The following is a 144,179-nucleotide window of genomic DNA, read 5'->3' as shown; positions in this document are numbered from 1 at the left end:
ATTTTGTGCTTCTGGCTGTAAGGTGGCTATACACCCCAGAATCACTTCTGCCCAAGCCCATGATTCACCTTATGAGTCAGGGTTAATCATCTTCAGCTAGTTGCAAGAAGGTCATGCTAAAACTCTGTGGGTTCTGATACCACTACATCCATGATCCTTCATTTACTTTTGTATGATCAGATATCTGTGGTAGGAACCCAGTTGCCTCCACTATCCTGGGGGGAGGGTATATTCCCAGATATTCCCTTTTGTGGTGTCTAGAGTCAAAAAACATATTGCCACCTTATAGCATTTCACTCCAAACCTCAGTTTCCACATTGGACAAGGGCCAGGCACCCTAGGGAAACATTTCATGCTTTCCAACTGGCTGATTCAGTCCCCTACTAACCCCTGCACTGTCAAACTAGCATATGCAAGACCTTTTTCTGCTGGCAGTCTCTCTTAGTCTGTCTCTGTCTCTTGGAGGCTGTCTCCAGAACCTGTAGCCTATGCCAATTTGCAAGTGTTCTTGCCTCTGGCAACCTCAGGCAAATGACCAACTCCTAACAAGGGGTACATAAATATAAGTATAGGCTTTTGCTTTTTCTACTTTTGAAAAACATGTCCCATATGTTACTGTAGTTGTAAGTGTCTAATTAATATTTCAGTGATATATTTAACTTGTTCATGTGAGAAGTGTCAGAGAGTGGATCTTGTTAAACAAAAAAAGAATTAAAATCCAAAAGAAAAAAATATTTGAGACATTTCTTGAATATGCTGTCTTCTCAGTAATTTTTCAGTAATGTCCCTGCATTCCACTTTCTTTCTTCAATATCAAATATGTTCATTTCAATAGGATGTGGGCTGTTCGTTGATTCTAACACATTTCGATCAAGCCATCTATCATCTTCTCTCAAGCCTGATCTGCACTTTTGTTTCTATAAACTTTATGAGATTCTAAGGTGACAGAATCTGACAGCATATTTTTCACTGTAGTCCCCTGCTACATGTTTGCACTTCTCCAATTTGTATGGCAATGTGTGTATCTGGCAGCCGTTTTTTAGCACGTCTTTCTTTCACAGCATCATCACTTTGGAATCTGATTCTGCCAAGACACTGAACGAGATGTTCATCATTTGTTAGAGATGTACTGCCCTCCTAACACTATCTATTCACACCACTTATACACATTTCAGCATGTTAGGTAATTATTACAAAATCTGTAATTTTTAATAACTATTTCTGAAAAACTTTGTGTAAAGAGGCATGTGGTATTTTAATAGAACATAAAGCTAGTCTTTGCTAAAATGTATACATTTAAAGTGTAGACTTATTGTTATTTGTATTATACATTGTATGCTTGTCATTTATAAAACTATTAATACTAAGATTTATATATTGTACACATTTTCTTATGTGTATGTCATCATTGATACAATGTGCATTATTCATTTTTATCTGTCTCATATGAATGGCCCAATAAGTGTCTACTCAGCCTCCTGGGTGATTTAGTGATAATAATACTCATGTTCATTAAGTGCAGGAGCTTTGATTGCTGCAATCTGCATATGCTGTTAACAGTTATTCATTCCAAGGCATAAGTAAGAATTAATGTCATTTGGTAAATGTGAGTAATTAATGTTAGGTTTTTAATGGTAAATGATTACATTATTCACCTTGGAGCAGTTCCTTGATGTAATGCTGTACTTAAAACACTTTGCCTAAAAGTGCAACTGAAAGCAGCACCATGGGAACCTTCAGTTCTCAATACTGTATGGCTTTTGAAAGACTAAATGAACCGTAATTGACAAGCTACCCTATGCTGGGCTGAATTGCCCATTTTTATCAAGATGGATTCTTCATTCACATTCAGATTATAAGTAGAGCAAAAAAAGTATGTGTATACTGTATTAGAATGAAAATGAACTCAAAGTTAATGTACAGTAAAACATAATATTTCATCATTATAAATGTTATAAAAACTAGCAGTACTGTTATTTTTATTTTGAAAAAGCATAGTTTGGCTTAACTGTGTAGGTACTAATAACACTTTTGATGTTATGTCAAGTGAACCACTCAATGAACATCCCATGCAGACACTGAGAGATCATGATAATGGATATTTTAGCACTGATTACATATCATAAAGGTGCAAAGGTGCTGAACGGACATCTAGGTGCCTTTAAACTTTCTGTATATTTATCTCAGATTTCAGTTACTTATGTTTTTAGCTTTGTACTCATCATTGCCATCAGGCCTTCATGACATAGTTTTACATTATATAGCTAATTTTACTATCCAAGTAAGATTATATATCTGTGCAACACCAATACCTTTTAACATGTGTGAATTATATGTAACATGAATTTATCTGAATTAAACATTTGTACCTAACTGTTGTTATCATTTGAGTATCCTTTTTTATTATTATCTTTTCCTTATTTGCAGCAATAAGACAATGACATGCCTTTGGTATCCATCCCTCTATCCATCCACTATCTAAACCCACTTATAATGAACAGGCTCTCATGGGAGCTAAAGCCCATTTCAGACAGTATCAGGTGCAAGGCAGGGACAATCCCTCGACAGGGTGCCATTCTATCATATGGTGGCCTTTAATATAACAACATATTTTCAGACCTGTTTAATCCAATTTACTGTCATGGGGACTGAAGCCTATCCTGGAAGTGTTGGGCTCAAGGTAGAAAACAGTCTTGGACAAGTGCCTGGCATTCACAAGGCCCATTCACAGTCTCCTAAGGGGTCTCCTAAGTATAAGTCACAGTACATGTGGGCAGGAAACTGAAATACCCTGAGAAAAAACACATGCAGACTCTGAGACATCACGGAAACTATAACTACTGTATACAATGATGAGGTCCATAATTCATTCCCAAGGTACTTGATGCTTGGTTGACATCCTCTAGATATGTATTCTTCTATGAATTGAAGTAAACATTTTAAGTTGAGCTCCCTATACTAAGATTTTTCCATCGCTACAGCACAATCATTTGAATACACAGGATATAATGTTATAATTCCTTGTTCCTGAAAAAAACAAACTTGCTGTTGTTTACCACCTCCAAGATAGAGACTGAACTAGTCTGTCATAGACAACCCCCTCCTCCAACTTCTCACCGATAAGCAGATGTTACTTGGGACACATCTTTAGATGTGTACCTCAGTGTGATTGGGTGTTTCGTCCTTTTAATCACAATACACCCTCTGCTGAAGCAGGCCATACACAGGTTGATTAGACCCATGTGTGTGTCCCATGCTCTTTGGAGCCCAGCTAGGGTCCATCCTCTTCATCCATATCCAATGGCTACAGTGTTCTGCTGTCCCTTATATTTCAATGTAGGGCTTAGCCATGAATTCTCAGGTTCCTCAGCAGCCTAGTAATGAATGTTGCTGCAAAACCCCAAAAACCAAACTCCCCTGGACAGACCATTGTTCTCCATCCTTGCTGTTCTGCCTCAGAACAGAATTTATTTTGATCTCCATGTATATGCAGCAAGTTGCGCTGCCATCTACAAGAAGGAAAAGCAAATGCCCAAGAGCAGTATAACAACAAGTAAAATAACCAAGTAGCCATGATTGAAAAACTACATTCAAAATGCTTTCTCTCATCTTTACTAAATATTACACAAACTGTGATATACTTCAGGTATATACTCCTGTTTTGAATGTGTGGCCGGTGGACAGTCCAGGATAAGACAGCAGAAATCGTTGGTAGTCCAACCCGGTAATTCCTGTTTAATGTGAATGCAAAACAAAAGCAAAAAGGCTGCACTGTAGGAACTCTGAAAGGACAGCTGACCCCAAAATCAGCTTTCAGAACAGTTTCTGTCTTTTTTATCCATATGGTTTCGCATGGGAGCCTCTTCAGCATTCGCTCCTGGTCATGAAGCAACCACCACCTTGTTTGGCCATCCACTTTTATGGCGTCACGACTGGAAGGGGTGGGGCCACCGCTGGGTGACAGCCAGGCTTGGGTGCCTTTACTGGAAGTCTCCACAGGGCTGCAGGTGGAAGAGAAAATACTTTTAGTTACAGCGCACCCTCTTGTCCCAGAGTGGAATCAATTACCTCAGTCAAGCCAGGAAACAACCCCCAGTCACACACTCATGACAAATGATAATAATTATTTTAGGTTCAACATCCAATTACTCCTGGGTGGAGTTTTATTATTCTCCCCATGTGCACATGTGTTACCTTCAGGTACTCTGCTTTCCTCCCTCAGTTCAAACACATGCAAGTTGGCTAGATTTTTGATGTTGAATTTGTCCCCGTGTGTGTTCACCCTGTGATTGACTGACGCACTTTCCAGAGGGTTTCCTACCCTACAGACTATGCTTGCTTAGAGAGTGTCCACCTGCCTTACAACCCTGCTTTGGAAAAGTAATTTTGCAAAATGGATAGATGAAGTATTATTTTAACAATGCATTTGTCTACAACATTAATATTTATGTGAGAAATATGGCAGAAAGAAAATAAAAACATTTTGTTTTTTTTTATTTGGCCATTGTTTTTTTTTGTCTCTTCATGAGTCCGCTATCATTATATATTAATCCACTTCTTGAGTTCCAGTACAGTTCCAATTTTCTAAGATGGGTTCTCAGATTTAAAAGTTTAAGAACCCCTTGTTATTTTAGTAATAGTTGGCTATCTACCTTTTTTTCTAAGTCTAAAATTGACCAAATTGCTAATGCCAGTTACTTAAGTCAGAAATCTGTTTTCTAGGGAAGGAAAAGATCTGATAAGTCAGTCGTTGCAAGAAATTGTACTTTGATATTCCAGTGTGCAGAGTCTCAAGGACAACTCCATTTGTATATTGCTTCCTTCAAGTTTTTGTAGCGTGAGCTGTTCTATTGCCTGACAATAAATAAAAATGTCAAAAATCATTTTATTGTAGGAAATTCCTTGATAAAACGTAAAACGTTAAATAAAAATTTTATTATGCAAATAGATTCAATTTGCTATGGGCTTTGTGCTTTGTTTTCATAAGAGATGGATAAAGAAAATATCCAAATATTAGATGCACTTAATTATTACTTTAGGTATTATACTTCTTCCAGATCACTCACTGTCCATCACAGACATTACTTTCTACTTCTACATCATACAGGGTTCCATTAATTGAATGGTGAAATTGTGGACTCACTAGTTAATCTTGTAAGTGTTCATAACAAAGTCTTTGCCTGCAAGATGTATAAGCAAAGTAGAAGCACCTACAGATGTATCCTACGGATCTGTATGAGGCTTGAAACATTAAAAGGTAAGTGATAAGTTTTGAGATGAGATACTTGATAAATCACAAGCAAAATTATGGTTCACATGAAGCTGGTTTAGATATTCAGAAAGTGCTAAATGATTCCAGAGAAGAAAATCAGAGTAATAACTGCTGCTGGCATTTTTGCTCTTTATCCATCCATTCTGTTTCAGAACCAATTCTTTCAATAACAATAATCACAGGGATCTAAAATTGTCCTGGCAACATTGAGCTTGCAGGTCGCTAGCACTCATTCACAGTCGGCCAATGCGTAATTGCCAATTGATATTTGAACTTGACATATTTGGAATGTAGGAGGAATGCAGAGTTCTCACAGAAAAACCTGTGTACACAAGAAGAGAATGTGCAAGCAGACAGTAACCAGACAATCACTTGAATCATGGCAGACAGAAATATATCAAATCACCTACCTTATATCAAGGGCCAATAACTAATACAATAAACTCATAACTATATTCTGCCTGGTTTGTGAGATTGCAAGTGTACATAATTGACTTTATTCATTGTCTTCTTCATGGGGATAATAATCCTGCGTGACTGACCCCTAAATAGTAGTCCCAGAGTTGTCAAGTAGATCTCGCATCTGACGACTCAGTAAATGATATGTCTCCTTACCTAGCATTTCCATGGTAACAGACTTGAATGGCAGTTATACTGTTATGTAATACTCAGCACAGCTGAGCTAGCTCAACATAACTCTATTTCCAGAACCTTAACAGATTTTAAAAAGATCACATGTATTGCGAAGGCAGGAGAGTTAAAAAGATACTTATGAAAGACTTGGTGCCACAACATTGGGTTTGATTGGAGTTCATACTAGTGCTAACATTTTTATTACTTATATTTGAGCTTTTCTCCAAGTTAATGATTGTGTCAAGTACAAAATATTGTCTTAACACTTAAATGTTTGAAAGTCTGTAATAAATTCTACATTTAGTTATTCACATTATGGTTTTATAAAAGCAGTATTTCTGGAACGTTTTGTACCTACACTTATTTGCACTTAAAATTTTACCCCATGATGAACTAGTGCTTTGCTCAGGGTGTTTCCTGCCTCGCACCTGGGGCTGCCAGGATCGGTTTTGGCCCCCGTGATTCTAAATTAAGTGGGTTTCACAATGTATTTAGGCAAGTTCTAACTTCTTGTAATGGCACATAAGCTCTTGAAATGGTCTTTGTTTCCACTTCGACTATGCAGCTGGGGACAAGGAGACATCAGAAGGGGTCATAAATGCTTCATTGTCAGGTGGCACAGCAGGGATGCCAGCAGCTGAACTGTCAGTTGTTGGAGCAGGAGTGTTAAATGCTGCAATACTCTTTAGTGATCTGTCCATCATATGTTGGTAGACCAACTTCCTTGTGTGGAGCTGCTGATGTGCTAGTCTTCTCACTGTCTTCCTTCACTGCTGATACTGAACAAATAGAGTTCCAGGTCTGGATCTGAGCTTTGAGACTTTCCTCAATGGCTGCTCTGTAACCTTCTTTTAACCTGCTTTGTCTTTTATTTGTGCAGTCTTGCCATCTGCTCTGCTTTACACTGCTCACCTAGGGTCAGTGGCAACTCGATTTGCTACACTTGATCTTTTTCCAGCTCCATGAGCACAAAGCTCTACCGGTGACCAAGACCCCAGAGTAATGGAACTTAGCAGATGGAGAAGAGGTCCTGTACTGATCCTGCAAATGGCACTTCAGATTCTGGATCCCATATTCAAGGCTCTTCACTAATTCCACAGAAGAGCCGAGCAAGTTAATTTTGGGTCTCAGTAGCTTGGCTGACTCAGACTGTAGGTTGTCTACTTGTCCCATGCCTACAACCACCAATTGACTATATATTCTTGCTATTTACATTGTCCTCTTAGATAGCTTGTAGTCCTTTAAAGAACTGCTCACTGTTTCTGCCCTAATTCACATGTGACTTTGACAGGCTCCCCTGTGGCTGACGCTGAAGCCTCTCATTTGTGTGATGTAATGCTATGATGTCTCATCTCCAGGCTGATGCAAGCTGTCAGCGCCATTACAATAACAATGTGGATTCTGTCCTGGCTTTGTAGAACAGTTTTTTTCTTTGAATAAATATACTGTATAAGGGCTCAAAACTTTTTACACTTGTTTTGTGAACTAGTTCTTTTACCTCTCACAAGAAATTCTGAAATGCTGATCTTGCACTCCAGAGTTCTTGTGAGACGTGCTGAAAACATATTAAGTGGCAGAGTTTTGTCTGCATTGACGTTAAATTGAATTTGAAATTAAAACATCTTCAAGGATCCTTCTTCTGCCTCTGTTGATAATTTAATTGGGAAGCTATCAAGACACATAAAAAAGAATTTATATTGGTGAGTGTGGTGCTGAGGTGTCACTCGTTGCAAAGCTGCGCTTGGATTCTAATTTGAGATCCTGTGGTGGTTTGTTGTGTGGTGGGCACTGTATCAGTGCATGCTCCCCATCCTCCTCATCCTCATTGGGCTCATTTGACTTCATGCTGGAACACTTTATAATTTGAAGTGATTCCAGTTGGTAAGAATCAGCAAGTCCAAATCTGACTTCATGGTTCTCTTGTAAGAACTGATATCTTTTTTTTCTTGAAACTGAAGGCAGAGTAAATGAACTAAGAAGCATAAATTAAGTACTTTGAGGTCACGTTCCTGAATAAAGTTATTTGACACTGTGACATGTAAGTCCCAATTCTGCATAATGGTCACAAGTTATGGCTACTGACAGAATGAGATCTTCTTCTCCCCCTGACTCATTCCTGCAATGACACACATCATTAACACCTCACTCAGATCATGAACACTCCATAAATTCTTCAAAAAAGCTCTGAAAACCTTAGTTCTTAAAAAAAAAACAAAAAAAAAAAAAAAACACTCAGTTCAGCCTAAGTTAGCAACTACAGGCCTGTCTCTGTCCTTTTCTTTCTTTACAAAACACTTCTACATGCTGTTTCTAACCAGTCCGGCTTCAAAAAGAACCACTTGACTGAGATGGATCTACTGACTGTGGTCAACCAGCTATGCCATTACAGAGCTATCAAAATGTCTTCAGTCCTGATTGTGCAAGATCTCTCTTCTTTCTTTGACATGCTCAACCACAACATCCTTCTTGCCACCCTCTCTGACCTTGGCATCACTGGGACTGCTTTCAGCTGGTTTGAGCCCCACATCTCAGGCAGATCCTACAGTGTGTCCTGGCAAGGGGAGTTGTCAAAGCCACACCTGACATGCACTGGTGGACTCCATCATCCAATCCCAAGAGTTCTCTTATCAGTGCTATCCCGATGAAACACAGCTGTACCTGTCATTGCCAGTATCAGCTACAGTCTCTGCATGTCTTACTGATAAACCCAACCTAGATAAAGGACTACCATGTACAGCTCAATCTGGTAAAAACCAAGCTTGTGATCCCGGCCTGCCAGTCTGCTTAACTCCACATAGCTGTACAGCTTGGCTCACTTCTCACTTGGTTTCTAACACCTTTCAAGTCTGTACGCAATCTTGGTGTGGTAATTGATGACCACATTTGAACCATTTATTGACTCATGCAGGTTCACACTGTACAGCATCCATAAAATCAGACCTTATCTAATACAGTAAACAGCACAATTTCTGGACCAGGTTTTGATCTAGTCATGTCTGCATTACAGCAGGAGCACCCACATGTGCTATCAAGCCTCTGCAGATGACCTAGAATGCAATGGCCTGTCTTGTATTTAACCAGCCGAGACTGGCACATGTCACTCCTCTCTTCAGGTCGATACATTGGCTCCCAGTAGCAGCACGCATTAAGTTCGCATCTCTGATGCTTGTCTACAGGGTAGTCAGTGGGTCAGCATCTGAGTATATGGAGATACTGGTAAGGTGCTTGCTCTTTCTCACCCACTCAGGTCTGCCGGAGAGTAGGATATGCCGGTACCACCTCTATGTTGCATCAAGTCTCAATCAAGAGTCTTTACCTGTGTAGTTCCTAGTTGGTGCAATGGACTGCCTGCCTCCATCTATACAGCTGACTCTCTCGATGTATTTAAGAAGTGATTGAAGACCCATATGTTCTGTGAATATCTGCTGAGTTGATGCAGAAAAAAAAACCTTTGCTCTGCAATATTTTTATATTCTTGGTTTATTTATTTAAGTTTAATTGCTTTCATGATTGTAATCTATGATTGTAAATGTATGAGTTATTACATCTTTTCACTTGTGGCAATCAGCTTTTTTTGATCACTAGCTGAACAAACAAGCCCTAGCTTAATGTTACTTGATTGTTTACCATTTTTGTAAGTTGCTTTGGATTAAAGCATCTCCTAAGCAAATAAATCTAAATTTTCCACCCTCTCTGTTTTGGAAAGACTAAATAAAGATAACACGGCAAGACTGAAGTCATCATTTTTTTTGACAAAATATAGACATCTACTGTACATAAAGTCACTGGTTTATGCTTTAAAGCCAATCACAATAGCACCCTCGTCTCTGTGCTGCAGTCTGGGAAAGGAGAATAAGGAGGGGCTTCTTTCCACAGTCCATATGCATCTTAAATGAATACACTGCCTAGGGCTATATTATGCTTTACTGTTAATTATAAAATCTCAACACACTGAAACTATTATATCGTTTGTACACTTTCATACTTTTTCACTTCAAATACGTTTACTTTCTCGGATTTTAATATATGCCATGTGTATGTATGCTCATATTGCATTATTGTATATCTCTATATAGAATATTCTGCTGGTCACTGAGTGCAGTCACTGTAAGAGCCAATCTTAGAAAGTTAAAGCTTTGAATTAAACCCGTATTAGTGTTTTCTTAATTTCAATAGAATATAAATTTCTTTCATAGTCATAGGCAATGGTGTAGTCTTTTCCTCCTGTAAGGTAGTATGAGATAGAACCTTATTGCTATAACTAAGATGCAGTATGATAATTGAGTCAGTTGTTGTTTAGAATATGTCCCAGTGCTCAGGGATTTAAAAGGCCCATTTTCAGCATAGAAATGGGATAGGCATACATTTTTCTGACTATTCTTAAATGGTTCAGAAACATTTAGAAGTGATTTGTGACAATTAGAAATGTAACATGATTTATGAGCTTTGAACAAAACTTATCTTAAGCAAGAACATTTCTAATTTTTGCTATTTTCTTTTTTTCTTTTTTGTGTAAACTGTTTTACTTTGAATTTTAAGTAAAACTTTTAAAAATGAAGATATTTTGTCTGTGGAATCATTTCAACGCATCACACTTTTCCTGAATCCCATTTACAAGCTTGAGCTGCAGAATTTTGGTAATTATGGGTAAGCGCAGCTACAGTCACCAAATACTTTTGTGTGCAACAAGCGTTGACAGCACAAAGAAACACGTTATATTTGCTGCATGTGTGCTTCCAAGCCTGCACTCTGCATGGTGTTATTATTCAAGGGCCCTCCTTCAAATGCTGACTTTTAGTCTTTACACATTTCATTTGATTTATTAACATTTTCAGAGTTTTGACAGAGTTACTGTTGATAATTGGCAGATGATACCATTGTTTTCTAATACATTTTCTTTCATTTTTACGAGTTTTGATAGAGTTCATTATTTATCATATATGAAAAGACCAATACTGCAGTGTCCTGGTAATAAATGGTCTAGCAGTCAATGCGCTAAAGAAGTCAAGATGAGACATTATTTTTTTAAGAAATTATAGAAATATGTCCTTGTTTTTTTGCAACTACATCCTTAATACTGCACATTTTACAGAAGCGGTTCTCTAAAATCTGCGATAATACTGTTGGTTTCAATCCATAGACATTTTTTCCTTTATTGACTGCACTCACTTGTCAGTGTCCACTACAAGAAAAAAAAATAATCTTGTCTTTTCACCACACAAGATGAATGCTCTTTCTTCTTATTTATGAAATTTTTAATTTTCTCTAATTGTACCCTTCAGTACAATGGTTTGGCAGTTAGTTTTAACATGATTAGAATAAATTAATTAAAAATATCAGTCCTGTTGGCCAATATGTAAAAATTAAAGTCCAGCTAATTTTATTGTTATTGCATGATGGACATTAACTATGAATCTGTAATTTTGAAATTAAACTACCCCTATGTCTAAACACCCAAGCCCACATAATCGTTATTAGTGAATTAATGTATTTATCAGGCATTATTGTTATTTTTAGCTAGCAATTAATTACTAAGTCATCACCAGTAATTGGATCAGCATGCTTAGTTGGCTGCACAGCACATCTATTAGCTCCTGATAATTGCAGCAAAGTGAAAATGAGGCTTCATGTTATGTGTGGGTTGGGTGTTGATTGAGCTAAACTGTTGTCCCCTTTACAAAAAACCAAGGGGTTTTCAGTTTAAAGGTTTAATCACATAATAGCAGTGAAATATGTTTTTGTTGTGTTTTCTCCCCAAGATAAAAGTAATAAATAAATAATTACAGATCCAAGTTTTATTTAAGAAAAAAATAAATACATTACTAGTTAATGAATTCTCAGGTAATGAATCTTGTTCATGATGTTGCTGTTTTATTGTAGCACCATATCCTATTACACCTAAACAATACACTTTATTTTTCAGTGAAAGTTTACATAGTAGCAGAAAATAGTTTACACATCTATCCATCTCCCAAACTCACTTATCCAGAGCAGGGTTGTGAGGGATCTGTAGTCAAACCCAGAAAGCATCAGGTACAAGGCAGGAATAGTCAGTAGATGGGGCACTAGCCCATCACACAATAATAGTTTATAAAAAGTCAAATAAGTGCAGCACAGTCAAGAAACTGGCACCAAATGGCATCAAACATGAAGGCTAAAGATAAATACAAGCCACAATTTGTTGTAACTTGAATAGCTATATATATATATATATATATATATATATATATATATATATATATATATATATATATATATATATATATACACACTGAATGAATGAAAAGTTTGAATGCGAAGTCCATCTAAGCATCCATCATTTTTATGAACTATTTCTGATTTTATTAATTTTTTTAATTTTCTGTTGGTGACACTTTGTTGTTAAAATTTTGTGGTTTGTCTTTATATGGCTGCTGCCATTATGTGTGTTTGACTCAAGGCCAGGTTGTTGATGGCTGTTGGTTACATAGGCGTGGTATTAGACATCTTCATTTCATAGTTAAAGTGTATTGCAGCCTGCATTCTCACTTTTGAATGATTGCTATAAAAATAGCAATATCATGAAAAAATCTTATTGTAATTGAGGAAAGTAGTCCTTGATGTGAAGAATTTCGGCTTTTATTTTTTGCCCACTATGTCTGTTTTATTATGATGTCTTGATTCTTGATATATAAAAAAAATCCATGTTCAAATTATTGCCTATTATTTGACTCTTTTACATGTTACTTTGATATCCAATCCTATCCTGGGGCCTTATGTATAACGGCGTGCATAGAATTCATACTAAAACATGGCAAAGACAAGAACAGAAATGTCGGTATGCGCAAAAAAATCCAGAGATTGTTCCTGTTTCCCACAAGATGCTTGCTGTGCTGTGCGTGACCTCAATAAAATTATTTATTGCAGTCGTACTATCTCTTTCAAATGTACTAAGCCGCAATTCCAGTCCTTCCTTTTCTTTTTCTGAGTAACTAATCACCACACAATAAGTTGTTAATAAATGTAAAACCAACTGTAAGTTTAGAATGCCAATTCTTCAAAACTTTTAAGGCAAATTGAAATACCTTCGTAATACATGTTTAATTATTCCATTCATCTATCCTTCCAGAGTCGGGCCAGTCCCAGCAAGCATACAGCGTGAAGCATGACCAATCCCTAAATGGGGCTCTAGCTAATTGCTAATGCTGTGCCACCATGCCCACTCGTTTTAATTATTAACAGTATACAATATTTAAATGAAGTTAAAAATGTATCTGTAGATGTAATATGCATATTTTAATGCATTTAATCTTAAAAATGATATCAAGAGCTCAAGAAGATAGCACTCAATATCATCATATGTAAATACATGCTTTTTTCTATTGAACTGAATTGAATTCCTTTATTGTTATTGTATGATACAATGACATTTACAGTTTTTCTCGATTGGTTTGGCTCATTTCTTGAAACAGAAATTACATTCTTAAAACTATAAGATCATTTGGCCAAACAGTCTTACAGTTCTGCGCAACATTACAGCTCACTAGCAAAAGGTCATATCTTTCCCAAAACTGTTCATACATGCTTCAAAATAGATTCCTTTCCCATATAAAGAGTCAGTACCATCAAAATGTCAAAGATCTTTCTCAATTGCGTTGGCTCATTTGCATTCACTTAGTGCGTTTTTCCAAAATAACCTGGATGGTTTAGCACAACACCATGGATCACCTGCAAAAGCTCGTATCTCTCCCAAAATAGTTTACCCATGTGTCAAAACTAAATTCCTTTCCCATTTAAATAGTTAGTGCCCCCAAAATGCATCGTCCCTTTGGCATCGTGTAAGCACTGCAAGTCAAAATGCCTAGATGTTTTGTCACTATGGCAGAGGTCTAGCCAACAGAATACAATTATGTATAAAACTGAAAAAAGGATTTTACAGTAAGAGCAGCCTCCAAAGTTTGACATCAGACACACTGCACTCCTACTTCCAAGGAAATTGTAATCATTTTTATTGACACACATAAAGTAACTTCCATACATTAGAGTACATAAAATGTATACAGTATTCTGTACATGTACGAAATATAAACACAAACAAAAAACAAGAAAAATTATATCTAGCCTACAGTAGGGCTTACAGTAAATAAAGTTTCACAACTAAGGTAACTTTCACTGGTTGTTGTCGCCACCGTCCCTCTCCTGGCCACCATCCTCATCCTCCTGGCCATCCACGCTGCTCTCTGTTTGGCCATAGATTCTCATCCACATCGCAGCGGATATTTTCCCTTGCGATGCAGCGAGGAAGAAACGGCGCAATGTCTCAACCATCCCCTACACTGATCCCCTGTAATGTCCTCACATGCAGCATCCATTGCATGGAGCAGGGATCTCTGGTCTTGAGCCTGATGTTCATAGACTTTCCACCTCCAAGCGGAAAAAATTCCTCAATGGGATTAAGGAAAGGAGAGTATGGTGGTAGTAGCTCCATGAGCATCCTTGGATGGGTGGTGAACCAGGCCCTGATGAGCGCCCACGGTGGAAATTTACATTGTCCCACACGATCACATAGTGTGGTAGGTGAGGCCCTTCGAGACCTCTCTCATTTTCTGGGACCAGATGTGTATAAAGACGGTCCAAGAAAATGAGGAGCTTTGAGTGTTATATGGGCCTAAACTGGGGATGTGTGTGGCCACACCATTCTCAGATATGGCAGCACACATTGTTAAATTGCCCCCTCGCTGGCCTGGGACATCCACCGTGGCCCGCTGACCAATGATGTTACAGCCACGCTCTGCCCCTTGGCCAGGTTGAAACCAGCCTCATCGACAAATACAAGGATGTGAGATGTTTCATTCCCTTCCAATGCCATTATTCTCTACAATAGAGTAAAAAAAATCAAATCAGTCATATAGAGGAGTCATACACAATAGAAATAGAAAATTACATGGGATTGTTCTATGTTCTCCTCCACAAGTTCAATATAGCCTGCTACTGGCCACTACTCCAGTGGTTCCAAACCTGGGGTACAGGCCTATGCAGAGGCACTGCAGGGAGTATTTGACACAAAGAGGGAGAAACACTGTTGCAGTTTTAGGCAAAATGCTGTAGTCAGATAAAGCTGGATTCTAAAGGTAAAGAGGATACTGAAAACCAAACAAATTGGGAACCACTGCTTACTGTAATGTTACTATAATAGACAACCAATAACTGACTTACATGCACATACTGGTACCGCAGCTCTTTCACTCTGTCAGAATTCCTCTCAAATGGTACCCTGTAAATCTGCTTCATGGTCATCTGATGCTTCTTCAATACCCGGTCTATTGTGGAGATGCTGATAGAGTTGACATTTTGGAATATGGCATTGTCTTGAAGGATTGCATCACGGATCTGTCTCAAAGTGAGAGCATTATTTGCAATCACCATGTTACAGATCTCTTGTTCTTGTTGTTCATTGAGAAGTTTTCTTCTGCCACCCATGTGAGGTTGTCGTCCAATCCTAGACGTAGAAGTCAAAGGACAACACTGTATGACAATTCGTAATGTATGCCGTATTTGTTACAGAATGAGTTACTGTACTGTAACATCATATTGCAACATCACATTGAGGTAATATATTACAGTACTGTGGGCCTACACACACACACACGGAATGAAGAGTTTATACATGTCTTGCTTTACAGTATGCACAGTACTGTATACTGTAATGACTCCATCATTGACTGAGTACATACCTGTTTTCCCTGCGAAAGGTTTGGATGATGGAGGAGACAGTAGAGCGAGGCACATTAGGCTGCACTCGGCGCCAGCCTCTGCCATTGTCAGGCGATGGTTAACCACATGGTCTACAATTGTGGCCCGAATCTCATCCGGGACAGCATGGTGTCTTCGTGCTCCTCGGCCTCTTCCCCCTATTCCACCACCACGCATCCTCACTCCTCCTCCTCCGCCTCTTCTTCTTCTTCCTCTTCCTCCTCCTCCTCTTCTTCTTCTTCCTCGAGCAGGAGGTTGCCCTTCTTGATTTACTTGGTGAGGTACCTCCATGTTCAAATGGTACTGGCCCTAGCCAAGCTCTATATATACACGTTTGGCAGCATTCACAACAATAGACAGCACCTGTCAGGTAACTAAACAAACTGTTTGGTTGGTCATCTGAGATGTGGGAAACTCCTCCTTCGTTGGTCAAGTTCTAATTTCACCTGATTGTCAATTACTGTCATGAATTTATCAAATGTTCCAAGAAATTCATATATGGTGTTCATGGTATTATGTTCTTGACTAATTTTGACAATTGAACAGACTATTGTGCATATGATGACTTACACGATGAAATCATGCTGACATGTTTTGGAGAGAACAACCATTAGACTGAGAATCAACTAATCAGTTTAGATCAGCAAGATCTATTTATTTGGAAAATGTGCTAAATGTGGGCTTATTGTGCTAACTGCAGGCTACTTGTACTTAACCATTTGCAAAGATGCACTGAGACACTTGAGACATGTACTAAGGCATTTGCAATTTGATGAAATCAATGAGAAATGCCATTCTGTTGTGAACATTTGCAAGGTGGTTTGGAGATCTGTCCATGTTATTTTGAGAATGTCATCTCGGTTTCAAGAAATGAGCCAAACCAATCGAGAAAAACTGTAATATACAAATCCTCCATAGACTTATTTTCCTATAAAATGATCAAATAATGATAATAATAATAATAATAATAATAATACAATAAACAAATTGAAAAATATATATTAAAGCATAAGTACAATATACAGTACATGTACATATAATACAGATAGTGAAATGGTTCATAAAGTGGCTCAGGTTGCGCAATGTTACAACTATAGTGCAAGTTTACAATGAGGTAATTGTACATTTAAGTACAAACAGTTCTACCAGGAGCACTTGATGGACTGATTGACTGCGTTTACAGCTCTTGGGATGTAACTGTTTCTGAACCGTAAGGTCCCTACAGGAAAGGCTCTGAAGAATTTCAAATAGACTGTGTGCATGGCAGAGGCAGTGTATACTAGATGCTGTATCCTGATAATCCTCTTTACGATATAGAATACGGAATAGTTTGGCCATTCTGTTGACCATTATACTGTTGCAGGTTGATATCAATCAAATGCCTTAAACTATGATATGCATTTAATTTCAGTATATTTGATAAAGCCGCGTCATGGACATGAGTCTAAAAAAGAAAGCGAAACCACATAGGAACAGTAGCGCTGGTTTGACACTGGGTACCACAATTATGTAAAACTAAGCCAAAAACCTGCGTACGCAATGGATTGAACTGGCATGAGAACTGACTTTATACTAAGTTTAGTTTTTATACATCATGATGTAAGCATGGAAACAGGTGTATGCAACATTTTTGTGTGTATGCACTGTTTATACACGAGGCCCCAGGTTTTAATTCTTAATTAAAAATAAAATTGTGTCCTGTCACCAAGCTGTTTAACATCTCAGACCATAACACTAAGAAGTTGGTACAGTAAGTGACATTAAAGGATTAGTTTATAATTCTGTATAAAATATCAGAGACTGTAATAATGCAGTTTAAGAATGAATTTGGCTTCTGCTGTTTTTTTTAAGAGGCAAGACAAATTTTTTATTTCACCTGTTTTAACTTTGACTTTTCATTATCTTTTTGATACTGACATTTGAATTAATTTTGCAGGCAATTTTTTAGTTGCAGATTGTAGAGCTCATAAAGAATTTTTTTAGGTAGAAAACAAGGAATATTGCTCTCTAAAGCTTTGTTCACACTTCCCAGTGTTCTTTTCTGCAGCTGCGTAAAGTGTGTCAGGAAACGTCACTGGGACTCATTTATACCAACACCAACTGTGACTGTGATCTATCTATATATCTATCTATCTATGCTATATAGTTCATTTCAAATCTATCTACTTATCTATCTCTCTATCTATCTGTGAAAATGTGAAGTACATTGTTTGAAAAATGTGACATACTGCATATTTTCCAAACAAAGAGACACTAAAATGTACATGTAAAATGTGCATTTTTTTTTCTTTTGTATAACTCATTACACACAAACTTCCAACCGCACACTCCCCTCCTTTATCCAATAACTGCTTATCCTAGTTGAGGTTGTGCACACTGATTTTTTTCACTAGAGAGTTTTACTTAAATACTAAATGACAGAGAGACACGTGTATTTAAAGTATGAAAATCCTTCCAGACAGAAACCAAAATTTCCTTTTGTATGAATGACACAAATTTGCTAGACACAATACACAATTTATTTTGTGAATCATTTCACTCTTCCCTAACTTTGACCTATATTCTCATTGACAATATATTAAAAAGTAAACATTATTTTTTTAATTTATCCTATTTTGAAATAAGTCATTTTATACTGCTGGGATTCAGTCTATTACTCCAGAATGCTTAACATGCTTTTAGCTGAAAATGTAATAAGTAAAACCTTAGTAATGAGAATTACCTTATTTCGAATTACAATGCACTTTAATCTAATAATGACATCATATGTATCATACAAGTTTTTTATTCCATTAAATTCAAATTAATACATTGTTATTGTAGCGTATAGTACAGTAAAAAAGTATTTGCTGCTATCCCTGCTGCTGCAGCAACATAAAATAATTAAGTACCAATATGTTGATGCAATGCCTGGCAAAGTGACTCATCAGACACAAATTATTTAAAAAGCAACAGCAATAAATGATAGTAATAAATATCACTGAATATGCAACAGTTTAAAATAAATAACTGCACAAATATAAAATATAAATATGCAACATGCATCAGAGAAAACAAGCAGTGATTAGACAGTGTAAGTATAGTAAGTAAGCTATGAAATGGTTAGATATCTGAAAAGTACTGAACATCCCAAAATTCAAAATGTATTCTAATAATGTCCATTCATGCATCAATATTTTGAACTAGCTCAGTAAATTATATTAATAGTCATTGAATTTTAATTCTGTCTCAAAGTCATTGGACCCTTGGCTGTGAACTCTTTTCTTATATTATTAATATTGAAAAATTAAAAGAAAGTTAACTCTCTTCAGTTTAAAAGTGTGTAGGTTTCAAAATGGTAGGATAAGCCAGCATCTTCTGACCTTTGTTATTTAAACTGCACATATGTTGGATGCAATGTTTGATAATCAATTCCAATACCAGGGCACTATCTAAAACCTCCATAAAATGCGTCTCTTCTTGAAATTACACATGGATTTGAAGACAATGTTAAAAGCCCATTAGAAAGGAAAAAAAGAATTCACAGAATGTGCATCATCAAGCTTGAAAACCATAATAATAATTTTTATTCCACTGTTACAGTATGTGTGTAATTGCCTCTGGATGGCAGCATACAAAGGTTTAGGGACCACATTTATTATCATGGGGTCTTTTTGAAAAATGATGAGGTATTGGAACTGAGTTCTGCAATATATCATTTAACAGGAACTTGGTTATCAGATTGAGGCATTAAAGGTATCAATCTTTCAGTCGTACATGCTGCACAGCCAAGTAACTATACTGATATGAAGGGGCCATTAGAGCTTCTTATCAGTCGTATATTGATGTAATTAGAGTTTGATAGCAGCTGGTCTGAACTGCAAGAGCCTCCAGACAATTTACTTTTATCAGTCATCTGATCCTTTGGCTTGAATAGCTATGAGTACCTACATTTTATTTCCTTTAGTTTTCAGGTAAATTCTTCTTTCATATTTTTAAGTTGACATGATAACATGCAGTGGAAACATACAAATAGTGAACCAATATGTCTTTACCGATATAGATTAAGTTTGGTGACACTGTGTGCTCCATTTCCTTTATCAGTAATATTAAGGTCTACAGTCACTACAGTAACTACACTGGAGTAAACTTGGAATAATTGTGCATTATACATGATACATCTTACTTCTGCATTTCTCTGGTTTTATGCAGTGAATTTTCTATGAAAAGTTCATATTTCCTGTAGAATACGCAGAACTCCTAACCTGGATGAAAAACCACATACTGTTGGTTTGCGCTGCGCAAATTATAGTAGCATTGCTTATATGTTTTCACAGGTGTTGCTACCTTTGAGTATTTTGTCTCTAGATGTGTAAATTACACTGTGATGCCCGGCAAAAAAAAACCAAAAAACTTTCAGAATAGACTGAGAGAGAGGAACCTGGTTGCTTGGTGATGAGCTGGTAATTAGAATTCAGAGAGGGATGATTGGTCCCTTCCCAATTGGAAATGGCTGGAGAGAATTCAGAAGAATATTTGTCATTGTTGTAATGGATTTTTGTGGTGCCAATGGTGTGTTGGTGCCAATGTGGACTGACTGAGGCCTTTCCGTCAGGAAATCTGAAATCCAGTTTACAAAGCGGGTGTTGAGGCCCAGCCTGCTCAGCTCAGTACACAGTCTCTTCTGAATAATACTGTTGAATATTGAGCTAAAGTCAATGAACAGCATCCTAATATCAGAGTCTCTTTTGTCCAGGTGAGTCAGTGTCAGATGAAGTGTAGTGAATATGGTGTCATTAGTAGACTGTATGGGGCAAAAGGCAAACTGAAATGGGTCCAGTGAGCTGGGAAGGGCAGTTTTCATGTGGCTCATGTCTAGTCTCTCAAAGCACTTCATGATGACTGATGCCAGTACCAGGGGGCAATAGTCATCCATGCAGGTCACCAATGATTTCTTTGCAACCATGGTGGTCTTAACACTAGAATTACCAGAGCCAATAAAAAAAACTTGCAAATCCGGCCCACCTTAAATCCCTTTGCACCTCTCTGTCAGCGTCTTTTGTCTTCTAAATGTGTCTATAAGCTCAAGCAGCAAGCAGCCTGCTATACCATCCCCCCCACCACCTCAGAACGGGCGAGAAGTTCTCCCAGTTCCTACCTTGATTGATTATCTGGGAGAGAGCTACCCAGAATTGTAAGGGGAAATAATTTGAAGTGTGTTTTGTGTCTACAAAAATCTATATAAACACATTGTTAAAACAGAAAAGTTTTTCATGTTTTAGTAATAAATAACAAAATACAGTATATAGACATGAACTGTATAATGTGTGAAGGCTGAAGGCCAAATATCAAATAAACATTTTCACAAAAGGTGCAAGTACAATACAATAGTTTCTGTGGTGCTGTGGTTAGAACTGACGACTTATTACAGAGTTCAGTGCTAGAGCTGCTGCTATTTTGAACATATATACAATCAATTTAAGTTTGCAGACAATACCAAGCTATGTGGATTGGCAGATAATCTAGAATCTGATGAATCATCAAAGAATGACCTGGGCAGCATACAGGCTTGGGCACAGTGGCACAGTGGTAGCACTGCTGCCTCACATTAAGGAGACCTGGGTTTGCTTCCCGGGTCCTCCCTGCGTGGACTTTGCATGTTCTCCCCATGTCTGCGTGGGTTTCCTTTGGGTGCTCCGGTTTCCTCCCACAGTCCAAAGACATGCAGGTTAGGTGCATTGACGATCCTAAATTGTCCCTAGTGTGTGCATGGTGTGTGAGAGTGTGTGTGCGTTTGTGTGTGTGTGTGTGCCCTGCGGTGTGCTGGTGCCCTGCCTGTGGTTTGTTTCCTGCCTTGCACCCTGTGTTGGCTGGGATTGGCTCCAGCAGGTTGGATAATGGATGGAAGGATGATATTTAATGTAAAAAAGTGAAAATTATATGGTGGAAGTAAAATTGTCACATATAAATAAACAATGGGATGTGTGAAAATCAAAAGTACACCTTATGAGAAAGATTTAGGAATCATACTGGACTTGACACTATCAACTGCCAGACAGTGTTCAGATGCCATTATTATGTACCCCGCTATCTAGAGCACCAAGGAGGTTATGCTGAAGCTTTGTAACACTTTGCTTAGGCCTCTTCTGAAGTACTGTGTACAGTTTTGGTCACCAGGCTATAAAAATGACATAGCAGCACTGGAAAAAGTCCAGAGAAGAGCGAATAGACTGATTTCAGAGCTACAGGGGATGAATTATGAGAAAAGATTATAAGAGCTGAGCCTTTTCAGTTTAAGCAAAAGAAAATTAAGTTGAGACAAGATTGAGGTGCTTAAAATTATAAGGGGAAATTAGTACAGTGGATCGAGATTGTTTCTTTAAAATGAGTTCATCATTTTGGTAAGAGTACATTTTACGCAGAGAACCACAGGCATATCAAATAATATACCAAACAGTGTGGTAGACAGGATGACTTTAAGGACTTTCAAAACTAGACTTGATGTTATTTTGGAAGAATTAAGTGCGTAGGACTGGCAAGCTTTTATGGGCTGAATGGCCCGTTCTCATCTAGATTGTTTTAATGTTCTAATATTCTATATGGCTTTTTTGCTCAGAGCACTGCAGCTGCACCTTTGCTGGCTTTCTTTGGTGAGAGTGCTACTCCACAGCATGCCTTTTTTAGTTTAATATGACCATAGAATATAATTCATTTTACTAATGTGCTGCAGGTTATCTCAATTAAATATTAAATGAGGCCTTAGGAAGCAACATGGCTTGATTTTTTCCTCCAAAAAGCTCTTTTTTAGTGAGTTTCAGGACTATGAAGTCACATGCAAAATTAATTTTAGCATTGAGTTTGTAACATTGTTTGTAAAATGAAGCTCCACTGTTTTACTTACTAGTGTTAGATATGTATTTGACTGTTCAAATGTACAGTCCATTGAGTACATTTCATTATTGTTTATAATAGTTTGATCTACAGAATGTGCAGTGCTACAAATTCACATCAAAGATACATGCTTAAGTGCTTCAGGATGTAAAGGACATCTTAACCTTCAGTTAACCTCAGTTACATAAGCTGTAAGTTGGTGTTTGCAATATTTGCATTGTGGTGCTCCTACTAGTGAATCCAGTTATCACTGCTTACCCTAAACATAAATTATAAAAGCACTCCAGCACCAGCTTTGATGATTTCTTCTTTCTGTTGGATTATACAATTTTTAGGTTTGACACATTTATTAAAAATGACCTAGGCTATTAGAAAGATACAAGATTGCACAGAAATGTGCAATTGCAATAATTATCCACCCATTATTCAACCTGCTATATCCTAACCACAGGGTCATGGGGGGTCTACTGGAGCCAATCCCAGCCAAAACAGGGTGCAAGGCAGGAAACAAACCCCGGGTAGGGCGCCAGCCCACTGCAGAATTATAATAATTATAAATACCGAAATCTGAAATTCATCAATTTGTTTTGCACAGCTTTTTCACTACATTACAGTCGACATAAATGACCACCCGTGGGGTAATAGCACTAGAATCAACATTAACAAATTGTGTGGTATTATCTGGATGGTAAAGGATTGTCAAGGAGTGGATGTTACCCACATAGAACTTGGAAAAGAGAAATGAAAGAGAAAATCACATTGGCCATCAAAGGGTTGGTAAAAAATATAGATTCTATCCTTAAGCTTTAATAAAAAATCAGTAGCCATCAGAGCAAAAGACAGAGTATGGTGCCCTGAGACAAAGAAGAAGAGATCATCCCAATATGCTAAACAACAAACAACTGCAGTGAAATCAACTACAAACCCACCAGGCATCATGATTGATGGCAGCACATGGGTCATAGTTGGAAAAGAAGAGACCAGCTTTGCCCATAAAAGGTAAGACTGGAGCAGACTAGCCCTCCAGGCTGATAGGTGACTACATGCAGTTCCTTCTGAGGATGAATGAGACAGTAGTGTAATTTTCAAGTAGACTGGACAAAAGCCATATTAGAGAACATCACATTTAGGGCCAAGAAATTGAGGACATGAAAAAGCCTCACACCTTTACAAACCTATCATGTATTTCTTTAAATACTGAAATATAACATAACTATTTTAAAATTGCTTAATTTGAATCACAACTATAAGAGAAAAGGGCCAGAAGCATCTGTCTGAATGCAGGAACAAAACCTGGATAGCAAGTCGGTTCATTGTAGGGTGTACTCACAGCAATTTTATAAGCACCAATTAACATACACGTCTTTGGGGATGTGGGAAGACAACCAGAGTAGTCAGAAAAAAAACAAAAAAAAAGCAGTTGTGGAGAAAGTGCAAACTCCACACAGACAGTAAGTATCCCATGTGGAATTCATACCCAGGAGTCTATGGGGCAGCAGCTCTAATCACTTTGGTATTCAATATATGGAACATGCACAATATCAAGGGCCATTTGTGGTGACAGTGTACAGTATTTCCATCTTTTGAGTAAACTGCTTTAAATATAACTGTTAACAAAGCTTTTCTATCATTACATTCAAATCAGAAGCTTTGCTTGAGGCAACACAGTTCAGCTTACTACCACTCATTTTTTTTTACATATTACAGAAACATTATTACAGAACAGCTTTACTGATAATTATGTCAAAACTTAATTTTGTGTTTTCACAACAACACATTCCTAGATTCTGTGAAACATCACTGGAAACAAGACCTTACATTTAGATTCTCAGACAATCAGTGGAAGTCAGCTTTTGATAGAACGCACTCTACTTCTGTCTGTGCCAAACACAAGCTAATTCAATTCAGAACTGTACTTTGATACAGCTTTTTGATTTCTCAGATTTACAAACTACTATCTTCAAGCACATGCCACTCTTGATTATGGTTATCTCTCCTTGGCGTATACTCTTCTGGATTGGTATTTTTGAGTATTTATTTGGTATTGTAAGGGTTACTGTAGAACATCCTTCTCTTGTAGTTTTTTTTTTCATACCAAATCAAATGCCATTATTTACTGATTATGAAAATCTCAGTTAAACTATTAACATAAGGTCTAATTTTGTTCAGTTGGATGAATGCACTTCTACTTTTTCTATTAGAATGTGAATAAATAAATAAAATAAATTCACTGAAAGCATGACAACCCAGAACTTTCTCAGTGTGTAGCAGCCCTTTATACTATTTGTTGCTTATTATAATATTTATATTTTTCTTGAGTTTTTGTTAAGTCTTAACATCCCCTGGGAGATAGATAGATAGATAGATAGATAGATTATATTTTATTATAATAAGCACCAACCTCTCAATCACACACAAGAACTTCTGGCTTGTCTAATGATAAGAGAGCTGTTGCCATCTAATAGCAGGCTTGTAGATAGAAGTAAGATGTTAAAGTTGCAGTATGTCCCAGGTTTACATATAAAGGCATTTAACTTTTAATAAAGCAGGTCCAGCTTGTTGTATACACAAAATAGAACATGGCACAATACTGGTGAAAGTTAGTAGTAGTTCCTTTCAAATTGTTATAAAACTTGAGAGTTCCCAACACACACGGCAACAGGCTGGATAGACGCAAGAGAATATCTTGGAGTGGATGCCAAAAGTAGTATCAAAAATTAGTGGAGGAGGTGAGAGGGTTAGGAAGGGAAGTAAAAAAGCTGACTAATATGCTATTTGAAAGATGTTCTTAAAATATATGAAGTGCAGTCCGGTGACCCTGCTCAGAAAAAATATGTTTGATAAATGAATGAATGAATGAAGTACAGTACAGCATCACACAGTTCTGATCTTGAGAAATAATAATAAAGCTATTATGAAAAAAGTATGTAAAATAAATAAATAAATAAGACTCCTCTCATCATGTTGCTGTAAGTCATGAATCATAAAGAAAGCTAAGGCAAACTCACCCTGGTAGGAGTACAAGAGGCCTTGGTCAAAAAGAGAAATTATTAAACAATGTCTACCTCATAAATGGATTTAGTTATTACATAATCACTAACAGGGCGGCACGGTGGCGCAGTGGTAGCGCTGCTGCCTCGCAGTTAGGGGATCCGGGTTCGCTTCCTGCGTGGAGTTTGCATGTTCTCCCCATGTCTGTGTGGGTTTCCTCCGGGCACTCCGGTTTCCTCCCACAATCCAAAGACATGCAGGTTAGGTGGATTGGTGATTCTGAATTGGCCCTAGTGTGTGCTTGGTGTGTTTGTGTGTGTCCTGCGGTGGGTTGGCAACCTGCCCAAGATTGGTTCCTGTGTTGGCTGGGATTGGCTCCAGCAGACCCCCGTGACCCTGTATTCGGATTCAGCGGGTTAGAAAATGGATGGATGGATGGATGGATAATCACTAACAACAAATTATTATAATTGGAAAAAAACGTGTTCATTAGGCATTTAGGTATACAAGTTGTGTGTTATGTGGCAATATATCTCTACAAGCATCTGTACAACTAGCATCTTAGTTTCTCTACATCCCAAGTTCTTCCTGTTTTTAGTTGTATGTTGTCCTTTTTTGTGGCTGTCCCTTCCTCTTTCCTTTATGTTCGTATTCTGATACTTAAATGCTGTGTGTGGCAAGGACTGCTGACAGGGCCCTCACACCAGTTAGTGACATACGTTGACCAACAGTAAGTAGACTCATTCTCACATGTATATAGAACAAATCAGGTTTCCGGTCCAGATTAGGTTACACACATGCGCTTCACTGATGTAAAGCACAATGGAATCTGTGCTTGTTAAGAAAATAAATAAATAAATCTACAAAAAAGTCAGGGGCTTAAAACAATATAACAAGGGGTTAAGCCTCTGAAGCCACTCCTTACGGACGCAACTGTCTCCCTGTTACAAAATGTTGATGCCTTCACAGAATATTGCTAATCTTTAAAGATTTACTCACCAAGGACCACTTTACGGCTATCCCAATGAGTTAAACTGAAGCTATCAACCATAGAAGCTCCCACTTGTTCAGGAGAGAGGAGAGGTTAGGAGCATGCACTGATACAGTGCATTGCCGCATCCACCACACAGCAAACCAACTCAGGATCTAGATTAGGACCCGAGTGCAGCCATGCAACAGGTGATACCTCAGCACCACACTTGTTCAGACGGAGTGGAACAGTGTGAGGTTTTTTGAGGTGGCTGGAGTGCCAATTGTGACACCAACCCCCAAGTTTTACTCTGCAGGGTGGAGGGCCTACATGCTGGGATGAATGCAAATTAACGCCATACCCAGGACAGAGCAATTGCAGGTTAAGGGCCTTGCTCAAGGGCACGTGTTCAGAGGTTGTTTTAAATGGAGTCAGTCCCTTCTTCTACCTATATGGATGGCACTCTTAACATTTTATCTCTATTACCCCCCTGATCAGTAAACAGAGCTTTACACACTGTATTGCTTGTCATGTTCAGATTTTTTTTGTGTGTAATTTACTATGAAGATCCATAGGTGGCATGGGGATACAGTGCTTTACAGCTCCAAGAGACAGGGTTTTAACTCCAGCCAGCTCATTGTATTTATTGACCATTTTGCCTTTGTCTGTCTGTGCTTTTTTTTCTGCATCTTCTAATCTGAGATGCTAAGATGTCTGTTATTTGAGTGAGAATATTGAAGATAGTATACCCTGTGAAGGACTGGTGTAACATCCAAAGTTGGTTCCTGAATGGCAAATACAAAATTGGGTGGATGGATGAATATTTCTGAATGTACTTCCAAAATATTGCTAAAACTATGAATTACTAAACTGTCATTTGCATTTAATTTAAAGAAATACATGTTACTAATTCTATTGTAAAAAACATCTATCTATGTATTTCTCATCTAAACTTCTGAATATAACAATGAAAAAGAAAGCAATTGTGCTTTTAGATCTGGAGAAACCCATTTGTTCAGTACATGCAGCATTATCAATTCTCTGGACACCACTACTTACTCTCTGTTTCCAAAGATCATATCCCAGAAGGGCAATAAATAGCTCTTGTTTACATCACTGAATAAATCTACCTGATACACAGAAGGGAACCAAACCACACTGCACATCAGGCCATGGCAGCATCAAACTAAAAGTTTCAAAAGCATTAGTTTTGACTATGTAATCATTTTATATAATTATCTTTGAAAATACCTCTACTTGAACTGCACAATGAAATTTGCCAAGCTGCCTCACAGTGCTTGGTCCCCAGGAGCCTTGGTGCCTCAGTGTGGAGATTGTGTATGTTCCATGCTACAATCATAAGAAATAATTTCCTTCTTTTTTGCAGTCACATTGCAAGAAATTATTTTCAGTAACTAAGGTCAGTCTCCTTTAACTTTATTTTTATTCTTGTTTGTTAATGCCTCGTCTAGTCTGTAAATGCCTAGGTGCTGAATTCAAAGAAACGAAATGGATAACATAGAAGACGTTAATTCAATTATTATTTATAGTAAATGGTTGGGTTGGCTGTGATTTTGAACAGATTGATGCATTACATATTACAAAAGATGAGATGAGCTATTTAGAAAATATTTTTATTGCACTTAATGTAACCAGGCTTAAAATAACCTTCAGAGAAACACATGGATTTACAGTATCTGTAAAGAAGTATATAAATAAATGGTCTGTTCTTCCCTATCAGTGCTATCAGTGAGGTCTCGTCTTCTTCAGATACCTCAACTTAACCAATTAGCCTCTTCTTTTAACAGAATTAGTAATTTATAACTGTGCATTGAGAGATTGTGTCGTACACAATTCAATGTTCAAAAACCACATTTGTTACCTCATAATTTTCCGAATGAAGATACAGTACTTTACATTATTCAATTTGACTAACCACAATAAAGCTTTTTGCAGTTCACAGGGGCTATATGTGTTATGAAAAAGGAAACTGATTGCAGAGACAAGAAGCTAGTGAACACTGTTCACAGATCATTCTCATTTGGTTTGTAAAAAATGTTATTTATACCTAAGCAGCTTGCTGTTTTATTTGAAAATATTCCATGAGTGTTAAAGATCATGCAAGATTATAGTGATCTTTTACTGCAACTTCAAGGAGGCAGGAACAAACGAGCAAAAGTACCCTAGCCCAAGGTTTTAAAAAACAAGCCAGTAAAGATGAAAGACATAAATGTACTACTCTTAGGGGATGTATCATTTGACATTCCTGACACCAGTCAATTCTAAAACATTGCATTGCCTACAGTTATCAGCTTGTGATTGTGATCTTAACAGATCTCAAAATCAAGGCTGGTTCAGACTTGGTTGAGGACTCTCCAGGGATGTTCAAGCGATGAACAAAGTACAGCTGCTGAATCAGAAAGAGAATATTTCCTTTCCACCAAAATTCAGCCAGTGCCTTACAGCAACGTTGGAGGGATTGATCGTACTTAAAAGTGCTGTACTTTGGATGAGATGAAAAATGTTAGAGGTCAGTGAGGATCTCATGGCACAGCTTCAAAGAATATCTAAGATGTTTACTACATGGTCCTGGTCAAATGTCCATAAAATTAAAACTTTTTTTTTTTCTCACTGACACATACTGCTTACTATTGTCAGTAATTATCTATGAAATATGTCTGTGTATACAATACTGTAGCAACATACAACTATTCAATTATTTTTATCAAGCACATAGTATTTTACAATTTGTTTTCTTTTTTTAAATTAAAGGTTCCTGTGAGTATTCCTTACAAAATCCATCCATCCATTATCCAACCTGCTATATCCTAACTACAGGGTCACGGGGGTCTGCTGGAGCCAATCCCAGACAACACAGGGCGCAAGGCAGGAAACAAACCCCGGGCAGGGCGCCAGCCCACCGCAGCCTTAAAATATCAAACAAAAAAAAAATCTAGAAATGTAATTTTACCTTAACTCCCTCTCCAGTGTATTGCTGTTAATTTTCTATGACCTTCTAACAGACCCTTTCAAATATATGACAATTAAATTAGGTCATGTGACTTGACCTGCAAAATGGCCTTAAAAGAACTCTGTGAACTAGGATGAGGCACATGAACCACATCTGTATACGTAAGTAGACAATCACACACTGAAAGTTCATTGAGTTTTTCTCTATCCTTTTTTAATTACTCATATAACTGGTAGGCGGCAATTCATGAAAAACCTATGGGTTAAAGGAGTTATATCATTTTATCAGGCTCAAAGTTCTAATATAGCACTGAGGCCTGAAATAATAAAAGTAATCTCTCAGTAGCTTTCTAGTAATAAAAATGGTACAAATGAATGGATAAAGGATTAAATTGTTATCATCCCCTTAGATTATATCAGTCAAACTAAAAATCGGTTTTCAGGGAATTTATGTATTGAGTTGCAACTCAGTTAAAATGTAATAAACTTGCATATTAAAGTAGCATTGAGAGTTGCCCATTAGAGAATCGTAAGAGAATCTATGGACTTTTAAATATTTTCTAGTAGTTACTTCTTACAATTTTCAGTTAATTTAGTTAACAAACTCAGCATTTGGCACCTGTTTAAAAAAAGATCTTTCAAAACTACAATGTAAATGATGTGCATACAAGTCTTTTTGCAGTCATTAACATATTTTAATGTATATGACTTTTTATTACTATACTTAATTATTTCAATTATTGAGAAAAATGTTTACAAAATCATAATTTTTATGACAAGTTTAGAAATCGCCACATCTGTATGTGTTTTCATCCCATCTCCAAAAGCTGTATATAAATGTGCCATGCCAATAATTGCTTCTTGCCTAGTGTCTGATGAACTTCACTGTCTGTGACTCTGAAAAGGAAAAAAACAGGCCTGAAATCTGATACATAAGTGAAAAATGGTGTCACGTAGTATAACAGTGGTTTGAGTTAATGTCTCACATTCAAGAGCATAGAGGTATCATGCACTCTCCGTGGCTCCCTGGGACTTCATCAGATACTGAGTTTTCTTCCAGATCCCAAGGAGGCGTTGTCAGGTGAATTGAAATCTCAAGTGGCCAGGCCTGAGGGAATGTGGTGATTTACATGAGGCTGACTGCAATGGACCGATTCCTGTAAATGGAAGGATCCTGTTTTGTATCCCATACTGCAGGATAGTGTTATGATATCTGATTTATTAAATGTATTATGTCTTTTCTGATTATAGTCCTGACAAACTATATATGGAATTTGGGGTTTTCACATGCATGGATTTTTAATATTTGGTCATAAATTGTGTATTGGACTTATTTTAGTTTGTTTACATTTTGACATTTTGTTCTCCCTATGGGTGCTGTTATTTTGAAGCCTATATGTTCCATTTCCTTGGCAACGTTTCCCAGAATACTCTGCAACATGGTTGTTTGTTACATCATTAAAGCAACAGTTCAAAGGTCATCCTTGGCAGTTCCGGGGTATCCACGTTTGATGGATAAACCTTTGTTTTTCTTTTCAGTTTATGAATCTTTCCTGTTGTTTTTTGAATCTGATTTTTGGATCTCATTTTGGTTTTGATGCTCAGTTTTGACCCATTGACTGTTCACTGACTATGATTTCCCCAGTCATTTTTCACTTTTTCTTTTACTGTTTCTTGTAAGTTAGTACAGATTACAGATAGATTCTTACTATCTGTACTCTGTAATGAAATAATAAAAAGAAGTGTTCAATAATACCATATTGAAAACTGTAAAGGAGACTGGGTTTGCTTGTAGTACTGACTGAAATGTACTACTGCACCCAAGTTTGAACTGCAGCCCTTGTACATAAAAATCTGCGATGAATGGAACAATAAGTGACTTAAGCAGTAGAAGAACTTTTGTAGTCACAGCTATCACAAGTTACTTTAGGGTTAGCCATAACTGTACTAGTAAAATGTAACTAAGCCAAATACCGACATACTTGCTTTTCTAAAATTAATCATCTATAGCAAAGGACAGTTTTGCCTCCAACATGTCTACTTCTTTTCCAGAAAGGTAAAGGACAAATCCTTGAAGGTCCAATAACAACAACATTTATTTATAGAGCACATTTTCATACAAATGATGTAGCTCAAAGTGCTTTACAAGATGAAGATAGAACATTAGAACACTCTAGACGAGAACAGGCCATTCAGCCCAACAAAGCTCGCCAGTCCTATCCACTTGTTTCCTCCAAGAAAACGTTCTTTGTGTAAAGAAAAACTTCCTAATGTTTGTGCGAAACTTACCCTTAACAAGTTTCCAACTGTGTCCCCATGTTCTTGATGAACTCATTTTAAAATAACAGTCTCGATCCACTGTACTAATTCCCTTCATAATTTTAAACACTTCAATCATGTCACTTCTTAATCTTCTTTTGCTTAAACTGTAAAGGCTCAGCTCTTTTAATTTTTCCTCATAATTCAACCCCTGTAGTCCTGGAATCAGTCTAGTTACTCTTCTCCGGACCTTTTCTAGTGCTGCTATGTCCTTTTTGTAGCTTGGAGACCAAAACTGCACACAGTACTCAAGATGAGGCCTCCTCAGTGCATTATAAAGGTTGAGCATAACCTCCTTGTACTTGTACTCCACACATCGTGCTATATATCCTAACATTCTGTTAGACTTCTTAATGGCTTCTGAATACTGTTGGGAAGTTGATAGCTTAGAGTCCACTAAGACTCCTTAATCCTTCTCATAAGGTGTACTCTCGATTTTCTGACCGCCCATTGTGTATTCAAACCTAACATTTTTACTTCCTATGTGTAATACTTTATATTTATTGACATTAAATTTCATCTGCCACAAATCTGCCCAAGCCTGTATGCTATCCAAGTCCTTCTGTAATGATATAACGGATTCCAAATTATCTGCTAATCCACCTATCTTGGTATCATCTGCAAACTTAACCAGCAAGTCAGTTATATTTCTATCTAAATCATTTATATATATTAAAAATAGCAGCGGCCCTAGCACTGACCCCTGTGGAACACCACTCTTAACATCGGCCAGTTCTGATTAAGTTCCTTGCACCATCACCCTCTGCTTCCTCTGTCTGAGCCAATTCTGCACCCATCTAAAAACATCGCCCTGAACTCCCACTTCTTTTAACCTGATGCCCAACCTCTCATGTGGCACCTTATCAAATGCTTTCTGAAAGTCCAGAATAACTCCTGTCCTTGCCATGTGCTGCTCAATCTTATCCTTAATAATTCCTTCCATTAATTTTCCTGTGATGCATGTTAAGCATCAGAAAAAAGAAAAATATAAAAAAAAGATTAGGCAGTACTAAATAACAAAGAATAAAGTAAGGCCCGATGGCCAGGAGGACAGAAAAAACAAAGCAAAAAAAAAAACAAACTCCAGAAGGCTGGAGAAAAAAAAATCTGCAGAGGTTCCGAGGCCACATGACCATCCAGCCCCCACTGGGCATTCTACCCAACATAAATGATCTCAATCAGTCCTCATGGTTTTAAAGGCTTCATATGGAAGAATTAGATGTTGATGGTCATGTGGACATCTGGCCTTCAATCCATCATTGTAGGGACTACATGGTGCCTTGATCAGGTGGTGGTGGCGCAGATCACCACCACAGAAAACCAGATAAAGAAGAGCAGAAAAAGTAAGGGTTAATTCGGATTGTGGAGATATGATAAAAATGATAATTAAATGCATATGCAGAATATCATAGTTACACTAAAATGAAGCTATGAGAAAACTATGTTAAAATTATGAGTTTTAAAGTGCTCCACTGTATTAGCCTGGTGAACTTCTATTGGTAAACTATTCCAGATTTTAGGTGCATAACAGCAGAAGGCTGCCTCACCAGTTCTTTTAAGTTTCGCTCTTGAAATTATAAGCAGACATTCATTTGAAGATCTAAGGTTACGATTTGGAGTATAAGGTGAAAGACATTCTGAAATATAAGATGGAGCGAGATTATTTAAAGCTTTGTTAACCATAAGCAGTATTTTAACATCATTTTTAAATGGCATAGGTAACCAATGTAGTGACATCAAAACTGGACAGATGTGTTCAGATTTTTTGTTCCTAGTTAAGATTCTGGCAGCTGCATTCTGCACTCGTTGCAATCGATTGATATCTTTTTTTGGTAGTCCTGAGAGGAGTGCATTACAGTAATCTAGTCAAGTAAAAACAAAAGAGTGAACACATTTTTCAGCATCTTGCAAAGTTATAAGGGATCTAACTGTTGCTATATTTCTTAAGTGAAAAAATGCTGTCCTAGTAATCTGCTAATATGTGATTAATATTTAGGTCAGAGTCAATAATCACCTCTAAATTTTTCCTAAATTAGTAAATTATTCCTAAATTCTTCCACTGGAAGTTGAAGGAAAGTTTGCTAACCCAGCAAAGGCAGGAAGTGAGAAAACTACTGTCCCTTCCAGTCACATGATTCAATGAGGATATAAAAGGGCAATAGTTCAGCTAGACATCCAGAGCTATGCAATTTAGAAGTCCTAATGAACAGCCAATCAGATTGCATGTTTATTCACATAATTTACAAAGTGAAAACTTGAGGAGTGTCTTGCTGTTTCCTGTAACACTCCACAACAGTCCTTTTACTCAGCTTTCCTGGGGGCTGCCAAAAACCAGGGCCTGTTAAAGGCCATTGAGGCATTCCTTATGTGATTTTGGGCTATAGAAGAACTAAATTGTTGTTTTTCTTGTTGCTGTCTACTCGATAGTCATCATTACTCCTTAGTAAAATAACTCTTTCCCCATAAGGAGATGTAAGGATGGTTTATGAGAACAAAGTGCAAAGTACACCATGAAACGGAAGTGTTGAGAAAAATGTGTTGTGTACAATATCTGACCTGTAATGTAAAGATAGCTAAACGTTATCAGAGGTGTACAACTTGATTGGGTTGTAAATGGAGTAGCACTTAGGAGGTCTGCAACTGGTCTCTGTTGTACAAAGTGAAGGCTAGGAGGAAGAAATTCAATTCAACTTTATGTAGAATAAGGTCCAGAGCTACAGAGAAGGGCTCACCCTTTATTATTGTTGTTATCTCAAAGCCCATCACTCTATTAAGTGGAATCAGACACTATTCTAAATATAGTATTGTTATAAATTAAAAATATGCAGCACTTCTGCACTTAAGGATATTTTGAGTGAATTGAGTCTGGACTTTTATCTCTGGATAACTGAAATTTTGATTAAATATGTCAGTAAAGCTTTGTGTAGCATATATAAATGCATTTTGTGACTCATACAGTGGAGAAAGCTGTACTTTCACTTTTTAAGGATTGTTAAGTTACAAACAGAATACATTTCTTACAAATGTAAGTCAGAAAGGTGCTGTACCAGCTGAATGTTAACTGCCTTAACACACAATTTCATATCCCATGGAATTAAAAATGTTTGTTCCTCTTATACAAGAAGTCGTTCTCTGGCTAGTGGGCTTCTGTCTTGCAGATCCATTTGGAAAGTATCGTATATGTCAGTCTCCTTATTAACAAATATAAAGAAAATTACTTTGGATTTTATTAAGTCAGAGGCAAGAGAAACAGGATTGAGTCTTCTTGGAGATTTAGTGTTTCCTTTTGTGTTTTTACCCCTTGTAGAAAGACTCTGAAACTGTTTTTTACAAGTTTATAAACAATAAGTTTGCTTTGCAAAAAAAACTTTATTAATTTTGTCTGAAGAGTCCAGAATGTGACAAAATATTCTCAAACCCACTGAATCCAAATCCGAGTCACTAGAGCAGGAGCTCATCCAACATCACTGGATGCAAACTATAAAACAGTAACTCTTAAGGATATGATTTTGTGTGACACAGTGGAAGCAATTTGCTAAAGCTCAAATCGAAAAGTATTAGCATTCATGAAGGAATAATATACAGTATATTCACAAATATTTATCTTGAACGAAAAATCTTTACATTTTTAGACATAATCTCTAAAGTGTCAGGGAGTAAATGGCCTGCATTAGAAACATACTGTGGCATGTCATCAGCATAGCTGAACACTTCTCTTTGTTTTCCTCATAAACATCCATAGCATTCATACTATTGTGCAAGTTGGTGTTGAGCAGTCCTCTGTTGAGCAGAGGAGAAAAAAGGAGGGATTCCTTGTCTTGGAACAGAAAACAAAAAATTACTTTATCATAATTTGCACAAAAGAAAGCTTTGGAAGTTAACTAAAATAGCAATGTTTAAGCTTGTTTAAAGCTTCCTAATCAAGTTAGTTTATATTTGAACAATATTGCCAACAACAGACCATTCACCACAACCAAAGCATGCCAATCCCATTCATCAGATTTTCTCAAAATAACATCCAGTTGACTTTTGAAGGTCCCTGAAGTCCTAATCTCTACTTGGTAATTTATTCCATTTTTCTGTATCTTTCTGTCGGAAGAATAAATTTCCAATGTTTGTGTGAAATCAACCCTTCATTTTTTTCCCTCCATGTCCTCATGTTCTTGTTGAAGAAATGATTTTAAAGTAATACCTGCAGTCTACCATTATATTTCCTATCAGAATTTAAAAGAATTAAATCATGTGATTTCCATCTGCTTAAACAGAAAAGGTTCAAATAGCTCTAACTTGAGTCTTGGAATTAGCCTAGTCCAGGGATGCCCAATACATCGATCAAGATCGACCGGTAGATTGGAAAGGGAGTACAGGTAGATCGCGTTGCATTCAAAAAAAAATGTTTTTAAATGTTAGTCTATCCTCCCTATGGCATTTGCCACTTGATTGACATACAGGGCTACCAGTCTGAGATCTCTTTTCTTCTAACACACTGGTCATCCCGCACGCATGATCAAACGTGCAAGCTACTGCAAAACTCCAGCTATCTAAGTGATCTAGTTAGCCTTCCAAATTATATCGACTAAAGAAGGGATTTTAAAAAAAAATTGTTGTTTATGTGCTGGATGTGGAATTGGAAGAGGATTTTTTTGTCTTACAATGTCACAATCGAAGTGCGTTTGTCTCATCTGTCTATCTATCATTGATATTCCAAAGAAGGAAAATGTGGAAAGGCACTTTAGAACTGTTCATAAAAACTACGAAACTGACTTCCTTCTGAAAAGCGATCTGAGAAAGAGAAAGGACAGTGAACTAAAATCGCAGTTAATCGGACAGCCGTCATTTTTCACTCAGCTGAATTCAAAAGCAAAGGCAGACACACCGAAGCATCGTTCTGGGTGAGTCACTTGATCATTAAGCATATGAAGTCCTTCCAAGATGGAGAGATGATAAAAGATCCCTTTGTTAAGGCAGATGACTAGGGATAAATTCCTGCTGAGATTTCATGACCCCTGGCTGGAGAAAAAGGAGTTTCTCCTTGTCATTAAATATGCAGAATACAAGTAACTTAATAACGATCAATGGCCGCTAGACTTGCCATTTTTTTTCCGATCTGACCATGAGCTTAATTTACAGCTGCAAGGAAAAGAGAAAACCATGGTCAATATGATTAGCTCAGTTAATGCTTTCAAACAAAAAATGCAACATCTGTCCTCAAAGCTGCAGCGTCTTGTTTTGGGGAACATCCAAAACCTTGCGTCAGAGCTGGAGACGCAATGGAAGGCATGTGTGCAACTTGACAGCATACGCTACACAGAGCAGATTGAAAATTGTCTGTCAGACTTTATCTAATGGAAATAAAGTAACGATTCGAGTGTTGCCCAATGTAGCGGAGTTAGAGTAGCGTTTCTTCTTCACAAATGCACTCAAGTAAATGTAAAAAAATATGGTGTAGTAAAATTACTCTTAGAAGTACAATTTTTTTAAAAAGTTACACAAGTAAATGTAATGGAGTAAATATAACTCATTACTTAGATCCATGTTTGTCCGCGAATGAATTAGAAGAAGCACTAGATGGCAGTAGAGAGACAGCTAGAACATGAGCATTGCATTAAGAATCTCCTCCAGGCTTATACTACTGAAGACTCCGCGAATTCCATGCATGCGTAGACCACCTTCCAGTTTAGTACGTTGTTGTTACTCACGGATGTCAACAATGTGTTGGGATAACGAAATGGGTGGTGGACAGTGTTACGCTGGTTAGCTCCTGAGGCCTGGTTAAAGAATGAGATTGCTGAAGATAAAAGGTATGTGCCTACGTAACATATGAATGAAAGAAAGACAGTGGGTAAAATAAATGACAACGTAACAGCACGTTCTGGAAATTATTATTGTTACGTTGTAGCCGGTGAGTGCTGCGTGTCTCACAGTTGTACCGTGGCTTGCTCACATGTCAGTGAAGTGAATCTTATTTATGCTTTAAAGAGCCTGGATACCTATGTGTCCCCCTTTTATAACCATTGCTCCATGTATATTGCCTTACTCTTTGGATTGCCACAAAGCAACCTGCGAGACTGGACAAAGGTTGAGAAGAGATCGTGAGAGGAAATGACAGCGTCGTGAAAACGAGACAGACTGTGAACATACAGAAGCAGAAATGCTCCTACACCACCACATAATTACGATTCAGACAGTGATTCTGAGTAGGCCATTCCTATCGAATCAATGTCCAAAGGTTTTCTTTTGTAATTTTGTTTCCCTTATAAAAAATCATAATGCTGTGTGACGAAAGGCCCAGTTCACGACTGGCAGCCGCGTTTAAACAGGGTGCCCTTCACAGACAACTTTGCGCACATGGCTAGTATATATATATATATATATATATATATATATATATATATATATATATATATATATATATCATTTTTAATGTAGGTAGATCATTTTGACTTGGTCATTTTAAAAGTAGCTCGCAAGCTGAAAAAGTGTGGGCACCCCTGGCCCAGTCACTCTTCTGTACAGCTACTAAGTCTTTTTTTTTAATATAGAGATCAGATTTGCACATAATACTGGTTAGTACCTACCAAAAGTAGTCCAAGGAAGGAAAATGGAAGTGACATTTTCAGGGGCACCTAAGGCCCTTTGATGTGCATGGGAAGTGAAGGCTAGCCTGTCCAGTCCAGTCCCACAGAAGAGCTACTGTACCACATATTGCTGAAAAACTTAAAACTACCCATGTACAATGTATCACAAATTACTGCATATGGAGGTGCATAGCCACAGATCGATTAGAGTGCCTAATCTGACTCCAGTCCATAGCCGATAATTCTGGGCATGTGAGCATCAGAATGACCATGGAGCAACAGAAGAAGGTGGCCTGGTCTGATGAATCACATTTTCTTTAAGATCACATGGACAGTTATATGTATGTGCATCATTTACCTGGGGAAGTGACGGCAGCAGGATGCACTATGAGAAGAAGACAAGCTGCTGGAGGCAGTGTGGTGCTCTGGGAAGCCTTGGGTCCTGACATTCACATGGATGTTACTTTAACGTGTTCTGCCTAGCTAAAGATTTTTGCAGACAACATCATGGTAATGATACTCCCTGATGACAGTGACCTATTTCAGCAGGCTAATCTCCCCAGCTACACTGCAAAAATTGTATAGTAATGGTTTAAGAAACATGACAAAGAGTTTAAGGTGTTGACTTAGTCTCCAAATTCCCCAAATCTCAGTCTGATCAAGCATCTGTGAAATGTGCTGGAAAAACAAGTCTAAACCATGAAGGCCACACCTCGAAATTTATAACACTTAAAGGATCTGCTGCTAACACCTTGGTGACAGATACCACAATACATCTTCAGAGGTCTTGTGTAGTCCATGACTTGATAGGTCAGAGCAGTTTTGACAGTATGAAGGTGACTGTCACAATATGAGGCAGGAGGTTTTTTAAGGTGGGATGGATCAAAAGAAGGAGGTGCAGAGGATGAGAGAATGAGGGAAGGGAAAGAAAACATGTCTGTAGGTGGTTTCATATTTGGATGTGGTATGAAAAGAATGACCGTCACCCTAAAAGATGCCCAGGGTCAACAAGAATGGAGGGAAAACACTTTGGGATAAAAAGCAGTGTCAGCCTGAAATAATATGCAGTTGTACATGACTTTGAGGCTTGTAACATCAGAAGCCTGTTTGAAAGATGGTCTAAGGATGTTCTTCTTTATGGCTCAGCGTTCTAAGATAGTGCTTTCTGATCTAGAGACCTTTGTCTGATTTCCATTGCCAACATATCTGGGAACAGATGAGGCAGAGAGATTGGGGTGGCGCCCCAAGTGAATTCCTCACTGATGACAACCCAGAAAATATTTATTAAAAAGATAATGATAACAATGATGTTGGAGAGGGTAAATGGGGAATATGACAGTTCATAGTTCATCACCCTGACTTCTTGATATATGATAAAGTACAGTACAAGCAAATATATATTTCATGTAAGAACGCCTGCTTGTGAATTTTTAAAGGCTGTAAGTTATTAAAATAACTGATTTTTTTTTTTTTACATTGAACCAAAATGGAGAAGTGTTGAGATTTATATTTTAAATTATATCAAATTAATAATATATTTTGCAAATGTATCTTTTCTTAAATATACAACTTATTTTATATATATATATATATATATATATATATATATATATATATATATATATATATATATATATATACAGAAAATTTTACATTCTCGTTACTGCATTATTTATTTGTAATATGTTATCTTCTACTTTTTATTTGAATTGTTTTTTGGTAAAAATATTTACTGTAAAACTCCTACAATGTTAAAATCAATGTTTTTTACCTTTCAAACCAGTCAAGTCAAGAACAGCCTGTTCAGCCAATCACAGTCTGCCAAATTCCTGTTGGTTTAGAAATGTAATAGTATTATAATGTGCTAATATTTAAATTACCACATTGCATTGTAATTTCATACTTTAATACTTTTTGCACAAGTAACACTTGAATAAATAATACTTTTTACTGTCTTTATAAATTTATCTAATAAGCATTTACATTTGTCTGCATGCAACCCTGGAACGATATTTTCAGGTAATGACTTCCTCCAGCTTTATTCCTTTTCCGTCTGTCATATCCGCCTGTTGTCTTTCCCTTACTCAGACTGTATTACAGCATTAACACTTCCAGCCTTATACATGCTGAAAATACATGACATAAAAGTGCCTTTTTAATTGTCTCATTGTTTAAACACATGTAGACTTTAACACCCTTATTAGTTGTTATCACATGAAGCATATTTAAGTGAGAAACATACTAAATATATATTTAAAAATTTATTTAAATGCATTGTCTGAAATATGTTACAAAAGCTTGCTATCTCTTTAAAAATTGCGGATATATTTCTTTAAAATGCGTTTAAATATACAAAAGAGATTTCAAATGTATTCATATATATATATATATATATATATATATATATATATATATATATATATATATATATATATATATATATATATATATATATATATATATATATATATATGTCAGGGGCTGAAAACTGAGGAATAAAAACTGCTTTATAATACGTGATTCATTTTCTCCCTTTGTGGATCTCCAGCTATCACAGACCTTCTCTTCCATTCATACAACCTTCAGGCAAGAAGCCCTCCAATGTATTAGACGATGGGAAACTTCGGCAATCCGTGAAGCACACAGTTATGAAAAACTCTTCTTCTTCCATAGTTGAATCAGGCATGATGTAACTCCGAAATGTTTACAATTCAAACATCAATGAACACCCTGAAGAAGTTAACCATCATGCAACAATTAATAAAATGAGTTTTATATGAACTTATTACAGAAACACACCACCAACAAAGCTATTACAAATCTGAAACTACAAAGTAACGTTCTAAACTCCTCACAACATGCTGACAATTGGATTCAGGACACAGCTTCCAAAAACCATATTTCTAAACGACATACACTCAACAAAAAATGGAATAAACTCACTGGCAATCAACATACTAACAAACCTCAATCCAGAGTATACAACTTATCCAAAAGACAGCTCTCCACCACAAAACACAATATTCTCACCAGAGGAATAAAATTCAACCATAAAGACACATCCGACATGAACTTCCTAGGTTCCTTGGAACACATCTTATTAACCGAAAAAATACTGACAGAAAACACACAAAAAATAAGGTGCAACATCTCCAGCCAGTTACACACAGGACAACCAACCACACATATTTCGACAAAAGAACAGAAAGCTCTACGATCGCTATGAAATGACAATAGTATCATTATCACACCAGCCGACAAAGGAGGCACCACTGTCATATTAGACAAGGAATAATACATCCCAGCTATGGAAGAAATGCTTTCTGACACCAACACTTATCAACAGCTAAATAACGACCCAACTAAAACCCAACAATAGAATAAACACTACTCTGAACAAACTCCGAAATAACAACCGCCTGGATGCACAGAATTATTACAAAATGAAATCCAATGATGCTAACTGCCCTGAATTTTACTGACTCCCAAAAATACACAAAACACCACTGAAATTCAGACCAGTTTTCAGCCTAATAGGTGGACAATCTTACAACTTATCAAAAAGACTTTTCCAGTTACTCAGACATTTAACTTATGACTCGGAATATTGTGTAAACAGTGCCAAGTTGGCATTACAACACTTGAAGGACGTATCCATTGCCGAGGACGAGGTCATGGTCTCGTTTGTGTCGCAATATACCATAATCTTATTCATCTGGCCACAGAAACACTATTAATGAGACTGGAAAGTAACCCCACCATAGAGACAAGAACCAAACACTAAAGACGTAATGCATCTAATATCACTTTGCCAAAAAAACTCACTTGCATTTCAACAGCAAATACTACATTGAAAAAGAAGGCATGCCAATGGGATCACTGTTATCAGGACTTCTAGTGGAACTGGTAATGCAGCGATTTGAAAATGCTGCTCTATCCCAGTTCACACCCAAAATTTGACATGCTACGTAGACGACACATTTGTCATACTAAAAAATGATCAGCTGAATGAGTTCTACAACCACATCAACACAATATTCCCTGCAATCCAATTCACCATAGAAAAAGAAATGAACCAACACATCAGCTTCCTGGACATCTACATTGGAAGAAATAATGACGCCACCCTGACCACAAGTGTTTACCGTAAGGAAAGCTATGCAGACAAGATATTACACTTCTCCAGCAACCACCCAGTATCTCATAAACGGAGCTGTGTTAAAACTCTATTCTGAAGAGTCCAGACATATTGTAATACAAAGGAGACAAAAATGAATGAAAGACACTATCTCTTCCATCTTTTCACTTCAAATGGATACTCAAAAACATTCATTAATCGAAGCTTACACAGAGGACGGCAAAAAACTCAGCAAACAATCGACTAGAACCAGAAACCCCACCCCACCTGGTACTCACTTCCTTATCACCACAAGGTGTTTGAAGGTGCAGCATGCATCCTGGCCAAGTCAGGCATCAGAATAGCACCCAAACCCACGAACAATCTGTGCATGGTCCTCTTTAATGCTAAAAAAGGAAATTGACAGCAGAAACACAAAACACAGTTTATAGCAGTTCTTGCCCAGCGGTATACATAGGACAAACATCAAAAAGAATCACAACACATATACATGAACATCGCAACGCCATCAGAAGAAAGGACTCACGATCACTGATCTATACGCATATTAAATGAACAGGACATACATTTAACTGGGACAATGTACAAGTAAGATTTAAGGCCACTACTAAAAGTGCCAGAGAGCAGGCGGGATCTTGGCTATCAAATGAGTGCGCCATCAACAGACATTTGGACATAAATCCAGCATATGCAAACTTAAGAAGGACATGTTTATAATAAATAAAACTTTACAACCAATTCCCCCATCCCCTCGATCACATTGACTTAGCCAACCCCAACTTAATTTTTGCTATATATTGCCTTTGATTCTTGTAAGTCTAAGCATTATCCTCTGAAAGCTCAGGATTAAAAATTAGTTTATGATACGTGATTCATTTTTGCCCTTTGTGGTTCTCCAGCTACAAATATGCAAACCGTATCACAGACCTTCTCTTCCATGTTTATTCTAATAAAAGGCAAAGCCCTCACTGACTCACTCATCACCAATTCTTCAACTTCCCATGTAGGTAGAAGGCTGAAATTTGGCAGGCTCATTCCTTACAGGTTACTTACAAAAGTTAAGCAGGTTTCATTTCCAAATTCTACATGTAACGGTCATGACTGAATCCTACTTACGTACATATATATGTCCATAGCCTGCAGCTTGGTCGCCGTGTGAGGCGGTGTTGCGTCCTCCATCCCCACGCCTCCCACGTATAGTTGGCTACCAGCCTATATTGCATCCCCTATCCCCACGCCTCCCACGTAATTGGCTGCCTGCCTATATGAGGCTGTCCATCGCTCCGGTCTCTTCATTCCTTTCCTTTCTTCGCCATGGTATTCATGTCTCCCTGCTGATAACTGCAGCCTTTTATTTAATCCACGACTTCTGCGCTGTTTTATTGTTCTTTTATTACAATTATAGTTATTGTGTAGGTATTTTAGACTTAGTTTACTGTTCAGGTACCCATTTTCTCTACCGTTCCAACTGTACCCCCATTAACATGTCTATCAAGGTGATCTCCATCGATCAAAGAACTGTCACTTACTGAGTGGTTTCCATGCCCGGAGATGCCGCCTGCCATTTCCATTCTCTTTGTTACATATTGCACGGCCATATGAGGCTCACTCTTGATATCCGGAGGAACATTGTGTCTTATGTATTGAATGACTGGGACTGGTTCAAGGTGTGGACTGATAATGGAACAGAAAATAATTATACTACACAGGAGCACTATAAGAGTGAAATGCTTAAGCCCTTCACCTATGGTTCTGCATTTCAGTTGATGGCTGCTGCTGAATTGTTCAGTTGTCGCTTTCAAGTGTACTGAAATGGCCAAACATTTTACACCTTTGGAGAACCACCAATGCCTCTTAAACATTTTAGATTCACAGGTGATGATTTGAGTAGTGGACACTTTGATGTTTATGAATGTTTCAACTCTCAAAAACTGGATGCGAAGTTATCGATGAAACCGGTTGTATGCTTACAACGCTTGACAGATGCCGAATGTCACTTCATCACAAGTCCTGCAAATACTAACGTAATTGAAACAAACCATGAAACTCAAACCGATTATGACAGCAGCAATCCAAGCTGTGGAAAAAAGTGAAAAGGAGGTGTGTCAAACGTCGTGGTACATTTTCTGATGCAGCTAGACGGAAAAAACTTTATGACGCTGCCACCAAATACTCGCAGAAAAATCCACAAGTTAATAGACACACTGTCACTAAATACTCGCAGGCAGATCCACAAGTTAATAGACACACTGCCACTAAATACTCGCAGGCAGATCCACAAGTTAATAGAGACGCTGCCGCTAAATACTCGCAGGCAATTCCACAAGTTCATAGACACGATGCCGCTAAATATTCACAGGTAAATCCACAAATTAATACTGGGAATGCCTGTTAAACATCTTAGATTCACGAGTACCGATTTGGGTAGTGAACACTTCAATGAATGAAACCAGTTATCTTTACAATGGTTGACAAGCACGAAATGTAACTTGAATACAACATGTCTTCCAAATATGAACCTGATTGTAAGAAATAATGATAATCAAATCCTTGATGACAGCAACACTCATAACAGTGACAAAACAATTACATTGACAATCATGTTACATTATTTTTTAAATGTTTCCTTTTCTTTAACACACTTTTCGCTTATCTGCCCAATGTTTCTATAAAGCTCACTTTTTTAAATATGCCTCAAAGACTTTTGCAGCCGGAAACCGAATTAAGCGGGTGGCTGCCCCAAACCTTTCTACGTCTCTGGTCTCCTCTTCTTACAATATATATATACAGTGGTGTGAAAAACTATTTGCCCCTTCCTGATTTCTTATTCTTTTGCATGTTTGTCACACAAAATGTTTCTGATCATCAAACACATTTAACCATTAGTCACATATAACACAAGTAAACACAAAATGCAGTTTTTAAATGATGGTTTTTATTATTTAGGGAGAAAAAATCCAAACCTACATGGCCCTGTGTGAAAAAGTAATTGCCCCTTGTTAAAAATAACCTAACTGTGGTGTATCACACCTGAGTTCAATTTCCGTAGCCACACCCATGCCTGATTACTGCCACACCTGTTTCAATCAAGAAATCACTTAAATAGGAGCTGCCTGACACAGAGAAGTAGACCAAAAGTACCTCAAAAGCTAGACATCATGCCAAGATCCAAAGAAATTCAGGAACAAATGAGAACAGAAGTAATTGAGATCATAGTGGTGAACCTTCCCAGGAGTGGCTCATCTTTATGGCAGATTTCAAAGGCAAACCACTGTTAAGCAAAAGAACATTAGGGCTCATCTCAATTTTGCTAAGAAACATCTCAATGATTGCCAAGACTAAAATACCTTGTGGACTGATGAGACAAAAGTTGAACTTTTGGAAGGCAAATGTCCCGTTACATCTGGCGTAAAAGGAACACAGCATTTCAGAAAAAGAACATCATACCAACAGTAAAATATGGTGGTGGTAGTGTGATGGTCTGGGGTTGTTTTGCTGCTTCAGGACCTGGAAGGCTTGCTGTGATAGATGGAACCATGAATTCTACTGTCTACCAAAAATCCTGAAGGAAAATGTCCGCCATCTGTTCGTCAACTCAAGCTGAAGCGATCTTGGGTGCTGCAACAGGACAATGACCCAAAACACACCAGCAAATCCACCTCTGAATGGCTGAAGAAAAACAAAATGAAGACTTTGGAGTGGCCTAGTCAAAGTCCTGACCTGAATCCAATTGAGATGCTATGGCATGACCTTAAAAGGCGGTTCATGCTAGAAAACCCTCAAATAAAGCTGAATTACAACAATTCTGCAAAGATGAGTGGGCCATAGAGCCCAGTATATATATATATATTGCTGCTATGGCCCATTATTAGGTTCAGGGGCAATTACTTTTCACACAGGGCCATGTAGGTATTTTTTCTCCCTAAATATAAAACCATCATAAAAACTGCATTTTGTGTTTACTTGTGTTATATATATGGTTAAATATATATATATATATATATATATATATATATATATATATATATATATATATATATATATACTAAAAAAGGGTTGCTGTGTCTCCCAGCACAGTCTCAAAGGACATGGAAGAGATTCCAGGAGACAGTTACTATAGGAGAGCTAGACAGGGCCGTAGAAGGTACTTAACCCATCAGTAGGACCGGTATCTGCTCCTTTGGGCAAGGAGGAACAGGATGAGCACTACCAGAGCCCTACAAAATGACCTTCAGCAGGCCACTGGTGTGAATGTCTCTGACCAAAAAAATCAGAAACAGACTTCATTAGTGTGGCCTGAGGGCCCGATGTCCTCTAGTGGGCCCTGTGCTCACTGCCTGGCACCATGGAGCTTGATTAGTATTTGCCATAGAACACCAGAATTGGCAGGTCCACCACTGGTGCCCTGTGCTTTTCACAGATAAGAGCAGGTTTACCCTGAACATGTCAAAGGGTCTGGAGAAGCCTTGGAGAACATTATGCTGCCTGTAACATTGTTCAGCATGACCAGTTTGCTGGTGGGTCAGTGATGGTCTGGGGAGGCATATCCATGGAGGGACACACAGATCTAAACAGGCTAGACAACGACACCTTGACTGCCATTAGGTTTTGGGATGAAATCCTTGGACCCATTGTCAGACTCTATGCTGGTATAATGGGTCCTGGGTTCCTCCTGGTGCATGACAACGCCTGGCCTCATGTGGATGCAGACAGTTCTTGGAGGATGAAGGAATTGATACCAATAGAACACCTCTGGGACATTATGTTTTGGTCCATTTGATGCCACCAGGTTGTTCCTCAGACTGTCCAGGAGTTCAGTTATACCCTGGTCCAGATCTGGTAGGAGATCTCCCAGGACACCATCTGTCGTCTCATTAAGAGCTTGCCCCAACATTGTCAGGCATGCACACAATTACGTGGGGTTAATACAAACTACTGAGAACGATTTTGAGTTGCTGCAATGAAATTTTGGCAAAATGGACTAGCCTGCTGCATCATTTTTTCAGTTTCATTTTCAGGGTGTCTTTGAATTCAGTCCTCTGTAGTTTGATCATTTTTCATTTCCATGAAATGATGTGGCATCCTTTTATTCATAACACATTACCCAGTCCATATCAGTACAGATATCCAGCATGATATTTTTCCCATTGAGATCTGATGTGTTTTGAAAGTGTTCCTTGTATTTTTTTGAGCAGTTTATATATATATATATAGATTTAAATTTATATAATGTATGCATATTCTATGTATTAAAATAATCAAAATTATCAAAGAATGATAAGCATGTAATAAAATGAAATAGAACTGTACAATAAAATAAAAACCCCAATTGTTTTTTCACTCACCCTTCCTCTCCTATCCCACGTCTTGTGCCATAAGACTAGGAACAATGGTGACACCATCTCATTCCACCAAACCCAAATAAGGGGTCCAACACATCACACATTTCAAGCATTATAGGTTTTAATCAACGATTCAGTCAAATTCTAGTTTTGTATAGACTCTCCAGATGCTTTATTAATTTGTGATGCAGATACTGTAACATCAGGTGAAATGAGTCACAGAACAAAAACAGCCCGTTCTTCAAAGTCATTAATTCAGGTGTTTTCCATTGGGAAGCAAAGGAGCAAATCAGCAGCTACTATGTTCAAGCATAGAATTTTTGTTGGCACACCGAGAAAGTGAAGCCAGAGAGGTCTAGGACAAAAAGAACTTGAGGTAAAGGGGGAATTACAAATGCATTCTCTTAAGATATACAGTGTATGGTCATTATATACAAAAATATAATTTAACTTTATCTGGAATCCATGAACTTCACAGTGCTAATCAATTGGTAATAAAAAACTATCAACATGCATTGTGATGTTCAAGCTATATAATGCAGGTGAAAATATTTCCCTATTTCTATAGTATGGAAAACAATACCTGTGTTTCAAACATTGCATTTGAATAGATGAAAACATTTTTAATAAATTGCAAAATCAGATTGTAATAGATAAACCATTCAGGATAGCATGGTGGCACAGTGCTGCCTCATAGATTCAAAGTTCTGAGTTTCTTGCTCAGCCACTGTCCATGTGGTGTTTGCATGTCCAGGTTTGCCTCTAGTTACTCGAGGGTTTTTCTCATTTCCTTAAACATATGCATGTTCTGTTAATTGGCCCCAGTGAGTGAGTGTGGTTATGAGTGGGAGTGTGTTCTTAGATGGACAGAAATGCTGTCTGCTGCCAGGATATGTGTCATTTCCCTTAATTAGATTATGTGGGTTATGTTGTCCTTAGAAGAACTGGCATGCTGTCTGTTGCCAGGATAGGTGCCAGTCCTTTGTAACCCTGATTTAGATTATGTGGCTTATGTTATAACAGTATTTTCCGATTTCTACATTTAAAATGTTATTAAAATGCTTAAATCTAATATCTCACAATCTTCCAAATTTTGTTCTATGATCTAACAAATTAGTGTCAGTTAACTGTGAACATTACTACAGTTTGGATAAGCACAGCCTTTTTAGTCCAACAAGCTCACCAGTCGTATTCTCCAAAAATATACCAAGTTAAGACTTTATTTTGTGTGATGTGCTTAAATTAGTTTTCAACTACGATATAATGCATACTGGCATCAGCTGTCTCTGTGATGGTTATGTCATCGACAAAGACACCACTTATTTACCTATACAACAGTGTGGCCATGCCCCACTTTTACATTCTAACTAGTAAAAAATATGCAATCTCATTGTATATAGTATCATACTGTAGTATATACAATATATGAAATATAGAAGCTTCTTGTTAGCACTTATGGTCACATTTTTCTCAGCAGCCTGTGGCCTGCAGAGGGTGCCCCTGCCACCCAAACCTGACAGACACAGGTCGCAACTTCAACATGCACACTTTTATTTATTTATTTTTTTCCCTTTGGGAAACGCCTTCCCCCGTTTCCCACATGTACCTCACATTTCAAACACAGCAAACACAGTCCATCTTAAATTCCTTTTGTTTCTTTCTCTTTTAGCCTCCCACTGGTTCTGGAAAGCATTGCCCTCTTCCACCTGACTGTTGCTGTCGGAGTAGTGGTGGCTGACTCCTTTTATAGGACACCCAGAAATGCTCCAGGTGTCCAGTGACCTACTTCCTGCAGCAGTTCCAGGTGTGGCGGAAGTGCTGCCACACAGGGTTCAACAATTTCTGCAGCATCCCCTGGCACTGCCCACGGAACCTAGCAAGTCTGCTCCAAATTCAAAATCCCAAGGAGCTCTGTGGGAGTCTGAGCCACCGCTGCAACCCAGGGGGGCTGCCACCTAGCGCTCCGGGGTAGGTAATGCCCTCAATAAGCTCACTCCCCAGGTCTTTCTACTGTTGAGGCATCACAACTGAGTAATGGACCTGGCTGTCCACCACAAGTCATTTACAACTATATGTCTTAACCCCTTGGACACACTGGATACATTTTCTACTTAGCCATTGCTTATAAGTGCAGATAATTTAGTTTTATAACATTTTTAAGTCTTCTTAAATTTTTTTCAGTGATTATTTTAACTGTAATGCATATCTTGCTCTTGTTTTAATGCATATTGTATAAGCAGTGGTTTTACTGTAATTATTTATTCAGCTCAGTGGCAAATTAATTATTATAAATTATTTTGTGTCATCATTTGGCTTTTACTGAAGGGCACATTCTTGACACAGAATACCAAAAGGAAGAAGCAGGAAACATGCAAAGGATAAGCATACATCTCTTCATTCATTTCAGCCAGACATTACAACACAACTAAATAACTTTAGTTTCATTTAGTTTTAGTTTTAGTTTAGTTACAATGTATAACACAATCAGCCAATAACATTTTGAAAATGCACAACTTTTGCTTTGGTTGTTAACCTTTAATAGTAGTCCTTATTTACATAATCTTACATCTTACAGCTGTAATAACTCCAGTTCTTAACAAATCTGGTGCAGATCCCTACAACCTAAATAATTATCGTCCAATCTTAACTTTTCCTTTCCTTTCAAAAACAACTTGAAAAAATTGTTAGTGAGCAGGTTCATTCTTACCTTACTGACAATCATTTGTTTGGACAATTTCAGTCCGGCTTTCGTCCATTTCACAGAACAGGGACGGCCTGGTTTTAATCACCAAAGACCTGCTGATGGCAGCTGACTCTGGGCTGTTAACCATACTTGTTCTACTTAATCTGCGTTCTGGCTTTGACACATTCTTTCATAATATTCTCTTTGAGAGATTAAAATCAATTGGTATTATTGGTACACCACATGCCTGGTTTAAATCCTATTTCTTGAATCGTGTACAGTGTGTACAACTAAAATATTTCAGATCACAAGTTTGCCCAGTTGTTATTGGTGTTCCCCAGGGCTTTGTCTGGAGCCCCTTCTGTTTATCATTTATCTCCTGCCTCTTGGTCATATCCTTAGGAAACTTGTATTCATTTTCACTATTATGCTGATGACACTCAGCTCTGTTTACCAAGCTTGATTCCACTTTTTCACCTCCTTCCCTCTCTGACCATCTGCAGGACGATCATCATGTCTGTCTGCTAATTTTTTTAAATTCAATAGTGATAAGACAGAAGTTCCTCTAGTAGGAACTAAATCTGTTTTGGACAAATGTGATAATATTTTATTGACTATTAATAATTCTCTAATTTCTTCTTCCTCCCAGTTTGAGCTCAGGTGTTATTCTCAATAGTAACGTAAAATTTGATGTGCATATTAATAATGTTATTCGGTCTGCCTATTTCCACCTACTTAATATCAGCTGTTCACATCCATCTCTTTCAGTTACCAGCACTGCTATTCTTGTTCATGCTCTCGTTACATCGTGTATTGATCATTGTATCCTTTCCAGTCTCCTCACAAACTCCTTTACAAACTTCAGTTGGTTCAGAATGCTGCAGCTCGTATTATTACCAGGACCCCTTCCATTGAACACATTACTCCTTTCCTCCAGCAACATCACTGCCTTAAATATCGCATTGCTTTTAAGATTCTGCTTATTACTTAAAAGACCCTTCATAATCTGGCACCTCCTTATCTTTCTGACCTTCACATCTCCATTTCTTCTTGTATCCTTAGATCTTCTTCCTCTATCAATCTTATTATACCTCCTGCTCGCTTGACTACCATGGGGTTTAGTGCTTTCAGTCGAACAGCTCTGCGCCTATGTAACTCTCTCCCACAAGATATTCATAATATTGACTGATTTTATTGTACTGTAATATTCCATTTATTTTATATTTTAAATGCTGTTATTACTGTGTTCTGTAAGCTGTCCTTGTGTGCCTTGAAAGGCACCTATAAATAAAATAAATTAATAAATTATTATTATCTATTTCTGCTATAATAGGTGAAACATAGACACACCATATATTCCCTCCTTTTTATATACTTTTGTATATCTGTATTAGAAAACTGATCATTTTAATTGGAGTGTCTCATTTCTCTGTCCACAGCTTTCAGTCATTAAAAGAATATTTTTGAAAAAGGTCTTATTTTAATGTGATTCTATATAACATAACATGTATGCTACATAACATAATGATTTGAGTGTTCCAAAATTGTAGACAGTTTTTAAAATTATTTGTGTGTTCATTGTGTACAGGACTTTATTAGAATGTCAGTGTATTCTCCAACTGAAAATGATATTTTTAAACATGTTGCCGCATACACTTTGTAATGGTGGCCAAGAAAATTATTTAATCTCATGCAGGGACCTAGAAAAAAATTTGAGATACAATAGAAACCAATAGTAACCAATGTTGTACTGTGGCAAAAGATGTGAAAAAAAAATTGACTTTACTCATGCCACATAATCCACATGCTGGTTTTCCAGTTCTATGCTCATAATGTGCAAATCACATGCTTTATTGTTAAAATATTTTTAAATGATTACTTCTGGGAAAATCATAACACATCATAATCAGGAAAACAAGCTTCATGAGATTGACATTTTGAATTGAGTACCAATCTCTCATTCTTTTTCATTGGTCAACGACTCCTGTCTTCAGTTTAAAAAGTGACTCAAATGAGGCTTTAGTTTCCTGTTTATGATGTGAGCTGATTTTTCCAGAAAAATATATTTAATATTTGAAAATGAACAGTTTTGCACACTTGTGAATTATGTGATATGCATAACATTAGATTTTTGTTTCATGGATGTTATTTACATTATTTGCTGTTATACAGCATTGGTCATTATTGACTTCTATTACATCATAATGTTTTTCTCTTCATTCTGCATTAAAACATGAGGTTACATTTTTTTGTCAGCCACCAATACAAACTTCATGAGGTAAGTCACAAATAAAAGAAGTATCATGTTTTGGGTGGAGTATTCTTTTAAATAATTCCCAAAAGGACTTCATGTAATTCAGCTGTTTTGAGAGTGTAGAGTGGAACCCTATTCTGGCAGCACATCCACAGGTCAGGAAACTATGGCACACAGTGCACCAGTTTTGCCAGTCTATTTTAGGGTCAACTCACATCTACGCCTGCTCTTACACCAACAGTGCGGCAAATTTGGAATGACCAATGAACGTGTCCAGCATATCTTTGGGTATGAGGGAGAAAAACCTACAGTACCTACAAGAAAACTTGCACAGCTCCTGAGAAAATATATAAATCCTAAACCAATAATGTCTGGGATTGGGATTTGAAACCAGAGCACTGAATCTGTGAGGATGCAGTACTACAACCTGCCCATCTTATCTGTCAAATAAGTATGTTTAAATTAGACACATTTTCAAATGATAATACTGTGCAGTGGTGGCACAGTGGTAGCGTTGCTGCCTTGCAGTAAGGAGACCCAGGTTCACTTCCAGGGTCCTCCCTGCGTGGAGTTTGCATGTTCTCCCTGTGTCTGCGTGGGTTTCCTCCCACACTCCAAAGACATGCATGTTAGGTGGATTGGTGATTCTAAAAATTGGCCCTAGTCTGTGTGTGTGTGTGTGTGTGTGTGTGTCGTGTGGTGGGTTGGTGCCCTGCCTGGGATTGGTTCCTGCCTTGTGCCCTGTGTTGGCTGGGATGGGCTGCAGCAGACCCCCGTGACCCTTTATTTGGATTCAGCGGGTTGGAACATGGATGGATGGAATACTGTGCAGTTTAGAAAAATGAAGTTCTCATGCTAGACAGCTGGTTATGAAACAATTAAAAGGAATTATTTTTTTAAGATACCCTTTTTTAATTATTTAATAAAGCATTACCAAATGTGAAATGCCTGCGGAGTGATTTAACAAACCTGGAGTGCACAGGCTGATTATGTGTTATTTAAATGCCTTTTATTTATTTATTTTTGTAACCACTCACATAACTGTGAGGTTGTGAGTACCTGTGCCCTGTTACAGTCTGGTGCCTTATCAAGGTGTAGGTCTTATCTTATACCTGGTGCAGTAACTATATAAATAGATTGAAATGTTTCAGCAGTTAACAGATGTATGAGTAGATGAGTTCATAGATGGGAATGGACAGTTGGCTCTTTTACCAAAGTACAATGATAAAGACCATCTGTCCACACAATCACTTTCTGTTCTTCCATATCACAGCTTCAAAGACCCATTGTCAGCCCTGTTTGAAAAAGACTGAAGACGGTGCCATCTTTCGCCTTTACGCCTGGTGCAGCTGTGTTGTTCTTATATGTGAGTGGACATTTCTTGCTGGGAGGGAATCTATTCTCTGTCGCTGATGTAAAACCCTCATCCTAATCTGAGCTCACCTCTGTTATAGCACATCTTTATTTGAAAACATCAGTGTCAGATCAGGGCGAGTGTGAATGCAACTGAGAGAATAAAATTGAATTAAAAAAAAAATGCTAACCTTTACAAGTACCATACATTGACAACAGCTTTTACAGGCTCAAATTAAATGTATGTTTTTATTGTATAATAGTAACAATAAGAGCAGCTCACTACTTAAAATGCTTATTTTGTGACGCGGCAAGGCTTGAACCTGCGACCTGTTGATTATGAGTCAGCAGTTCTTATCGCTGTACTACCAAAGCAGTTATGACACTGAAGTACACTAACCCGATTTGTTATTCTTTGGTTATATTCTTGAATGAAAGTGCACTTGTTTTTTTATACTTGTACCTTTTGTGAATGTGCTTATTTGATATTTGAGCACACATGAAATGCATGTGTTCCAAATAACGATATATCATTTACTCTGTACAGCTCCTGATACCTCACTCCAGATAAACAAGGCTTGAGCTTAGAGAGTTTTTTGCCATTTCTGCAGCAGTGGGAGGATGGGATAGTAGACTGCTTGCTGCTTATTTTTATTGACATTTACAAAACAAAAGACGCTGACAGAGAGGTGTGAATGGATTTAACGGATTTTACAAAGTTTTTCGTAGGCTTTGGTAATTCTAATGTAAAGCCAGTTCCAGAGTAGTTAACATTCAATCAAATGGAAAAAAAATACCTGAAAACTCACATAAGGATAGATCTTCAGGATAAGATACTCAAAGATAGCTTTTAGTAAATAGGGAGAATGTGCAAACTCCACCTAGACAGTGACTGAAACAATCCTCATATATCCACTAAGCCTACAGTATGTATCTCAAACACTCGATCTGCAGAATCAGAAACTTGATTTGAAAATTCTAAGAGCTGAAATTAATCATCTAAAGGGATATGAGAACCACAAGTTCCTAGAAGGCTAAAGGAAGCTACCCTTTAATCTCCTTTCCCTAGTAGTGCTCCCTCTTTTCCTCTGTCTGTGGTTCTCTCACATTTTTTTTGGATGAAATTGCCCTATAGTTTTTCAGATAGCTAAAAGCAGAGCTAATTCTCAGTGCAAAAGTGAATTAATGTGTTTAAAGCCCCATTTGGATGTGATTCATTCTACAACAGAAAGTACCCAAGGCTGATTGCGACTTACAAAGAATTTTGTTCTCCTTTAATTTGTTGGGAGTTAAAGGAGGCCATGAGAATCTTTGTTTTCACTTAAGGACCTTGAAAGAGAATAATTTGAAAAGCACTGCACTAAGCATCCATGCCAATTGTAACACACCTTTATTCTACCCATTTTACTCACTTCCTGATACAAGGTCACAGGTATAAAAAAAAAAAAACAGTCCCAGGAGTCATGGCTGTCTATTTATTTATGGGGTATAATAAAGCACCCTTTCACTTTCACTCATGCTGAACCAACTTAAAGTTGCAAGCACACACGTTTTGGAGATACGAAAGGACTTGAGTATTAATGTGTCATCAAGCAACCCATTAGATAGAACAGTTTATTAAAATATTGAAAAACTATCATGCTTTTTACAACAACAACAACATTTATTTATATAGCACATTTTCATACAAAAAGTAGCTCAAAGTGCTTTACATAATGAAGAAAAGAAAAATAAAAAACAAAATAAGAAAAGTAAAATAAGACAACATTAGTTAACATAGAAAAGGAGTATGGTCCAATGGCCAGGGTGGACAGAAAAAACAGAAAAAAACTCCAGACGGCTGGAGAAAAAAAAAAAAAATCTGCAGGGGTTCCAGGCCACGAGATCGCCCAGTCCCCTCTGGGCATTCTACCTAACATAAATGAATTAGTCCTCTTTGTAGTTAGGGTTCTCATGGAGTCACTTGATGTTGATGGTCATACAGACTTCTGACTTTTAATCCATCCATCATTGTTGGAACATCACGGTGCTTTGCGCCACCACCAAAAGGATACCGAGAAAGGAAACAGAAAAGAGAGTAGGGGTTAGTACAGATTTTAGAGCCACCATGAATAGTTATTATAATGAGTTGGAAATACAGAGTATCAGGATTTTAATTACAGTGAAGTTATGAGAAGGCCATGTTAAACTAATGTGTTTTCAGCAGTTTTTTAAAGTGCTCCACTGTATTAGCCTGGTGAATTCCTATTGGTTTTAGATTTTAGGTTCATAACAGCAGAAGGCCGCCTCACCACTCTTAAGTTTTGTTCTTGGAATTCTAAGGAGACGACACTCATTTGAGGATCTGAGGTTACGATTTACATTGCACAATTTCCAGTTCATACTTGTTGCAAGTTTTTTTTTCTGTAAATGCTCTTGAATCTATTACAATTCTATGTAAAATACTTATTACAAATACTTTGTGTCTCCAGGACTATTTGGAGTTTATAATACGGTTAATCTGTTGCAGTTGTCAGAATACCTTTGTTAATTCAACTCCATACATCTTTGAAAACAAAAGTGCTCTGTTTAGAAAATAAGATGATAATATATAGCATGAATTTTATTTAAGAAATAACTTTCTTGTCTTCGGTTCCTTAAAGAATTAACTGTGCGAAATTATCTTTTTTGGCATAAGAACTTGCTTGACAAGGATGCTAGCACAAAAGTACTCTATAAATGGCTACTTTCGTAGGTTGTAAAATAAATTACTTTTGAAAACGTGTCAAGGGGTAACACATAGAAAGGAAGTGCGTCTAAGGTGCGTGGCTGTGCCCAATTTAGCTATGAATGCAGGTGAGAAGTCTTTTGCTGCATCACACTGCTGAAAATGTTTACCACATACATCTAGGACTGTTGGCTCAAAATCTGTTTACTTTTCTTTTTAAAGAAATAAAAAAGAAATTGTTAATTTGGGTAGTCTTTTATCGTAAGTTATTTTTTAAAAGAAATTAACTGAAAATGTTTAAAATATGCATATAAGTAGGAATTCAGGCTCATTTCAAATCTTCATTCCTTACTTTCTGAAGAAATAAAAAAGAAAATGCTAATTTAAGTAATTAGCTCTTTATTACAAAATTATTTTTTAAGAACTTCACTGAAAAACTTCACAAAAATATAATTTGGGGTTTTAAATTGAACAAAACTGAATTATAAAATTAAAGCTAATTATTGAAGGAGTCTCTTTTATTAGGCATAACTAAATGTCGGTGGAATATCAATAAAAAATCCTGTGTTAATAATTAAGCTTTTTTTTAAGGCGACTTAATATATTTAATTAAATTATAGGAAATTTTCAGTTCACAAAATACACTAAGACCACATATGGAATTCAGTGACACCTCAGCACTGGAGCTGCTTTCATGTCAAATATCCTCCCAGTTTGCTAGTGATGAAAGAACAGCAGTAGTCACTTTCACACCACTACCAAGTCCAACCAAAGTTAGCAAAATGCTAGGAATTTACCACCACCCTTTTAGATTAAGAAAGTAATAGCTGGAAAAAAGGAATTTTAAGTCAGGAAAAGGCCAGATTTGTTTCATCCATAATTACCACACCATATTAGATAAAATTCTGTTGCTATATCTGTCATTAAGCTGAAAAGTAATGTACAAAAAAAGAAAAAAATTGAAAAAAAATCACATTATAACTAGATTTTTTCATTTTGATAGTCACAAAAAAGATTTACATAGAAGTTTTCAGAACCTATTACAGCATAAATATAATGTATTATTATTACATTTATGAGGTATTTCCAAAAGGTTTCCATACTTTTCTACATAGTCACCTTCATTTGGACAGAGAGTGTTAAAAAATCTAAAAAAAACCCTCTTTAATGCTCGCTCAGAATACTATTCTACAATAATAGATAGCAATAATAAAAATCCTCGGTTACTGTTTAGTACAGTGGCTAAATTAACAAATGGGAATTCAGATCAACAGTGCAAAATACCAACAGATATTAGCAGTACAGAATTTATGAACTTCTTCAATGAGAAAATTAAAAATATAAGATCCCAGATCTCAGCATCACAGTACAAACCAAATACTAGCTTAGCAGACCCTGTCGCACATTGCATTCAGCACTTTAATAATTTTAATCCTGTAACTCACCAGGAAGTCTTAACTTTAATTACTAAAATGAAGCCCACTACTTGTTCCCTAGATCCGGTGCCAACAAAACTAGTAAAAAGTGCAATGGATGTTCTTGCAGCCTATTCTAACCGTTATCAATAGTTCATTACTGCATGGCACCGTACCTGATGCACTAAAAGTGTCAGTCATTAAACCTTTACTTAAAAAGTCAGACCTAGACCCACACATACTAAATAACTATAGGCCTATTTCAAATTTACCATTTCTCTCTAAAATACTAGAGAAAGTAGTCGCCAGTCAGCTTCAGTCACACCTTACGCATTACAATTTATTTGAGAAATTCCAGTCTGGCTTTCGACTGGTCATAGTACAGAAACGCACTAACACGGGTTGTAAATGACATTCTGATATCCTCTGATGAAGGAAATTCCACTGTAATTATGTTGTTGGACTTAAGTGCAGCATTTGACACCATTGACCATTCTATTTTACTGCACAGGCTAGAAAACGATGTTGGGCTTACAGGCCCGTGCTCGCTTGGTTCAGTTCTTATTTATCAAATCGATTCCAGTATGTACAGAAATGTGCTGACAGTACTCCATCATTATACACAGAAGTTCAATATGGTGTCCGCAGGGCTCAGTACTGGGACCTTTACTGTTTTCACTTTACATGCTTCCACTGGGATCTCTCATTAGGAAACATAATGTTAATTTTCACTCGTATGCAGATGACACCCAGTTATACCTTTCATTTAAATCAAATGAAGTTTCTCCGATGTTGTCTTTAATTAGTTGTGTTAGTGAATTAAAGGAATGGATGAATGAGAACTACTTGTCTTTAAATACAGATAAAACAGAGATGTTAATTGTTGGAGGGAATGACGCTGATCACAGCAATATTTTGTGTCATTTAACTCAGTTGGAATCCCAATTAATTTTACTGAATCAGCTCGCAATCTAGGAGTTATCTTTGACTCTAGCATGTCATTTAAAGCACATATTGCAAAGTTGTCCGAAACATGTTTTTCCATCTTAAAAATGTTAGGAAATTAAGGCGCTTTCTAAATAAACAGGATTGTGAGAAATTAATTCATGCATTTATCTCTAGTAGGATTGACTACTGCAATGCGGTGTTCACTGGCTGTTCAAACTGTTCTTTATACAGCCTCCAGTTAATCCAAAATGCGCTGCAAGAATTATTACAAGAACAAGAAAATATGAACACATAACTCCAGTTCTTAAATCTTACACTGGCTCCCAGTTAAGTTTAGGGCTGATTTCAAAATCCTCCTTTTAACATATAAAGCATTAAATGGCCAAGGTCCGGCTTACTTGTCTGAACTTATCATGACTTACAAACCTGAGCACATTAAGATCTCAAGATGCCGGTCTGCTTAGGATTCCAAGGATTAATAAAATAACAGTGAGAGGTCGAGCTTTTAGTTACTGGGCCCCTAAACTGTGGAATGGTCTTCCTGCTTCCATAAGAGATGCCCCTTCAGTCTCAGCCTTTAAATCCCGGCTGAAGACTCACTACTTCAGTTTAGCATATCCTGAATAGAGCTGCTGATTAACTGTACATACTGCATCTCTGTTGTTAGTCATTAGCACTAAAACATAAGTAACATGATAATTATATTTGAATACTAACCCTCACCTATTCTGTTTCTTCTCGGTACCCAAATGTGGCAATTGGTGCCACGGCCCACCTGCCAAGTTGTTTGCCTGCCTGTGGTAAAGTCATCCCTGATGGAGGATCACAGGAATCATGGGAAAGAGGGGTCCTTTCATCGGAGCAATGTTTCAGCCGTGGAATGGCCAAATGGGGAGGCAGCTTGATGAATGAGGTCTCCAGGACTCTAAAAATATCCAAATCTTATTATGTGATATCATCTACTGTTAAATTCTGCTCCGTACTTCTAAAATTTTTATTATTATGCTGTATTAAGGATTTGTCTTCTCAGAGAGTCAAGGCTGGGGGGCTGTCAAGAGGCAGGGCCTGTTAAAGCCCATTGCGGCACTTCCTGTGTGATTTTGGGCTATACAAAAATAAACTGTATTGTAAACTGTATTTGCAATGTAATTTTCCCAGTGTCATACCAACTTTTTAATGTCCAATTACTACTCCTCCTGCCTTCACCGTTTCCAATGAAAATATAAAAGTGAGAAAGCTCTTTGAACATCCCACGTATTTGTAAAGCACTTATTAATACATAATGTGTAGTCCAAACATCTTTATAAAAAGTAAAACAAAGAATTATGATTACAAAAAGAATAAATAAATATATAGTATATATTAACATTCTCCATAATCCAGTCATTGGTCGGGAAGCCAGCGCACTGCAGGTTCCACTCATTAAACATAGGGCTAATTTAGACTAAACATTTAATGTAACATGGACATTTTAGGGCAGGAAAACAAAACATCCCCAGGAATGTTTACATAGGTAGAGTGTACAAATATATGGAAAGCGCTCGGATGTGGAATATGAACCCAGGATACTGGATCCATGAGGCACCCAAACACTGTGCCAACCTGATACAGTATAGTACAATATAATTAATGATAATATACTGCAGCAAGGATAGGTTTGTGAATCCCTTTGGAATTACCTGGGTTTCTGCATGAATTACTCATAAAACTGTAGATTCATTTTCAGTTAAGTCACAATAACAGACAAATACAACCTGTTTAAATTAATAATACACAAACATTAGAATATTAATAAAAAAAAATTGACAAGGAAAGGCCATTCACCCCAGAAAAGCTTGCCAGTGCTATCCACCATATTTCTCCAAAATAACATCAAGTCGAGATTTGAATGTTCCGAATGTTTACTCTTGGCCACAAAATATGGTAATTTATACCATGTGTCTATGGTTCTCTGTGCAAAGAAAGAGATTTTAATGTTTGTATGAAAACCATCTTTACAAGTTTACATCTGTGTCCATGTGTTCTTGTTGAACTGATTTTAAAGGAACAGCCTGGCTCCATTGTACTTATTGTTATCATAATTTTAAAAAATGTCAATCAAATTAACTCTTAATCTGTGTTTGCTTAAGCTAAAAAGGTTCAGCTCATTTAATCACTCATTATAACTCATACCCTACAGTCTGGGTGTACACTACAGCTCCTACGTCTTTTTCACAAGGGGTACTTTCAAATTTCAGCCTCTCTTTGTGTATTCGAATCTAACACTTTTCCTTCCTGTATATAATACATTTACATTAAATTCAATCTACCAAGCCTGTATTCTGTCCAGATTTGTGGTGTTTTCCACAAACTTAATCTATCTCTAGCTAATTTATATATATATTAAAACATCAATTATTTTCCAAAACATACTAAAATTTCTCCAAAAGGTAGTGTTTTAAACTGTGTTCTGAAAAATTTCAGGTAACATAGACTTAATATAGTCATATTTACTAATCATGATGCTGAAAAGCAGTGATGGGTTGCATGTTCATTTGCATGAACAAGTAGGAAATTAACTGTTTTGTGTACATGCAATGATAATGACCATTTTAGGACATACTACCTCTTCTCCTTCCTTTAATGAATCCTTGTATCCCTTCACCCAGTGTCTCCTGAAGGTGAGTGTGTATCTTGTCATGCACATGCGATTGGGACACAATTTCAGGACCCAAATAATTATGATTATCTGCCAGACCAAGGGTTGGTGCTTTCAGCTAACACTTTCTTTCTTTTCTCCCCTGATGTCCTCACTTACCAGTTCTAACATGTATAACTGTCTTGTCTGTTACAATTCAGTTCTGTATTGAGCTTGGTCTGAAAAGACATTATTTTTGTACTTTCATTCATTGATTTTCAATTGTACAGGGTGGCTACCCCAAACCTTTGTTTTTGTCCTTGTGACTCTTTTATAACCTCTAGGAAGTTAATGAAGGTTTGAATCCATATATAGTATATATATGGATTCGCTCCCTAACTCTCGGGTTTGGTTAACTGGTGTGGTACATGGCCGGCCGTTTATCCTGGCCAATACCCCCAAGCCACCAGATGGAGCCCTCCTTGCAGCATAGAGGTGCCCCGAATGCCAGCAGGGAATTATGGACAATAAACTTTTAATGCACAGCCCTGCTGGATACCATGGGGGCCACCAGGAGTCGCTGCAGGAAGGCCCAGAGACTATCTGCCTTACGCCCAGGAAGTACGTCATAGTCACGTGGACAAAGGGAACGATGTGCTTCTTGGGTGAAGAAAAGAAGGATTTTTATCTGACCCAGAAGTGTTCCAGGTCACATGGACAGAGAGGATGAAATGCTTCTGGGTCAAGTAGTATAAAGGACTGTGGGAGATCCCAGATGGACGAGCTGAGCTGGGTGGAAGGGTGGCAACGCATCTGGGAGTGGAGGATTGATTTATTGTGATTATTGTGATTGTATGAGTATAGTGGAGGAGAGGGTGCTTTGTGCACTGTGGAGATTTAATAAAGTCATCACTTGGACTTTTATCTGGTGTCTGATGAGTGGTCTGAGGGTACAAGGGTGCAAGAAAGCCCTAATTTGTCACAGTTGGCGTAGTCTCGGCAGGATTCTCTGGCCGTCAGTTTGGCAGAGGACCTTTATTTAAAAAAATTTTACTGTGGACAGAACCCTAAGAAGGCAGTGTCACGACAGACAGAGAAAAATCACCAAACCTCACCTTTATCAAGTCCGTCATGGTTAAAAGGAAGAACAAGCAAACGCGTTCAGCATTGCCTGTGCTCAAGACGAGCCATCGAGTGGCTATGCATATCGGGAAAAGCATCCGGACGAGGACGACTTCAAGGAGGTATGTGCCGGGGAAGGGTTAGAAAATCTTTTTAAAATAACACATGTTGTCCCATGTACATACCTCCCAGATGTCCATCCGAAGGCTCTGCGGGAGGCAGAAGACAAACCCGAAGGCGATGGCACGGTCTCGTTCAGGCAAACGAGTAACCCGAAGGACTTCCGCATATTGGGGGCCGGCGAAGGACATGTGACCCACCCCGGAGGATCCTTTTGGGACAGGAGAAGGTCCGTGTTCAGCTGCTTGTGGCTTCACCCAGGAAAAGATGGACTTGGTTATTCTGAAGGGTAAAAGGGAGGCGAGCGAAGCACCGCTCTCCCTACAAAAAGGTAAGGAGGTCCGGGAAATGGCTGATGGGTCCGTCGATAAATTGATACAGACAGATCGCAGTCAGCCAAAAGCAGCACCGCGGACCTTCGAAAAGAACTCCAAATCCCAGGTTCCCTTGCAGGACCTGTCTGAGCACATGCCAGGAGTGGGTGTGCTTATTGGCTCCCAGCCGGAGGGTAAGGCTAGTGATGGCTTGAGCCTGCCTCTGGCTGAATTAAGTAACTTTTTGGACGTGCACGAGCTGGAGAAGTTGCTTCAGCCCGTGCACAAATTTTTGCAGGTTGTGGAGACAATAAAGAAGATCGCTGGGGATCTGGGAGCAGCGGCCAAAGCGCCTTTAAGGAAAGTGGATGAATTCCTACGGCGATTTGGTAGGGAGTCTCCCATCATGATTGATTTGGAGGTACAGGTGAGTTTTACCGGTACCGTACAGAATAAGGGGACACAGAGTGACACGGGCCCACGGTTAATTAGTAGCAGGTGCCAAGTCACTACGAGCCCTACAAGTGATTGTGGTGTGATGACAGAAGGGGTGGTGGAAGCGCCGATCATACCAGAGCAGCTGAAAAGTGCTGTCTCTCGGAGCCATGCGGTGCTGAAGACGCCGCCTCTGGTTACTTTAAAGTCAAAGGGCGTGCAGACAGTGAAAGGGCTTTCTTTTCTCTAATAGAGAGACCCAAATTGTGGACAAGCCCCAGATTAAACAGGAGATCCCAAGGATAAAGAAGGGGTCTCCTGACAAAATTAAGCAGCGAGCTGAGAGTATAGAGACGGCTATGGAACCCTCCTCAGCGAGAAAAGGGGCGGAGACTGATTTTCCTGAGTGTTTTCAGCGTCGCAGAGGGAGAATTCCGGGAGGACAGAGACGGTGTTATGGATGCCGACGGCCGGGCCACATTTGGCACAACTGTCCTTGGAGAACGGGGGATAAAGTGGATCACAGTTATGAAATTCCCCCTAGGTTCTCCAGGGACTACTTCAGAAAGCACAGCCAAGTTCCAACTAGAAGTCCTTCCTGGAGGAAGACAACCCTTGCTGGGCTGGACGCTCTAAACCACGGTTTTTCGCTGGGGTGGGGGGGGAGTATTGTGGTACATGGCTGGCCGTTCATCCCTGCCAATAACCCACAGCCGCCAGATGGAGCCCTCCTTGCAGCATAGAAGTGCCCCGAATGCCAGCAGGGAATTATGGACAATGGACTTTTAATGCACTGCCCTGCTGGATACCATGGGGGCCGTCAGGAGTCGCTGCAGGGAGGCCTAGAGACTATTTACCTTACGCCCAGGAAGTACGTCATAGATACGTGGACAAAGGGAACGATGTGCTTCCTGGGTGAAGAAAAGAAGGATTTTTATCTGACCCGGAAATGTTCCAGGTCACATGGACAGAGAGGATGAAACACTTACGGGTCAAGGAGTATAAAGGACTGTGGGAGATCCCAGACAGACGAGCTGAGCTGGGTGGAAGGGCGGCAACGCGTCTGGGAGTGGAGGATTGATTTATTGTGATTGAGTATTGTGATTGTATGAGTATAGTGGAGGAAAGGGTGCTTTGTGCACTGTGGAGATTTAATAAAGTCATAATTTGGACTTTTACCCAGTGTCCGACGAGTGGTCTGAGGGTACAAGGGTGCGAGAAAGCCCTAATCTGTCACACTGGCTATACAATTTAAAGAGACTGTTATTTTAGTGAAGGAGTTATTCCCCCGGGGCTGCTTGTGCTGCGCTGCATGATCTGCATGTTGCTCTGTGTCGATCATTTAAAAGCCTGTACAGCAGCTGCAACTGCTTGTGTTGTGCTGTGAGATCTGCATGTTGTGCCGCACGACTATCATTTAAAAGCCTGTACAGCAGCTGCTGCTCCTTGTGAAGTGCTGCGTGATCTGCATGTCACGCTGTGCGTTGTTCATTTAAAAGCCTGTACAGCAGCTGTCCTTTAAGCCAGCTGCTGCTTCAAAGCCTTACAATATCTACATACTTCTGACATATCACCTATGTCCATATATTCAATCTCTTTTTGCTGTTCTGTTATTTCACCGAGTAATAATATCCTTTTGTTTGTGCTAATGCAATCTTTATTATCTTTATTTTTTTGAGCCTTTCAATTTCCACTGCTTTTATATTCTGTAACCTGCTCTGCATAATAGATAGATATATATACATAGAGTGAAGGATGTCATATGAGGACTGGCAACCCAGCTGAGGATGAACTGAGAACCTTACATGGCTGGGACACCCACAGTGTGGAAGGACAAGGGAGACAGTTTGCACAGGACATTATCTTCTCCAGAACACTAGATGTCACTCCACCTATGTTGCTGCATCTCCACTGATTCCCACAGGGCATCTTGGGAATTCAAGTTAATAAGCTCAGCCCTGTTGGACTTGGTGGGTGCTGCCGTGGGGCGCTGAAGGGTCTAATGAGCTCAACTGTGGTGGGCTCCAACTTCACCTGGAAATGTTTCCGAGCTACAGTGCTTCCAGGTTTTGCATAGAAGGAGCAATCCTGCTTCAATGTAAGGAACCATAGTTGGAGGTGAGAAGACAAAGCTTGCTGTAAAAAGCGGAAGAGAAGGATACAAAGAGATGGCACTGAGTGCTTACTGTGAGAATAGTGATTGTGCTGTGGGAAACAATTACCGGTGTAAGAGTTTCACAAAACAAAAAAGCCTTTTTACACAGCAAACTTGTTTCTGAGCCTGTGTGTTGGGAGTTTGGGGAGCTGCAGTGCCCCTGGGACCATATATATATATATATATATATATATATATATATATATATATATATATATATATATATATATACATAAATCCCTTCCTCACAGCAGAGGAACTTACCACTATCTCCGAGGACTTGATAATGTTCTCCAGATTCACTCTTCACAAAATAATATCTCAAGATCCTTCTCAGCCCAGACACCATAAACCTCAGCACATATATGCTACATATACAGTATATTATATAAAATGCTGTTTGCACTTTGTAAAATAAGGAAAGTATTTCAGATAATAATGTTCTGCTGATTTCATTAATTTCCCCCAAGTTAGCTATGAACCTCAATTACCTTGTGGTCTGTAGCCCTGTTGCCACATCACATGATAAACACCTTGGCATGGTTTTTATCACATTCTATACCGACATCATCAACCTTAATGTGGAAAGATGTTTGTTTGCAGGCTCTAAAGTAAAGTTTTGCCATTCTGCCAAGGATACTTTTCCAGAAGAGTCTAACATAGAGTTCATTCACTGAGTGCCAGGCCCTACAACAGAGTTGGATCTAGTATCTTTCCTATGGATGGCAATGTATTATATCTAGTTTAATCTTTGCCACTCAGTCTCCACAGTTCATTTGAAAACGTGGCTTCACAACAGGATCCAAATAGAACTGAGTCCTTGCTTGCTGTAATGCTGTGCAGTGTCTCCTTTCTTCAGTCTTTTCCTACTATCCCCATCTCCTATGCTATTATTATCCAGGTTGCGAGAAGGGTTGGACCATCCTTTTGCAGAAAGCTCCATTGCTATAAACCTGACAGAAATGAAATTGCTCAGTACAGCAGTATGTACATCTTGCTTGTGGCAGAATCATTTTTAGCAATTATATTATAAAGCACAACTATCTTTTAGAAAATCTAATCTAACAATTACTTCCTGAAAAGGTAATGTTAATTGGGATATTGTTCTCAGCAATCAGAAGTAATTGTTTTACAATTGTTTTACAAATATTCACAAAGATCATATGCTATTGGAAATGTATTGATTATTGAAACTGGATTAATAATGATAACTACCTGTATATGAGTCACTTGACGATATGCTTTTGTCACACTTTGCTACTGCATCAGTAGTGCGGATGTCACAGGCAGAAACCTTTACCTACATCATGCAGGGGGTTCAGTTTTTGAAAGTTAATCTTACTTAGGAAGAGTTGAGGGATAATATTAAATTATATATTATAGTTTAATACATGGGTGTCCAACAGTGGCTGCAGGTTTTCATTTTAACCCTTTCAATCCTCTGAATTGATTTGTGTCTTCATTAAATAGCAGCCAAACAGAAATCAGATGTGAAACAAGCCCACAAATGACCAAATAAATTGGAATGTCAAACTCCAGCCAGTTTCATTCCAACCAGTTTCTTAATGAGAAGTCAACTCTTGCTGCTAATTAAAGCCATTATTGAATATCATGACTTCCTGCTGCTCTCATTCTGCCACAGCTGACTGTTGATTTTCTGTTTTTTCAAAGACAGCCATCAAGATGTTTAGGTGACCTGAGCAGACCAACATGACCGAGACCTTAACCTTTCTTTACCTTTTTTCAGGTTAGCTGGTCATATGGCGGCTTGTTTTGTGTCTCATTATTGTTTGGCTGCTTATTAAGGAAAAAGAAACAACTAAGGGGTCTGAGTCATGTCAATTAAAACTAAGGCAAAACAAGTTAATCAGCAGGAAAAACGACTCACTAATTAAGAAGATGGTTAGAATGAAAACCTGCAGCCACTGCGTTCCACCAGGACCGTAGTTGCACACCCCTGGTTTAATATTTTTAGATTTTTTCTTTTTTTGGTATTCATAATGTTCATCATTGTTAATACTTTCTTAAAATTGATCACCCTTTTCTATTTAAAAGGCTACAATGTGCTAGTAATCAACATATCTTCAAATTTATAAAAGATCTCACAGCCGCCAAAACACTACTTCACATATATATAAACTTATATAAAGATATTTATTCTTTGAAAACTAAATATTTCAAGTGGTTACATTTACTAGGTGCAGTAGTATATCATAAACAATATTCAATTTTTGCTTAAAATTTTCTGTTTAAGAAAGCTTAATATCAAAGACTATAATGTTGCCAGTGGTTCCCTTAAGTGATATGTCTTTCAATGCCCTGCCCCGAAAATAGTGATTTATAATTTCCACCCATTCAGCCTTTCAAATTTCAGTGCTTCTTTCGGCTACTTAGAAAGCAAACATGGGGATGCAATCTTTTATTTTATTTTAATTTTTTTTTTTTTAAGTTTGGAAAAGTTGTTTGCTATGATTTTTCAGATATTCAGATATGTAGAACTCACTATCAAAGTGCAAGGAGAATGCCACATAAAATCATTTTTGAATCCAAACTTCATTTCTAATTCAATTGAGAGTTTATTACAGATCAATCATTCTCTAATGTTAGTTTTGTATTTCAGCTCACATACATGAATTTATGTTTGTGTGGGCGGCTCACTGTAATCAGTATATAAAAAAAACGTACTTGTTTTTTAGGCAGGTGGTAAAAAGATTCTGATAGTTAAACAGAAATGCTAAAGCATAAATCAATCAATCTATATTTTATACAGTACATTTGCATGTGCGCACCAAGGCAAGATGTTTTGTTTTCTGATTATATGCTTTCGTAGGAAAAGAAAAAGTGCTTGAGATTTGCATTGGTAAGGCACTCTTTTCTTCAGAGTTACTAATGGAGATTGCACCCAAAAACTTTAATTAAAAGAGGGCATGTAATTCCCAGATAAACACAATATGTGTGAAGGGAAAATAAATAAAAAGCTAGCAAATGTAAATTTTATTGTTTCCCCCACATTTATAAGCAAATATTTTCATTATCATTTTTCCTTTTCAATTTTCTATAAATTACTATTTACTTATTGTAAACAGGAAATTAATCTCCACATAATAGATTCTCGTCTGCAGCTCATAAACCGCTCAGCTACTAGATGAAGCGTATGTTGATAACTCCTTGTTTGCTCAAGATTACAAATGTGTCATTACTCACAGCACAAAGCAAGCACTGCACATGACCCTTTGATTTCTTACTTTCTTTATGACTTTACATTATTTTGAAAAACTATCAATTTATTGATATCTATTGTAATTTACATTTTCATTGGAATAATGTTTTTATTAAAATAATGAAAGTACCAGGAAGCATTTTAGTGACTGCACAGTTTTACCCATTCTTGATAGTTGTTCATCTAAAAGTGAGAGTTATATAAATGCAATTCAATTCAAGTTTAGTCAAGTTTGGTGTATTGCTTTTCAGTGAAGACAGACCATTTATCACATATTTACAGCTACAGTGCAAAATAAATATTTACTCCATAGAACCACAGCAAATTTAATTTGCCATTTTTGACATTGATAAAAAGGAAAAGGCTCTTTAATGTCAAAGTAAAACACATTACAAATATAAAGCATAACATAATTGATTGCATAATTATTCACTCCCTTTTAGTCAGTATTTAGTAGGTAACTATGACAGCCTTGGGTCTGTGTACACAGGTCATCAGCATTGTACATCCAAACACTGTAAACTTTTGCCATTCTTCTTTGCAAAACTGCTCAAGTTCTATTGCATGGGGATCACAAATTCTCAATCGGATTGACACCTGGGGCCTCATGTATAAACGGTGCGTATGCACAGAAATGTTGCGTAAGAACTTTTCCACGTTCAAATCGCGATGTATAAAACCTACACTTGGCGTAAAGCCACGCACTTTTCCACGGTACCTCATAGCTTGTCGTACGCAAGTTCTCCGCTCGGTTTTGCAAACTGGCGGCACCCAGCGTCAAAGCAATGGTACTGTTCTTGTGTGATTACTCATTATTTTCATGACGCGGCTTTATAAATACACAGAAACTAACCGCATATTGTTTATTAGTGTAATGCATCTGATTGTAATTAACTCGTAACAATATAATGGTCCAGGGAACAGCCATAGTATTCCAAATACCATAACTGCTTTAGCGTTGTTACTCTCACTTCTATTTCTTCTTCTTCTTTCAGCTCCTCCCGTTAGGAGTTGCCACAGCAGATCATCTTTTTCCATATTTCTCTCACTGCACGACTCGGAGTATTTATATCACTGTATCTGAGTGTGAATCACAGCAGCAGCTGATCGGAAAGAGAATTATCGGTATACAGCTTTAAGCACATGCTGTCTCTGCCACTGCAAAATGTTTTAAAGCCTTTCCTGTACGGACCTCGCGGTTCAGAAACAGTTTAATCCCAAGAACTTTAAATGCACTCAATCAATTGCTCCTTGTAGAACGGTTTGTACTTATAAGTACAATCACCACACTGTAAACTTGCACTACAGTTATAATATCTCACAACCTGAGCCACTTTATAAAGCGTATTTACATATGATGACGATATCATTTTTAAGGTGAAATGCAGCAAAATATGTTTGTTAAATTATACACATAAAACTTTAACTTCATTTAAATAATCTATATTCTTCACTGGGAGTGTCGTGAAGGATAGAATAATTAAACATGTACTACGAAGATATTTCAATGTTCTTTAAACGTTTTGAAGAATCGGCGCTAAGCTTACAGATGGCTTAACGTCTATTACAGAGCTGATTGTATGGCGATCGGTTACTTGGGGAAAGAAAAGCAAGGACTCTTGGGCAGCCACGCCAATATATATTGAATATAAAACAGAAAGAAAATAACAACACAGCTAAAAACGCAGCGACAAATTTCGACAAAAGATAAATGCTTGTCATGAGCACGAGGCTCATGAAACACATGTTTAATAATGTGCTTTAGCTCCTATCATCATGAAAATGACATCACGTATACATCTCAGTATTTTAGTTATTCAGAGAGCTGTAATATCACAAATGTAATGGACTCTGTGTCCAGTTGGAGGAAGAGAGCCAGTTTAAGAAGCAAGTAGTGATTCACACACATAGATCACATACGAGTAGAAGATCAAATACAAAACAAAGCATTTAACGTGCTACTTTAATTACGATGTAATTTTGAGAAACTGGTTAATTAAACGATTTTAAGATGAAGTTTATAATGTTCTACTAAATGACAAAATAAACTACGTGATTAAAGTGGAAAATTCGAGATTAAAGTTGACATTTCGTGCTTTTTCCCCACCGTGTGCCTTTTTTCTTTGTACCCTAATAAACTTTCATATGACACTCAGACAGTGGGCTTACAACTCTTCTTTTCACGGCAACTTTGATATGTGACTTCTTTTTTATTTCCGGCACTGTGCGATTTTGTGAATGTGAGCTTTCAAGTTTCTCCAACACGCTATGTCACTCGATCAACTTCATTTTGTTGATTATACCACGGTTTATTTGAACAAATAGTATGTTTTTCCTTTGCCTCCACTTGGTATTCGCTGAAATTCTTATATTTTCCCCGTGCTTTTCCCATTGTCTTTTCACAGAAGGTTGTGCTTAAGGGCGATTTATATTGATTTGCATATTCAAATAGGCGTAATTCTGGGAGGATTTGGGGCGTTACATAATGCGCGTGCACGAGCGTTAGTTTTCACGCTGATCGGGATTTATGTAGCGGAAGAACGTGGAAGTTGGAGTACGCACAGATTCCTGCATCTGGATTTTTCTGTGCGTAAGCACATTTCGGCTTTTGTGCTTACGCCATGTTATAGTGCGAGTTCTACGCACGGCGTTATGCATGAGGCCCCTGGACTCAGACTTGGCCACTCCAGGACATTAACATTGTTGTTTTTATTCCATAGATAGATAGATAGATAGATAGATAGATAGATAGAGTCTGTCACTGAGGCTACTCCTCTGCCTGGAGATGACAATGTTCAGTGAATGCAGTGGATTCTTCATGATTGACAGGAGTTTGTTTAGTGCCCGTCACTCTGCTACAGATGTTAAACTGTCCTGCTTTATTCCTACAATAGAACCTGCCTTCTTAACAAGTTTTTCCAGGCGTGAGACGTCCTTCTTCTTTATGCTGCCTCCCCAGCACACCACCGCGTAGAAGAGAGCACTCGCCACAACCATCTGGTAGAACATCTGCAGCATGTTATTGAAGATGTTGAAGGACGCCAACCTTCTAAGGAAGTATAGTCAGCTCTGACCTTTCTTGCTGAACAGATTTGGCTTTATCACTTGTGCTTGTTGTCTTGCTGGAGAATAAATCTTTCCCCAGGTTGCCGGTTTGTTGAAGACTGCACCAGGCTCTCCACCAGGATTTCTGTGTATTTTTCTGCATTAACTTCACCCTCTACCCTCTCAATCTTTCCAGGGCCTGCTGCAGAGAAGCATCCAAACAGTATGATGCTGCCACCACCATGCTTTATGGTGGGGATGGTGAGTTTTGGGTAATGGCCTGTGTTCAAAAATGGCATTTAGTCTGATGTCCAAAAAAACTCAACCTTGGGTTCAGCAGACCACAAACCATTTTTTCAGCTGAGTTCAGAGTCACCCATGTGCCTTCTGGCAAATTCTAGTCAAGATGTTGTGTGCATTTTTTTGGTTTGTTCTCATCTAGTTTGTGAAGCACCTATTGTGATAGACAAGGCTGTGTTACAAAAATATTCAATAAACAAAAATGTGATAAATAACATATATATATATCATTTAAAAAAACTAAAATTCACCAACTTTCATATCAGTTAACTAGGCCCCTGAACACTGCTGTATGTTACTCTATGGCTACATTTTCTAACTTGATTTTTTTTTACCACTCTTCCATAAAGCTGTGACTAGTGAAGCACTTGGACAACAGTTTTTGTGAACAAAAGTATCTCCAATCTCATCCAGTGCAGGTTTGTTTACAGCAAATTGACTCACAGCCTAGGAGTCTATCATCAAAATCTGTCAGGTTTCACCTGGCTTGTTTGCTGTCTTTGTGGAGTTTGTACGTCTTTTTCTATTTCTATGGTTTTTTTGTCTTTTGAATCCCAAAGACATGAATAGCACATAGATTGTTGATTCTAAATTACCCCAATGTGAATATGGAAATGAATATAAGTGTATTCTTTAATTGACTGGTGACCTGTTGGCCCTTTGCCTTTTATTGCATTACACATTGCTGTGAATAAAGTAATTTTTGAATTCCTTCAATATACTTATTATTAGTATTGTTATTTGTGTTTACTAACAGCTCCAACTGCATTTTTCTGACTTTGTTAAGTTATGGTTAAGTTGCTCCTCTTCTCTTGTAGCCCACATTTTAAACTATATGTGTAACCACAGTATTTGCTTGAAGATCATATAATTGGGCAAGCTTACATGTTCTTGATCATTCATAGAAAAATCATGTAGTTAGTTCTGTTTCAGGTTTAAGTTGTCAATTTATTTTTATGCAAAAGTTTGAAACATAGGTCCCCTGAAATATGCTTTATATTCCCACTGAGGCTATATTACTGTTTATGAAAATATCAATTTTAGTAACATCATCATCATTTCCTACTATACTGTAAGTGTCACTAACAGTATGATATATTAGTGGAACATAATGATCTCCTATATGTCAAAGGAAAATAAATAACATATACAGCTATAATAATAATAAACATGTACATCTTTAATACATTAGTGATAAAAGGAACATTGCCTAGAATACAAGCAGAAAACCTCCTATACCACAATTTACACCAGAGCTGCAAATGGAAATGACAAATTAGTTGTGTGAGGTGTAGATTAAGAATCTTTAATAATTAACTTTTTTCAGCATTATTCATGACTGCTCCAGAGGCTTCACCATTTGTAGATTTGTAAATTCCTTCTGCTCTGAAAGTTTTTCTTGGCAGACAGGATAATAGTACGTGGAATGCATTTCCAAGTATTACTTTAGGGAACTTAAAAGCATTCAATTCTGTACAACAAGCTGTGCTTGACTGTATGTTCGGGGTCTTGTCAATATTGATCTAATTTTCTAATATTGTAACCAAGGCCAGGTTGTATGTTCAATCACCATCTCTGAAGCACCACTACAAGCCATGTAACCAGCCTGTGCTCTGACTGTAAAGAATGAATGTAAATAATTTATACAAATACTCCTACTTGTAAATTGATCTGGAAAAAGTTGTCATCTAATGTATATTATTATTATTATTATTATTACCATTATTATTATTATAGGCTCACATTATGAATGGATGGAGAAAGTTTGAGAAATGGAATATACAGACTAATGAAAAATACCCCAGGCTACATTAAATTATCAGATTTTAACAGGACACTAACGTGTAACTCTATGTGTATTTTTAGATATATTGATATTAAATAATATAGTGAAATGCATTTTTTTTTTATCTAAAACTTCATTTAAATCATTCTAAGAAAATATCTTTCATTTCAGCAAAATTGTTCTTCACGATGCTATGAAATAGAGAGAACTTTTTTTATTATACTTAAAAATTCATTCAAGATTTAGAAAGAAGTTTCATTTTGAGATTCTTAAAATAATACTTTAAGATTCCTAAAAATCTTCTCGTGAATTTTTATAAATTTTATTTTATTTTATTAATTACTGTTTTTTTTTTTGTTTGAAAATTTTAAATACACTTCAATGTATCTAAAAATGCAAGCCTTCCAGCATGAATTCATCTTTCAGATATCATTTATGTGGCTTACTGTAACAGTACAGCAGCTGGGAAATCTGCACACATTTCATTTTTGCAGAATCCTACATTTCATGATATATTTATAATCAGATTAATGTGTCACCTGATATCAAGGCGCTATCACTGGTAGCAAAGAGATTATTTAAATCCCTAATCTTCTAAATGAAAATACTGTATATACTGTAGATAGTCCTCTAAAGCAGTAACAAGATGGATTAAAAGTAAAATCCTGACAATACTGTATTCAAATATTTTGCTTTGATGATTTTTGCCTTTCACCAATTTTATTACACTTAATTATAAATAATAATTGGATATGAAGAACAAATATGCCTAAGTCATAAAATAAGAATAATAAGTCCTGTAACTATTTTTTAATACGTCATAAAGCCCTTGTTGGGATATCTTTAGTTTTGCTAATAGAAGGCAGTATCTAAGTTTTTTTTTCTAAATGACTCCCAAAATCTAAAGTGTATAAAAAATGACAAACCATATATAACACTTAATTGTAATTAATTTACTCTTAACAGATATTACTGCCCCTATTAAAAAGCATAGAAAACATTCTGATAAATATCAGATTTAGATTTTAGTTTTAATTCCTTTTTCACCTTAATTCATTTGGAATGTAAGAAATCTTGAAGAAAAGTGCAGCTTGCATAAACATCTATATATATAATTCACTAAGTTACTCGACCATGGGATACGCACGACAACTCACAGAGCCCCACCTACCAACTCTAAGACCATGGGATACGCACAACAGAGCCCTGCCCGCCCACTTTAACCCTCCTCCAGCATCATGGGGAACACACGACAGAGCCCCGCCCGACATCTCTAATCCTCCTTCCCCATCCACAACCCTTCGCTAAATCATACAAACACATGCATGAAATCTCTCAGTCCAATCCAACAACATCTGTACGAATGCTTTTCGAGGAAAACCCAACGCAGGATTTACGACGATACAATACATGTCACACCCATGTTGCAGTGATTTTCGTCGGAGAAGATGGCGAACCACCTGCCGAAAGGGACATTTGCATCTGCCCAATAGGCAACTCCTATAAACAGATTTCCACGCTCAATATGAATTGTGATCCTATGGTTTACCCACTTTTATTCCCTTACAGAGACATTGGCTGGCACAAAGATTTACAACATGTTCCCGATATTAGAACCACCAAGCAAGGATGGCTTACTCAATGCCAATTTTACACGTACAGATTAGCAATGAGGAATACATTTAGTATTTTGCACTCCAACGGCAAACTATTCCAACAGTACATCGTAGATGCGTATGTTAAAACAGAGGGCGCGCGTCTCAACTATCTCAGATTAGATCAACAAGATTTGCGCGTGGAACAATACAAAGGACTGTTAAACGCATTGCAAGCAAATGCTGAAAATAACAACGTACATGTAGACAAAATGATATTACCGTCCACATTTCCAGGAAGTCCAAGATACATGCAACAAAACTATCAGGATGCCATGGCCATAGTACGCAAATTCGGACAGCCTCATTTATTCATCACTTTCACATGTAATCCTGCTTGACCGGAATTTCTACATGCACTGTCGGATACCCAAAGACCGGAACACAGACCTGATATTGTAGTACGAGTCTTATGGATTAAGCTGCAGGAATTACTTAGAGACATTCTACAGCAACATCTTTTTGAGGTTGTTATTGATTATATTTACGTAATCAAATTTCAGAAGCGCTGCCTTCCTCATACCCACATGCTGTTTAGTCTTCACAATAATTCTAACAACCAGTCTTCAGCCACGGTCAGTTGTACGTGGCTTTTTCTGGGGTTAGATCTTTCAACTCATTATCTGTCGTCACCACCAAAACACCTATTCACAACTGCGTCTTTCAAGAAGTATTTATTTGTTCTTGATTTCTGAATTCCTTTCTCACCGTTTTCCATTCCTATTCTTACACCGCCATATGCTACGGTGGGCTTCGGCTAGTAATTCAGTAACACAACAGAATCATCTTTCATGAAACGACTTAGTATTGACACTGACACATAAGAAACAGGGAAGGCATGTCTTTGGATGGGGAAGTGTCAGCAAAGGGTGAATTCACTACGGTGTGTGTCAAGCATTGGTTTGCTTTGAAGGAGAATTACTACAGGGCAATAACTCCTTAGTGTATAATAATGAGAAAGTAAGAAGTACTGTATTTGCTTTTAAAAGAACATGGCACACTCTAGTGACCCTGGGATAGGTTTTGAACTGCCATTAGTCAGTCAAATTGTTCAGAGGATGAGACCAGAATATTGGGTGGGGGTGTTGTATACGAGTCTGTGTGGTAGTAGGGAGTCAGGCAAGTGAGCCCTACCTGTCAGATAGAAATGGGATCTGTGTGGGAAGGACTTAATGCGTAGCATTTTTTCTTTTCATTGTCCATTCTATTGTATTTTCCGCTTTCTCTCATGTGACTCTCCTGACACAATTCCATAAAATTAAATCAAGTTATGGATTTTAAAACATTCTTGTTTATCACGGCACCAAAAAGTGAGGATATGTTGCATTTTGGCTGGACATACAAGCAAGAATTTCATTGTTTTCTGTACACATGACAATGTTACTACTACCGCTACACTGTATGTGTTTCTTGTTTTAGATTTTTTATATGCACACTATGACATACACTTTTGGCTCCTTTATTATTATACAGGTATATGCAGTATATATATATATTACTGCTGGGCATTTTTATTGCGATTAATCAAGATTGTCTGCAATTAATCGCAGACAATCACGACAATCACATTGTTATGTACTAAATTCAATAATGAACTCAAAAGTAGTATATTGCGTATATTTGGTTTGCAAAAACTTTAAATAAATAAGGTGCTTTTTAACAGCAATATTTGCTTTACATAGTAGCAGTTAAAACATTTCTTGTAACTCTCAACTTAATCATTAATGTAATCAAATCAAATATAACACCAAAGCTATTTGCCACTGCCAGGGCCTTAGCGTTTTATCTAGTTTGTTATTGAAAAACAAGTTATCCTCAGAGTCCAGAGCCACGATCACAACATTATGACAGGCACCATCAGAGCAACAACAAGCAAACATTTCTAAATCTGTTTATTTTTTATCTGAAAATATACCAGCAGAAACATTTTCTTTTATCAGGATGCAGCATAAACAGTCTATGTTCAGTAGCGAGTCTTAGAGGGCTAATAATTTTTCCAAAAAACTCAGTTTTCTGAAAAGCGCACAAAGCAATGTTTATGATTATGTTTCACACATAAATCAACATAAAACGTCTGTTGCTGCCTGTTTTGCCTGCTGTCAGCACCTGTTTGCAGCAGCAGCAGCTTGACGACCAGCAGAAATGCACGGTGGGCTGGCTGCCTAGCTGTCTTTATGAGACAGGTCGGCTGGGTGGCAGCTGCAGTGACACGCAATATGGTTTGTACCTCCTGTCATTGTGTTTGTCCTCCCAGGCGAACGTTGCCATAAGTGCATCAGTTACATGAACATGTTCAGCATCACGATCAGCTGGGGACGGATCAGCTGATGCCAGTATTTCACTTTCATTTTTGATCTACATCTCCAGATCACTTGCATCAAAATCGGAGTTCAACAAATAAGAGTCCGATTCAGTGATAATACAAAAAAAGTTTTGCTTTGAGTATTCACTTTGGTATCTCTCCACCTGCCATTTTAGAAGCTGTGTGTTCTTTGCTACTCATGCACGAGCAGGGAATCGAGGTCAAATCAACAAAGCTAACTTTCCTTCCAGCAAAAGCATATCAAAAAGCGCTGTAACAAGAAGATCACTGATCTCTATCAATCACTAGCAAGACTGAGGCTTTCAAAATAATAATAACAAACACTGCGTTAATGAGCGATAACATAATTGTCTGTGTTAATTAATTAATGCGTTAACGTAATAATTATACGTCAACTTGCCCAGTCCTAATATATATAAATATATATATCATGACAGATTGGGGGCACTATCGCTCCCTTGAACCCGTGTCCACGACTCCAGACACCAGGTAAAAAGTCCAAAGGTTGACTTTATTTATATGCCACAGTGCACAAAGCACCCACCTACTCTATACTCATTAAATACACAATAACAATAAACAATCCTCTACTCCCAGATGTGCTGCCACCCTTCTACCCAGCTCAGCTCTCCGTCTGGGAGCTCCCACAGTCCTTTTATACACTCTGACTCGGAAGTGTTCCCAATCCCCAGTCCATGTGATTCTTTATCACTTCTGGGTCAGGTACAAGTCCTTTTCTTCACCTCGGAAGTACGTCACTTCTGTTGTCGCTCTTCCTATGACAGACTTCTGGGTTATAGGGCACAAATGATTCTTCGGTCCTCCCTGCAGCTCCCTCTTGCGGCCCCTGTGATATCCAGCAGGGTCGTGTATAAAAACGACATAGTTCATGATTTCCTGCTGGTCTTCGGGGCACCTCCATACTGCAGGGAGGGCCTCATCTGGCGGCCTGAGGGTATTGGCCGGGACGATAAGCCGGCCATGTACCACAATATATATATAGTATATATATATTGTATATAAACTGTATATACTGAAAATTTAGTGAAAAATGACTCAGTGAGTGTGTTGCAGATGAAAAGTAGTGATGTTGGAATTGGGAAGTGCTGAACAGGAACTTACATGAAAGAGAGAAATATAAGGTAGAAACCACAATGTCATCATTTCAGTCCAGGAAGAAGGGCACTGCTTTTGAGCTGGTGACCTCTGTCACTGTGCCAGATAACTATGGAAGGACTCTAGACAGGTGCACGCAGGAACTTAAGAAAAAGGTGACATTGTGACATACGAACATAATATTCCCCAAGAATCCTAAGAAGCAATTGACCAACATTGCAGGAGCTTGGCCTGATTTGAAGGCCACCATACCAAACCATCGCAGCATATTGACCTTTGTTAAGACACATACTGTAGGTAAAGGGCTGCCCAGGAAACATGGCTCTTTTAAACTAACAGAAAGAAGTACACAAGGAAATCAAGTTACAAAAAAAAATATATATCAGATAGTACAGTATGAGTAAAAGAGCTGGGCTGGCCCAAAAGTCACCAAAAGATCAGCTTTAGAGCCACATTAGGAGTTGAGTCAAGGGAAAGAAGGAAGGGCGGTAAGAATGACTGAGAAGGGGTAGAAGGGATCCTCAACATGTAAAAGGTACTTGTATATGAAAAAATATAAAAACATGAAAAAGTTCACACTTTTTATGTCGTAATTATTTGTATACCTCCATTAATTGGTTTGACAGCATAGCTTGATGTGGATCTCATTAAAAATAGTATTACATGCATTCATCTCAGTCACTGGTACAAAGCCAATTTAGGTAAATTTGATTGCTGGAAGGCACACCATCCAGCATGGTTCTCATGTAAAGCATGTGGTCTATATTTTGTAATAAATATCCACACACTATGCAGTGCATTGAAATCACTCAGAAAATGAAGTAAGTTAAGCATAGTTTGACAAAGAAATATGTGTTATTCCATGTTATACAGTGTATCTAAGGACTTATAGAAAATAACCACAATTTATTAATAAACCAAAAATAATTGAGAAATTATATTTTACGGTTTTAGTTATTACCTAATAATCATCTACTGAATTGCAATATGATGTTGAGAAATAAACTGTCAGAATAATGCTACCTCTGTAAAACCTTGTCCATATAGGTACATGCAATATACAACAGCTTCCCTGCTAGTGACACAAAGCTGAAAAATAACAAAATTAGGGTGAGAATGACACACAACTCCAAAATGGAGAGAAGCCATAAAAGCAGGATGGCCTAAGTTGAAGAGAAACTGTGTTCAGATTATAGAAAAATTCTGGAATCATGGAGATGAGTTGTCACGGATGAATGGTGCCATCTTCAAAGGTGAGAAAGTCATTATTCCTATTTCAAACAGAGCACAGATGTTGTCACACATTAATGCCAGTCACCTAGGTATGGAAAAAGTGTGAACAAAGAGCTTGTGACATTATGTTTTGCCCTGGGATGCGCAGGAAAATTAAAGACACTGTCAGAATGTCTTGAGTGCAGCATCAACAATCAAGTACTAAGAATGCAAGATAAGCAATAAAACCACACATCAGCCTGTGGAAAATTGTATTTTCAGGTTTGTTTTACCTGCTTCAGCATGGGCTACTGAAGGACTTAAGAAAACGTTACAATACCATATTTAATGTTGTGATAGAAAGCTTATAGCAAATGTCACCAGACATTCCTTGCTAAAAACTGACCCCTGTATATGTCAAAATTCCTTAAAAATTGTTTATAAACATGGTTCTAATGTGGCTTCACAATTATGCACTACACTCAAAATCTCACTAAGAAATATATATATATATATATATATATATATATATATATACCGTATATATACAGATTGTGAATTCATTCATGGAAAAAAAATCAAAGCTGACCAGACATTTGCATAAGACCCTTAGAAATAGCTCTGCACCCGAGGTGGCAGTTTCAGGTTCCCAGCACAGCTGTTTTTTAGACACTGTCTATGCACAGTCCTCCCAAGAACAGAATAGTTTAGTGAGGCAAACTTGCAGCCTGCCCTTTACTATGTGAGATATAAATACAAATTAAAGTCCAGAACTATTTTTGACTTCCATATATCCAAGTGAAAGGTATATTTATGCCTGATAAAATAAGATCATACTATAAAGCTAAATTTAGTAAGCTGAAACATTTTCTTATTTTTTGTTTAATAAACAAAAGTGGTCTGTGTGAATGAAGAATGCCAAAGGTCACTGAACATTTGGAGTTCTGAGTTTTAAAAACAACACTTGTTGAACGCTAAGTCAGTGTGGGTCAGCTTTTGCATGAACAGGAGCTTCTTGCCTGAACAATATTTAAAATATGTTTATTATATTCACAATAGTCCAGCGGTGGGTTGGCACCCTGCCCAGGATTGGTTACTGCCTTGTGCCCTGTGTTGGCTGGGATTGGCCCCAGCAGACCCCAGTGACACTGTGTTCGGATTCAGCGGGTTAGAAAATGGATGGATATTTACAATTCCAAGAAATATACTATACAAAAAAATCACATAAAAAGTTAAGAGATAAGGGAAGAGGTCAGAAAACGAAATACAACACTCTAAAAATTAAGAAGATGTACAACTGTATTTTGGAGGCTTAATTATGTAAAGCAGCATTATCTTATAGACCAACATCTAAAGTGTCCTTTGTTTTTCAAAGATTTGATTTTAAAATGTTTGTTTCCCTTCATAACATACACAGTATTACGAAATGTATACTAAGAGTCATTTCTTAACTTTACATTTTTTTAGTTTAGTTTTTTGGTTTGAATAAGTAAAAGGTATTTGTTATGTATTAACTTGTGCTTATGTTTTATTGTTACTTTTTTTGCTTTTAAATTACTATTTTTCATATTTTTATGGTTTTCTGTGATGATTGAAATTATGTGCCATTCATTTAAATGTCCTGATATTCCTTGTGCTTTGCATCTGGAGCCCCAGAAGGGAGGGCCACCCTCACATTACCATTCCTGAATCCTCCCTCTGACTATTTAAGCAGATCAGAAAAGGGTCAGGAGTAGGAGAATATTGTTTGTGTGTTTATTTATTTTCTTTGGATGTTCTGGTTTTCTTGATTTATTTTTGCTTTGTCTCTGTCATTTTCTTCTGGATTATGGATTTGGAATTGTTTGCTGAATAACTGCATTTTTTTAATACATCCTTTATTAATTAACATTCTTTGTATGCCCTTTTTCACACAAGCTAAAGTTATCAATCACCCTTCCTCTTTTAGAGGTTCTGTTATTTGTTTGGGATATTTCTAATTATTTTCCAGCTTGCCTTGCTGGAACTGCTAGGATGGAAGCCTGGTATTAGCATTTTATAAGCTAGATGTATTTGAGGTGAGTCACCTTAGGCAGGCTGGTTATTTCATGGTCCTGCCTTTATGGTTCTTTTGGCTATATTATTTGTAGCTTTGGACTGGGTTATCATTTTTATGCAGATGATGCTCAACTCTATTTCAATATTAAAAGTGAAATATCAGCAGAACTTACTCAGCTCACAGTTTGCCTTAGTGAAATTAAAATCTGGAGCTTCTTTTCAGTCACTCTTGGGGATGATCTCATCATACCTTCACCTAATGCATGGAATCTTGATGTCATTTTTGATTCCTCCCTTTCTTATTCTACCCACATAAACCACATTAAGAAACTTCTAGCTTCCACCTCCATGACATATCTGGTGTTTGCTCATTCCTCTATTTTTGTAATGCTGAGAATCGTGTCCATGCTTTTATCACAACCCGCATTAATTATTGTAACTCTCTACTGGCAGGTGCTGCTTCTATTCTTCTATCACAGCTCCAACATCAGTGACCTTTTCAATCACTATGCTCCACTAAGGTCCTCTGATTCTGGCAATCTTGTCGTGCCCAACACTAACCTGCACTCTGTTGGTGACAGGGCATTCAGCTCTAAAAGGTTCAGACTTTGGAATGACCTTCCTAAATGAATTAGACCAGCTGACTCAACTCATTCTTTAAAAAAAAAAACTTGAAACTTATCTCTTCAGGAAGGCATCTAGTCAGCCTAATATTCTGCCCCTCCTTTCAGTTTACCTCTCTGTCTAGATGCTCAGGATAATTTGTATGGGTGTTTCATCACAAATTATTCTATTTGTTAGGCTTTTCTTCTAATATTGAATTTAGTACGTTACTCTGGTTTATTGTCTTTTATATATTTTAATGCTTTGTATGTCCTTTATTTATCTGTTTTTAGTATTCTATTTGAGTATTATTTGTAGCCAATGTTATATATACTGTTCTTCCTAAAACTCTGTCAAGAGCCCTGAGTATGGGAAAAGTGCTATTTAAATAAAATGTATTGTTATTATTATTATTATTAGGGGCCATGCACTAATTCTGCCGTGTATGCGACTCCTAACCACAGCTGTATTAATCCTATTTAAGGTCATTCACCCTTACATGATGTTCCAAGAAAGGTTTAACCTTCAACCAGTCTCTGACATCACAAATGACTTTATCTCATGACGATATCCCATTTTTACTTTCTTGTATACAAAGTATAGGTAAAGTATTGTAATCGGCCAAAAATTCAACATCGAGATTTTTAGACCTCTCTGAGTCCGATTTACTTTCTCGTAGGGTATTATAATTATCTAAAAATTTCGACCTTGAGATTTTGATGAATCTCAATGTTTTAGATCTCCCTCTGTCCGATTTACTTTCTCATAGGGAAAGTATTGCAATCGTCCAAAAATTTTAGCTTGAGATATTGATGAACTGTTTTAGACCTCCCCGAGTCCAAAAATACCATTTTTGTAATTATTACTGTATGTGTGTATATAATGATAACCTGAGAATGCTTTGAATGATGTCAACCAAATTTCCGCTAACCGGAAGTGGTACTTTACCTGAAAATTAATACAGTAGCAAGAAACCATAACATTATCAAAAATAACGTCTTATACCTATACATATAATAATAATGTGACAATTTTCTTCGCTTAACCGATATGAATGACTCATCATTATGTCTGAGTATTCAAGAAAGTTGAGGGGAGGTCACTACCAATTTTTAATAATGGATTAAAAAGCCTGATTACCTTAGAAATGTAAACAATGACAGATACTTTAAATGCAAGTTTAGAATTTTGCATGCATTTTTGTAAATGAGACAGGAAGGGTCATTTCTAAAATTCAAATGTAAACGATTTTATATTATTTTTCACACACTTCCTGATTTAGGTAGAATGATCTGGTCTGGTATTGTCATATTTATAACAAGCCCTGCAAGAGACTGGTGCACTGACTAGAGCTGTTTGCTGCCTTTTATTCAGGTGGAATTGGATTAAGTGGGCAGTGAGATCAGGTATAACAAAAACTGCACCCCAAGTATACCGATGCTAAATGTTTTCAAAACCTTTAATGAATGTAACTTTGGATGATGAGAAAGAAATTCATTTTATGAGTGAATTTTAGATAAAAAATCTTTTTAAAGGGCATATCTGAGTGGGTATCTGTCTATTTGCTGGAAGCAGAATGTTCTGTGAAATGAAGAAGAGGTTCTGAAAGTGCAAAATAACTAAAGCAGGTAATACTTTTAGCTGTGAAACCATTTGCAGTCTTCACTAACTAATAAATAATTTACAATCTTTAAAAATCAAACACAATTATGTCAACAATCTGTGTAAATTAATATTTAACAGTGTCTGTTAATCTTTAAATTATTTTTGCACCATGTTATACCATATTGCAAAAATTATAATCCTAACCAAGTCATAGCCAAGATTGCTTGCTGCAATTGACACTTGTTTTATAGCTGCAGAGATCACAGCCATGATGGCTGATGCCATCTTGTTTTGAAATGACACATCATGTGATAATAAGGATCAAGTGCTGCTGTACTCTGAGCCAATTTTTTCTTTCTATTTTAACAAGATGACGGATACAGCAGGAACTGCACCAATATTTGTTCCTGATCAGCACATGAAGAGGCACCAGTGTACTTCTTTATTTTACAAGAACCTGTAAATTATTCTTAAACAGGAAAGCTGTTTCATAAAAGGAAAGCTCTGACATAAAATACATTTTACTCTGTAATATGGATGCTAATATTATATTTTTTAAATGCTGTAGTGTTTTGTTTAAGACAATAAAAAAAAGAAATGTAAACAATGCTGATATGGTTTATGTTAACCGGCTAGTTTGAAGTTTGAGTGAACTGGAAGTCACCATTCCCACTTTATATGCTGAAATTCTGCATGCAAAGAATTTGTGATGCGTTGGGTTTTCAAACTGTAATTTTTTTGTACTAATACCAGGATGGAACTTACCTTTATGAAAGGAAATTAAACAGTGATCTTGCTTAATGGCAATGTCATATTAGGCAACTTTTCCATTGATTTTTCAGTAACTCACTCCAATTTGCCCAGGACTTGATGTGACAAAATCAAATTGGTTGACTATGTCATTTGTCATAAAAGTGGGCTCTGTTTGCAGGAGAGCTGACAATCAATGAATGTTCATGTAGAAGCACAATGCTTATAATGCATTAACAAGGAATAAGAAAAACCAGTGTTTTGTACATCACAAACAGAAGACAAGGACATCTGTCTGAAATGTTGTGTTTTGGGGAAAAAGAAAAAGTAGCCCTCAAACAAAACTCCCCATAAATTATTGACCTTATAGAACAATCTTTTGATGAGACTGTGGCATTGAGAGTAACATAATTCATGAATTCCTGTTCATCTGACCTCTGCAAAATATCACCCCAGAATCAGAATCAGAATTAGAATGAGATTTATTGGGCAAATATAGACACATACAATGAATTTGACCCAAGTTTTGGTGACTCTCCCATTATAAGTTACATAATCGACACAAATAAACAACAATTAATCACATGCCTGAGATAAAACTAAAAAAAAAAACAGACAGTAAATATATATATATATATAGTGTGATGGATGACTAGGGATCTTGCCTGGTCGGGACGCCCTTTTGAAGAGAAGACCGGGGGCATGGACATATCACCAACAGTACCTCGCCCGGGACATGAGAGGGCAGCACCTCTGGTTTACATCAGGGCCATAGAACTGGAGCTTAGAAGATCAAACCTGTGGGGGACCGTGGAATCCACCAGGGGGTGCCTAGACACCTCCGGAGCCTTGGCATGCAGCACTTACGCCACACCCGGATGCAGTATAAAGAAGGCCTCCTCACTCCACTCGGAGAACCAGAGTTGGGTGGCAGTGGACAGAGCTTGCGAGTGAGGAGTGGAGGTGGCTGAAGAAAAGAGACAGAACAGTGAAGAGATAAGGACTGAGCTTTATTGGTTGTGTTCATTTTGTTGTACAGAACGGTAATAAAACGTGTGTGTTTGTGGGACATTCTGAGTCCGTGTCTGTCTGTGTCCATGTTGAAGTTCACTATATATATATATAGGTATTATGTATATTCATGCAAAGTGCAGACTGCAACTCAGTGTAGAAATAAACACTGAAAAAAATATATTAACAAATGTTAACAGTATTGCAACACCCTAGGAGGCATGGGAGGATGAAATTAACCATTTGTGAGCTTGAATGGCCTCAAATAAATAAATGTTCTTATACCTGTTTGTTTTGGCATATGTTAATTTATAACACCTGGCCAATGGAAGAAGTTCAAAAAGGTTGTGGCCTGGATGTAAGAAGTCAGTAATGATTTTCCTAGCCTATTTCATGACTCTGGAATAATACAGGTCCTGTAAGGTGGTCACCTAGTCAGGATATTAATTTCCCCAATGTTTTACTACTGAGCGGTTCATAAAAATGTAGCCCACTGTTATGATTCTGGGGATTTATTAGGTTTTCTAATGTTATAAAACAACTCATCTCTTCAGGAAGGTGTGTAGTTGACATTTTGCCCCTTCTTTCAGTTTACCTCTGTCGAGATGCTCAGGATAATTTGTATGTGTGTTTTATCACAAATTATTTTATTTGTCAGACTCTTCTTCTTGTATTGAATTTAGTAAGTTACTCTGGTTTATTGTCTTTTATTCTATTTAATGCTTTGTATGTGTTTCATTTATCTGTTTTTAGTATTCTATGTATTATTTGTATCCAGTGTTATACAGTATACTGTGTACTGTTCTTTCTGAGACTCTGTCAAGTGCCTTGAGCATGGTAAGAGCGCTATATAAATAAAATGCATTATTATTATTATTATTATTATTATTATTATATGGGGAAAAGCACTAATTTTGCCACATTTGTAACTCCTAACTACAATCCTTCTTAATTTGTGGTCACAGGACATTCATCGTTACATGATGTACAAAAAGATGATTTGAGCTTTATTTCCAGGAAAAATTTAACCTTCAACTAGTCAGCTTTAAACTCAATTTCTGGCATCATAAATGACTTTATTTTAGAATTTGTATGAGATTTATTGGCCAAGCATGCACACATACAAGGAATTTTGGTGGAGTTTTGGTGACTCTCCAATTATAAGTTACACAATCTACATACACACAACAGTTAATCACACACCTCAGAATGTAAATATATTTATGACCCCCCTAACGGAATGACACACTGAAGTGTGTCTGCCGTGTCTGTGGAGGACTGCTTATCTGTTGCCGAGGCAACTGCAGGTTCGCAGCATAGCACCACGATACCAACTAGGAGTTGATCGAGATCATGCTATATGTGTCTGTCGCTGATGGACGATGCAAGGAACATTATAAATACAGGGAAAAGTATAACTTTGCCACTGACCTGGCCCCGACTCTGTCCATTTGCTGCGTCTGTGTATAGGAGAGTGGCAGCTAGTGCTGCAATAAATAACTCTGCTGTTCCTGTTTCAAGTTGAATAAAGCTGGTTTTGCTAAAATACTGAGGCTTGTATCCCAAGAGGCATATGATATCCCAATACCAGTGGAGCAAAGTGAGTTTCCTGTAGGTGCTCCAGTCTTCATGCTCCCCAGGGATGTGCTGGTGAAAATGGCTCCTTCGGATGACCCAGAGTGTTTCCTGTTTTGCTTTGAGAACACAGCAATATTGATGAGATGGGACAGGGGAACCTGGACAGTTATCGTGGCCCCATTTTTAACTGGGGAGGTACTACAGGTCGTGCGAAACCGCCCTCCCGAAAGGCTTCCTGAAGCAATAGATCAACCTCTGCATGACTGTGAGCCCGGTTGTCAATAGGTTGCCAATATCACCTGTGGCATATTGATCCGGACCGCCCCATACAAGGACAGATCCCGGGCTTAGTGGATCTGATTCAAAGTTGGATCCACAGAGACACTTTCGAGCACATTGTGGAGAAGCTCACTATTTATGCAGTCCTGTCAGGGATAGACAAAAGCCTTTGAGGTGAAATGCTTCGGAACAACGTCCACTCACTCCTGACACGCAGACTAGAGGGTGTACAAACCACATGGAAACAATGGGGTTACCAGGCTTGACCCTGATTTCGATTCAGACCTCCATAGTCACCAGCACCACAGGTGGAAGATGGCATAGTTGGAACAACAACAACAACATTTATTTATATAGCACATTTTTATACAAATAGTATAAAAAGTGCTTTACATGATAAAGAAAAGAGAAAAAAAGACAAAAGAATTAAAATAAGACAACATTAATTAACATAGAATAAGAGTAAGGTCCGATGGTCAGGGAGGACAGAAAAAAGCAAAAAACCTCCAGATGGCTGGAGAGAAAAAATAAAATTTGCAGGGGTTCCAGACCATGAGACCTTCCAACCCCCCCGGGGGGAACACCATAGTGTAGACTGAACGCAGCTGCTTTCACTGTGATCAACTGGGACATCTGGCTCGGAAGTGCCATCTCCCATCTTGATAAATTTCAGTCAGGCTTCAGAACAAATCACAGCACAGAAACTGCACTCGTTAAAGTAGTAAATGACTTGCAGGTAAATGCAGACAGAGGCCATTTATCTGTTCTCATCCTCTTAGATCTGAGTGCCGCATTTGACACCATTGATCACAATATTCTTAGAAATCGCCTTAGTCAATGGGTGGGCCTCTCTGGCAGTGTCTTAAATTGGTTTGAATCCTACCTGGCAGGTAGAAAATTCTTTGTGAGTTGTGGTAATCAAATCTCAAAGACACATGATATCCGATATGGTGTTCCACAAGGCTCTATCCTGGGTCCGCTGTTATTCTCAATCTATATGCTTCCGTTAGGTCAGATTATCTCAGGATACAACTGAGCTACCACAGCTATGCTGATGACACTCAGCTGTACTTATCAATAGCACCTGATGACTCCGACTCTCTCGATTCACTAACACAATGTCTTACTGGTATTTCTGAATGGATGAATAGTAATTTTCTCAAACTAAATAAAGAGAAAACTGAAATCTTTGTAATTGGCAATAATGGATTTAATGAGGTTTTTAGAAATAAACTTGATGCACTAGGATTAAAAGTAAGATGGAAGTAAAAAACTTAGGGGTAACCGTTGACTGTAATCTGAATTTTAAATCGCATATTCATCAGACCACTAGAACAGCATTTTTTCACTTAAGAAACATAGCTAAAGTTAGACCTCTTATATCATTGAAAGATGCTGAGAAATTAATTCACGCTTTTGTTTTCAGTAGACTAGATTACTGTAACGCACTCCTCTCAGGACTACCCAAAAAAGACATAAATCACTTGCAACGAGTGCAGAATGCAGCTGCTAGAATCCTAACTGGGAAAAGAAAATCCGAACACATTTCTCCAGTTTTGATGTCACTACACTGGTTGCCTGTGTCATTCAGGATTGACTTTAAAATACTGCTTATGGTTTATAAAGCCTTAAATAATCTCGCTCCATTTTATATATCGGAATGCCTGACACGTTATATTCCAAATCGTAACCTTAGATCTTCAAATGAGTGTTTCCTTATAATTCCAAAAGCTAAACTTAAAAGAAGTGGTGAGGCGGCCTTCTGCTGTTATGCACCTAAAATCTGGAATAGCCTGCCAATAGGAATTTGCCAGGCAAATACAGTAGAGCTCTTTAAAACACTGCTGAAAACACATTACTTTAACATGGCCTTTTTATAACTTCACTTTAACTTAATACTGATACTCTGTATGTTCAATTCATCACAATAACTATTCATAGTGGCTCTAAAATCCGTACTGACCCCAACTCTCTCTTCTGTTTCTTTTTCCGGTTTCTTTGTGGTGGCGGCCTGCGCCCACCACCTACTCAAAGCATCATGATGCACTAACATTGATGGACTGAAAGCCAGAAGTCTACGTGACCATCATCATCAGGTCTTTCCATGAAAACCCTAAATACAAAGAGGACTGTTTGACTTATGTTAGGTAGATTGCCCAGAGGGGACTGGGCGGTCTCGTGGTCTGGAACCCCTACAGATTTTATTTTTTTTCTCCAGCCTTTGGAGTTTTTTTGTTTTTTCTGTCCACCCTGGCCATCGGACCTTACTTATTCTATGTTAATTAATGTTGACTTATGTTTATTTTTTATTGTGTCTTCTATTTTTCTATTCATTTTGTAAAGCACTTTGAGCTACATTTTTTTGTATGAATATGTGCTATATAAATAAATTGTGATTGACTGATTGATTGATTGATCTACGCAAACCATGACCATCGGTCTGGCCCAGGTATGTGTCCCCAAAGATGTTAAAAGAGAATAATTTTAAGGTCTTTATTACTTTGGCCAGACGGGAATTCTCTGCACTGTTGGACTCTGGTAGTGACCTCTGCATAGTCCGCTGTGACTTGCTCCAGGAGACTCCTTATAAGATCACAGATTAAGTGAACATCTGCTTCGAACCTGCGGTTGCCTCGTCAATGAATAAGCAGTCTTCCGCAGACACGGCAAATGTGATTCAGCATGTTGTCATGTTTTCAATCCTAAAAGAGTTCAGAAACCTCACAATACATGCATGCAAAGTGCAAAATGTGCAACTCATTGCAAAAATGCTGAAATAAACACAAAGGGAAGAAAGCAACAAAAAGTATTAACAATATGTTAACAGTATTGCAAGACCCTGGGATGCATTGGAGGATAACATTAACTTGATGGTCTCTGGGAAAAAAAACTTTTCTTGTATCGGTTTGTTTTGCTGTATATTAATCTATAACGCCAGGCCGATGGAAGAAGTTCAAAAAGGTTGAGGCCTAGATGAGAAGAGTCAGTAATGATTTCCTAGCCTGTTTCATGACTCTAGAATAATATAAGTCCTGTAAGGTGGGCAGACTGGCACCTAGTCAAGATATTAATTTCCCTAGTGTTTACTGCTGAGTGGTTCATAAAAAATAGCCCACTGTTATGATTCTGGGGATTTCATAGGTTTTCTAATGTAAAGCACAAAGACAACAGAGACAAGTAAATATCCCTTTTAATAGCCACAAGTCAAAGAAAGTGAGCATATCTCTTGTAATATTATGGGGAAGATTAGTGGCCACTTCTAGGCTGACAAAGAAAGAAATCTGTTTTTTGCAGTCACTGGTGGTCTTTTATAGGGCAGGAATGGAAGAGGCAGGTTTTGTAAGGCAGGTTGGAACTGGCATCATGTCTTTTCTGTTGTGTCTCTCTCTATATTCTCAGAGCAGAAACAGAAGCTAGGTTACAACAACACCCCATAAGACACTCGCCCGTGTTTGACACTGTTCATTTATGCGCCTGATTTTTTCTTTAATTTTGGTTGTGAAACATTTATTTTTTTTCCAATTATTTATTGTTTAATTTGTTGCCATTTTGAAATTTCATTTTGATAATAAAGAGTGCCATCATTTCGTACAGGTCTGAAGTTCAATTATGTTGTCATATTGCGGTTTATTGGATGACTAAGGATATGATTCACACCGTTATTTAAGGTAGCAACCACAGATTAGTATGTCCGAAGCTGTGAATAAACAGACAGATCATGGCATGGTCCAGTTAGGTCATACCTAACAATAGCCAACTCAATTTTCTGCACTAAATAAGGCATGTTTCTTACAGTGTGCAATGCTATGTGCATCACCCTTTTTCTTCCACAACACTTGGCAAATTATTCCATGTCTATGTGGGTTTACATAGGAAGGAAATATCTTTATATATAATTTGATACTATCCGTATGTATGGTGTTCGCGTCAATACCCCTTATGTATGGTGTTCACATCAATACCTCGACTCAATACAAGTTAGAACTATGCAATGGGACTCTGTCTCTGTAGTTAGAACATAACATGGCAAACACAGACGCAGTATTGCATGATTGGCTAAGAATGCTTCAGTGACGCCGCTGGACTGTCGAGTATAGTAAGTTGGTGTTTGTTCAAGCAGATAACAGTAAGTTCGGTTGGTTTTTGGAACGTTGGTTTGGTGGGGTGTACTTTCCAGGACTAAAATCATCGACTGACTTAAACCCTTCGACAGCTCCGTAACTGTAAGTAATTTAGAACATATCGCCATTTGCTTGCTTCATTGAAATCTATCTTTGGGCAGTTTTTGGTTTTGGCATCCGTCCTTCTGACATCTATTGGCAAACTGAGTAATGACGGCTGGGTATTAATAATGATCATTGTTTAAATTTTAGCCAATCTCTGATCTAAAATGACCACGCCAACATAATTATTACTCTGACTCTGATTAGAGTCATAAAATACGGTTTGTTTTGAAAATTTGTTTGCCGGAAAAAATCAAAAGCTGAGTTCACGTCTCGCAGCCCCGTTTAAACAGGAAGCTCTTCATTATATCGGCCGAAAAGGTCTATTTTAAGCACAAATCAGTGCCATGATAACAAAATCATTTCAAGGACTTAAAAAAACAAATAATTCTTTGCAGAGAAAGTATGGATTTCACAAACGTAGAATTTGTAGCCCGATTCGATCAGGCTCCCAGTCGCTAGTTTACCATTAAAAAGCTTCTTTCTATGATATAGCAATCTACTTGTACAACTCGTTTTAAAGTAACAGCTATCATCCATAATGCTGATCTAAACTTTAGTTTTAGTGAATCATAAAGACTTTATCTTTGACACTAGGTCTTTTTGTGTTTTTAAATACACTTTACATAATATGATCTAAACATTAGTTTTAGTGAATCATTAAGACTTTATCTTTGACATCATGTCTTTTTGTCTTTTAAGTGTGCATTACAAAACAATCTACATTTTTTTCCAGTTTAAAATATTGGAAAACTAAGACATGTTCTGAATATGGAGCATACTAAGAAATTAATCCATCCATTTATTTCTAGTATAATTGACTTTTGCAATGAGTTATTTATTGGCTATTGAAACTGTTTTATATGCAGTTTTCAGATAATTCAAAATGCTGCTGCTGAAAATGAGAACTAGAAAGTATGACCTCATAACTCCTGTTCTTAAGTTTCTACACTAGCTTCCAATTAAACTTAGAGCTGGTTTCAAAGTCTTCCTTTTTACATATAAAGGGTTAAGTGGCTAAGGCCCTGTTTATCTATTTGAACTTATAATTACTCACAAACTGAATTGTGTATTAAGATCTCAAGATGATGTCTTACCAAAGACTCCAATAATTAACAAAATAATAGTAGACGGTTGACAGTTAACAAAATAAAAGTAGATGGTTGAGGTTTATGGGCTTTAAAGAAGTAGAAGTGCTTACAGTATATAAGAAATGGCCCTTTGGTCTCAGTTTTTAAACCCAAACTGAACACTAAATACTTTAATCTAGTAAACCCTGGTTAGAGCTATTGATTACCTGTAACTATCACATCTCTTTTGGTCAGTCATTATACAAAAAAGTATTTCAATAATTATGAACCATTATTCAAACTCTTCTGTTCTGTTTCTGTTCTTGCTGTACTGCAGTCACACTTGGTGCCACTGCTATACTTCCAAGCTGCTTTCCTGCACATGGGCAGACACCTAAGATAATGGGACTATTGGAATCAACTGACAGAAAGATCCATCATCATATTAGTCAGCACAGAATTTACTGTATTTATGCCTCAGAAGTGGTGGGAAGCCACTCAGGGCTCCAGTATTGTGACTATGCCTGAGTTTGTCTGTTATAATTGACCGTGGACTCCCCAGAGGTTTATTTTCCCCAGAGAAATTGCTGACTTTTTTCCTTTTGTCCATTTTTTACCTGGTTATAGTATTAATTTGGAACTGCTTATTCTCCCTATGTATTTCCACAATTCTTTGTCTTTATTGGTATACATTATATAATTAGTACTTTGTATTGTTTGTAATTGTTGAACTTATTACAGTGCTCTGAGTCTTCACTCTTCACAAAAAAATAAACTCAATTCAATTGTTTTGAATACACCTTATTAATTTCCTTCATAATTAAAATAGCCCATTCCTGTGTTCCTTTAATAGACATTCACTGAAACTTTTATCTCCGTTAGTCTTTTCATGTAGCTGACACTCTACAGTCCTAAAATGTCTTAGTGAGTACAAACGTAGACTGCTATGATTTTAACATTAAACCCCTTATTTCACATTGGTTTGCTTGTACAGTGGACAACAGGAAAGTTGAACATTAATTAAAATAAATTCAGCATCAGCATAGCAACAGTTGCTGCCTAGCAGCCAGAGACTTCATTAAGAAGCATAAAGGGTATGACCTAGAAAAGAATTAGAAAAGACAGATTGCACAGCATTACAGTGAGTGGGACCTTTAAGAAAGTAGAAATTACCAAAGCAGCTGGACACCAGTAATATTTCAAACCATATACCTAAAACCTGTTGAAATAATCTAACCAAAGAAAACCAAGCTAGCATGTCTGAATTACTGTTGTCCATTGGTAATCATATTTTGGAGTGTGAAGTGCTTAATTTGGGCAGGCTAGTATAAACCGATATATCATTTATAATAAGATTAATAATAGGATTGGTTATTCCAAAATTGGGGTTCTCATAACTATATGCTCTGTTTAATGAGAACTGGGAAATCTTTCATGTTTGATTATATTTTTTTTTTCTTGCTTTTTGAATACCAAAACCAAAAGACATAATTAAGATGTAAAAATACATTTTATGTCTTTCTGTTCATTTAAAAAAAATATTAATTTTTGATATTTGAGGAGATAATACATTCTAAAAACTGTTGTCTACTTAATTATTAGTTAAATGATATCTGTTGTTGCATAGTATTTTGCTCAAGTTGGATGAAGAATCTGTATGACTAGGTTGACCCGCCTTTTAAGTTGACCACTTCTTAAGGCAATTCAATATGTAGATCAATTTGATATTTTATACAAACTCATTAATTTGGTTATATTGCATTTGAGCGGTATTACTTTAATACTCGTAGTTTCTGTTATTTTTGTGATGAAATTTAAACTTTTTTTCAATATTGAGGTCGCCCTTTTGAACCCCCCTGATATTTATTACACGGTGAGGCATTTGTACTCCATCAACATTAATTATTTCCAGAGACATAATTTTGTCTATTTTTCCAGCGCGTCGCGCACAAAAGCAAGGGAACGATGGGAGCACCAGAACTCTGCTCACATCATGTCACTTCGTACCGCAAGCTGCAAGTAGTAAGTCTGTGATAAGCGGAATACCGCTACGCTTTCCACTCACGGGACAGAAGGACAGTCCCGACCGCTTTTATATAGTAAGAAAGAAGAAGAAGATATCGCACAGTCTGGAGTAGAAAATCATCTTTAACCTGGAAAAACAAACTACAAATCCCATCGTGCATTGCAAAATGGATGGGGCGTGTGTGAAACTCCGCGCCTGCGTAGCACTCACGGAACGGAAGGACAATCCCGACCGCTTTTATATAGAAGGATATGAGCTGGTGTGAGATTTCAAAATAAAGGCTTATTTATGAGAATATAAATACAGTTTATCCATGGTACAAAAGGCTTGTTACAAAGAAATGGCTGAAAAATCCAAATGCAGAAACAAATGATACATTTGGATAGAGGAGAAAACTTCAGAACAGTAAACTTTAAAAATTCCTGTAAACATTTTTGATCCAAAAGTATAACACTTTAGTGGAGTACATCAGCCAGTTTCAAACATAATTATCCTCATACTTTCTCCCCTGTTCCTATGGTACAGTTCATTTCTAAATGGTATGAAATACACATCTGGCATATCTTCAGTAAGTCGCCCTTTAAACTAAGTGTAGCAAACAGAGTAAAGCCAGCAGCATAATACACAATTTCTAGTTAACTACAATGTAAAACTTAATATCTACAGATGCTGGAACTTGTCATCTTGAGGACAGCATATTATACAAGTTGAATGACTCCAATGTCAGCCAAGTACCATGCTACCTGATGGCGCCTATGTTATACAAAGGCTTTCCAGGTATGGCAAATTCAGCTGCAGTCTAGGTCTTTTTTTGTTTAACCATTCCATCATGTTACAAAGACATTAGTCATAGGAAAGACGAGCATCTTTTCAGTTTGTGTTTTCAAAAATGGCCACTTTCCGACATTTCTTGGAGCAAATGTGTATGAATTGTACTTCCGATTGATTCCTTATTGGTTGTCAGCTTTTTCATGTACATGAGCCTATGACTGAAGACCAAATCAAATGTCTATGATTCTGTCAGAGTGAGTCGCAGACTTCTATGACTGGGTTGCTGGGGATGTTACGCTGTATGAGCAGGTGACTGCCTTTAACTCGTTATGATTATATAATTGAAGTCTATGACTGACAATTTCTGAAGTTGTGCAGTTTGACAGGAACTTAATGTAATCATAGCCGAAACAAGAAATGCCATCAGATTTGTTTAATTTTACTTTATCAGTAAGTTGGTGCCTTATGGTATGTGTCCACAGAATATGAGAAATTTGACATTACAGTCTAAACATTGTACAATTTCACATTAATTTAGCATTACAGTAGTTGAAGACACAGAGCAGGATGCACTTGAACAAAAATCTGACGAGTATTTGTTGGCACAATATGTGTTGATGTGTTTTTGTGGCCAGAGGAGTTCTTACACAGGTTTCAAGATAATCACAAAATGTTTATAATAAAGCTTGGCCTTTTAACTCCCTTTAATATGCATGATGTTTGTAGTCATTTGCTCAAGGCAATGATTTAAAAATACATTTTTTATTGTTTACTACAATATTCTAGTCTCCAGCTTCTAAAAATACTCTAGCAGTATACTGTGCACAATATATTTAACTAACGTACATAAAGGATGTCTAGTATTGCTGTTGTGATGAAGTGTACTGTTACTGTACTCCACCAGTCTTCTTAATCTCTCTCTTCAACTTCATATATGTATTAAATGCACTGCTGTAATCAGAGAAGCAGCAGTTTTGTTTTCCTGCTATTTTGCTTCAAAAAAATTATTTTTCAGCTTTTAACTTAAAAATATGTTTTAAAATCCATTGTAAAGGCCTATCCTGACACAGACAGGCATAGGACACCGTTATATCAGCACACATGATTTATTTTTATTTTTCCTGTGTTTAAAATGCCTTCCCCATTCCCCACAAGTCTAACACACAGTCCCAAAGCACAAAACACTTCTTTTCTTTCTCCTTTTATTTCTTATTCTTCTCTTTCTCCTTCACTCTCCCTCGGCAAGCATCGTCCTCCTACTCCCGACTTTCCGAATGGAGTGAGGCGGCCCCTTTTATAATGTCCCCCATGTGCACCCTGATGCTCTTCCTGCAGCACTTCCTGGTGTGGCAGAAGTGGTGCATGGGCACCCAGAAGCACTTCCAGTGCTCCCAGGTGGTGGCCATGGTCCCCAACAGGATTGAGCTTCCAGGCTCCAGTCCCGTGGCCTTGATGCAAACCAGGGGGCTTCCCTCTCATGTCCTTCCACTCTCGAGGTGTCCCAGTGGGGCAAGGTCCATGGTTGTCTGCCACAATGTACAACACGGTTTAAACATTTTCTGAAAAATGGGTGTCAGAGTTTTTGTGTTTGTTTTAAATGGACACTGTAACTAAACAACAAAAGGACCAATTCTAAATTTTGTTGCCTCCATTTCACTGCCACATTACCTCTGTATGAGCACACATCCCTCCAAGATCTAACAGAAAACAAAGGTTTGAAATGGAGCACACCCATGGTCACAAGTGCTGGTAACTTCTACTAATTGGAAGTTTGATTTTCTTAAGGCCTGTAAGTCTGAAAAACACTCCTATGCATCTTGAAGGTGAACAAATTTCTTTTTTTTTTTCAGATGTTATTTTGTAAATTGCAATACCTTTATGCATTTTTGATCATTTCTTGCAACCATTTTTGGTATTTTACAACTTTACTTTCATACAGTCATTTTCTAAAGTTTACTTTGTGCATTCAATAATTGCTGCCTATTTCATGCATTAACATTTTAATAATGCATTCATTTGCTTGATGTGAATTTTATAAACTTTTTTATTTTTATGTAGTGACTTTTCTGTACTTTTGACACTGTTTTTCTTTTGTATTTCACACATTCTTTTTTGATAAATGGCCACTGTGACTACCAGAGACGAAAGATTCTGTAGTATAAAATACAGTTTTTTTTGATTGACTATGTATTGAAATCTAAATGTTGTCATTTTATTTGAACTGATGAGAAAAAAATATTCAACCCCTTGGAAGCTGGACAAATTTTACTATTACACAACATTGAATCACAGTGAATTTTATTAAACTTTTTGACAATGATCAACAGAAAAAGACTTTAATGCCAAAATGAAGACATATCTCTGTAAAGTGGTCTAAATTAATTACAAATATAAACTTCAAAATAATTTATTGCATAAGTATTCATTCCCTTCTATTTAGCATTAAGTAGAAGCACCTTTGGCAGCAATTCCAGCCTTCAGTCTGTACACACACATCTCTATCAGCTTTGCACATCTGTACACTGCCTTTTTTCCATCCTTCTTTGCAAAACAGCTCAGTTTCAGTTAGGTGACATGGGAATCCTGAGCAAACAGACCTTTTTAAGTCTAGCCAGAAATTCTTATTTGAATTGAGATCTGGTCTCTAACTTGGACATTTCTGTGTAGCTTTGTCTTAATGCTTTGGTCTTGTTGTCTTGCTGGAATACAGATCTTATGCCAAGGCACAGGTTTCCTGTATTCTGCATTAGGTATTTCTCCAGGATTTTCTTCCTTTTTGCTGCATTCATTTTATCCTCTACTCTCTACCCTAGCCTTACATGGACTGCTGCAGAGTAGCATCCCCTCAGCATAATGCTTTACAGTGGGGGCAGTGTTTTTTTTTTTTCATAATGTGCATTGCTTGGCTTATGTCACACATAATGTTTAGTTTGACCAATAAGCTCAAATTTGGGCTGATCAGGCTTTCTCATGTGCCTTCTGAGAAACTCTAGCTGATATCTTATGTGCCTTTTTTTAACAGTTAATTTCTCTGCCTCGTTCCCACAAAGGTGCAACTGCTCAAGCAAAACACCAGGGCACCTGTGATTAAAGTGTTCCTGATAATGTAATTTTGCCAGTTTTACTTTCATTTCAAAATATGGTTATATTATTAATATGCTTGTGTGTACAGTGGGTCCTCGGGTTACAACGTGTCGACATACAACGTTTCGAGTTTACAACACTCACTCCCATAAAAAGAAGGAATAAATTTAAGGATTTTTTTTAACACTCATTTTTTCTGTTACAACAGTACAGTGTACAATATAGTATATTTATGTCCTTTTCCTTTTTCTGGGGCTTAGTTGTGTTTTTATGCTCTAGATTATGATTTTACAAATGTGTTAGGATAGGTAAATAATTTAGGCTAGGGTGTGTTTCGATTTACACCAAAATTCGGGTTACATCACTGTTGTAGGAACAGGACTGTGTCGTAACCCGAGGACCCCCTGTATATGTCTTTCATAATTTCTTTCTTTAGTCTTTGGTAAGTCCCACCTTTGTAAAGAAAGTTTTTTTAGTCATCATCTTACTTTATCAGTGCATTTTTTAAAACACTATTAAAAACTGATAAGAAAGCTTATTGTGAAGCTTTCTGTAAGACCCTACATATTCTCCACACCTTGAATTTCAACCTGATTTTAGGTGCCAAAAGCTCCAAAGAAAAAGATAACCAATGGTTGTAAACTATAAAATGCAATGCATACAATCTCTGATCGCATCCACAAAATACAGTATCAGCAGTGCTGAAATGGATTAAAAAAAAAAAATAATAATAAATATTGTAAATACTGAATAAATGTTCGAGGTTCAACTGGGAGGTGGTTAGCAATGCTGCTTTACCTCTGCAGAGTCCAGATTTTATATCCTCACCTAGGCACTCTCTGCCTGTATTTTGCACGTTCTCTATTTTCTCTGGGTACTCCAGCTTCCTCCCACATGCATAAATGTCAAGGTTAGACAGGGCCATAGCATTTGTTTTGAATGGACATGTGCCCAAATGTGACATGTAATACACTTGCCTTCAGTCCAGGGTATATTCTTACCCTGCTCATGAATCAGCTGGGATGATTTCTGGAGTTGCCTCCCAACATTTTAACAATTAATAAAATAATAACAATTATATCTATTTATAGCTTTTCTCAATACACAAAGGATTTAAACAGAGGGGAACCACTTCAACCACCACCAATGTGTACCCCCCAAACTGGACGATGCAATGACAGTCATTATTACGACAATACACTCACCACATATTAGCTATTAGGAGGTGAATTGGTAAGAGAGATAGCCAATTAGAGACAGGGGATGATCAAGAGGCCATGACGGGCTAGCAGGTTCAGGAAATTTTCTAATGGTCATTATATCTCTCTATTATAAAAAACAATCTTGGAAAGGAAAACCAGGGAAACAAGACGTGATCTTCTCAAAAGACACTTAAAAGACCCGTAAGACGAAAGAAATTGGCCACGGAGCGTCTCATGGGGACCGTAAACATGAGACTTGGTACCAAGAGATTGTCCTAGGACCATCTCGCAGGGACGTGGAACATGATATTTTTGCAAGACACGCCCTACTTATAACCAATATCAAATAAGTTGGTTTATTTATAGGAGAAAAACAAACAATATTCACTCACGGGCAGTTATACGTTGCATTGTCACAATGTGTCTCGAAATGCGATCTTGAAGAAAAGGTAATTCCAAATATTGTTTTTACTGAAGCTTTAAAGTAAAAGTGCAAATAATGAAGTTGAAACGATTCTAAAGAAAAAAAAAGCTTTTAAAATTGTATATCCAATTAACCAAACAGGGGGTTGGCAAGCGAAGTGAGCAGGGGGCGGAGCCCCCTAGTCTATAATATAATAAAACACTATTGTCTGTGTATCCAGTCCATCTGAGCAGTTTGATTAGTCATTTTGGTTTTGATGTGATTGGTCAGTTTGGCTTTTTGTGATATGATCGATAGAGTTGTGCGAGTGTGTCACACACAAGAAGGAGTGAAGGTGTCTTCAGGGACAGAAAGTATAAAACTGGTCAGAAGGCAAAAAAGGCTCATTGAAAATAACAGAATGAGCTTGAAAGGGGGAGCATTGGAGAAAAGACATTCAAAAACACACAAATACAGAAGAATAGGGCTGAAGACACATGTAGAACAAGTGGTATGAAATGTTTTTCATTATTCCATTATCTGTCTTTGACAGGTACTGTGGCTAGTTTCAAATAAAGCAAATAAATGTTTTCCCCTTGATTTCTTTTTTGTTTGTAGTTATGTTTTGTTTTGCTTTCTGGAATTGCACTTTTTAACATTTTTTTGGCAAAATCATTTGATTTTTGTCACTTTTTCACTTATACATATATGCAGTGGTGTTGCTGCATTTAGTGCCTATAGGTCATAACCTCACAAGATGTTTTGTAAAATAAGCAATAAGCTTCCCTTAGTAATTCAAAGCATTATTAAAATGTTTATAACAACCCTCAACTTTGCCTCCTTCAGAAATATTTTCTGCATTTTTTTATCCTATGAAAATGCCTTCATGTTTCTGGCTGAGGTCTTGAAGCAATTGACCCTGCAGTGTTCTCTATACCTTTTTCTGTTTATGTGTCTAGCATGAACTTTAAAGTTTAGAAATGGAGGGTTAAGCTCATCGCCCATATTATCATAAGGGTCACTTGGTGTTGATTGTGTGTTTGCAGTTCTGAGTTCAGCTTCTCCCATTCGAGAAAATTATGTAAAATCCAGTACCATTGGCTGTTTAAAAGTAGCCACAGTTTGTCTAAATGTCAGTCCTTCAGTCTACTTCAGGCAATAATTTTGAAGCATAGGAAAGTTATTCCACAGTCCAAGTATCCTCATTTTAAACATTTTATTAAAATTCAAAGCAAAAACAATTGACACAACAATAAAAAGAAAAACTGAAGTAAAGCAAAATTTCTTGTATGAAGAAAGTCTTAAGGCTTAGCTATGTTGTTACATTTTTTTAATTTCCTATCCTACACTTATACGATATAGGTCAGGGCATACATTCATATGGATGGAAAACCATATGCCACTGTTTCATTTGTTACCTAATCTAACGTTCCATACTTTTAGCAGAAAAAACTGTGTTCCTACAACTTACATTCTGTTATTAAAGACATTGCTGAGAACATTTTATTACATGTTAGCTTACTGAGGGTAAAAGATTATACCATTATCTAACAAACTATGTAATACTTATGAGGGACGTTCAAAAAGTTTCTGCCCTTTTACATTTTCATTGGAAATGGTGAAGGTGAGAGAAACTGTAATTGGGCATTAAAAAGTTGGTGTGATGCTAGGAAAATTCCATCACAAATGAAGGTGACTATGTAGAAAAGTGATGTAATTTGTTTTTGAAATTCTTAATAAATAGAGTTAAAAAACAGTGCGGAAACTTTTTGAATGTCCCTTGTATATTATATGATTTTACCAATATCATTAACTTAATAGGTTTGGCTCTTACAAGTTAGGAGGATGCTAAACTTAAAAAAAAGCCCATTGTTTGATTGATTTTGTGTGATGTGAAAGATATGTGAACCTACATGTTTAACTAGGCATTAGCAATGGAGGCACAGCCATTATTAGTTAGGGAAGTTAATGTTGGCATTAGAGACGTCAGCCCACGTATCAGAAAATATGGCCATACCCCACCCCAGTTTTCAAACTAAAAAATCCACTGTGTAATTCACACAATCTTCTTTACAGTAACAAAGAGATCATCTAAGTAGACTGAAGGTCATATTTAGTGTTCAAGCTCAATTTTCTACCTTTTGTTTCCTAGAATAGAATTTAGCTTAAATTCTGTACTGGATGCAGTTAGTCATTTTAAGTGATACATTTACAAAAAACCTTATTACTATTTAAATTGTATTGTTATGACAACAATAACATTGTTTATCAGAATATCATTTTCAACAAAAGAACTAACCATTTGAAAAATGCAATGGCTTTTATCTTTTTTGTTAAGAATAAAAGACAAAATCAGCAAACCTTAAAATGGAAGCAATTACATTGCTTTGGTTACAAATGAGTGTATCCAATTAACATCAAAAATGCCCTAAAATAACGCTTTTAAATAAATAAACTAAATCCATTATCTGTAATTAAGTTCCTCTTTTGGAAAATATGCTAATTGTAAGATATTTACATCATGCAAAAAATTCATTAAGGAAGTGCAAGTGAATATGAATTAGTTATCTAACACACACGTCTATCTAACTTACATGTCCATTTGCATCCAACAATGAAATTACAATTAGGAGGTTTGTGGGAGAAGATTCATGATAAATGCCTGTTTTAATAAGTGCCTGTTATGAAATAAATGCAATTACTTTGGCATATTATAAATGATGTGTCTTCTTGAAATACAGTATTGTTGAATTCCTTTAGAGAAAGTCAATCTGCTGCATCCAGATGTCCATCCCACATAAGCCTCAGTAGGCAAAAAGATTAAGAGACTTTTTCATTTTTGATCTTAGGAATAGGCTTTGAAAAATATACAAAAGCTGCATATATTATGTCATTCAAACTTGAATTTAGATTTTGTTTCCTAAATTTAGTTCAAATTAGATTCCCACATTATTACGTCCTACACACTTTACAACTGTTTTTAGAGTGGCCACCAACACAAAGCACTTTATATAATACAATAGACATATTCATATTTAAAGTATAAATAGTACTGCCATATGGATCAAAACAAAAAGCAGAGAGTTTTGTTGCATCACCGAAAACACTGAAATGACATGGAATGAAAATAGAAATCCACAGTCCTGCACATACCTATTGCATCATATTAAACCATAAAGTTGTTAAAAATGGGACAGTGTTCATGGCTAACTTAGGGAAGTGGCTTTTTGTGCAAATGAATGGTTTGTCAGAACCTTTGAGATGAACAATTCAGAAAACTGTGGATCATGTTTAGGGTTCAAACTTAACTCTTTAACTTTTGTTTCCTAGAATAGAATTTAGCTTAAATGCCACTTTAGTTGTTTTCATAATCATGTCATAATCCAAGATTTAAAAAGAATGTTACAGATCTTTAATATGTCCTAAATGTAATCTAGGGAAAAAAAAGTATAAACTGGTTATTAGCAATAAGGTGTGCTCTCTTGATATCCCAGACCCAGAGAAATTCCAAAAAGAAGGAAAAAATAATGCAAGAGAAAGACATTTATTGAACAAAAGGTTTTCAAAGAGAATGTTGGAAATATTTAATAGTAACAATGTCTTGTTCTGCTCTTAACACTAGAATTACCGAAGCCTGCAAAAAAACTTCCTTCCTTAAATTCCTTCGCACCTCTCCATCAGCATCTTTTGTGTTATAAATGTGTTGATCAGCACAAGCAGCAAGCAGCCTGCTATCCCATCACCTCGGCCACTGCCGCAGCTCAATTCTCAAAGAAGGTTCTCAGTGCTCAGTGTTTATCTTAGAGTGAAGTACCTGGAGTTCTAGAGGGTAAATAATTTATCATCATTTGGAATTCATACATTTCATGTGTGTTCCGTGTCTACAACAATCTATGTAAACGCACCGTTAAAACAGAAACGCTTTTCATGTTTTAATAATAATTGACAAAATGTAGACATGAAGTGTATAATATGTGAAGCGTTAAGTCCAAATATCAAATAAACACTTTCACAAAAGGTTCAAGCTTAACTAAACAAGTGTGCTTTTAATCACGAATAAAACCAAAGAATAAGAAAGCAGGTTAGGGTAGGCTATTGATATGATAACTTGCGTGGTGCAGCAGTGAGAACTGCTGATTCCTAATCAGGCGGTCTCCGGTTCAATACCAGCTGCTTCATTTTGAATTGTGAGCTGCTCTTATTGTTAATATTATACAATAAAAACATACATTTGATTTGCATCTCTAAAACCCTGTGTAAATTTATAATACTTGTAATACAGCATAGTATAGTAATTGAGATACAGCGGTGGATAGGGGAATGGTGTAACAGGCTGCCTACTGTTTGTGCTGATCAATACATTTATAACACAAAAGACACCGATGGAGAGGTGCGAAGGAATTTAAGGTGAGCCAGGATTATGAGTTTTTTCGAACACTTCAGTAATTCTAGGTTTAAGTTCTTAGGTATCAAACAAATCTGCTGTCCCATTTTCCATAAAGCAACTTGTGAAATATATATTTACTACATTTTATAACCAATCCTCCTTGAAGGTTATGTCTGCAGGAAATTCCAGATGATGCAGCAGCAGCACCTCAAACTCACAATCGCTGAAGTGGAGAAGGTAGCTGGCCTGTGTTATAGCAGAGAATTGATGGACCTGGCCCAGGTGTCATTTAGAGAAATAGTGTGCACCCCAAGGTGGCACAGGAGGAGAGTCCAGACAAGACAGGCCTGCTGTTACCTTCAGCATGTGCTTATGTGATAAAAAAAAAATGGACAATTCAAACAAACTACAAAGCTTTTGCTATGAATCAATTGATCAAATATAAAGAGACAAACAAGGACTTTAAAAAGCATGTAATTCAGACTGTGGACAGAATCAAGAGAAAAATGGAGGAAATACCAAGCATACAAAACAACAGGTAGGACTGACAGGGTGCCTCAACCATCAAAGAGTACAAAAGAGAAAAGCTCAACATTTGGAATAAAATTTGTTAATATCCTCAAAAGATTTTACTTTGTTTTGATGACGAATACTAAGTGCCAGACTAAGAGGCTTGATGAAGCCATTACAAAATCAGATCACAGCAGGACACAACCAGATAGCTATCAAAAAGAAAGAGGTTAGGGGAAGTACTGGGGAGGGTGAAGTCAGAAAAGGCCCAGTGATCTTGCTCTATTAAGAAAAAATGCCATCCTGTGCTGAGAAAAAAAACTAAAAAGCCAGCTGGTATTTATTCCAGTTTTTTCAGCTGAGTTCTTTAGAAATATAATGTACCCATAAATGGTGGAAATTTAAAAATATTCCCATTCTCAAATACAACATCCATAAGACTTAAATATCATTGATAATATTGCCAGGGAAAGCCTGTGCATTATTGTACTTTACATGTTGAAGCTGTTTCATGTTGCTCTCTTACAGTCACTTTTCTGTATTGTTGGTCTGACTTGTGTTAGATGGGCCTATTATCATATGTGTTTAATTTGAATGAAACTGTCACCCAAATGCCAACAACATTATACTTTTCAGAATGCATCTTAGAACAGTTATGATTTGCACTTAAAGCAACCCTGTGTATGTCCAGTAATGATCTAGTCATACACACACACACACATACATATATATACACATATACAGTATATGTATATGTGTATATATATATATATATTATCACGTATGCGCGAATAGGAGATCGCTGACGGATCTTAAAACAAATCGAAGGATGTTCGCCGGCGGGGAATGACGGGGTACTAACCTTGTTTCTTTGTTTTTCAGACCCAAAGACGCTCCGCCATAAAGACCTTGCCCGCAGTACGACTACTTCCGCCCTCCCTCCGCCATCTTTGATGACGTCATTACTCCCATCATCCATCACTCTCCTTCCCAGCATTCCTGCACTTCCGGCTCCTCCCATATAAAAATGGCCGCGACGCCTAGCATGGCGTCGCGCATGAATTGTATACTGTTTATGTCTGACCGTATGATTTATTTTAGTCTGGAGTGTCGACAATATAAGGGGCCGGAAAACCCCAAACCTTTTTGTTGCCTCTTGCTTAGTCTTTTACAATATATATATATATATATATATATATATATATATATATATATATATATATATTGGAGGAGGACCAGAGGAGGGCTTGTGCCTCCTCCAGACCGCGAGGGGGCGATCACCCTGGTTGTATTGGGGGCCACGGGTAGACGGCTTGGAAGCCCAGGCGGCGCCCAGGTGCCTGAGGAACCCTGGAGCCCAGCACTTCCGCCACACCAGGAAGTGCTGGGGGGAAGACGACAGGGGACACCCGGACGGCTTCCGGGTACGCAGTCGGCACTTCCGCCACACTGGGATGTGGCTAGGACTGATTGCCGGGAAGCAGCTGGAGCCCATCCGGTTCCCATTTAAGGGCCTCCCTCCAGTCAGAAGCGAGAGTCGGGTGGAAGAGGATGGAGCTGAGAGGGAGGACGGGAGGCGGCCAGGAGAAAGGCATTGGACTTGTGAGGCCTGGACAGTTGGGGGAATCGGTGCAAGAGGCACTGGGGTTTGTGCACATGACTTTAATTGTAAATATTGTAAATAAACAAGTGGGTGGTGGAACCAACAATGTCTGTCTGCCTGTGTCCGGGTTCAAGTTCACAATATATATATTGTCAAAGGCGCTATATAGCGCCTGACCCGCCACAGATTGACACAGAGGCTCTTGTAAAATCTAAACAGACTTTGTTTTCTTCAGCTGGAGGGCACGTCTTCCCCGTGAACCCCCCAGCCACAACACAATCCCAAAAGCGTTTAATTTAGACAACACACAACTCACCACCTTGGCACCACCCTCCCAGGCAACCTCGTCCTCTTCCTCCCGATTCTGGCTCCTGTGTGGTGGATGCTGGCCCTTTTTAGAACCCACAAGGAAGTGCTCCAGGTGCTTGATCACCTGTTGCTAATTGCACTTCCGGGCGGGGCTGTAGAGGTGTACAGGTTGGCTCCGGGATCCATGCAGCACCCCCTGGCGGCCACCCAAGATCCCCACAGGGTTGTGGAGAACTCCATCTGCCATGGAACCCTGCGGGAAACTGCGGCACCATCATCAACCAGGTAAGGCTGCAACCAAGTGTCCCAGGAAAGGTACTGAAGAGCCCATGGCTTCTCACCCGGGAACATAAGTAGAAGGTGCGTCCTGGGACCCGGCCGCCTGCCACAATAGAAGACAAGCCCGGACACAGACAGGCAGACACCAACAGTTCCAAACACACGCCCTTATTTACAATATTTACAACTAGTAAACTCCCGCATCACAACCCAGTGTCCTTCCACCAATCACCCTCATGTCCGGGCCTTTCAATGATCCAGCCTTTCTTCACCACATCCACTCCTCTCCTCCAAGCTTCCTCCCAACTCTGGCTGACGAATGGAGGGAGGCAGCCCCTTTTATTTCTTTGATGAGCTAGGAATGGTGGAAGTGCCGCATGAGCACCCGGAAGCACTCCGGGTGTCCCTGGTGTTTCTTCCATCAGCCCCTCCGAGTGTGGCGGAAATGCTGGTGGAAGGGCTCCTTACTCGTCCGGGTGCACCCTGGTGGTGGACACGGGCCCCTATAGGGTTGAGCTTCCATGCTCAATTCCCGTGGCCCCCATACAAACCAGGGCGGCTTCCCTCTCTTGGTCCTTCTAGGCGTCTCCCAGCCACCAGCCACTATATATATATATAGTCACACATGCAGTGCAGGATTTACGTATAAGCTACACAAGCTATAGCTTGGGGCCCCCAAAACAAATCATATTTGGCACTTACATAGAATATCTGGACTTATAAAGGGCCCCATGTCTCAAATAGCTTAGGGCCTTATCAAGTCTAAATCCGGCCCTGCACACATGCGATTAGGGAGCAGACCAAGAGATAGGGGATTGAAACAGAGTGCTAACGTCTTTTTTTTTCTCTCAATGGAACAACAGAAGATTAACCATCTCAATCCCATGCAATAAAACCACTTCTGGCTCCCCGTGATGACTTCACTTCCGTTTCCTTTTCCCTAAGACGTCACTTCCGGTCATGTACTGATGACATCACTTCTGGCCCCGTTCTGATGACATCACCTCCGGCTCCTGATGAAGATGTACTTTCTTTCCCCCCTACTGACATCACTTCCTTCTAGATCATTTCTGCTTCCTTTCAGCATCTCATTTCCTGACAACCTTCCGTAAAATAACCCAGAAGAAAACGTTTCTTGTCAGATCTTTGTTTTTGCATTTTTGACCATTGAATCAGAGGTATTTGATAACCCTCCCAGATGAAAGATGTGGCTTCAAAGATGTGTCTTTGATCAATAAAAGGGACAACCTGATTGGCATGCCAAACTTTCCTGCTGCAAATCCTGAGCTGTTATTACTGTATCCAGCCACAACATATATACCTGTATATATATAAAGAGTTGACACCCAATATTATATAAAGAGTTGGGGCCCGAGGTGGGAACCCCATTTAATGAGGTACAGGTATCTTTAAAGATAAGTGTAAAGGTGATACTGTTCCAAGGAGGACCATCAAGTGCAAAAGAATGTTTAGGGTGTCTTTGGACTGCTGTACTGTAAGAACAAGCTGATCCTTGAACGAACTCTAATTTTCCAAAACTGTGATGGCTAGATAAACCGGGTCAGGAACATTTTTAAAATGGCAGGTCTTGCAGGGTGTTCACGGTATGCAATGGTTAATATCTAATACAAGTGGTACAAAAAAGGACAACCAGTGAACTGGCAACAGGATCATGGGCACCCAAGGCTCACTGATACAAATGGAGAGCGAAGGCTAGCCTGATGGTCCAATCTCACAGAACAGCTACTGTAACACAAATTGCTGGAAAACTTAATGCTGGCCAAGAGAGAAAGGTGTCAGAACACATGGTGCATTGCAGCTTGTTGAATATGGGGCTGCGTAGCCACAAACTGTAAAGTGTCCCCATACTAACCCCTGTACTTTACCTAAAGCATCTACAATGGGCACGTGGATGGCTGGGTGCGTTTAGATCATTTACCTGTTGAGAGATGGCAGCATGATGCACTATGGGAAGAAGAAAAGCTGGTGGAGGCAGTGTGATGCTCTTGGCAATATTCTGCTGGGAAAACTTGGGTCCTGGCATTCATGTGGATGTTACTTTGACAAGTACCACCTACCTAAAGATTTTTGCAAACCACATACATGCATTCCCTGAAGGCAGTGGCCTCTTTCCACAAGATAATGTTCCTTGTCACACTGCAAAAATTGTTTGAGGAATATAACAAAGAGTTTCAAGGTGTTGACTTGGCCTCCAAATACCCCAGATCCAATCAAGCATCTGTAGAATGTGCTGGAAAAACAAGTCAAATCCATGAAGGTCCCAACTCAGAACCTACTTCAGGAACTGCTGCTAAAGCCTTGGTGGCAGATACTGACGGACAACATCAGAGGTCATCTAAAATGAATGCCTCGATGAGTCAAAGCTGAAGGGAACCTACAAAATATTAGACAGGTGGTTGAAATATATGGGCTGATCAGTATACAGTATATGACTTACATTTTGTTAAATATTCAACAACCTTAAACATAGTAACACCTGGTCCCCCACATCTTTGAAAGCCTTTTTTGTTTTTATTTCATTCACATTACATACAGTATATTTATTGTTCAAAAACATGAACATGATGGTAGTATGTAAGGATTCATAGAGGAAAGAATGGTATGTGGCAGAGTTTCAAAGAAAAACATATCTGAGACTGGTAAATAAAAAGAAAAGATTTAAATAGGCAAAAGAATACAGTATTTGGATTGAAGATGACTGGAAAAGTATATTATAGTCTTGATTCATCTTTTCTCTGTTTTCACTGTTGCAGATTATACTGGTATGTGGCCTGCATTTAAGAAAGAAGCCAACTAAGGTCCTGAAAGAAAATTGTTTCTTAAACTGAACACCCTAATGTCCTTATCCTCTTATGCAGTTGTGCATCATGGCCTTCCCCTAGATTTCCTGTCTTGGTCACATCCAGTTTGCCCTTTATTCTCAAAACAGTAACAGACACCTTTGTATGAAATCTTCAGTTTCTTGGCAATATGTCGCCTGGAATAACCTTCATTTTGCAAAAAAGACTGAGATGTTTCTTGAGAAAGCTGTTTCATTTTGGCCATTTTTGAACCCAGGACTGAACTTCAGGAATGGCAGTACCATGCAACCCAAGTGAACAGAGTAATGGGTTTCAGCAGTGCTAATGCATTTACAAAGGTTTCTCTAATGACCAATTAGCATATATACATGATTAATTAAAGAAAGCCAGGGAGTTTACACTGAAGGAATGGCTGCTGAAAATGAGGTTTTGCAGTCATATACAAAGAATACATTAAAAATATATTAAAATTTATTAAAAATCAGTCATTTCAAGCAGTAATAGCTCTAAGCAACACTAGTAATATCTTTAATTTAATGTCACATCAGTTTAAATATGAATTTCTATGAAAATGTGAAAATTTCTACATGAGTTCAAAAGACATAACATCTACCTCGAATGAACCAGCAAGGAGATCCTCAGATGTGCATGTGTGACTATATATATTCATATACATCCATCCATCCATCCATTATCCAACCCGCTTTATCCTAACTACAGGGTCACAGGGGTCTGCTGGAACCAATCCCAGCCAACACAGGGCACAATGCAGGAAACAAACCCGGGGCAAGCCACCAGCCCACCACAGGGTGTATTCATGTACTGTATACTGTATATATATATATACTGTATATAGTATATATAGTGACAGACAGGGGGCGCTATCGCTCCCTTGAACCCTTTTCCACAACTCCAAACACCAGGTAAAAGTCCATTACTTGACTTTATTAAATTGCCTCAGTGCACAAAGCGCCCTCTCCTCCACTATACTCACTAATAATCACAAATAACAATAATAAACAATCCTCCACTCCCAGACGCGTTGCCAACCTTCCGCCCAGCTCAGCTCGCCATCTGGGAGCTCTCATAGTCCTTTTATATTCCCTGACCCGGAAGTGTTCCCAATCCCCAGTCCATGTGGTCAGGTAAAATGTTCTTTTCTTCACCCCGGAAGCCCGTCGCTCTTCCTTTGACGAACTTCCGGGTTAAAGGGCACAAATAAGTCTTCGGTCCTCCCGGCAGCTCCCTCTTGCGGCCCCTGTGGTATCCAGCAGAGTATAAAAACTACATAGTCCATGACACCCTGCTGGTCTTCGGGGCACCTCCATACTGCAGGGAGGGCTCCATCTGGCAGCCTGGGGGTATTAGCCGGGATGACAAGCCGGCCAAATAACACAATAAATATTTATTATATATATAAATATATATTATTTGTACAGCACCTTGGCGCAACCTCTGTTGTTTTAAATGTGCTTTTATAAATAAATAATCTAATCTAATCTGTGCCAACTCCCAAAAACTTTCTTAATAAAAACCCTGGTGCGATCAATGAGAATTAAATTTTTCCCCAGGGAATCTGTGAAAATTTTGGGTAGATTGATTCAGTGATGTGGATTTGCAAATCAGACAGACATACACACTCACATTCAGCTTTTAGTTTTATCCTTTGTGAATGATGTACTTTAGATCTTAATATTTATATTTTGTGATGAGAGGTTAGAATATGGCCACTCTCCCTCTTCCAGATCATTAAATTAAACTTAAGGAGATTAGCATCAGGAAGGGTATCTGGCCATAAAATTGTAAGCTATAACATCACATTTGAAGGGGCTAACCGCCAATCTGAGTGAACACAACAAATGGCTGGTAAACTAGCAGAGAAATTGTGAGAACACTGGATTCTTGTGCAGAAGTGTGTTTAATAAGAATAAATGGAATTTAACTGAACTATAGTATAATGCATAATAACAAAACCACTTTCTGGAGTCATGACGTGTAACAAGCTTCAAAATAACAGGCATGACTTTGCACTGTCTATTCTTCTTGTAATGGCATGGAGTCCTGATTAGGCAGGACTTGGACAATGTCCAAATATCAATAGAGTATAGAATGCCAATAGATATATTCTCTTTTGTACAACCTAGAGGCATTTATTCATTGTCTTCACTGCACAAACATTTTAAACAAGAGCTTTATATCCATCTATCACGCAGCATGCCCCAGTTTTTTCTGTTTAGACGGCAACTGCTTTTATATAACTCAACCACCTCATAGAGAAAAATGATGCGGTTGGAAAATAAAGGTGAGGGAAATTTAAAAATAAAATTCACTTAGCCGTGCTGGAAGCAAATAATTTCAAATGGAACAGAGTATAACAGGCTTTTTGTATGTTCTGTCATGTAAGCAAAATAAAGATGATTTTGCCATATTTGATACAACATTGAAAAATGTTAAAATGTTATTGTTGTGTAGTTTTGCAATAGTTTGTGGAGGTACGCCTAAATAAGTAAGAAAAGATACTGTTAATATCTATGTTTTAATTTGGAAAGGCAGTGGCAAGGTCAAATGCCAATTAACAAAGCACATGCAATGCTTGTGAGAGAGCTGGAATTTACTAAGGAGCAACAGAGGCATATGCAGTCTGGCAAATGTGCTTGTAAAAATGATGTTCATTGCCATTCTTGTAAGGTGAAGACTTTGCAATCTGTACAGAGTACCCAAGGGTGATGAGAGTTTTGGGGCAGGAACAATGGCTATTAGGCTAATAATGTGCACCACAGCTCTTTTTTCCCCTCATCGTCTCATGTACTCTGCTCATTAATACTTTACTTTGAAGAAGATGGCACTCTTAATTAATTACTGGGCATCATTATCAGGATGTCATTGGCTCTCTGGAGAGAAAATGTCACAGTTAAGCCAGATGTGTCCACAGATAGCAGCTCGAGCCAAGCAAAGTGTAAAAGTGAAGAAGTGCCAGATTAACTAAGGCTTGTGTTAACCCTAACATTCTACTTGATTTATCCCAGGCAGGTGCCTAAACCTCTTTTAAGGTGTAGGGAATGCACAAGCAAGCCACTTATTGCTGTCATAAGTGAAAGCGACTTGGTGCTTAAGTCACCCTTACCAGAATAGAACCCAAATCTCACACTTATAAAATTTTATTGGTCTAAATTGGAATGCAGACATGCAGAAGCAAACATTTGCAAGCATTTATATTAGAAATAATTACAACAGTTTCCACTTAATTTTGTCTCTCTTTAATAGAATATTAGACATGTAGTGTGTCCAGCAGTATTTAGAGGCACTTCTGTTAATACATTCAGTTTTACTTATTGTATCTTTTTCAAAATGCTGTTAATGTACACCTTGGAATTTAAAAATCTTATACTGAATTAAAGCTATTCGTTTAAAGTGTCATTATAGGGCCTGTTAACTTAAAAAAATACTCAAAATGTACATATGCCCACTTTAAGAAAAAAAAATACATAGACAGAATCAGGATGTATAAAAAATAGTTTAATAAGAAATAACATTGCAGAGCCTGCTGCTGCTTTAGTAGGAGCCACAGCCTCTACAGATATCAGCAGCTTGAGTTAAAGCAGGCGTTTTCAGAAAAAACAGGGCATGAGAGAGATAACAAAATGTCTTCGCTGGGTAAACAGAATGCTGCTCGGCAGGAAGACCCAGTGTGGTTCCTAGATATTATGTTGCGTTCCAATGGAAGGCACAGAAAAAAAGGATGCATCAGGAAATTTAAAAAGGAAACAAATTATTTTTATTTAAGCCATAAAAAGGAGCAACAGTGTTTTGGAAAAGGTTAATATTATACATGTATATGAATTCAGAGGTAAAACTACATGTTTACCAAAATTTTATGACATGTTAATTGAAGTTAAAGGGCATTATTATAAATACAGGCATAACAAAGGAGTACATCAACAAATACTAAACCCTTTTAAAGGACCTGCTCAGCCAATCATTGCTTTATATAATGTGACATGTATATATAAAGTGATTAATGTGATTATCCAAAAATAATTTATCTTTTGTCATATACCACATTTACAACATTTTATATTTTTACTGCAGGCTAAACGTTATGCTCAGGGATTTACAGTGAGCTATTCCCGCGGTGTAAATCTGCCACCTAACATAGCCATCTCCTTGGCTGAATCCCCTAACTGCAACACAAAATAAAATATTTTTACGTGCCAAAACAGAACTCATGTCCACTTTAGCCCTACTGCACCTCAGATCTTATCAATATCAACATGTATAACTTTACATCCTGTTTCATATGTACAAATATCAAAACGTATCTCATCTCATATCAGGATAATTGGATCAAAACTTTTAAGACATGCTAATTTATTTAAGTTTATCATTGCAACTTGCTTATTTGTGATATTGTCAGTTGATGCCTCATCTTCGGGATGACAGCTCAAAATGTTTTTCACAATTGCCAGACAAGAAAAGTAAATCTGTCTGTTTCGAGTAAGAACACCTCAGCAATGTGGAGACTTTTATTTCATCAGTTTTTACTACTCTTCATTTGTTGAGCCAGCCTGGCACAGGTTTCTCTTATGCGATTCTTATTTGTTCCTCTCTTATTTAAATTCAAGGTACTTTCACTGTAAGGAAAGAACGCATTCAAGTTTAATGATCTCCTCCAACCTTCTATTACTTTTCTGCTAAGCGTGTCTGTATACCTGTCACTTATACTGTTTAATACACAGCTAGAGAGAAGGGACACCATCTGTCACTGTGCGCACACTCATCTGATAATTCACAGCCATCTTGCTGACGTTATAACCTATTGATGTAACCCCACTAATCCTCAGCTTATCAGTGGCGTACTTGTGACTTAAAACATACAAGACTTGCATCTGTCCCATCTAGAACTTGAACAAATATTTTCACTATGTGCAGTCTTCACCAAGATAAAGTAGGCAAATAAAACAAATGGATGTATTTTAAACTTTATTATGGTTCAGTGTTATGTGGTGTTAAAATCTATACAGTAGTACTGTATATACTGTACATTGTGATAGAGTCCCTGGCTGGTAAGAGGATTCATGGACAAGGACCACAAAATAAGGTACTGGCCCACAGACATATCTCCACTGGAGATACATTGTACTATCTTGGTCTTGGGAGAGCATTTTCTAATGCCAATAAGTGAAGGCAGAGGCAACTTTGAGGTGTAGACACTAAATACAAGATGGGTGGCCTGACAGTAAACCCATAGTCAGCACATAGAGAGCAGTAGAGGCCACAGAGTGTGGGCAAGAGGCCACAAGATTTACAGTATGATAGACAGCAACACATGGTCCACAGCTGGAGAAACAGGGACCATGTTGCTCCTTTAAGGGCAAAACCTGGGAAGACGGGCAATCATCCACTAGATGGCATCAAACAGTCCTTGATTGTGAAGAGTGGGGACTGTGTTGCCGCCTTAAAATATTTATCTTTGAAGCTACTGTAGCAACCCATCTCTTTATTAGATATACAAGTCTTGAATGCTAGGGCAAAAAAAAAAAAACACTAATCAAAGATGGTGCTATTAAGCTTGAGAGGGGCCCAGCAGGGACTTTAAAGCCACCGCAGGGCAGAAGCATTATGAATCTAAATATATGAGGAATAAGACAGTTAAAAGTTGGCAAGTGAGGTGAGAGTGTGGGACCTGGGGAGTGCACACTTGGGTACATGCAAAGATAATCCCAGAGTGGCAGCAGGGTTTTTGTTCAGGTTCATTTCCTTTGCATTTCCAGTTCTTCCTCTGTGTGACCTTGCCTAGTGTGTTTAAAACAAAGTAAGTATATTTATTTTTGATATCTTGCCCTCTTTGGGTTTATTCTCAGTGTTGAGAGACGCCAGTAGAGTGCTCTTCATATATAATTACTCTATCAGCCTACCCTATATATAGTATATATGCAAATATACATTACTGTATGCATATGTGTTGCTCATAATACATAACCGTAGAAAAAGGAGGAAAATCCTGAAATGGATATGGCACACTTAAAATCTGTCATCAATTGCTTTAGCACTAAATCTGATGTTAGATAAGAAGTCTTCATGAAATGACAGGGAGATTGGATCTTGTAAAGACACACGGCAGACAGCAGAGTAGCAGAAAAGACTCATTACCCATGTGCTGCTATCTCCAAACTGTCAATAAGACAATGCTACTGAGTCGGCTGCATTGTGTCCAAAAGACGCCTCCGGTCTCTACAACTGTCACATCAACAGATAATCATCCATCATGGTATGTAAGTGACTGGAAAGTGTGTGGTCCTTTTAATGGGGAATATTGACACAATTTGTCTTCCTCTCCACCCACAGCTTGTCACAAATGTGCTATCAGTAGGCTGCAACAGCAGGAGGCAGTTTTAAAGGGAAATGAGCACACGATAGGGGAACCGAATAAGTACAGGTTTCACTATCTGAACCCCTCATGGTGTTATTGTAATTAGTTTAAAATGAGATCCTGACAGACTGGGGTGTCAACAACAGATTAGCTGTATCTGGGAAGCAGATCTTTGAGAAAATGAATAGGAAGCAATGTTCAGTGGAATGTCAAGGGTTTAAGGTTATTATCACTCTTAAAGCTTTTTTTTTTTCCTGTTCCTGTCACAAAATGTAATATAAATGTATACTGTGAGTTTTGAACTTGCCAAATCAACAATTCCTAAAACTGTTTGACATGTGCATTGTGCTTAGGCTTTTTGTAATGTGAGAGCAATCTAAGCAATTGTCCCAGACTGCAGTGTGTCATTGAAGTAATGCCATTCCCTTTATTGGTCTGATGCTTGAGTCAGCCTATGGTGGTATAATGTCTCCATTCAGCTGTGTATCTTGGCTAAAAGAGGAAATTTCACTTAGGAGCCTAAAAAAATTAATGATTGTAACAGACAGTAGTTATGATAGCCATAGTGATGATCTGTATAAAAATGTGACAGACAATATATTCAATTCAATTTCCAGCTGCATCTTCAGCACTAAAAAGAGTAGTTTAAGCTAAAAATAATGAGTCTTCAGCTTCGATTCAAAAGCCTATTCTGATAGGGTACGTTTTTGCAATTCAGTGTAAGAAGGTAACTTTCCTAAAGTATTGACCAAATTTTGTTAACAGTTGTGTGATTTAGGGCATACAAATTCCTGCACCTAATTTCTAAAATAATTACAGTCAGAAAGAAAAGTTGTATTGCTGTTATCAGCAAAAATTTAGTATCTGAACGCTTTTATAGAGCTTGAGGTATCTTTCAGCTCTGTTAGGTGGATAATCTGACAAAGTAAAAAGAAATAAGAATACTGTTGATAATTAGCTGGTGTGTCTACCTTGTACAGTATATTAGGAGGAGAGGCCACTCTAAATCTGCCATGATGGACTCCCTTGCACATAGCACAGCTATATTGACCCTGTAATAGCATGAACAGACTCACATAAATTGAGGAATGGTATTTGTTTGTCTGACAAATGTGATTGTTGTTATACAGTTGTCAGTGTTGTTGCTGCTTCACAACTCCAAAAGTTTGGATTCAAATCCTGGCCTAGGTATTGTCTGTGTAGATTTTGTACTTGTCCATTTCTACATTTTTAGGAACTTTTAGCTTTCAATGCAGACTAGAATAATTAGTGACTTTAAATTAGTCCTGAATTGTAGAATATGCCCTGTGATGAACTAATGAGTTTAGTTATAGTTAAATTATTAATACAAAATAAAATTGTGGTCAAGTAGATTGGGTCCAAAAATGTTGAGATGTCAATCAGGTTGTCCCGTTTAATTAAAAGAAAAAGACAGGAAATGAAAACTATCACATGATGGTGTGGAATAACGAAATCCACTCTATAGCCGTCTTTTAACACATAACTGCTTCTCTGAGAATCTGGCTTTGTGGAACTCCACCTTCTGGTCTGTCTCATACCAAAGTGAGCTGCCTCCTTCTAAGGATATCTGGCTTTATAGGATTTGGAATGGAGTCAGTTGCTCTCATTGGGCATCTTCTCAGAACTGAGGAGGAAGAAGGAGAAGATAATGTTAGGAACAGTCTCCCTTCTTGTCCTGGACTGGTACTACATATCTTGGAAGAGTCTGGACAGCATATATTAACATACCCTGATGTATGAAGTCTCCAGGAAATCATAATGGAACTGCTGAAAAAAAATTTTGAAACAAAAAAAAATATTACAAGATGTCACAAAATCATAACACTCTCCAACCATTGGAAATTAGTGACTGAGTCTAGAATTAAACACTGAGCCCAATTACAAGTTCATGGGCTTTTGCAGCCTATTCCAGACGCATAGTGAGCAAATTAGGAACCATTTCTGGATGTGACAAAATACTCTTTCACATAACATCTTAGGAATGTGGAAGAAACCCAAGTGAAGAAGAGCAGAACATGCCAACTGCTAACAGACAGTAAGTAAGCTAATACTACTCAAGATTTGAAGCAGCAACATTAACCACTTTGTGGCCGTGCCTCCCTATCTTAGACAAACATTTTAAAGAGGAAAAACATACAGAAATGAAGACACAGAAGCAGCACCTTTAAAATATTTTTATGCCTCTATCTATACAGTACTTTTTCTGTTTGTTGTTAATACGGTTTTTGGACTGATTAATTGCTGTTTACTGCATCACCATTCCAAGAATCAGGCAGAGTAAATGACTAAAATGATTAATCCCCACCATGTATTAATAATAAGAGGTTATCAACACAACATACTTGAACAGAAAATAACAGAATAGAGTAAAAGACAAATCTCTGTGCCTAGGATGGGGATTGGTTGACTGTTACACAAACAATCCACCTGACCTTCAGTTAAAAGCTAGTCATGAAGGGCCCATTTAAATAATTACTGAAAGTTTTGAGATAATAAATTGCTTAAAAAATCAGCACAACCAGATGCTGTCCATTTACAATAAATTACATGATTTATGTTTTTTTTTTTTTTTACCAATCTTCCATCCCCTGCTCACCAGATATTAAGTGCATCCTACACCGTCTAACATGCAGATGAGGCAGTAATGAGGCATCATACTGTTTAAAGGCACAGAATATCATTTTCCAGTCAGTATCTGCTAACAATGAAAAGAAACTAATAAATAGTAACTTAAAAGTACATAGACGGGCACAGTAAGATATAATTACAGGTCAGTCAGTCTATAATTGCACAGATCCATGCATATAATTATACAGCTAAAAGGGGCAGGGCTGAAATAAAGAATACAATTTTTATTGTTGTTTTCTTGTTTGTTTTTATGTTTGTGTTCTTGAATTCTCTTTTTTTTTTCTTCTTAGCTCCGCCATCTGTTGCATAACCTTACATAGAGTGTCTTACTTTCTTAGGCTTAGATTTCATCTGACTCATTGTGTGCCTGAAGTTCTGGCTGGCTAAAAAATATTCCAAATAATTATAAAATTGGAAAAAAGGCCAAAGAATGACAGTGAGTCCCAGAAGCTGAATATTATCTTAATTTATGCCCATCTTGTGTCATGAAATTTATTTGCCAAGAAATAGGATTGTCAACTGGCTGTAATGACAGTGTTGTTTAATTTGGTTAAAACATTACTGGAGTAGCCAATTTTTTTAGAAAAGACATCAATTAGCTTAATAACTCTTAATGAGTGTTACTGCAAAAACAAGGACCAGAAGAGAATCAGAATAATATATTATCTTGTGTTTAAATTTCATGTCATGTTCAGTGCCTATTGCATCCTATTTGATAGAAAGAAGGACTGTTTATAAGTGTTGCTGTTTTTTTTATAATGCACCAGACAACATTATTACATCATAAAACACATGGAAATTATTTTCTGGATCTTTTTATTCTCATTACATTGACACTGTAAATGAAGTGGCCAAAGCCATCAAAGCTCAAAGATAGAGCTGCCACCTCACAGCATCACAGACACGGGATCATTTCCCGGCCTGATCACTTTGTGGGGTATTACTGTTCTCCCATTGACAGCATGTTGATGTAGTTGTTAGTAGTTTGACCACACATATCTTACTGAAACGATTTTAGATCCCTGCCATGTATCATCTATGTGTAACTTGCACAATTTCTGTTACTGATTAACACTAAAGCCTCACAGCTTCAAAGACTTGGGCTGAATTCCTAAAACTATCACTTTTTGTATGTGGTTTGCATATTCTTGATGAGTTTGTATAAATCTTCATTGGGTATTCCAGTTTACGTCCAGAAATTGAGATTTGCCTTGCATGTCGGTGTGTACAGATGGACTGACATTTCATCAAGAACTGGCTTGAACATGTGTCTGATGCTATTGGGATAGACAATGTCTCCATGCATTCGTGAAATGGAAAAAAAATGGTAAACAAACTGTAGGATGAGTGTTTTAAAACTTGCATTATTTTTGAATGCTTAATGTTAATATATCATTACACATAACCAATTGTTCAGTATTGTATATAAACAAGAACACAACAAAAAAGCTAATTTCTAAGACTAAAAAAGTAGGCCAGTTGTAACAAAAACAGTACAGCAGTGTTCTGCTAAATTTAAAATAATGGTACAAGATGATGAAAAGGACATAGTCAGGAGGCTACTAGCATGGATTTTCTCTTTATGAAATAATCAGTGGGTGCTCAAGATGATTCAAAGTTTCCTTTATTTATACCAAGATACCAAGGGAGGTCAGCACAGAAGGTTAGTCAGAATAAATCTTTTAGTTAAGGGCATGTTGTTTATTCGGTCTGTTCTGGCAAAATAATTCCAGAGTATGACCTTGTACTGGGCAGGATGGTTGCAAAGTAGTGGCAATGCTGCCTTGAGGTATGGAGACCATGATTTGCATCCCAGGTCCTCCCTGTGTGGGGACTGCATGTCCCCGTGACTATCCAGGTGCTATGGCTTCCTCCCACTTTCCCAAGACTGGCAGGATAGGTGAATTAGTGACACTAAATTTGGCCTGGTGTGTGTGTTTGTTCTGCAATGGACTTGCTCCGTGTTCATGGCTTGTTCCTGCCCAGAGCCCTAGATGGGATAGATAGGCTCAAGCCCTAACCCCCAAGTGACCCTGGTCTAGATTATGCGGAAAATGACATGATCTTTGTACTAAAGAGTCTACATTTTAGCTTAAAGTAAACTGTGTACATGCAACATATTCCTCATTCACTGCCAAGGATTTATTTTGTGTATTCAAAAATACAACAACAACATTTCTTTATATTGCACATTTTCATATACATGGTGTAGCCCAAAGTGCTTTACAGGATGAAGAAAGAAAAGTTTATATGATACACAAATAAGATTAGGCAATACTAAGTAACAAAGAATAATGTAAGTTCAGATGGCCAGGAGGACAAAAAAAAAATCTGTAGGGGTTTTAAGGCTAAGAGACCACCCAGCACCCTCTGGGCATTCTACCTAACATAAATGCTCTAAATCAGTCCTTATGGCTTTCAGGCTTTTGTACAAGAATTTGATGATGATGATCATGTGGATATCTGGCATTCAATCCATTAATGTAGGGACTGCATGGTGCCTTGATCAGGTGGTGGTGGTGCAGATTGTCACCACAGAAAACCGGAAGAAGAACAGCAGAGAAAGTAAGGGTTAGTATGGAGTGCGGAGCCTTGATGAAAATGATAATTCAATGCAGATATAGCTTAACAGGGCTACACTAAAATGTAGAGTAGCTATGACAAAGCCATATTAAAATAATGGGTTTTTAGCTGTTTTTTAAATGCTTCACCGTAATAGCCTGGAGAATTTCTATCGGTAAACTATTCCAGATTGTAGGTGCATAACAGCAGAAGGCTGTCTGACCACTTCTTTTAGGTTTAGATCTTAGAATTATAAGCAGACATTCATTTGAAGTCCTAAGGTTACGACTTGGAGTGTAAGGTGACAGGCATTCCAAAATATAGGATGGAGCGAGATTATTTAAGGCTTTGTAAACCATTAGCAGTATTTTAATTTGGAAAACTGGCCAGTTTCCTTTTAGCAAAGTTTCCGATTTAAAAGTAGTGGAAAAATTGTGTTGATTGGAAGTTAAATTTAAAGTGTAATTGTTCATAATATGCAAAAACATTATCTATGTACAATTCTCTAAATGTTTTTAACAGATAAAAGCTATACTTTGAAGTGCTTCCTGCATTGCTTCCATATGATTGATGAACAGCTGGATTATTGGCATATTGAAGATAATTTGTATTTCTTGGGGCACAAAGCAGGGCATATAAAGAAGCACAGCACAATTTATTTCTATTGCAGATCACGCTTGTTTATATTCATCACTTTGTGTCAATGTCTAGGTCTTTATAGTTTGTATATTTGCCACTCAGTCATAAAATTAAAAGTTAAGTAGTGCCATGCCACCTTCTGGTTTAGGCCTTGAGTTGCCCTTTGAGTGCGTGGATGTCTCACATTCCAAATAAATAAGGTTATAATTGAGTCTAATTTCTTAAAAACAATTTGTTAATATACATGGGGATGTTCTGAAATAGAAAAACAGCATGGAAATAACATTCATTTTGATGGTATTGATTCTCCCTGCTAATGTGAGATGGAGTGGTTGACCAGTTGTTCAATTTCAATCTTGTTTAATTTTTTCCATGCTGATAGCAAAATTCTGTTGGAAAAGACCTTTATATTTACTTGTGATGTTTACCTTGTCACACGTTTCTGAATGGGAGTCAGTTGAATGGCTCAGATGATGGTAATTTTCTACCAATCCAAGGGGTGGTGCTGTGTAATAATGGTCTCCTTTTTCCTCGCTCTGCAGACTGGAAGACTGTTGGCTCTCCTCCAATGATGTGACTTCTGGTGTCTGGCCACCTGGAACCACAATTCCTGCCCGGCAGTTATATAACTGGAAGAACCACCATCTTTGACAGTCAGAATGAAGTGATCTGCTAATGTAAATGGGTAATGTCCAGCCTAGTATTGTGTGCTAGAGTTTACTTTTATTCAAAGTAAGTTTGTGTCCAGACATCTTATGAAATTCTGCTAGTGCATTAAGGACTACTGGTAAGGAAGATTGTTGGTCTAATATACAGTACCATATCATCTATATATATAGTGCTATTTTCTTTTCAGGTCCTTCTCTGATAATACACTTCATCACTAATGCATTTCGAAAGTGAATGGCCAATAGTGCAATGGCAAAGAACAATGGTGATAGGGTATATCCTTGTCAAGTGCCACATTCTAGTTTGATGTAATGTTATTAATACAGACAGAGACTTCTGGAGTGGTATAAAGCAATTTTATCCATGCACATATATTTGGGCCAAACTAAATTTGTGCAATGTGGTGAATAGGTAGTCCCATTCAACCATGTCAAATGCTTTTTATGAGTCAAAAATAAGATCTCTGATGTGTTAGATTTTATGGGTGAGTATATTACATTAAATAAATGCCAAGGATCTGAATCTAAGTGTCTGACTTTAATAAATCTGGTTTGGTCTTGTGATATTACAGAAGAAAGCACTTTTTCTATCCTTCTAGCTCGGAACTTGGGAGAGTATCTTAACATCATTATAATTCACATTTTAATAAGTTCTTATTTTTCTTTGAGAAGACAGTAATTAATGCTTGGTGAAAAGTTTGAGGTAGAATTGTGTTGTCTATAGCTTCTATCAATGTTATTGATAATAGTGGAGCTAATTTATTTGAAAGTTTTTTTATAAAATTCCACTTGGTAGCCACCAGGGCCCTCTTCTTTCCCACTTTGGGGTGAGTTTATAACATCCAGTAATTTTGAGAGTGTCAGAGGTTTATCCAGTTCTTCTGCACTAAGAATATCTAACTGTGGTATTTGTAATGCACTGAGTAAAACATAAGGACTTATTGTACTTTCTAAAGGTTTGGGTTATATTTTTATGGTCAATGATTTTATCTGCATCTTGTTGGTAATTTCTCTAATTGTGTTGTGAACTTCCTGTTTGTTAATTTACTGGGCAAATACCTTATTAGCCTTCTCCCTGTGTTCATAGTAATGATGTTGCGATTTAAACATGAGCTGTTGTGTTTCCATTGTTGTCCAAAGGTTAAATTCAGCAGAACCTGTCTTTGCCTATGAAATTCCTCATTTGGAGACCTGGGGCCTCATGCATAACACCGTGTGTAGAATTCACACAAAAACATGGTGTACAAACAAAAGCAGAAATGTTCTTATGCACAAAAAAATCCAGATCTATAAATCTGTGCGTACGCCAACTTCCATGTTCTTCCGCTGCATAAATCACGGTCAGCGTGAAAAGTAAAGCATGCTTACGCACCTGCTGCCACTCCCCAACTCTTCACAAAATTACGCCTCTTTGAATATGCAAATCAATATAAATAGCCTTTAAGCTCAGCGTTCTGTGTGACGGCAATGGTAAAAGCATGGGGGAAAACAGAAGAATACCAAGTGGAGGTAAGGAAAAACATACTATTTGTTGCTTTAAACAGTGGTATAAACAATAAAAGGAAGTTGATCGAGTGACATAAAGCGTCGGAGAAACTCGAAAGCTCAAGTTCACAAAGTTGCACAGTGCCCGAAATAAAAAACAAGTTTTCAGGCGAGTCGTAGCCCACCGCCTGAGTGTCATATAGAAGCACATTAGGGTACAGAGAAAAGAAAAAAAAATAGGCACTCAGTGGGAAAAAAGCACAATAAAAATTTCCACTTTAATCACGTAGTTTATTTTGTCATTAAAGTAGAACATCATAAACTTCATCTTAAAATCTTTATTTTACTAATTTACTAGTTTCTCAAATGCCATACTAAAGTAACATGTTAAATGCTTTGTTTTGTATTTGTTCTTCTATGTCCTCTATGTGTGTGAATCACTACATGATTCTTAAACAGACTTTCTCTTCCTCCAACAAGACACATAATCCATTACATTTGTGATATTGGAGCTCTCTGAATAATTTAAATACTGACATGTATACTTGTTATCATTTTCATGATGATGGGAATTAAAGCATGTTATTAAACATCGGAACACAGTGGCGCAGTGATAGTGACAAGCTGGTACTTTGTCCATAGATTGTTCCTGCCTACCACAAGGTGCTTGCTGCACCATGCGTGACCTTCGATGAAATAATTTATTGTAGCAGTACTGTCTCTTTCAAACGTACTAACCTACATTTCCAGCCCTTCCTTTTCTTTCTCCAAGTAACCAATCGCCACACGATCAGCTTAATAATAGATGTCAAGCCATCTGTAGGCTTAGAACTCTGATTCTTCAAAACTTTAAAGGAACATTGAAATATCTTCGTAGTACATGTTTAATTACTCTATCCATCTATCCATCCAATGTTGCACCAGTCCCAGCAACAATACAGCACGAGGCAGGAACAATCCCTGAACGGGGTACCAGCACGTTGCTAGCGCTGCGACACTGTATCCTCACATGTTTAATAATGAACAATATAGATTATTTAAATGATGTTAACATTTTATTTTTATAATGTAATAAACATGTTTTCCTGCATTTCTTCTTAAAAATGATATTGTCATCATATGTAAATATGCCCTTTATAAATTGGCTAAGTTTGTGTAATATTATAATTGTATCACAAGTTTACAGTGAGGTAATTGTACTCATAAGTACAAGCAGTTCTACAAGGAGCACTTGATGGACTGATTGAGTGCTTTTATAGTTCTTGGGATTAAACAGTTTTTTGAACTGCGATGTCCCTACAGGAAAGGCTCTGAAGCATTTGTCATATGAGAGCAGTTCAAATAGACAGAACGGCTGAGGCAGCGTGTGCTTGATGCTGTATACTGATAATTCTCTTTCTGATCAGCTGCTGTAGAGCTGTGATTCCACACTCAGATACAGTGATATAAATACTCTGAGTGGTGCAGTGAGAGTAATATGGAAAAAGATTATCTGCTGTGGCAACCGCTGACAGGAGCAGCTGAAAGAAGAAGGAGAATGTGCAGTGAGAGTAACACTAAAGCAGCTATGGTATTTGGAATAGTTTGGCCATTCTGTGGACCATTATATTGTTACAGGTTAATTACAATCAGATGCCTTAAACTAATAAACAATATGCAGTTAATTTCAGTGTATATGATAAAGCTGCGTCATAGATGTGGATCTAAAAAACAAAGGGAAACCACACTGGAATAAAAGCGCTGCTTTGATGCTGGGTGCCGCCATTTTGCAATAATGTGTCCTCTTAAAAAAGCCTTCTTCCATATTTTGCATATAAAAATTTCATTTTTCTTTGAGTATTTACTATTCTGATGCTTATTAAGTGCCAATTAAGTGCTATATCATTACTTGAACTCTGTGCTCTTTTCTGTTATTTTAATTTAATTTCAATTATGTATTTGTTTTAAATGTTTAAGTTTAAATTCATTGTTATGTGTACAATCAAATTCTTACTTTCCTGTCATTAGATTACAGTCAGCAGTAAAATTCCAACAACAGACAACTATAGCAATACAATATATTAAAAGCAAATCAGTAAATACAATATATACAAGAAAAACTCACATAGTTTTCAGTAAGATGTTCCTTATGACCAGTGGATAAATACTGTCTCTAAATCTAGTGCAGGGAGTACTAATATTACAGTACCATTTGGGAAAAAATAATTGTGCAGGGTAGCTGAGGTCTTTTATAATACTGCTTTCAGTAAGCCATCCTCAGAAGTCTGAGGAAGTAAAGGCTTTTAGTAAACTTTCTTTATGATATCTAAAATAGTTTGTGCCCATATCAGATAGTTAATGATGAATAAGTCCAAGAGGGTTACTTCTGCTGACATTCTGTCCACATTAATGAAGATAGGAGTGTAGTCTCTCTTCTACTTTAATAATAATAATAATACATTTTATTTATATAGCACCTTTCCCATGTTTCTGCAACCTGTTTTGCTGACATTGAGGGTGTTATTGTTGTCATGGCACCACTATGGCAGGGGTGTAAAAGAAGGCATCCAGGGCATGAAAGCACAACATATGTGTGGTATGGGCTCCTGTCTGTGTGTCTGAAAACAAAGAGTATAATGGCAGACTCGGCTACATCATGTCAGGCTATTGTATTTACTAACTATGTGTTATCATAAGACAGCATTTGTTTTAAAAAATATTTGGAAAGAAAATGGAACAGAAAAAACTGAAGGACTGCGAATTGCTAATTTGACACAAATTATTTGGATGACATTTTTGGAAAGGAAAAAAAAATTACAATGTAAGAGTGACCTGACATGGTACAAGGAAAACACAAACAAGCCATAAAACTAAACAAGTTCTCTTATTGGCAAGGTCTGGCTTCTAACTGAGAAGTTGGGATGACCCCAACCCTAACCTGCGTCAACGGTAGCACTCCATAATCAACCAAAAGCACTTTGCACTAGCATAGGCATGTAATGTTTCATACATAAAACTAGAAAATAATTTATTATTATTGTCTGTCAGAGGGGTTAGGTTTGTACTATGGGCAAGACTGTGTTTTTCAAATTAGCGTAGTATTGTCAATTTAGTTCCAACACACTGTTCTTTTTCAATTACCAAGCACAAAACCCAAGTCTACATGTGAATCGTTTCTGCATAATGCACTCTGCTGTTTATCAAACTAAAAAGAAGAAAGCTTGGAGACTAAATTGTTAGGATTACCTAAATGGTGGCCATCGGTTTCTTTAAAGGGGTATAATACATCTACATATAAAGAGGTTGATTAAAATTTAAAATAGTACTCAAATGTGTTATTTTTGATATTGTTTGCTTTACTATAACAGATTATGGTCATTTTAGGGGAAAGTGGTGGTTATGAATGGTTTCATCAACCCATTTAAAACAATATAATCTAAACAATGGCAAAAATATTTATTTAGCCAAAAATACCTCATTTGTTGTTTTTTTTAATTTCAACTTGAATCCTTTTCTGATGCTTTGGTTTCAAAATGACTGTTTGCTTTGGCTCTTTGCACTACTTGACAAAAGGAAATTGGCAATCCTATAAAATGTTACATTAGACTTAATTAAACAAGCACATTCTTCTTATGATTCAGCGGCTTTCACAGAAGAATTTTTATAACTAAACAGACCAATTTATTTACTGTTTTTTATTGGTTTCCTTAGACCAACACTGCTATTTATCGTACTTCAGACATACTTTATATTTATTTTTTGAGCAGAATATACTTACATTTTTTTCTCTGGTTAATTAAGTATTGTATAGTCTGTTGAACAGTAACACAACATCATAAACAGACTAAATTAAAAAAGTATTCTCTTTTTAAATATGAACTTTGGAAGTGAATCAATGTTGATGTAGCCCAGCGCCATAGTACTAACTGCTGCTGCTTCCCAGACTCACTGTCCTGTGTTTAAATCCTGCATCTAGATGTTTGAAACAACTTTCGAAATGTTAATTAGGGATTCCTGATGTCCCTAGTACATTGTTATGTTGTCTTTATCCTTCTGTATGATATGACAGTATGGCTATTGATACAAACCATATGTAAACACATTGAAGTTTTGAAAATATGGGTTTACAGAAGTTTTGAAGATACCGTGGACGAACGGCATATACAGAGAAAAGGTCCTCAAAGGAAAGCATGATCCCCTTGATCATGTCTTGAGCACCATCCAGAAGCACAAACTAAATATTTCAGTCATATGATGCACAATGAGAAGCATCAGTTGCTGCATCTTACACAAAAAAAATTAAAAGAAAGTAAAAGACCTTGTAGCAGTTAACATCATGGCCATGTATTCTCCGAGAATGGGTTATGAAGAGGCCCTGTTCTGTTCAGCTGTTTCCAAAGTTCAAGTAGCCGTAATGATCTCAAACCTTCATCAACAAAGACAGCAGCAGAAAAGGAGAATCTGAATTTTGCCTGCATCAAATCAACATATTCTTCCTTTGCCTGTGTGAAATTTCATCTCTCCAGAGGATTCACTAATACATTTTATGCCACTCTGTTCATCTCCTTCACTTTTAGATTGAACTTATTTCACTGTAGTTTCAATGTAGTATTGCACAGTGAAAGTCTGGTATATTTAATACTAACCTGACTGTATTAGCCAACAAACTGCATTGCTTTTGGCTCAGATTTTGAAACAGAGCAGAGATTTCCAGGATTTACTCCTGGTGGTTCACTAATGACAGCAGAGTATCAATTTCAAGGATATGACTAGGTAATTTGTTTTAGACTCCATTACTTCCCTCATTGTAAAACACTGTTCTATGCAAAATATATATTCATTACAAATACATTCAAATATTATGTCTCTAAATAAACTGGCATAAGAACTCTGGAGGTTAGCAGATCTATCTAATTGCCCTTTTATTGAACCCACCTGATACAATTTTAGGGTAGTTGGCAACCAGAGCTTATTATTTTAGTCCCAAGGCAAAAACTATGGACAAGGCATCAGCCTGATCCCAGGGCATATTCACACACACAGGGACAATATAGAGTCACAAATTAAACTTACTGGGACATTCTCTTAATGAGAAAACTATTTGCTCACTCGAATGTGAAAGGTTTATCCAGTTAGACAACAGCTTTCCTTTCGCAGAAGCTGTAAGCATTACCTATCAAGTGGAATCAACCTCTTGTTGCAGAAACGAAATATCTAACAACCAAATATCTTTTTTAGAGCACATAGTGTAATTGACAGGCAGATTCTTATTACTCAGTTTATCTAATAAAGTAACAGACCATTCAGAAATATTAAACAAGTGAATCTGCAAGGGCTACTTCAGCATAGTTCAAGTGTTCTGGAGTGCCCAGCTCACTGGTAAACCTCCAGTCAAAAGCTGAATCATATTGTTAAACTGTGTAAGCCAACACCTGACCCCAAAGACTGGGCTAGTGTTCTGCTTAGCCTAATCACATTCTCCACAGTCATTCATTCTGTTTATTCTACTCCATCTGATGTTGCTCTTGTATTACATACTTAATTAATATCTTTGCACTACAGCATCCATGGATCTATGATTAACTAAAACGGGCATTATATATCTTGTGCTCTGTTCTGTCCCATGTAGTACAAACATTGGCATTGATTTTCCACACCATATCACAAGACATGGCAGCAATAACCTAGGTCTACACCTACTAACATGTCTGAGCTTTGCACTACTGGACAATAGGGGCACAATTCATAAGGGCATAGCCGCCTTATAATAGCATAACCTATTTAATGGCATGGGTCAAGTAACATCACATTTGCTTAAGTCCCTAATTAATCATGCAGTTACAACACTAATTTGGTCTTTGTGCAGTAGTCAAATGAGAACTGATGTACTAGCTGCTTGTGAGTATTGTCAAGCCAGCAAATGCATTGGGTGTCAAACTTAGTAGATGGAATGACAACTGGAGGCCTGAATTTGAGAATTTCCAAAAAGCCATTTTTGATTATTATTCTTTGCCTGCTATACAAATGGTTCAAATTTGTTCTCTAAGCTTCACTATCGTCCTGATGACCTACAAGTCAATTTTTACAAAGGCAGCATAAACTTAACTGCACTACTCATAAGCGACTCTACTGTTTCCAAATAACATTTCTTAAATATGGGTATGTGCTTGAATGTGTCCTGCAAAGGAATGGCATCTTAACCTGGATTGTTTCCCATCATGCATCCAGTGCTGTTGGATAGGCTTTTACTCATTTACCCTTAAATAGGTTTAAGAATATATGTACAGTATGTGTAGTCATTCCTCCAGCCACATCACGGAGGGACTTAGCAGAGAAATAGTGTGGCTAGTCTTATATTATTTCACAAATCCGTCCATCCTTCATTTTTTGAGTCCAGAGATGTAGTCATCTAGACTTTTATAACTGAAATTGTCACAAGGCAGGAACAAACCTTGGGAAGTGGGCCATTTTTTTGTATTACACAGCACCTCTTGCACTGGTATATCCCATGCTCGCTTTGACCAGGCCAATTTAGTGTTGGCAGTTAATCTAATAATATATTTTGGTGAAAATGCAAACTCCACATGTAAGTCAGTCTGTCTCTGGAAGAAATGAATCTAATCAAATCATGTTCTACGAGTGAGCTTGAGAGCATTTTTACTGTGCTGTTTCATCAAATGAAAAATAAAACCATGAACAAAATAAATGTTACACATTTAATACAATTTAAAATAAAATAAGAGAATAAAATAACTCATAGTGTAATCCTATAACATGTGTATATACAGCACCTACAGCATTCATCAATGTGTGTAGTTCAACCTGAGAGTCTACCCTTATGGTTGGTTTCTCTAAAATCTAACATGCCGCACTGACTGTTATTCTTTATTCTTGATCATCAGTTAATACGTACAGTATGTGAAAAATAATAATGACTAAGGCAAGAATTCAGGTTTTATTGTCTTATTTCTGTTCCAAGCAATGCTGTATGTAAAACTTATTAACACATCTTCTTTATCATAGCGACTCCTATTTTTAAACGTGTTTTATTAGATTCTTCCACTTTGTTCTGTTGAAAGCTTTCTCAAAGTTTACAGTTCCTTTCCTTCAAGTTAGGGAGAACACATGAAATAGCTTTAGTATCAAAATGTTTGAGCAGCACATTGCACATTACATTTGTTAAATGAAAAATCAAACATACAGCATGTGCCACATTTTCCATTGCATTTGCTTTCTTCTCACATGCAATTATTGAGATTACTTGGGGGAAAAATAAACAAGTTCGATGTGTTTCAAATTTGAAAATGAAGGAAGATGGAATCAAGTTTCTGATTCATGAAAAGAATGATTATGATGGCAGTTATCCCAAAGAAGGCTTGTGTAGCTTCCCTTGAGAGCTGAGAACGTGTTACAGATTATGGCATATTTCATCCAAATGAAGAAAGACAGGTATAGCAACTTGGAAATTGATTTTTTTAAGAGTTGAGGTGGATAGCAAAACATAACCAACATAAACTGCCAGAGAAAGTTATTCTGATATACATTTTAAGGCAGAATCAAGAAAGGGTGGTATTGGGGCAGGAAATGATATTGGATGAAGTGTTATTGTGAATCATATTAGATACTCTAAGACTGACTATAGCCATGGTGTGACAATTAAAAGAGGAGTAAGCAGCATGAGTGAATCACAGAGTGTACAGTAATATGAAACAGTCACATTGCTCTCAGGGGTAGAGAAGAACAGCTGATATAGAGAATTCTAGGTAGGACATGTGTAGAGAACAAGCCTCTGGCCAAGTAATCACTGTGGATTACTGAACGATGGTAGATATGGGTGGGTTAGCTGAATTTCACTACACTGTAGCTGCTGTACACATAACAAGACAAAATCAACTTTTAGAAAAAATTAGTCATTATAATTGTATATCAATGTATTTCAACTGCTTAAATATGTGATCTATCTATTATCCAACCTGCTATATCCCAGGGTGTCTGCTGGAGCCAATCCCAGCCGACACAGGGTGCAAGGCAGGAAACAAACCCACCAGCCCACCGCAGGGCACACACACACGGGACAATTTCGAATCACCAATGCACCTAACCTGCATGTCTTTGGAATGTGGGAGGAAACCAATGCAGACACACGGAGAACATGCAAACTCCACGCCGGGAACCAGAAGCGAACCCGGGTCTCCTAACTGCAAGCGCTACGCACTGCGCCATCGTGCCGCCCTCTCTGTCTATCTATCAAATACTTAAATATGTGATCTATTTATCTATAAAGTTCTGTCTATCTATCTATAAATCTGTCAACTGCTTAAACATATCATCTGCATATCTAACTACAGTGCCTATAAAAGTATTCACCACCTTGGACATTTTCACATTTTACAGTTCTACAATCACACTGGATTTCATTGGGATTTGCAAAACTGACCAACTGAAAAAGCCTTTTATATGTCAAAGTGAATATAGATCTCTGTAAAGTACTGAAAATTACAGAAGTACAAAACACAAAATATTGGACACATAAATATTCATCCCCTTCAGGTCAGTATTATCTAGCTACACCTTTGGCAGCCATTCCAGCCTTGAGTCCATGTGCACAGGTCACTGTCAGCTTTGCACATTTGTACATTGCAATTTTTGTTCCTATTCTTCTTAGCAAAACTGCTCAAACTTTGTCAAGGTACAAGGGGATCTTGAATGAACAGCCTTTTTTCAGATCCAGCCACAAATTCTTAATTGGATTGAGATCTTGACTCTGACTCAGCCACTCCAGGGCAGTAGCGTTGATATTTTTAAGCCAATCATGTATAACTTTAGCTTTTTGCTTGGCATTGTTGCCTCCTCCCAAAGTGCAGGTCTCTTGCAGACTGCTGCAGGTTTTCCTCCAGGATTTCTTAATATTTTATTTCATTCACTTCACCTTCTACTCTCACAAGCCTTCCAGGGCCTGCTGGACCTGCTGCAGAGAACCATCTCGACAGCATGATGCTTTTATCACCATTCTTCACTATGGGGATGTTGTTTTATTTGGTAATGTATTTAGTGTTTAGTTTAATGGACAAAATTTCCCTCTCATTCCTATAAATCTGTGACTGGTGAAGCACCCATGTAGCTGTTGTTGTATGAACAGGGTCTCAAATCTCATTTACTGTAGCTTTTAACTTCAGAGTTATCAGACGCCTCTTGGTGGCCTCCCTCATGAGCTTTCTTCTTGCGCCATTGCTCAGCTTTTATTGATAGCCTGCTCATGGGAGAGCTTTGCCATATTTTTCCATTTCTCAATGACTGAGTTAACAGGACTCCAAGGCACAGGACAAAGGTTTTGACAACTGGACATATTTTCTTGTCTTTGGTCCCTGACTTTTGCACAGAGTTGCTTGGAGGGCCCTGACTCAGGACAAGTTGGACTTTTAACATACAGGCGCATTTACACAACAGTTAACTGAAACCCCTTGACCACAGACAGGTGATCTCCATCAAACTAATTATGTGACTTCTAAAACCAATTGGCTACATCACTGATTGTTTAGGTGTGCTATATTAAAGGGGTGAGTGCTTGTAAGATCCTTTATTTTATGTTTAATATCTATAATTAATTTAGACCTCTTTGCAGGGATATGTTTTCACTTTGGCATTCAAGACTCTTTTCCTGTTGATGAAAATCAGAAAAGCCAAATTAAATTCAATACTGTATAACAATAAAATGTGAAAAATCCTAGAGGTGAATGCTTTTTATATTTACTGAATCTGTTTGTAGTATTGTCTACTTTCAAAATGAAATGTACAGCCTGCCAGTGTTTCCAGAGGACCCAGTGCTTGAAAAAAGGCAGCTATGCAGCCACTTTTTATTTTTAAATTTTTAATTACTCCATAAAAGACAAAGAGCAGAACAATCTGTTTAAACATGTATTTGATGTGGTACACCTGATATCGTTCATAAGGTGATTGTATTAGGTCATTATATCATTTTGTTAAAGTACAATTTATTAAAGTCTTGATACATATCAGTAACTGACTAATACCTGTACACAGGGACCCCAATTATTACCAATGTTACCACAATAGCATAGATATGCGTTAAATAGGTAAGCTAATATTTGTCTTAGTTCAACATGCATCTTCCCTTACTAGGTTTTTTCTGGGTCTTCAACATAGGGCTTGATTATAATGATGGTTCTACTGTAAATCTAAGAAGGCGCTCTGAAGCCAGAATTTTGACTTCATTCTTTGGCTGCAGATTTTATATTTTTGACCAAACAGAACTATATTACTTTTTCCTTGTGCTGCAAATTTTAATTTACAAATGTCAAAAAATAAATAAGGCAGCACATAGAGAGCTGTCACTACACACCTCTTTGGCTCTTCTATTTTGATTACACGAGGATTACTACTTAGTCGAGTTTCGTAAATTTTCCCTGGGATTCTATTTTGACTCCACAATCAAATATACAGTACATATTCCACTTTCTATATTTTCCCAGAATTGAGAAGTGAATGATTAACTGTGTTTCTGCACATGTTGTGCTAGACTACCATTATATCACATTCCTACTGGTCCTGTAACAGTCTAGACCTTGGCTACTAATGACCATGATAAGTAGGTTTAGGAAGTGGAATGTTGGGAGAAAAAAGTAAATAAATGCATGACAACCAGAGAATTTGTTATACTGTAGCTCACTGCCTATTGCTGTGGTTAATTCTGTATCAGCACTTAACCATAATACTTGAGTGTATTTAATTTTATGGGTCATGAAAAAATCTGTGTCAAATTAATTATTAGAATAATATTGTAAGTAAATTTCTGGGTGGTCACCACCTACTGTTTTAAGCATAAGTGCCAGGCCAAATCCTCACAACCCTGGAGAGTAAAATAATATAGCCTCATTGGCAAAAACTGTCCAGTGCGTTTCTCTTGGTAGACCTCAGGCATAATCTTCTCTTGGCATACCTTTAAATGTAACAGATGTTGATGAGAATAACGATTGAGCATCCACAGTGTAGATTTGTATTTGGTGAAAAAGAAACAAAAAAGTTACACTTGGGCAGACTCTATTAAGTGGTTTTACATACATCAGTGTAGCATAACCTACAAAATCCCACATTGTTCATCATTTGTATACTTAAAAAACGATATTGGTAAAGATGTCATCAAAAGTAAACTAATATGTGACTAAACCACAGTATAATATAAAATGTCATATATATGCAGTATAAAATATAGCATCACTAAATGCTGGTTACTGAACTCATTGAATCAAACAATAATACTTGTCAGTGTGGTATGTCTTTTAGATTATTCTAGTTTCAGGTGACTTGTATCATGCTCTATTAACAGACTCTTCCGACCACAGTTTCACTTGGCAAATGCGGTTTTCCTGAGTTTCATCCAGGCAGTAAAAGTTTTCCACACAGAATTGTTAGGTTGTGTGGTCTTGGCATTAAAAGGTCTTGTTTCCTTGAACAAATCTCTTTGCTACTTGAGAGTTCAGTTTACTTCGGGATTGGTGCTGATGTTTTCTTATAATACCGCACCAACATTTTGAAATTGTTAGCTTGTGTGAGACCGCTGTGAGGCTAACTTTCCAAAAAGAAGAAATACAACAGAACTCAATCCAACTGCCATTTATAAGGATTCCAGGAAAATTCAATGATGTCTTTTCAATGTACCAGTGTGTTTCCTGCCTTTCTGGCACTCTCTAACTGGTACCTGATATGATGGATCAAATTATGAAAATGGGATGCTAGTTAAAAATAAAACATAAAATTAACAGGGCTTAACTGTTATATGAAATATTCAGTACTATAATTATGAGGCCAATATTTCTTTCAGAGGAGAATATATGCTAAACAAAAGCACTCTGGGTGTATAAAAAAAGGCCGGATGACTGGATATCATAAGTTATATTTCAACCTTAATACCTTCATAAAGTGAACGAGATTACATGTGGATTTTCTATAATCTGCTTTCTTTGTTTATATACTGTCTTGGTTGATTTGATGTAAAACTGGTATATAAAACAAAGCTATGTTAGCTCATTAAATCCCAACTGTACCAACGTAAATATATAGTAGCTTTAAGCTAATGTTATATACCATAAAACGTCAACTGTGATCAATAATTATTGAACTAAGAAACTAGCAAAGGCACAGATAGATATTAGGTCATGTCCGATTGGGGAGCGTGGACTCATACAGCATGTTGGTACACCCACCATATGACAAAACAGCTCAGGATTCCAGTTGGTGACTCCCAGGCAGACACATGGTCCAGCCGCATCCTCTGGAAAGGATCATCTATGTGCCTGGTCCAGCCTTTCGGGTCCTCAGCAATAAGGGTCCTGAAAGCTGGACCACTTTCAGGGAATCATGCCACACGGCCATAATGCAGTAACTGTCGCTCCCTCACAATGCAGGTAATGTACCTCATTCGGGACTCCATGAGCAACCAGTTGTTTAACAAACCAGCGGTACCCAAGGATTCTCAGAAGAGACACAGTATCAAAGTAGTTCAGTCTTCATTTCAGGACACTGGATAGATTCCATGTCTTGCAACCATATAGCAAAACAGGGAGCAGCAGTACTGTAAAGACTTGGACTTTCATCTTTTTGCAGAGATATCAGAAGAACCACAAAACCCTTTCCAGGGACCTCATGACTCCGCCCCTCATGCTCTCCCAATCCGTCTACTGACTTCATATGAAGTATCACCAGAGACATGAATGTTACTGCCGAGGTAAGTAAACCTCTTGATAAGGCTGACACACTGCTGATGGCTGTGCCCAAGAGGTAATTAAATGCCTGGATCTTGTTTTTAATCCAGGACACTCACCAGCCCAGAAACTCAGACTCCTCGCTCAGTCTCTCGAGAGCCCCCATCAGAGCCTTCATTGACTCTGAGTAGATCACAGCATCATTGGCAAAGTCAAGATCAGTGAATCTCTTTTCACCAACAGATGCCCCACAGCTACTGAACCCCAACATCCTGCCCAACACCCAGTCCATACAAGTATTAAACAGAGTAGGAGCAAAAACACAACCATGATGAAACCTATAATCAACTTGAAAAATGCAGAGGCTCTGCTTCCACTCTGCACAGCACTCACAGTACCAGTGTATAATCCGGCCATGATATCCAGCAACTTCTGGGAGATCCTGGGAAGTCTTAGGATATCTCACAATACAGCTTGATCAAATGGTGCAAAGGCTGTTTGCCCTCGACGAGAACCCTCAGGGCCAGGGTACGGTCAAAGGCAGACTTATAAGGCATAAAAAAAGGCTGCTCCGGTGAGCAAGTGATCATGGATCCTATTGATAATGACCATAGAAAAGACCTTATAAGACACCAAGAGCAGTGTTATCCGCAATCCAGGTGATCACCCTTCCATTTTCCAGTCAGTTGGGATAATGGAAATTTCCAAAATAGAAGCAAAGATTTCTTGCAATGCCCCGAGGACAGCCTTACCCACAGCCTGGAGAAGTTCATCCCGGATACCACAAATCCCTGCAGCCTTCCCTACCCTCAGCTGGTTCACCACCTGTGCAATCTCAGTGAGATTGTGTGGTTCACAGTTAATTGGAGGATCAAACTCAAGAACCATGGACCCAGAGGTATCCAACGTCCTAGCTTGGGATACAGCTTTAAACCACTGCTCAAAGTAGGCAGCCCAGTGTGTCGCAATTGCAGCATCATCTGTAATGACCATTCCATGACCCACCCTGACTGCAACTCTCCGAGGAACAGATTTGAATGTGCGTAATACTTTAAGCAGGACATTTGTCACTAAACCATAGATGGTATATCACTTGTTCACAGATTTCTCTAACAAACACCTCCTTATCTGGCCCCAGAGCCCTCTCAGGTGTCCTTCTCAGTTCCTGGTACAGACCAGTTTTGCCATTAATCCGGTCGCTATGACTCCTCTTGAAGATACCCACAATGCACTGCAAGATGAAATACCTCTTTCTGGGAATGCCAGCAACACCAACACAACAATAAGGAACCTTCAAGGTCTTGTAACGGAAAGTCTTCCACATCATATTAGGATCAGCAGTTGCACCCAAGTCTACAAGTTCCTCACACAAACTGCCTGCAAACACTTTAGAAACAGCCTGCTCTTGTAGTCTAGCCAGGTCCACTCTCATTCTCCTTGTAGCTGGATCTTCAGAGTAGCAACAACAAATATGTGGTCAGAATTCACAAACTGGGCACTTCTGTAGAACAAGAGAGAAAGAGTGATGCCCTAGGACAGTGATGGCGAACCATTTAGAAACCAAGTGCCCAAACTGCAATCCAAAACCCACTTATTTATCGCAAAGTACCAACATGGCAATTTAACCTGAATACCACCTAAAACTGAACACCAGCATAACCAAGGAGTTGGTGGTGGATTTTAGGAGGCCCAGGCCCCTCATGGACCCCGTGATCATCAGAGGTGAGTGTGTGCAGAGGGTACAGACCTATAAATACCTGGGAGTGCAGCTGGATGATAAATTGGACTGAACTGCCAATACTGATGCTCTGTCTGTCTATCTACTGAGCTTTTAGTTTAGAAAAGCCACTCATACATTAACATCTTTTGTCTTAAAAGAAAAACATAATAACGGAGCTTTCAATGATACAAACAACTTTTTGTTGAAAGGTAAAAGTTTGCATTCTGTATGCTTTTGAACAATTAATGTGCTTTTTGCTGTTGTATGCATGCTGATAATTTGTCTAACCTTGGCTCATACTTTGTAAGTTTGAGAGCAACACATGCAGCACTCAGGTCATCTGTTAGTCTGTTTCTGGTGTCAGATTTGATTTAATTCAAAGCTAAAAACAGCTGCGCACAAGCATAAGATGTTCCAAACAAAGTAAGGAAAGCAATCTCAAGTGCCTTCATTGACTTAAGATTATTTGGCAGAGAATTCCACACTTTAAGGATTTCATTTTCATAACTAACTGTGCTGTCCTTTATCATCCCTTCGATCCTCTCAAGTGTTTCACGCAGGTCTTCCCTATTAAGCTCCGCCCCCAAGTTTCCATTATATATTACGGGGTCGTGGATCAGGTGTGGCGATTAGCAACTCCCGGCAATAATTACAGATGTGGACGACTTCTCACCTGTGCGCTTAAGCGAGGACTGCCCGCATCACAAAGCTCCCGGAAACCGCTCCGGCCACTCTACCATAACCCCCTTTAAGCCGCGAGTGCGGCAATTATCTGTTAAAACTGGCCTTTTCAATTTTGAGCTGTGGACCCGCTATACCACATCCCCTCCAACCCCACCACGGGAATCACAGACTCAAAAGGCTGCAGTCCGTGCCGCACACTCAAGCAGCATGTGTGGCGGCCACCTTACCCCAGACAGGAGAGGAAGGAAGCGCTCCCATTGGGCTGCTGGGCAGAGGCGGGTGATGTGAGAAAAGTCCTAGGCGCGCGTGAAGAGGGGGAGCGGTGAGGGGAGCAGCCCGGCCCTGCATTCCTCTGGCTTTATAGTAACGAACTCTGTGCTCGGGTGACGGCGCGCGTGCCCACTGAGAGGGCTCTGAGTGCCCCCTTTGGCACGTGTGCCATAGGTTCGCCACCACTGCCCTAGGAGAACAATAAGCATATGTCTACTAGATTTCCAGTTCATTAATTTCAAAAAAGCTTCAAAACAGAAAATGGATTTGGATCTGATACCCAAATTGTGGCCTGCACACAAAAAGAACCAAGCAAACATTATTTTAAAAGGTAGAGGGAAAACCACTGAAACCCAAGGCTTGATGCAAATAAAATTTATTCATAAAAGATACAAAAATAGTCAAAATACAAAAATGTACCTGATAATGAAAAAATGAAATAAAAAAAAAACTTTTAAAAAGGTAGAGAGTCAAAAAACCTGTTATAATGCAGCAATACAAAATGGCAAAAAGGGTTCAATAGAACTCAAAATAAACAAAAACATGACTATAATGGTCAGATTCAGAATCAGGCCTCACTCCAGGCAGTCAGACCCCAAACTAAAGAGACAGGCAGACTTAAAATGGACCACTGGCTTAAAATGTTCCAAAATACTTATAAATATCCAAAAATAGAGCTATGCTTTTTAAATACAAAGAATTTACTAAATAAGCAAAAATATGAACAAAATATGACAAAAGAAGCAAAAGAGCAAAAAAAAAATGAGGTAAACACGGTTGGCCTGAGGTTAACAATTCAGAAATCAGTAACCAAAGACAAAGTAAAAGTCCATAAATATGTGGTCTGTCTATTAAATAATGAGACTGTTTTTCTATCTATCTAAACAAAGCAGTGAGAATTGAGTATGAGCACTTGCCATGCAGGATTAAACCTGTCCAAACCTGCATGACTAACAACAACAATCTCTGCCGTTTAGTTGATTGTCAGTCACCATTTAATGCAGTTGTAGTCCCCTAGTGTGCTGGAATCATACTAAGTTTAAAAGTTGAGCAACTTGTCAATGTGAAATTTTTAGCAAAATGTAACAAAACACCAACAGAATCTTTCCAAATGCTTACTGAAGCTTACGGGAAGACAGCATGTCTCATGTGTGTGTGTTTTTCCTATATTGAAATTGGTGCTTAAATGAACAGATTTTGAGTCAATGGATGCAGTAAAGAAATAAGGAAAAAAACAGTTGATGTCTTGAAACAGCAGACAGAAACGGATCTGATCCATGCCTTTGACCAGTGGAAACCAAGACTGCATCGGTGCGTAATTGTGAATGGGGAGTATATTGAAGGGGACAAGAATTAGAATTGTTATATATAAAAGAAGTGAGTTATTGTGTCAGTCTTGTTATTTTAAAGAAATAATGTCAAAATAAATACATAAACACTAACAGATTACCAGTTGCCATAACAGAACACTCGTGGTCAATGAACTATTAGGAACTGGGGGTTTTCATCAGCCTATGTAGGCAGTCCCTTGCAGTGATAGGCTGGTGGCCCCACTTCTTGGAAGACCACTCACAAAACTCAAGGAATACAGCAGAATATGCATTCACATATAGAAAGTAAATAATCAATATTATTAACATAAAAAATGGAAAAATAGACAAAAATAAGACATCTGAGACATGGCCTGGTGGAGGGAAGACTGACTCAAACATGACATATACTACTTTGACCCAGCGATGTTGTTTTTGTTTATCTATGTCTTTGCAATTTGTTGTTTGTTTTATCCAGCCTTAAGCATTATTCCGATTGTAGAAAGGGAATCTGTTTCACATCAGTCATGTAAATAAATAGCATGATTGCTATTATATAGTTTAATTTATAGATTAGAATACCATATAGTTGTATCTTTGTTTTTTTTATTTAATTCTGAAGTTCACAGTGATGCCTCACATACATATTGTACACATTTTGAATCACATGCCCAGTTGTTGTTCATTTGGGGTATGACTTTTCTCCCTATGTCTTCATGGGTTACATTGTGAACACTCCATTTTTCTACTGGCATCTTCAAAGACATATGTGGTAGATTAATTAGTGATTGAAAATGATCTTAATGTGATATTGTGTGTAAGTAGGGTCTATAATGGACTGGTTCCCTAGTCAAGTACTGTTTCCACCCTTTTACCAACTACAGCCAAAATAATCTTCAGCCTCGCATTAACCTGCATTAATTTAATTTGTTTCAGAATATTAGAACATCAATGATTTATTTTTTGTTTTATGTAGGCTAAAATCACACAAAGAATGCTTCGATGATCTATAACAGGCCATATTGAATTGACAGCCCCCCAGCCTTGACACCCTAAAAAGACAAGAAAAAACTCCCAAAAAAACTTTCAGGAAAAAAGGAAGAAATCGTGGGAAGGGCAGTTCACAGAGATATCCTGTACCAGGGAGGTTGGGTGTGCAATGGATGTAAAACACAATAGAGAAAATAGAATGCAACTAGTCCTCGTCTCTGACTTAGATGGTAGTTATAGTTATTGGTCTCATATTAAAATGGGTACATCAACAAACAGAGTCTAACACTTAGACTAGTGATTGGATGAGCTGGGATGGGTCTACAGATCGATCGATAAAAGACTTTGCTGGTTTTAGCATTTGCTCTGGTCTTTGGCACACACTTCCAGGAGGACAGGTTTGCATGCTCTAAAAAGATCTCAGGGTACAGATTCCAGAATAGCTCAAGACAATAAAAATTAGTTTTTTAGCAACACTTGAGATGACCATTCATTTCATAGCATTATTATTTTGAGTGCAATAGTCCTTCAGCTAAACAGATCTAAAACAGAAGCCATTTTAGTTGGCACACCACACCAGCTTCGTTCCACTACCATCACCAGTATCACTTTTTCTGGAAAAAAGATACCTCTTTCTACATTTGTTACAAACTTGGGTGTTAAAATGGATTCTCAACTAACTTTTGACACCCACATTAAACATCTCTGTAAGTCATCTTTTCACCATCTCAGGAACATTGCTAAACTCCGTCCAACACTTACCCTGGCAGATGCAGAGAGGCTTGTCCATGCCTTTGTCTCATCCAGGCTGGATTACTGTAATGCGCTCCTCATTGGAATTCCTGGCAAGAGTATCCAGAGACTCCAGTACATTCAGAACAGCGTTGCCAGGATCCTGATGAGGGTGCGAAAGCATAACCACATCACTCCTATCTTGAAAACCCTTCACTGGCTCCCTGTACCACTTAGAATTGAGTACAAGGTTTC

Source organism: Polypterus senegalus, chromosome 7 (assembly GCF_016835505.1).
Source record: "Polypterus senegalus isolate Bchr_013 chromosome 7, ASM1683550v1, whole genome shotgun sequence".
NCBI lineage: Eukaryota > Metazoa > Chordata > Cladistia > Polypteriformes > Polypteridae > Polypterus > Polypterus senegalus.
This window is presented reverse-complemented; position numbering follows the sequence as displayed.